The sequence below is a fragment of the Melospiza melodia genome, chromosome 1 (assembly GCF_035770615.1).
Source record: "Melospiza melodia melodia isolate bMelMel2 chromosome 1, bMelMel2.pri, whole genome shotgun sequence".
NCBI classification, from domain to species: Eukaryota; Metazoa; Chordata; class Aves; order Passeriformes; family Passerellidae; genus Melospiza; species Melospiza melodia.
In genome coordinates this window covers 50,274,256-50,407,943 of record NC_086194.1, presented here as the reverse complement: position 1 = coordinate 50,407,943, position 133,688 = coordinate 50,274,256, and the positions used below count along the sequence as shown (strand labels likewise).

At 38.9% G+C, this 133,688-nt stretch overlaps 2 protein-coding genes across 7 annotated transcripts; one reads left to right on the top strand and one right to left on the bottom strand.

Annotated features, from left to right (window-relative positions):
- The first annotated feature begins 32,481 nt into the window (after window positions 1-32,481).
- Window positions 32,482-84,480, top strand: CUL1 (cullin 1). 2 transcript variants are annotated; one of them, XM_063157990.1, is made up of 22 exons: window positions 32,482-32,544; window positions 47,469-47,761; window positions 59,966-60,140; window positions 60,821-60,988; window positions 62,067-62,117; window positions 63,032-63,122; window positions 63,823-63,986; window positions 67,239-67,401; window positions 70,969-71,099; window positions 73,801-73,908; window positions 74,011-74,117; window positions 75,253-75,301; window positions 75,699-75,830; window positions 76,367-76,484; window positions 77,400-77,476; window positions 78,235-78,366; window positions 79,168-79,260; window positions 80,434-80,481; window positions 80,577-80,659; window positions 82,101-82,206; window positions 82,938-83,051; window positions 83,928-84,480. In XM_063157990.1, exons 2-22 carry the CDS (start codon window positions 47,622-47,624, stop codon window positions 84,006-84,008), a joined length of 2,331 nt encoding a protein of 776 aa, XP_063014060.1. In that variant the 5' UTR covers window positions 32,482-32,544; window positions 47,469-47,621; the 3' UTR covers window positions 84,009-84,480. The 2 variants fall into 2 exon arrangements, with proteins under 2 accessions (XP_063014060.1, XP_063014057.1); XM_063157987.1 differs by lacking the exon at window positions 83,928-84,480 and having other exon boundaries at window positions 82,938-83,384.
- A 1,975-nt stretch (window positions 84,481-86,455) lies between these two features.
- Window positions 86,456-123,018, bottom strand: EZH2 (enhancer of zeste 2 polycomb repressive complex 2 subunit). 5 transcript variants are annotated; one of them, XM_063157973.1, is made up of 20 exons: window positions 122,179-123,018; window positions 116,293-116,416; window positions 115,703-115,804; window positions 112,746-112,862; window positions 111,221-111,359; window positions 108,869-109,012; window positions 108,215-108,317; window positions 107,435-107,598; window positions 100,839-100,930; window positions 99,671-99,911; window positions 98,423-98,592; window positions 97,949-98,043; window positions 92,007-92,047; window positions 90,687-90,812; window positions 90,145-90,323; window positions 89,199-89,294; window positions 88,532-88,613; window positions 87,711-87,791; window positions 87,514-87,598; window positions 86,456-86,797 (listed from the first exon to the last, which is right to left on the bottom strand). In XM_063157973.1, exons 2-20 carry the CDS (start codon window positions 116,407-116,409, stop codon window positions 86,737-86,739), a joined length of 2,235 nt encoding a protein of 744 aa, XP_063014043.1. In that variant the 5' UTR covers window positions 116,410-116,416; window positions 122,179-123,018; the 3' UTR covers window positions 86,456-86,736. The 5 variants fall into 5 exon arrangements, with proteins under 5 accessions (XP_063014043.1, XP_063014036.1, XP_063014051.1 ...); XM_063157966.1 differs by having other exon boundaries at window positions 108,881-109,012; window positions 115,676-115,804; window positions 122,179-123,017; XM_063157981.1 differs by having other exon boundaries at window positions 111,239-111,359; window positions 122,179-123,017.
- Between the last annotated feature and the right edge of the window lie 10,670 nt (window positions 123,019-133,688).

The window sequence follows — 133,688 nt, the reverse complement described above, 5'->3', positions numbered from 1 at the left end:
TTCCAGGAGCGTTAGGAAGGGAATCTTCACTAGCTGGAAAAAAAGGGTTCCCACATCCTCTTTACTGATGGTTTGATCACTAAGATGAGGCAAAGAGCTGCATAGATACAGCAGGTTCAAACTGCTAAATGTCTTAGCAGGATACAGTGAAGGGAAGGGTAGAACCAAGGGATTTAGCTGCTTGATTTGATTTATAGGGAATATAGCAAAGAAGCATTTTAAATCCTATCAAACACGAAGCCTCAGAAGTCAATGAGACAGGATATCCCTCTGCAGCATTGTGCTGGGTAAGCCTGTTAATCTCCAGATCCTTCACTTGTTTCATGATGGGACGTTGTAGGCAGCTCACCATTACTGGCCTTTCCCCCATTTGCAGGTGCCCGCGCATTTAGCTGGATAAGAAGTGAAGTGAAAGTGCTACTTTTGTGTGTAAGGGATTTGGGTGAAATACTTTCTACTGTGCTGAAAGAAGACAAAGAAAGTCAGGGATTCAAGCTGTAGAATTTTTTTTTTTTCTTTTGGTAGGGGCACAGTTTGGTTTGGTTTTTCCTTTTTTTTTTTTTTTTTTTTTTTTTAAGGGAAGGAAATGGCAGTCATACCCAGTCCCCACCAGAGCAGTAGCATCATGGCTGTCATAACCCAGGACATCCCTCTGGCTGCCCTGGAGGACTCGAGACCCTGGCAGGGGGCTCAGAGACCTTGGCACAGAGTAAAAGACACCTGTGCCCTCAATTTTAGCCCTCGGAAAAAACAATTACCAACTTTGTGTGAGGGGTTACAAGCAACAACAGTTTGAGTAGAATGACAGTGAATTTATTACAGGCTGGAAAAGTAGAATTTTGGGGTTTTTAGAATGGGGGTTCAGGAGGCAAGATGGAGGAGTCTGGGTGTGTCCTGTCTTTCTCCTTCTTGTCCTCCATTTTCTGCTGTGATGGTGGCACTTTTGGATTGGTCTAGAGTAGAGACAAACTGTCTAACATAGGTGATAGGCATTGGAAAATTATTGTGAATAAGGTACATGTAATTTTTAGTATAAAAAAAAAAAACACTGCCCCAAGGCAGTCAGTGTGGCACAAACCAACCTGCCAGACAGACCTCAGTGGGCCAGAAAGACAATGTATTACATAAGAGAAAATAAACAACCTTGAGAACCAGAGCTGAGGAATCTCAACTTCTTCTTTGGTCTCGGGGATGGGAAAAAGAGACTTTGTGACACCTCGGGGTCATCTCGACACAGCATCTTGAAATCTCATCACACAGCAACTTGAAATGGGGCTGTGCCTGCAGGTAGACAACAGAATGGAAGCAAAAGGCCAAAACCTTGCTGACACTTCCTGCCACCCAGAAGAAGGGTTTGCAGATGGACAGTGATATTGTTGATATGCAAAAATGCATTTTTCTCTGCTCAGTTGGTGCCAATTCTAGCTCAGCCCCAGTGAGGCTGGCTGCTCCCTTTCCCATACAGCAGTTATGCCTTTGGAGTAGGATGGAGGTTTTGGCTGCTGGCTTCCCACGACTCACTTGGCAGTGAATGAACTACAGCAGCTGCAAACACACCTCTGTGAGCTGAGGGTGCAACTGCATCTGCTCCCAGAGCAGCCAAGGCCAGAGCTGCTCAAAGGATGGTTAACAAGGCACCAGCCCAGGCCACTGCACCATGCAGAAGGGCAATGGGTTCTTTGAGCAGTGTTAGGACTTTCAGACCTAGCAAGGTGTTTTCCTTAGTCCAGAACAAATTTCTAGACTGCCCTCCTTTCACCTTCCCACTTTTCTCTCATTTGTGAAGTCCACAAGGACTCTTTCATGCTGACAGAAAGAAGAATTACTCTGATGCATTGCAATAAATTGCAATAAATTGCATTGACTTTTTTTTTCCTTTTTTTCCTCTCCTGCTACTTGTACAGTTGATTTTGGGATGAAGCATGCAATCACAACTCACTCACAGTGTCACAGCAGGGACTGAATTACCCAAGGGAAAAGGGTTGGAGGGGGGAAAAGTCTGTGAAGGACCATTATATCTTCCTTCTTTTCTACATACCTGAACTGCTTTTAGGGAAATTCAGTGCTGGCTACACCAAGAAGACACAGGTAGGGACTTGAGCTAAAAGAATGGGGAAAAGTCTTATTGTGGCCTGTCACAAATGTGATTAATGACATCTGGCAGGCAGAGACAGGGGAAAGAAGGGAAGGCAGCACAGAGGATGGCAGAGTAGCACTTATCACAGACAGTGCAGCCAGCAGCTCATGGTCAGAGAGAGACAAGGATGGAAGGCAAGGTGAGCCCAAGTTGTTAATATAATTTCATTTTTAAGGGCATCAAGGATGGGAAAACACAATGGCAGCCATTTTCCTGGGTGAAGAGGTTGCTGTGGATGGCAGTGTGTCCTGGTTCAGGGTAAATTTTTTTTCCCCCCTCCACTCTATGGAACAAGTCTTAAAGGTGCAAAACTTATTATTCAACATAGACAGAACAAGACTATTGGGGATAAAAGCAACATATAGTCAACCTAGGACATTGTGTAAGGCGTTTTTCAATTTCAGGAGGAGCACTGAGCATGATACAACAAGACATAAGAAAGGTTTGAAAAAGGACAGGGAAGATAAACAAAAATGCCAAAATATCTGGAATCGGTTTTGGAGGCTTTGGGTGCCACTGGACACCTCATATTGTCCAAATGGTAGGATTCTAGTGCTAATGATTGGTATTGTCACTAGGGACTCAGCCTCAGTAAACATTACCAGCTTGTTCTCTACATCACACTTCTTGCCTTAATACTTCCATTTGATGCAGAGGATGCCCTTGAGATTTATGGTGGAGCAGCAATGGCATTTTGGACTTCTGTCGGGAATTGCATTTTATTACTGGAATCTGAAGAATTGGGGGATAAAAATAATTAAAGCTGTTTTAAGAAAATAGTCTGAACTGAAAGTATTTTAAAAGCTTCCAGTAACAAAATAACCATCATAAGTTAATTTGCTAACAGCATCTGAGTATTATCTTTTATGCACTGTCTGGCTATGATCTAGGACATAGTCCTCTTTCTTCCCATCTCCTACAAGGGTTGGTAAGGAGAAAAGAGGTAAAACCCAGTATATAAAACATACTGGTCAGCTTCTCTTTTCAATGGTTTTACCTCTCTATAAATCCACGTGACAGAACTGTGGTTTCAAACTGCCAGCAAAGCCTCGAAGAGATCCTAATTCTAAAGAAACACCATGAATCATTTTCTTCCAAAATACTTCCTGCTGTAGAAGGGAGCACCTGAATCAGTGTTTGTGACCTGGTGTAGGTGTGAGTGAAACAAGATGCCGAGTTGGTTATTCTATGAGCTGCCATGACAATCTTTGCCTCCCCAGCACAGACACAGTGTGGCTGGCACCCTGCTATCCCCAAAGTGCATAAAGGACTTGCTGTCGTGTCAGATTAGGGTTTTCCCTAACCCTGTCACACAAATATTCATTGCTGTATTACTGCACAGCAGTTCCTAGAGAAATCCACAGAAATTTCTACTACAGAAAGAAATTAACTGGGCTGGCCATCTGCTCTTTGGATTTACAGGAATTACAGTGCATCAGTTGCATATCTCATCATGTCAACGACCTCAGCAGAGTCATAAGGCTCCACAGGTGGAATTCTGCTGTGAATTCAGAAAAGCTCCTTAAAAGAGAATTTCAGGAATGAAAATGAAATTTAAAAAAAAAATAAAACCAAAAACAACAAAACAATACAGCACAAAACATATAAAGCCAGGCAAAAGCAACACACAATTTACTTTTCTATGATTTCTAACAAGGACAGTGCTCCTCTATGAGCATAGAGAGCAAGGGTTGAAGTTTGGAGTTCCCCTGGACCTTATCAAAACAGCAGGGCCTCCAAGGAGTTCATTGGGGAGTCCAGAAAAGTAAAATAAAACAGGAGATGGGAAAGCAAAGACCAAGCAGGACAGGCTTTATGTAGGCAGCCCTTTGTGAGTTTGTGCCTTCCTACTTTTAAAAAGAGTAGGAGAAAAATTATCATCCCATCCCATTATTATACTGGGAACGTGTTGGGGAAAAGCTGTAAGAAAGGCTGGTTCTCATGCTGGCACTGGATGTTCATCTGTGCAGGTAATTTAGCAGCCTTGAAAGGTGTTATTGGAAGGCAAGATGGAAAGACAAGGTGTCTGTTTACACTAAGGAGTTAAAAAGAGAGATGGAAACATTGGAAATCATGCAGTGCAATGGCAAAATCCTGGAAACTAGATTAGACTTTGTTCTTTCTCACTTTGTTTGAGCTTTTTTTTTAATGATGCCTAAAGTAAAATTTCAGATAAACAGATTTTTGTGGTATCTATTTTTCTGAAAAAAATCTCTCTCTGTCTGTGTGTGTGTGTGTGCCTGTTTTTATCAATATAAAAATTTCTTAGAGCAATTTAATCCAAAGAGTGCCATCTACTGCTCACAAAACAAGTTGCATGTGTAAGCACGGCAAATTTGAGCGCTGGATATGGCTTCCTGCACAAAGATGCCTTTATGAGACGAAGACTTCAGGCGTCTCAGACAATTTCAGATTCTTCTTAGGTCTAAAAGGTGGGAGATCTGCTACAGGGGCCAGCACTCCCAGCAGTGCCACAGCTCTCCTGTCAACAATGTTGAAAACAATTTTTTTCTTTTGTTCTCAGGTTACCTTCCAGTTTATCATCTCAAGGCAATCTGAAACTGGCACTGATGTGCTTTGTGGGATGGCACACCTACAGCATACAAGGCATTGGCTGTCTGAAAGCACAGATGTGAAAGCGAAGGCTTCAGGGTTGCTGTTTGGCACGCTGCTCAAATAGCAGGTTGCAGCCAAGCATAAAGACCATAAATTGCCTCTATGGCCCCATTACTCTTCCCCAGTCACTCACAGTTCTGTCACAGTATCATTACACCTTCTTCCATCTTCCCTTGTTGGCTGGAAGAAAAACCTACTGGGGTTTCCAGGGTGTTGCACTGCAGTTGGTGCTGCCTGTCTGCAAATGACAAACTGAAACCTGTATAAATGCATCTTGTGTAATATCTGTTCACATGTTAAAGCACCACTAAATGCCTTTCTGTGGACTGAGTTTTTTCAGACTAGCTCAAGCTGGGCACTGAGTGACTTTTCACCTGACCTGGAGTACTTTCAGTAGTTGTTACACATTTCTTCTTGCAGCTGTGATGGTACAAGATCATGAGCCACCTGTGTGAAATACTCCACACTGACCTATAAGGAGGGTGCTACTACCAAACACTTCCAGTAAAGAGAAGGAAATCTTTGTTTGTTGCCCATTGCCTGTATCCTTACAAAAAGTAGGATCTTAAAATGTCCTTTACCACCCTAACTGGAAAGCTTGGATCACTGTGTATTAAATCAGCATACTCTGAGTCCTCTGTTCAAAGTACATACATTTCATATAGTTGCTCTTACATAAGCAATTGTTGAAAAAATAACTAAATGCCAGTCATATCAGAAGCATCACATGCTGTTATTGAATCATGATGGGTCCAGATTTATTATCTTAGAGTCCCTAAAATATGATTTTTGAAACAATGCTACTAAGATGCAGATGTTTTTCCTTTTTCCCATGATACTGTAGAACATAAATAACCACTTTATATCATCCTGCCAGCCCAAAGAACATAGTACTGTAATCTGGATAGCATATTCATTCCTGGAGGAGAGCTGGTCCACTCAGGCCCAGGCATGTTGCATGTGCAATAGGGCTGCCACATTTAGGAACCCTAAGATAATAAATCTGGACCTTATCAAAACAGCAGGGTTTCCAAGGAGTTCATGGGGGAGTCCAGAAAAGTAAAATAAAACAGGAGATGGGAAAGCAAAGACCAAGCAGGACAGGCTTTATGTAGGCAGCCCTTTGTGAGTTTGTGCCTTCCCACTTTTAGAAAGGGTAGGAGAAAATCTGCTACCCTCAGTTGTATCAACCCCTAGAAAACCTAGTGAGTATCCAGATCAAAGTTTATTTGACTTGAGGAATAATGAAGACTTCACATGTGACCAAGAGCCTCTTGTGCAGCAAAGGGCCTTCTGTCTTGTGACAGAAAGGGCCTGTGGGCCTTGTGCTCTTCCCCAGCACCAACAACCAGCCTGACACACCAGGCACGTGTGGTGGCAAAGCTGGTCTCCCAGGCAAGGAGTGTCTGGCAGGGCTACTGGATGGAGGGTAGGAAGTGGCACCTCAGTGGAGCTGCTAACCAGCACCAGCACTCACCAGCATGATTAGCTTGTAGCTAGGGCCAGCCTGATTTTTTCACACATCCTCATTTAGATGAGATGTGTGAAGTGCCCCGTTTACCTCAGTAAATGTTAATCCAGGAGTTAATAGCTGATGTCAGATACTAATGCTAACTACATTCCTCATCAAAGAATGGCAGAAAGGAAACTTTCTCAGTTAGGCAGAATTTGACATTCAAAATATTTTCCAAGCAAGCCAGCTTCATTCAAAACAGCATTTTCTTGACAAGGTTCGGTTTCCATTAAATGGAGTTTTGTCACTGAAAATCTCTGGAAGAAAAATGTAACAAAAGTTACATCTGTCAGTTACACTGACATCTGCCCAGGCGTAAAAAATCCTCACCAGGTTCAGTGTCCCGATAATAAAAATTTCTTTATGTGCTTAGCAGGGCAGGTCTCCCAGATTTTGCAACAGTCATGGCTGCTCCAGTGGGAAGGGTAGACTCTCCCACTTAGGGACTCCAGCAGAGAAGCAGAGTGCTGTGGGGAAGGTGCCCAAGGCATTGCCCACAGTAGGAGCATCCCTGCTGGGTGGCTGGCTTTCCTGGGCTGCTGCAGGAAGGCACAGGATTGGTGGCAACAAGTGGCAAGACCCTCCTTTGCCTTCCTCTGCTGGTTTCTTGCTTCAGTTGCCAGCACATCTAGTCAGCTCCACACCATGACAAGGCCACAGGCCATCACCCTGATGATTATCTGTTGCATGCTGAGAAGACATGGACTATTTTTTTTGAGAGATGTAACAGGCTTCAAGCTGTTTGCTGATTACAACTGCTGTCTGGCCAGCCACCAGAGCATGCCAGCTAATCCCTGGGAATAGGCTGGTAACAGTCCTAGGAGGAGGATTAAAAGGTGGGAATGTGAAGTCAGGTAGGAAGGGGCATCCAAGCAGGTGAAGTGGTTGGTTTTGGTCAAATGTGTGCCACTAGCTGAAGTGACATGCCAGCTACAGAGATAAAGGAACTTTAAGGAGCTTTCTGCAGATAACCTGCAAGAGGTAGAAGTCAAGCCAGCAGATGATGGGATTGGATGGGTTATGGACAGGAGGAAAGTGCAGCAAGGCTTGGATGTTGGTCTGAACAGAAGCTGTTCCTGCAGCTTTTCCTGTAAAATGAACAGCATTTCAGGAACTCTGAAAATCCTTCTCTAACTTATTTAGTCAGGGGCTAGATGGCACTGTGTACCCAAAAAATAAGGCGTTAGTCACAGATTTCACAGTCAGATGTTTCTGTACAGGCTGTGAAAAGTGAAAAGCTTGACAAGACAGGAGCAGCAGCCAGAGAACCAGACTTCTGACGCTGTGATCATATATACAGAAGCCTTATTAATGGGGAGGAAAAAGGAAGGACCCACTTTCTGAGCTGAATATCCCCATGTTTCACACTCTTTCCAGACCTGCACATCTCTTTGCAGTCCCTTGCCACCACACATGCCTGCTGCGTCAGGCTGGTTGTTGGTGCTGGGGAAGAGCACAAGGCCCTTTCTGTCAAACCACAAGCTGCTTTTCTGCCAGGAGCATGTGGAAGCACCAAGCACAGCTTGTCCCCACCAAGGGGAAGCTCACCTCCTCCCACAACACCTGCAGGGCTGCTGGGACAAGTGCCAGGGCATCCAAGCAGCAGATTACATTGCCTCTTGTGGGGAAAGAAAACTTTTCATCAAAATAATTGATAAGGCGTGATAAAACACAGCAAAATGCACTCAGGTCTGAAATCTAGTGGGATTTAAGACTTTTATAGTTGGGAGAAGGTCTTTTTCCCCTTCCTCAGTAAAGCCATGAAGGCAGAAAATTCAGCTTGTCTTAAAGTCCCAAGAACTTTTCAGAAGCTGTCAGTTTACAAAAACCTGGTATTTGCACACACAGAACTATATGGAAACTTGCACTGGCAGGTTGTTTGGGGTTTGTTTTTTTCTGTTTGCCCCCACTACACTAACAGCTTGAAAAGGTGGAAATCGTTCCCCCAGAATTACCCCACGAGGATTCATTCCAGCAATTACCCTCTGCCACTCCAAGCGCTGCTTTCTTGATTATGGTACGTTGGCACTCAAGTGATGGGAAAGAAAGTGGCAGCTTAAGCAGTGAATTCTTTACAGGCTTGACACTGAAACTCTACCACTGGTAGAAGCTGGCTACAACAGGAGGAAAACCAGCCTGGATGAGAGAAATCTTGTGTCCCTCAGGTGGTATCTTCTGAGGGGTTCATTTGGCATTTTGTACACATCATTTGAAGACGCACAGAGTGGGCCAGGGGCCACAAGTACCTATGGATGGAATTGCCACCATGTTATTTTTCCTGTCCCAAGAGTATTTGGTGTCTGAGTTGATGATGGAAGCCTGCAATGGTAGGGAAGAAGAGGGACCTCCCAAGGAAGTAAGCCATTCTCTGAACCATCTAAAAATTACTAATGAACCCTTATCCACTATCCTGTGCACACATTGATTGAGCTGCTGAGTGCTTGTCACAACATGCACCTTTTGATTGCTTTCAGCTATCCTGAGGGAATGAAAGCTTTGCTTGCTTGTTTTGGCTCAGAAGGACATCCTTAGTTATAGGGTCTGTTGTCCCTGAGTTCCTCAGACCAATAATCAATGGTATGGGTGACTCTTCCTTGACGTGCCCTAATGGGCCATGGAGATGAATATGCAGATTAGGTGTGTTTAGAAATGCTCTGCCCCACTGACAATAGTAACATAAACAGGAACATAACACAATCTGAGTTGCTGTTCTATAATGCTTTCCTGCAATTGCCATTTAGATTTTTTCTGAGACACCAAGGAGTTATGTTTTGTTAAACCTTAGGGAGACAAGTTCTGTTGCTCTAGAGCAAGGATGTGACAACCTAGTCAGAGAGCAAGAAAACTAGGTAAGTTTTTCCAGAATTGGCTTGTGAGACTTTAGGAGTTGAAGATAAACAATGATAGCTTATTATTATAAACAACCTGTAGGTGTTGTTTTCCTACTCTCTGATTTCTTGTTTTTCCCAGAGATTTTTTCTAAGAAAGGCATTTTGTTAATTAGCCAATCAGGTGAAATGTATTGATCAATTGACCAATCAGGTCTATCTGTATCAGTACAATGTATAAAAAGGGGAATCCAAAGTAAAGCTGAGATGCTGTGCAAACCAGCCCTTTGGTGAGTCTGTGTCATTTCTTACTCAACAGCGACACTAGAGAACCAAATGAGAAGTAAAGTAAAAGAAAAAAAAAAGTGTCCAAGGCAGTTGATATAAATAAGTGCAAGTGGAATATGAAGACTTAAGTCTTTTGGTGGCATAAAGGAAACAAAAATGCTCCCACCAAGTGGGCAGGATCAAATAGTAACACCTCAGTGGGAAATATTCTGTCATATAATCAACAGAGGTCTCTGAAACCATAAATTCATTTTTTAAAAAATCTCCAGTGGATTTTATGCTGCTTCCCGCTTTCCTCTTCCTACCTTTAGCCCTCTTATTCTCCTATTTACCTTCAGGGCAGTATGTGCAGACATACCTAGAGCAGCCATTGACACAGATAAACTGGTTACCAGCAGCAATCAAGTTATTGGGCACATCCACATGATGTTTTGCGTGGAGTTATGAAGTTACCTACCCTGAACTCCTGGGCTGTCCTGACACAGCTGTCCCCAGCCTGGGGGATATCCACAGCATGACATAAAATATTTGGAACCTTGAGCAGATTTCTACAAATGATTGATGAATGTGCTGATGAGTCGTCATGTCCAAAGCATCAGCCACAGTCAGGCCCAGCATATGCCCAAGCCCATTTCCTTGGCTTTCCTTATTTTTTTTTTCCTTTTATTCATCCCTAGGCCTTCTAAAACACTTCTATATTAGGAAGCTTTAATGAACTATCAAATTCAGCTTATCCTCTCCAACCATCACCTTTTCTTGCAGAAAGGAGTGATATCAAATATTTGCAGAGCTGTTTCATCCCCTACTCCACCATGCTCTCACCTCCAGCACAAGGAAGTTGTAGTTTCAAATGTGTCTCACCAAGCAGGTCACCAAGCACAAAATATACTTATTTATACTTATTATCTTTTCTCTCCAGCAATCAGAGAAACTTGGACAAAATTAACCAGCAAGCAAGCAATTGCTCTGATGGCTATGGAAATGAGCCATTGCATTTTATGTTCTCGGCTTGCACAGTACAACCAAAGTGCAGTCTGAGGTCATCTTCAGATGAATCTTGTTTTCAAGATCCAGCCCTGGGCAAGGTGGCAGAGCAAGGCAGTCATGGTAGGTGAGAGCATGGCAAGTGAGCTGAGAGACTGACCAGAGCATTATTTAATTGATGTGGAAATGCACCAACAGACTCTTGCTTCCATATGTAAAGGGATGTCTCAAGGGACTGGTTGAACTGGTTGTGATGACTGATTTACATAAGCAGAGCAGTGAGAATCGATTAGGGTAATGCCAAAATTTGTCCAGAAGTGAGGATTTATCCTGTGTTCAACCATGTAAAATAACAAGACAAACATTTTCAGCAACTGCTCTGCTTCTAGAGCATGTAAATCACACCTAAATCACACATTTGCTTTTAATGGCAAACTTAAGCTGGGCATTAACTTTCTCCTGCGGCTCCTCAGGAAAATTGCAAGCAATTGCCCAAGTGCAGGTTCAGCCAGGGTGTGTGCAAAGCTAACACAGAGAGCAAAGGTGTTTGGGTGTAGCTGAGGGCTTATTTTGGTCTGGAGCATGGCTATTAGCAACAAAAAGCATGATAAGAATGCAGTCAGAGTTCAGCGTCCTTGCCTAAGTATACAGGACTGAGAGTTAATAAAAACACTCTCTTACACATGCAGAAGGTAAATATACACCAGCCTCCACAAAAGCATTGTAATAATTTCATAACTATGATAATTTAATAATTTTAGAGGGTATCAAAGCTTTACAGTCATCCTGAACTTGCAGGTTGCATTACAGGTAGCATCACCACTGACCTGGGTGATGACCTGGTTAGCTGACCTGGGACTCAGAGGAACATACAGAGAAGTGAGAGGGATTCGAGATTAAACTCAAATCCTGCCTCTGCACAGATACTTCTACTATTTTTTTAAATCTATAACATAGTTATTCTGCAATGCCAGTTTTCCAAAGCCTGTAAATTATTTCCAACTATGTAAATTTAGACTGTATTTCTACAAAGATCACAAGATATTGTTGCCATCTCATGAACTAAATATTTCGTGTGCTATGTGGATGCAGTCAAAGAATGAATTATTGAACAGCTGTCATGGGGTTTTTGTGATTTACCGCACAATAATTTAGAAACTGTAGCTCCTGCTAAATTCAATTATTTCTCCTGCAGCTTGGCTTTTAAAGGTGCCATGCTTGTCTTACATTCAAAGGACTTTTCCTCTGCCCTCAAACAATTAAGAGAATTTACAGGATGGAGGTTAAGTGCTAGTATTAGGATTAAAAATAAAGCATTAAAATCATTAAAAGCAAGTACTATAAACTGTAGATCTAATAAGCTGAAGAAAAAAATACCTGATTTAGCTTTCATACATGTACCTGATAATCCCTAAATATTTTTAAGTGACTCTAGGATGGGGTTTATTTTCCAGTTATACTGCTAATACAGACATGTAAAATTAGCAGAAAAGTTCATTTAGAAGTGTATTTTTTTAATATTACTGAAAGTATTAGAAATTTTCCTGCAATATATCACAAGTGCATAGCTGAATTCACACTTATAGCACCAAAAGCTCTTGCCAGTCATTATGAAAATGTAGCACTGCCAGGAAAAGAGGGATGTGGGCAGGAGTGATAGGTCCACTGGGTTAATCAAAACTGATTCTGCCATTAAATATATATATCTATACATATTACATATACACACTTACATATCTATAGTATGCAATAGAAGATGTGTATGATATACAGCATATTGAATACCACATGTACCACATATTACATTACATATTATATAGTATGAATATAATACTCTGATTCTGCTATGCTATGTAGTGCTACATCACGTTACATTATTTATAGAGATACTTACTCTATTTTAATGCTTCTTTGATGGTTGACTATATCAGAAATGTCCATAAAGTTGTAGAATCAGTTTTTTTCACCGTGTATCTGCCAAACATGCCTTCTTTTACTGGACCAGTCTTTCTGAGAAATAAAATGCTTTTCAGTTCTGGATGGATCAGCTTTAGGGAAGGTACAGGACCCACATGCACTGTCACAACAGAAAGTCAACTTTTGCACAAAGTTCATCCCCTCTGTGCTTTCCTGTGGGAATGGGTTGTGATTGAAAAGGAAATATATAATGTTTTGAAGACAAGATCTAAAGCAGACAGTAACTTGCCTTCTGCATTTCAGGAACTGCAAGGATATTTTGTCCTGATTATATCAGCTACCTGGGAGTGCTTCTTTTCTAGTTTATTCTGTAAAGATAACTCTTATGCAAATTGTGCCTTTGAGGTTAGAAAAATGGGCTGGTGTAGAAGTTATCAGGCTGTTTTTACTTTCCGAACAGTTTGAAGAAGTTTCAGAAAAGGTTGTGAACAATGTGCATCCTCTCTTAGACTTTTATTTAAACTTTGTAATGATGCATGAGCGAACCCCCTGGGCAAATACCACGGTAGTTCAGCCATGGTCTGATGGCTATTTTTCTAATGTGTGGTAATCTTGATAAGTACATTAGACCAGGGCTGTTGATAAGGATCTCCTGGAAGCAAACAAGAGGTAGTGCCATATTTTTATGGAAGGGTTTTAGTTTCCACAGCAGGCACTCCTGGCACTTGGACAATTTTCAGCTAATCTACAGCATGCCTAATCTCCATCAATGCCCAAGCTGTGACCCATGACGTTCTCTCATCAGCTTGGCTGCTCTTGTTAAATTGTACCTTCACTTATACTGTAACACCATGGAGTTCCTCAGTGACATATTTGGGCCAAAACACCACCAGAAGTGCAGATCAGATGGGGCTTTGAGCAACCTGCTCTAGCAGAAGTTGTCCCTGCTCATGGCAGGGGGGTTGGAACTAGATGAGCTTTAAGGCTCCTCCCAACCCAAACCATATGTGATTCTAAGTATGTGTCTATAATGTGAGCTTGTGTGTGTCCTCATGTGTGCATAGAACATATCTCTGTGTGTACATGTGCAGGAAGACTTGGGCACTTGCACATGTACACAAAAATTGGGTACAGAATGGACTATTTCAGTCAAATATTTATAAGGAAAAGATCTCATAAACAAAAGCAATGTATCATACTCAGTGATGAAAAAAACACTTTGTAGGACAGTGCTCTGGAGATTGCAATATTCCTATTACAGACCCTCAAAGCCAGCTTTTGCTCAGCCAGAAGATGCAATGCAGGAAAGTCTGGCCCAGTGTAAAAATATTACTCCCAGACTTTCGGTTTTCTTAGCACAGTCAAGTTTTGTTTTCAGAACTGCTGGTAATATCTTAAGCTAGTACTTTGCATCAGTCCTATTGCTTCATTTAAACCAAATGACACTGCTGCTAATCCAATCTGTTTCTCAATAACACAGCCAGCCATGTGCATACTGTTCTAAGGTAATTTTAGGGGTAGTTTCTCTGTATGCATCTATAAACCACAGTTAAACATAGCATGAATGATGAAGCGACAATGAGTTGCCAACAGAACAATAGACATCAGCAAAATGCCTCTGATTTCTCACCCAGCCCTGGATTCCTCATGGAGAAGCTTCCTGTGGGTTTGGGAAAACTGTTTACTTCTTCCAAGCAGCAGTAACCAAAGAGAGACCATGACGGATTTTGCAAACAGGGTCCATGTTTTATAGGTATATGCTCTAGCTTGTGTCAACAAAGCCAGGAAAAGTGGAAGAGGGTTGCAGAATGGCCCATGGGTTGGATTTTCTTCTTGTCCTCTGCAGCACACGATGACCTGAAAACACCTGGTACTGATGCTACTTCATTCTGAAGGCAAGTATTTGCTGTGCAGAATACTTGAAGGGTGAGCAGAAGTTCTTGATTCCTGTTGCCAGACCAAAGAATTTACCCAAGGATATGAAAGACTTCATTATTCCTTCTATCTCAGAAGAAGAAATATAATAACATACTTCTTGGATATCCCCCTACAACAAACAAACAAACAAACAAATAAATACATACATACATACATACATACATACATACATACATACATACATACATACATACATACATAACTTTAACAAAAAATCTTTATGATTTGAACTTACCTAAATTGCATTTAGGGACTCTGACCAGACCAGAATGGAGTTTATGCTCTGAGAGAATTAAAACAAAAGTATCCTACTTGTCTCTGTGAAACTGCATGTGCAAAATACAGATATATTACTTGCATCTGACCAACAGTTGCTATTAGAAGAAACAGCTGGAAGTCAGACCATGTTTGCCTTTTCCTGCTGATCATCTTTCTGTTCATCTTCTGTTCTTTCATGGCAGACTGAAAAATACTTTGAAAAAATGATTAACTGATAACTACACATATACCCACACCCATGTCTCTGTCTGAAAAATATCACAGTCTTTCCCTGCATCTAGAATTGAAAATAATTGCCCTATATGTAACATTAACATTTATTTTATCAACATTGCTGCTGATTTGTTTTATTTTACAAAGTATCCTAAGAAGCAACTCTTGCATTGGGAGCACCATGAAAATTGCTTTTTTTTTTTCACCTTTCACCTATACTTGTTGTTGAGAATTCATCCTTCTGGATAAATGAGAAAAAAAAGCCCACATCTTATCTTCCAAGATAGGAAGTAAGACGAATTTATGGGGCAAACAAGACCTTTTATAGGTCCTAACAGTTGTAGGGGACAGGTCTCCAGTCAGAAGTCAGGAAAGAGACAGTGAAAGGATATCCATGGAGCTGATCTTAGCCACAGCAGCAGCCAGTATCCCCTTAGTCCAGGGGCTGGCTGGACACATACCTGAGGTCATTACTTCCATTTCCTAGCATTTGTTAAATGATGAAATTAAAGTAAATTACAACCAAATATAAAGTATGGAGACTTGAAAATATTCCTCCCCAAATTGTTCTGCTTTAACAGAGCACTGGCTCATGGATTTTTAGCCAGTTACATTTCTGACAGCATTTTAAGGGCAGTGACTTTGATTCACTCCAGTCCCTATGTCAACAGGAAGACTTTTAATCTATTATTTTCATCAGAATACTTTTTGTAGTTTCCCTTCCTGTGTCAGTATCTGGAAGTGACATGAAGAAAGAAGATTTCCAGTACCCAGTTGTGCATCATGGAGCATGTCCACCTGGTTTAAGGTGTGGAAGTCAATAATCTTCAGATTGAATAAAAATAATGACACTAAGGATGACAGGTTGGTTTTTTTATTTTTTAATCTGAAAATTATATGTTACAAAGTATTTGCTAACAATAAAAACAATATATAAAGTCTTTTGCAGTTTTTTAAATTAATAACTGTACGGATACTTAAACAAACTTAAGGAGCAGTGATTCTTGAACAAATTAACTGGAAAAAAAAATTAAACGGTGTCTGTTCCTAAATGCAACTATAACATGAACATAGAAACTTCTAGAGCACCTTGAAATACACTTAAGGAACTTAAGGCTCTGTGATAAAAAGTGTGACCATCAAGAGCTTTCATTGTACTCTAATTGGGGCATGTTCATTTCTGCTAATACCTTCTGGTGCACTCATCATATAAAGGACTGGACTTACCTGACTTGTGCAACTGACTGGATGAATTGACTACGTTATTTTCTAGGCAAATGTGTTTCAAAGTCTTTGTGCAATAAAGATAAAAAATTCTTTTTAATTTGAGAGCTTGAGAGCTGTGTAGGGTGAGGTTATTTTTTTTTCTTTTTTTTAAGTTTTATTGATCTTGCCTTAGAAATGTGAGGAAACATTTTTATGTTCAAAAGATTTGCTATACTGAGAAGAAATTAACTCAATTATTACTGAGATAACACTGTTACAGTTTCATTGAACTCTTTAAAAACTTTTCCATGAGAATGATACCTGAAATTGCTTATTTTAACATGGCATTTATTTAAACTGCTTAGGCATTAACTTATTCTCTGTTTTATGAGTGTGTTTTCCTTTTGTCTTCTTCCTTGGGATCAGATTCATAGGTGGTTACAGCATATGCCATTAGAATTGGGAACTGGAAGGGTCAGTTTTGGATATAGCAAAACCTCAAGAATGAGAACCATTAAAAAAAAGATCTGGAATATATTCCCTCTCCCTGAGCTCTTTCGCTTGAGGAGCTTTCCAGATCTATTAAAACAGATGTGCATACCAGGTTATTGCCTGTCATAGGTCACCATTCACCATGGGTGACAGTGCAATCTCTTCTGCTGAGCCAGACTTGACCTAGAGACACCAAGCAGCTGGAAAAGCTGGCACTGCCAATGTCTCAGTACTACTGTGGGGCACAGAGGTTTGGAGACAGTCTAGTATGTGGGTGTTTCATCTCTTTAAAATGGTCATTTTACTTCTCATTTCCAACTGGGGACATAGCACCACGTCTGCTGTGAAGTGAAAGCAGCAGCTGGGCAGGGAAGGAAAGAGCAAAGGGGAAGAAAAAATGTTGTCTGCAAATCTGTTAAACATGAGCTTATTGAAATGTTGACATCTATGAGGAAACAGCCAAGAACAAACCAATGTTCTTCTTGAAGAAGCCAGCTGTGACCTTCCTGGTGAGCTGGAGCATGTCTTTGTGGGGACAAAAATGTTCATGAAAATTGTATGAAATATATATACATACATATATATATATAAAATATCTTTAGGACCTCGGTATTTCCATGTTAGCTTTTATTTGAATTTATAAGATTAATTTTATTCCTATTTGCAACATTCCAGATAGGGGGAGCAAAACCAAAGCCACAACATCTAAGTCATGGCCTAAGCCAAGGCTTAGAGTGGCAATCAGATCACAGTCATAGTCTGTCCCACGTTACCTGGGTATGATAGCATCCCCAGCATTGGCCCTGCTTAGGATGCTTGGGTTGTTACAAAATACTCCTGCTAATAAAAACAAGCACCCCAGAACAGCAATCAGTTTTATCCTCATAGCTGGTGGATCATATATAACTTATGCTAATAATTTTCCGTATCTAAATCACATCAAATCCATAATTTTCCATTTCTAAATCACAATGCAGAAATCACTGTAAAAGATAAAAACAGACAGGAATCTTGCAGGTGAACAATTTCTTTAAGCATCTTTTGTAGTATTTTCTAAGCATTATTTTAACTGATTTAAGGTAATCCCAAGCAGTGAATGTGTTCTTTCTGTTCTACAGCAAATCTGATTATAAAGCCAGCTAAAATTAAGAGGATGCTATTTTGACATGTTAGTCTTTTTTTCAGTCTCACCTCCTGCAGTCTCAATCCCCCTGAACAGCTTAATCAGCTCAGGTTGGGTCTGCTCCTCCTTTCCACCCCACAGCTGCTAGTGGACATGCCATTGTTGAACAGCAAGGATACAACCTCTGCTGCCTCTCTCCCTCCTTTTCCATAGGTAGGCTTCACACAGGTCCCAGCTGAACCCCAGAAATGCTGCACCTCTTCTCCTGAGGCTGCAACATCAAAGGCAGGTGAGTCCTGACTGAGCTTTCCTGCTTCCATACTGGCCTCTTTCCTGCTGCTGCCACTCACCTTTATCCAGGCAGTCATCCTGCTGAGATCAGGCACCATGGCCAAAGACCTGCCCAGCAGCAGCAGGGCAAGCAGGTTCAGATCAAAATAACCACCCCACTTCTCTAGACCTCACTTTTGCCTTTCATAAAAGGACATGATCTCTTCACTGTGTTTTTGAGATCTGGGAAGGAATTTGAAGGAGTTAATGATGCCAGCTATAGGCACTGCCAAAAGATGTTATTGTGTATGCATAGACTTAATCCAGATTTCAGATGATATGGTCTGTAAACAGACCCAGCCACATCCTTATAGGCCTCTGCCAGGTATGTTACTCTAGCTTCTGTAATGATATATCTGCAGGAATGCAAGATGAAGCAGAGCTTATGACAGAGACACTCTATGAAAACTTGGGCATGCCACATACAAAATTATTTGCCTGTTTGTATTTTGTAAGACTACCATAGTATCATTGCACTATGTATATTTAAAAAACCCAAGGATGACCCATGATTAATGAACAGTTGACATCTGGAAACCCGAGATCTGAATGATGGCTCTGCCAGGTTTTCTATGCAACTTGTACCAACCTCCTGCAAATAAATGTTTCAAAACCAGTGGCCTGACTTTAGAAGCTCTAATAAAGTTGGTCTGTTTGCCAGAGCCACTGAGTTTAGTTGCTGCATATAAGCTATGCAAAAACTGTGGGTACTCAATAATTCTGATAATCAAGCTGCTGTTTTTCTTTTAGGTTACTAAATTGAGATACATCTCAGCACAATTAGAAATTCATCTTTGTAAACCTTGTTCACTGTTTTGATGAAATTTGCCCTTGAGAAATGTTATATAAGCTCATAAAGCCTAGATGAATATCAAGTTTAGGACCAGGAATAGGATATTTCTTGTCTGTGTTTAATTGTAGAATAGAGCTACAGGTATTAATTAACCTGATTCACGAAAGGCATTAATAAGAACATGCATTAAATTTGTATATTGCTAATCTTCTGCTTGTGGTTCTCCAAGATCAAGGACTTTTTGATCAATTGAAACTGTCCCCTGAGCCTATCCTTCACACCAATGATATCTTCCCTTTTTCATGTTCCAAGGATTGTCTTTCAGTCTTTGAAGTCAACCTGAACATTTTCTGTTGTGTTCTGAGTGTTATCATTCATGATTCTCAAAGGTGAACCAGACAGAAGACAGAGTTAAACAAGTTAGGAAGACTAAAGAGGCAGTAAAAAGAAGACACTGATAACTGGAAAAGATAAATATGAATGAGCGAAATGCAAAAGGTTAATTTCAAATTTCATAAGACCAATGAAATACCAAAGAAGAAAATTTCAGAAATGAAAAATATCCAGAAAATCAAGGACAAATGGCCAGAACTAATTTTGTTGTTTTGCTTTGCTTTGCTTTTTAACAGAAAATGTCACATAGCCTATTAAAACATTTAGGATTTAAATGGAAAAAAAATTGAGGTCATGAAATAGAAAGATTAGTAAAGAAAGACAAAAGAAAATGGAGAGAGAGAAAAAGGAAATATTTGTGGTGATTTATATTGCTTTTTTAATGATAGAAATGCAAAGACTGAGAAAGTTACACAGAAAGACATCAGCCCTTATTTAAAAAGTCATGATTACTACACAGTTTAGCTGTAATGGCTTTGGGACTCCTCAGCTTTCCAGAGATAAAATCCTCACTATTCAGTACCTATGAATCTTGCAATATTATAAAGCAATTGCAGCAGATTCTGTGATTACTGTGCAACAAAAAATTCAATAACTTTTAAACATGTTCTTAAAAATGCAGAAACTTGACCTTATTAATGCAATAATATTACTATATCATTTTAATGCTAATATTCATATAATACTAATGCAGGAACAGTATTTTTCTGATATAATATTATAATTTTTCATCTTCTTCTGTCTCAAACAAATTTCTTCCTTGGGCATATTTATTTCCCTGGGCATATTTATTTCTCTGGGCATTTCATTTCCCTGGGCATGTCCAGATGTCACTGTTTTCTTGTCTGACTTTGCTAGACCCAGCACAAGAGCCAGAGTTCATAACCAAGTGAAGAAGGCTTAAAGTTGCCCATGAAAACAAAAAAAGGGGGCGACTTCAGAGCCAACAATTCTGTCCTGTTCTGGTGAGAAATTGTCCTTCCTATTCCTGGCTTTGATGCCATTTCACAGAGCTAGAACAGGGTAGGAGAACAGCAGGGCTCGAGCACCTCCATTGTTGGACAGGGTCAGTGGGTTTTACATTATTTTAGCAGCATGAAGGTAAGGTGCCTGTCTCTCCTGTACTGCACCTACACTCAGCTTTCACTGGCACTTGTTTACCTAAAATTCTCAGCAATCACTGTTTAGAACAGAGGCTGAAAACTTGCCCAGTTCATTGACAGCTATAGAATGGAGAACAACCTCAATTCACAAAGTACCTGAGTCCTTGCTGAAAGCATGCCTGCATCTAGTAATCTCTGCACGGGTTGTGCTTGTTAAGTTCATAAATATTGGCTTCTGATCAACATCTCAACACACAGGCAGTGAACGGCTCCTGGTGCTGTATGAGGTACTGAAAGGCCTGTGATGTTAAATACCAGCTCCCTGCCCATCTCTGTCCAGCTGGGAGCATGTTACAATTCAGGGAAAGGGACAGTTCTGTGTTACTTCAATATGTCCTATTCTCTGTGCTGCCTCCATCTACCAGTACATCACTTGCCAATGGTTGCAATACATTTTTCCTCTGATTCACCATATTTTTTTCAAATGCTTTCAGTACTGAAGGATTTTCTATTTTTTTTCCCCAGAGCAAATTCTGTAGAGCTAGTAAAGAAAGAAATGAGAGGAAGGGAATCAGTTCCTGCAGGCTTTTGAAAAGGAATTTATCTATTTCAACTTGCAAATCACAATTCAGATAGTATTTTTAACACCATGTCCATGCCTAACTTCTCTTTTAATGCATGAGGGGCTTGGAACCCATGTGTTTTGGGAAATCTCCCTGTGTACTTGCCTTCATCTTTAGTTGTGAAAAACAGGATCTTAAAATTTCAGTGCCTCTTACAGTTTCTTACAAAAATAGTACCTCCCTACAACATGGATGCACTTTGAAGAGAATTGCACAAAATTATGACTGAATGATTCCTAGATTCTCTCTCGTCAGGATCTTATAAATTAAACAGCAATGTTAACATGCTTTTTTAGTTGCCGTGATGTTCCTGCTATTGGTTTATTCTGGTATGTTGATGGCTTCAATCAGACCAGCTGATTGCTTTCTGTTAGACAATATTTCTGCAAATACTTTTGGTATTTTATATGTATACTGCAGAAATTCAGACTGCACCTGCAACTAGCACTATGTATTCAACTCTTTCACTGATCAGTTTTTCTCTGGCTCACTCCCCTAAGAGAAATCAAGTCTTTTTAATTCATCATGAGCTGCTATAAAAACTTGCTTCATAGAATTTTGCACTTTCCACCAGCAATACTCAGAGCTGAAAAGGCACAACAGCTATATGGAGCACACTGCAACCAAGGACTATGCTCATGAAGTCATGCAAGAATAATCTTGAGAAGTTTCTGTGCTTTTTATAAAGGATCACATTTTCAAACTTGGAGCCATAATTGTTTGGCACTTCTATAAAGCTCCTTCAGTGCTGAAAACCAACAGCAGGCATAGAAACTTAGATTTCCTCAGCACCTCTAAAAGTCAATCTATATGCAGTTTGGCTGCACAAATATGAGGCAATATATCTAACTCAGCTCTGAAGAGTCGTTCTGTGCTATACAGTATACTTCCAGCTTAAAAGTGGGGCATTTCAAACCCCTCTAGCGATCCTGAAATAGAAACTATGCTTGTTAAGATATCATTATTGAAAGGTTCCTGTCCTCCTCCTCCCCCTCAACCAATCCACTATCTTTGGAACCACAGGCACCATCTATTCTGGTTCCACTGAGTTCCAATAGAGCAACACTTGCCCATTAATGACCTCTTTGGTGAAAATATCCTAATAACCAGCACATGGGAGTAACAGAGAGGGAGGGAGTCCCATTTCTTCACCACATGCCCCCACACATATGCAGATTACTCACTGCCTAATGGCACACAGGGACTATGCCTTGTGCTGGGGACAGAGCTCAGCACCTACCCATCATCTCCTCCCATTGCTGCATTTACAGCTTTTATTTAGCAAGAGTTTAATGAGAGTGATTGTTGACGCCTGGAACTTTGGAGGGTAGAAATGTCCGGGACAGCAAACAAAAACAACAGCCACCATATGTCCTTGAAGAAGATCACACCACACAAGCCTTCTGAGCACCCTCAGCAATGTGAAGCAGCCAGGACTCGAGCATCACTAAGTAATTTGTAATGCTTTGCAAAAATGCCCACCCAAACTCAATAGGGGAAGATCTGCAGAGGTCTGTAACTCCTACCTTTAAGTAGATTCTCAAAATCTTAACAAGGAGGAATGAGGCTAATATAAGACAGTTACAGTAATAATACTGTCATAGCACTCCTTAAATCCATAAAAATTGAGGGGTCATTACAAAATAGGAGACACTTGACTTTACATGATTTTTATAAGGGAGATCAGTATTGCTTTGAAAAAAAACAACTGATATATGAATCACTTTACTAAGTTAGGATAATTTTACTGTTTGTTTAATCAGAAGTAAAGTGAGAACAGATCACAGTTCCAAAGTAATAGAGGCTTTAATGATAGGGATTGAGTCACTTACTGAGCAAATGAAAATTTTTGGCTCACTAGAGATTAGTTTAAGTATTAACTAATAGTTCTGCTAAGTGCTAGCTTCTGAATATTTTGAAAACCAGATCAATAACTAACAATACTTCAGTAAAATAAGGTGCAAGAACGTAGATTCACTCTTAAAAATCTCTCTGTGTGTACTTCATATGGACAGTAATAGCTGTTCTGGAGATTTCTGTAATAGTAGAGCCTATTGGCAATGGTAGTCTTCTGCTACTGAAATAAATCTTGGTTGCTTTTCCAATAGTAAGCAATTGGTATTCAGGATGTTTCAAATTGAAAGTTGTTCACATTTGTGTCAAAGAGGAGTGATATTTAGCATCTCAAACATATTTTCACCAGCTGCCCTGCTTGAGTACATAGAAGCTTTGTTCAGAAGCTTCTGCCCTGCTTGAGGACATAGAAGCTTTGTGGTGGAGCTTGACTCCAGTGATGCATCAACTACTACCAGACATTGGCCAATGACATTAATGTTAAATAGTTGGCAAAACCAAAATTATTCACACGAAAAATTTTGTCACACTTAACATTTTATTCACTTATGTGTTCTAAAGCATGGTAAATATTTTTAGAAAATCCATAGGCCACATTTCTGGAACATGGAAACACAAAAAAACCCCAAAACCCCAAGCAGCAAGACCAGCACGCACTGTCTAGAGCATCTTGGTAATTATTAGTCGCAGCTTATCAAGTCATCTCACACAGAATGGAAACAAAAGGATCAGTATCAAATTTACTGTAAGAACAGAGGAAAAATGTCTGCAGTCCAGCAACTGGTCTGTGTTTGGCCTATAACTCTACAGCTTGTGAACTGTGTGTACTGTGAGGGTGTACAAAGCACCTGCATGATTTACTGACTTTGATGTCATTAGAATTATTTCCAGTGTTTTCATATGTTGTCCCCCAGGGATTAGTTGCCTTGGGAATCACTGGTATTATTTACCATTATTTTCCTTACTGACATAGCGTGATCTTGACTGATAGCCTTAACTGGTGCAGAGGTGGGGGTAGTGTACTTTCTGACCATCAGTCTCACACTCTGAGGTAACAAAATTGCCATGATTTTAAAGATAAGTAATCCCTCCCAAGCATATTGCCAAGCTTGTGTTAAAAGGTCAACATTTATGCTATTTTGTGTCTTCAGCAGAAAAAAAGAAAGCTAACAGGACTTAAAAACTGACCTGCATAGTGCTGAGGGGTGTGTGTAGTGGCATAACACTTACCCTGGATACGGCATCCGAGCCCAAACACTACAAGTAGCCCTTGACAAAGCATTTTGTTTTGTTGTCTTGCTATTTTGTATAACTGAAGTCCATGAGGCTCATACAGATAGGTGCAGTCATCATCATCATCATTATTATTATGTGGGAATACCTTGTTTCCAGAAACCAAAATACATAACCAGAGGAAAATGAGCACATTTTCAGATTTTGGGGCTTTTTTTGTGTGTTTATTTCTAATGGGGGTAGATGTGTTTTGGTAATGACTAAGTAGACAGCATTCTAAACTGTCCCAGATATTAATCAAGTTTAGTGCTATCACAATTTCTATGATAAGTTTCAAGGAGTGGAGGCATTGTTGACTGTAATTATTGCTCAAGTGTACTTACAATGGCTTTTTGGAGCACTAGATTTTTCCCATACTAATACTACTATTATTCATTTTATGTAGTCTTTTGTTTAGCAAAGAGATAAGAGCATTTATTATCCAGCAAAGTGGGCTAATTTTGCAATGATATGCACAAAATCCTCCGTATATTGTTGAATTAAAAAAGCAAACATAATGACAAATAACTAAGAGCATCAGTCATAAACAACACAATGTACTTGGCTTATTTTGCAACAGCAATTTTAATTCCTTCAAAATTGACTTGTAATTTACCATTTTAAGAAAAAATGTACATCATCTGTTACTATCTGGATTTTGTGTACTTCACTCTGAAAAAAACCAAGAGAATTAGGATAAAACATTACTTGCTGTACTGAGTTTAAGTCTACCACTTTCTTGCAATGATGTGAAGGTAGTTGCTATTAGCCAGCAGAATAGGTCTTCAACCTATAAAGATTAATCAGGTTTTTCTCAGACTTCTAAGGCACATTTAAGGCATTTTGGCAGCTCTCATTAGGCAAATCACTAAAATCTGTCTGATCTAGACAAGAATCACATAAACTATTTTTGGACTTATAGTGATTATATTACCTCAATAAAGCAAATTAATTCAAGGTTTTGACTTTACTGAACCTTTAAAGTCTAGAGACCAAGTCCCTGTGGTCAGGAGGCCATCCCTGCCCTTGGAGGCCATGCATTGTGTACAGCTGCAAGGCATACCTGTAAATTCATCTGGACATCCAGACTATTTAAAGAAAGGAATTTATATCATGGCTATAAATGAGTTCTCACCAGGCTTTACACAATCCACATCTTTCCTATGGAAAGGCTTGGAGCACTTCAGAAATCTCTTCTGCTTTTGTTATAGAAGGGGTGTAGAAATAGTCTGGTGCTCATTAACATGAGTATATGTCTAGTTTGGGAGTTTACCTGTTGTGTTACTACTGCTGATCTCAAATGCAACACACTTCACTGATTGCTGCTTAATTTCATGTTGTTGACAGATCAGTAAAGCACTCAGATCCCATTTGCCTTAAGTCATGTGGACTGAACAGGTTTTCCCTGCAACACTCAAGGAAAACAAATAACCAACTCAGTTCTGTAGATCAGTTTAAAACACCTCAGATAAATCTCACTGAAGGAAAGGGTCCTGTACAGAGGGTAGAGATTGTGACTTTGAGAACATATCACCCCAGCAAGTTTGTTCACACCCTTGGAATGCATAAGGACTGTTGGTCTCTCCTCCATCAGGTTTATTTCTTGAGTGGTCTATGAGGGAAAAGGGATAGCCAGCCAGTGTGTCATTGGAGATGTTGGTGTAAGCTACTGAAGATGGATGGATTCCTATATGAAATGAGGAAACACTTGTGTCTGTCTGAACAAACTGTTCTTTTAGGCAAAACACCATTATTCACATTGAAACCAGCAGCAGAAAATGCTACTGCCTCTGCCCACTCCTGGTACAAAACAAGCATAATGATCTCTTAGAAACAACCAGGAAGAAAAGATGCAGGCACACAAGCACACATCTACACCTGTGCCTGCATCTATCCCTCCAGTGAGTTCCTGAGCTGGTGCAAACAAACCTCACACTCCAGCAGCACTGGTGAGTGCAATGGAGGGCCTGTGCTGAGGATCAGTTGGAGACAGCAGAGCTGCATCCAGGCAAAGCTGGAGGAAGCTGCAGCAGCAGCAGCTCTTGCAAGAGTTGTTCATAAGCAAAGGCAGCAAACAGAAGCCATGAAGGAGCAGCTGGTTTCCAATTCCTGAGAGGTCCTGAATTGGTACTGAAAGGGAAGGATCAACCCTAGAAGTAAAGGCTCAAGAAATAGTAACCCGCCTTGCTGGGAGAAGAGCCAGGCCATGGGGGAAAAGAGGCAAAGGACTGAAATCTCTGTGTTAGAGAAATACATTGCACGTTCAGTAAAGGGAAGCACTGCTGAGTTTTGCAGTGCCAGGTGAAGGACCGGTGTCCTCTGGCACTGGCTGACATGTCTGTTTGTGAGCCTGTCAGTCCCACAGCAAGGGTCTTTTCATGGAAAGAGCAATCTCCAAAGCCTGTAGAACCCCAGGAGGTGCTGGAGCTCCTGCCACTGTCACAGGTACCCACAGACCCACAACACAAATATCAAAAGCAGGGACTTGCAGAGATTTCTGTGGCAAAGGCGACATTTCAGACACCTTTTCAGGTATCATCTGATTTCCTGACCATACAAACCACCTGTCTTCTTACCATTCCTGCCAACATTCATCTTACATTGATGCCATGCACTGACACGTACAGATAACACATTAACTTGCTACAAATCGTTCTCTTAGGAATTGTTTCAGAATCAGAATGTTAAGGGATTGGAAGGAACCTTAAAGACCATCTACTCCCAACCCCATTGCCATAGGTAGGGACAATTGCCACAAGACCAGGTTGCTCCAGGCCTTATCCAACCTGGCCTTGAACACTGCCAGGGTTGACACATGCACAAATCTCCCTCGGCAACCCAGCACCTCATCACCCTGAAAGTAAAGAACTTTTTCCTAATACCTCACTCAAAGTTCCCTCTTGCAATCTGTACCCATATATTTAATATATTACAAGTCACTAGGTTTACCTGTCAAGCTAGTGAGAAGTCAGCATACAAATATTTTCTCCACCTATTTTCTTACTAAAAACCCCTACAAGACCTAAATCATAAGACTTAAGCACATAAACTCTAAAGTATCATGGCACTGAAGGAAAAATCAGAAGCTGGTCAGTATTTAAATACATTACGAAAAATCTCCTGCCACGCTCCTTACTAGACCTTCCTGCTTTTAGGAATACTGTGTACAGAGGTTAGACCCAATGCTGATTAGAGAGAATCTAAATACCCTACAAGAGAATGTGTCCTGTGAAGCATCTCAGTGGGCTCAAACCAAGGAGAGTGAGCCTTGGAAGGTCTGAAGTTTCAGCCTGAGGAAGAATGCAGTAAGGATAAACTCTTGCTTTGAATTTGCTGAGTGTGAAAAGCTGAGTTCTGGCTTGCTCCTGTGACACTGCTCTTCCTTGTTCTCCCTCCCTCAGGTAAAAATATAGTGAGAAACAAGTTAAGCCCAAAGAGCAGTGTTCCTTTATAAAAAATGTTCATACAGAACATCAATGTCCTTCATTACACATGCTGTATCTGTGGACAACCGCCTGTTCATCATCACAAAATATCAAATAACCACAGAAAACCAACAAAAGGAATATTAGCTTTACTAAAGATCAATGAAACAGAGTTCTGCTATGTTAGCAGCAGATTAGCTGCTACTCAAAATTTAAAAAAAGAAAAAAAGAGAAGCATAACCAAGGTTGTCTTTCAGTCTGTAAAAACTCCTACAAAGAAAGAGCTTTAACGAGTTAAACCAATGCCAAGTCCTGGATCTCAGGCCTAAGAGAAATCTTCAGCCCAATGAAGGACAGGATGGAAAAAGAAAAGGCAGTGGATCAGTGCATTATTTGCCACAGCAGATAGCAGAGGCATTAACAGGAGACCATTTTTGATTGAAAGCTCGTAGTCTAGAAATTACTGCAAAGAAAAAAACAAAACAAAACAACAACAACCCAAACAAACAAACAAAAAAAAACTACCACCATCTTCTTTTTATCATGTGTGCCTTCAGATGTATGAACAAACACTCTCCATTTTGGAATTTAATTATCCTAAAGTTGAGAACAAGGTGACTAGTTGCTCACCTTCTGCCTAAAGAGACATTAATATTCTTTGCTCTGGATGAGCAATGATGCTTCACTTCTTGTGATCCTATTCTGCATAATATCTCCACATCCCAATTTGAGGTCAGAACTGTTGGAAGTGATTAGGCCAAAGTGCTCATGGGAGAAAAATATGGTTGTCGCTCCCTTCTAACTCAACTTTTCTTTCCTATGTTCCTCTTCTCTGCTCTAATGCTGGAATTCAGATTGCTGTGAACCCCTAAAAAAATCAATCGTCCAGGTGACAGACAACCTGTCAGAGAACAGAAAAAAACAGAAGGCTTGAGGAGAGCTGGTCATGTGCCCTCTATACACACATTTGTACACACATTGTATTGTTCCTGCTGGTAATACAGCCAGAGTGCTTGACAATAAAAACATTGACCTGTGCTTATAAAAGGAGCAGATTAACCAAAGGTTGCCATGTTTGTGAATGCTCCTTGGCCGCCTTGTTATTCCATACAGGAGCCTGGCACTACCTGTCTGACACATGCAGGGACTGGCCTTTGTGAAGAACAATTTGATCTCTGCGAAATGTTTTCCACCTTCCCACAAAGGTTCACAGCACAAGAAGCAGCAGAGCAGTGGAATATCATCTGTCATTCACAGATTCTTTTGGGCACCCTTGAATTTGGAAGCACAGAAGACATCTCTTCTCAGTTACTTTATACAAATGTGCATGACAGACTGAGTCCAAGACTGATTTACAAGCAATCGTGGAAAATCCTGAAACTCAAATTTTCTACTCAACAAAAAAGCTGAAGAAATTGGTAGTGTGCTCACATACTGTACAGAACTATATATCCCTTTCCCAAACATGTTGCTTTTTATTTCCTGTATCTTAGTTTGCAACCCTTTCAAGAAACAGTAAGAGGAAAAACATGCCTGCAGCCTCTCACTAGCTCAAAAACAGAGGCTCTCAGAGCTAGGGAGCACACTGGGCTCAACTCAAAACCAGGAATGAAGCATTTAAATGGGGAACTACCACTTAGGAGCTTAGCCAAACATTCTTTACCAAAACACCAAGGAAAACAAATCTGCCAGAAAAAGCAAGAGATGTTCAATACAGCCAGGAAACCTTTACCAAATCTGGTTGTCATCTACCCTGCCTATACCAAGCCTGTCCTCCTGGCTGCATGGAGGGGGTGATATAATTAATTACTGTTTTCAGACCATCACTGCACACGATAGCAGGGAAAGTATCCCCCCAAATCAGCTCAGACTCCCGACAGTAATAATAAACTAGCAGCTGCTGCAACTCTGTGTCTTTGAATGACTCAGGCTTTTCTTCTTTGCTGAGGGAGCTACCTACTTAAACTGACAGCAAACATTGTCAGGATAATTTTCTTGCTTAGTGTATGCTGATTCACTGCTGATGCAACAAGTGTGAGACCTGCAAGTTATATTGAAAACAGGCCCCTCTCAGCAGCACTGCAAATTCATTTTAGTAAAAAAAAAAAAGACTGGATTTCTCTCATGAAGTCTTTCTTTGAAATTCTGGCTGCCTCAGTCTCTAGGGGAAACTTCTCTCCTTTCACGCAAAGTACATAAATTCCATTGGACAATTTAAAATGCATGAGCCATTCTGCTATGAGTAATTTGGTAACAGGTATTTTGGCATTCAATTCCTTGCATTCAGCTCCCTTTTCTCTCTGTGATCACTTACCCTGCTGTTGGAATTCTTTCAATGGATGTATGAAGGAGCCATGTTATGCATCATGTCCAAATTGTTTAGTGAAGCTTTTTTGATAGCCTACCTTTTCAGAGGGTCAACTCAGCTACCACTACCATGAATAAAATCAGAGAACTGTGCCTTGCCTCTATAAAGTGAGCACAAATCATAATGCAGCCCTGGGGAAAAAGATAAACAAATTTTGATACTCCAAACTGTCAAATCTCAGGCTTGTACTGCAGTTAATCACAAACCTAAAAAAAAAAAATACATTTTAGATGGTGCCAATTCAGGTCTTCCTTCTCCCCTTAGTTTGTTCCCTTCCTGTCATTTCTCTTTCAGTTTTCCTCCTATCTATAGCTCTAGTGTCCCCTTGTTTTAGGCTTTAAAACAATGATGCCTTTACCTCTTGCAAAGACAATTGCTGTAAAATACAGAACCAAAACCTAACTTTCCAAGACTGAAAAATCAGTTCTTATTTTTCATGATCAGACCACCCTCCTTTGGATTTGGCTCCTGTCCCCCACAGACTATTCTGTTTGCCCTCACTGTCCCAGTGTTGAACACACCATGCAGAACTAGCCACGCTGATGCCAACTCACACAAACTGTCCTCTACTACAACTCATGTATGTCAGCAAACCAGAAATTCAGTCATGCCCAGGAATGGTATTTGCAAAGTACACCTACATAAGCAAAATGTAAGCGTCATGATGCCACCCAGCTGACTGAGACAGTGTCCCTGCTACACATTAAACCAGTTCTTCAGACAGTGCTCCTTAGTCAGCACTGTTTCATTGGAAGAGCTTTGTCACTGCCTTTGCTTGTGTCCACTTCAGTAGGCTGGGCCATGGGAAGGCATTATTATACAGGGAAACAATTTTTCCAGCACCAACATGACTAAGGAGCATTAGCTTTGAGAAGGCCAATTTTCAGAAAAGGTGAACAGCAGGTAGGACCAGAATGCAAGTGAAGCATTTTGCAAAGAAAAGAAATCTTCTGCTTCTTCCTATTGCTTCCCCATTTCTCCTTCCTTTCCCATGAAGCTGCTGAATTTCACAGGTTTAACTGCTGATACTAGTATACAGGATAAGTACTTTTTATAACATCTTTTACAAACTTTGTTTTTTTTCTTCACAACACTGCTCCAGCAATGTAATTCCAGTCTTCAGGAATAAACAAGACAGAACTGATTCCAAAATACTACTTTTCTGAAATCTGTCCTAATTTTGGTATGATTTTGTATCATCAGTTTCATACTCTTAGAAAGAAAAAATAACTGCCCCACTTCCAATCCACATATAAGTGATGCAAATTTGCTACGAAGCTTATGTTTTATTATCATAGATTTAAGTTATCTAGTAGGTAGCTCTGCTTTAACTTGTTTGCAGACTACAAACAGGTCCATGTAACTCCGTATCCCTCAAAAAGTCAGACCAAATACCATCACACATCTTCCAAGCAACTCACAGCTGAACAATGTCATTTCCTTTCTTTCGATTTCTACCCTCTTCTCCTCTCTGCAGCGTTGTTTCCAAGTTGTCTTCTTACTGCTCTGAAACTCACAGAAAGATTTCTATGCTCTCACAAAAGCCACACTTTAATCAAAGTTTTCAAGGCAATGTTCATGCACTTAGAGGCAATGATTCCTGACGTGAGTAACTCAGAGCACGTTCACAGTTTGGTTTAACACTCAAAGACACACTGTTAACTCACAACTGTACCATCCATTTGGGCTCCCAGACTTGGTGTGGTGCCATTCACGGTGCCCAGAACACTTTAGAAACCTGTGTTTCTCATAAATACAGAAGCAGCTGCTTAGCTATGGATGAAGGAAAGTCTTACCATGTCTAATGTCATCCTGAAACATATGGAATCATAGAATGTTAAGGGTTTGGAATGGACCTTAAAGATCATCTAGTCTCAACACCCCCTGACATGTGCAGGGACACTTCCCTGGCCTTAAACACTGGGGCATCCACAACCTCCCTGGACAACTTACTCCCTTGTTCCAGCACCTCACCATGCTCACAGTGAAGAACTTCTTCCAAATATCTAACTTAAAATTGCCTTGTTGAATTTGTATCTAAGTACTCTGTGTCTTATCACTACAGTTCCTGACAAAGAGCCCCTCTCCAGCTTTCCTCTAGGATTCTTCAGATACTGGAAGGTTGCTGAGGTCTCCACACGACCTCCTCTTCTCCAGGCTGAACAGCCGCAGCTTTCTCAGCCTGTGTTCATGGGGCAGGTGTTCCAGTCCTTTTATCAGCTTCGAGGCCTCCTTTCAGCTTGCTCCAACAGCTGCATGTCCTTCTGATGCTGGGGACACCTCAACTGTACACCGCACTCCAGCTGGGGTCTCATCAAAGAGTAAAGGCCCAGAATTACCTCCCTCGCCCTGCCGGCCCATTTCTGCTTTTGATGCAGTCCAGGTTCGACTGGCTTTTTGGCTTGCGAGCGCACACCTGCCGGCTCACGTTGAGTTTTTCATCAACCATCACTCCCAAGTCTTTCAGCTCATCCTTCAGCTCTTCTGGCACTGGACTAACTTGGGGAGGGGTCGGAGCAACAACCCCTCGGGCAGGGCAGGGCAGGGCCCGGCAGCCAAGGAGATGGCGGCCAGCCGGCCGGCCTCTCCCACCGAGCGGCTCATGCGGGCGGGCAGGCTCCGCCGGAGGCCGAGGCCGAGGCCCAGCCCCACCGGGCCCAGCCGGCGCGGGCAGCCGCAGCCCCGGTTCCCCGCCCGCCGTGAGCCGGGGCGGGGCGGCGGCGAGGGGCGGCGCCTCCGCGATCCCCGGGCCGCGCCGGGGGGAGGCGGCGGCGGCGGCGGATCCGGGCCCGGCGGAGGCGGAAGGGGCGGGCGGACGTGGCCCTGACTCTGCGGGACGCGCGATGCTGGTGAGTGCAGGGAGGCCGCGGCGTTGTGTCGCAGCGAGGCCTGGCCCGGCCCGGCCCGGCCCGGCAGGACGCGAAGGCGGCGGCGCGGGACCCGGCACTGAGTCACGCCGCGGGGAACGGGGGAAGGGGCGGTCGGGCCCGGCCCGCCCGCCCGCCTTTCTTCTCCCGGGCGCGCTGCCGGCCCCGGAGCGCGGGGGCGGCGGTGGTGGCTGCCCGGCCCGCTCGTGGATCCGGCCCCGGAGCCGCGGGCCGGGCCGGAGCGGGGAGGCCGCGAGCTGCGCACTCGGAACGCTTCGCCCCCGTCGGGGTGCGGGAGCGCCCCGCTGGCCGCCCGGGCCCGCAGGATCTGCCCGGCCGCCGGGGGCTGCCCGCTCCCTCCCTTCGTCCCCGTCCTTCCCCCGTGACCGCGGCCCCCGCATGGCCAGGGCGCCTCGGTGGCTGCCCCAGCCTTTCCGTCCCGCCCCGGCGGCTCTCAGACCTCGGGCCCGTCCTCCCGCAGCCCTCGCTGTGCCCCCCTCGGCCCCGGGACTGCTCACCCCAGCCATCCCAGGCCCTGCTCCTCCCACGCCTCTGCCCTCTTTTTTCCCTGTGAGCTTTTGTCCGTAACCTCACCGGGCACTGTTCTGGGGAGTTCACCTGCTCTCTGTCCTCCCTGTCCTTTCCTGTGCTGCTTCGTTTCACCCTGTTCATGCCAGCAATCCCCAGAGCCCTAGTGATACTCAGGTCTGTCTAGGAGCTTTTTGGTTGTACCTAGAGACATTCCCTTGTGCTCTCAGTACCATTGTGGCTGGGGGATTTTTGCCATAGTTCATCTCGGTCAACTTCTCTAGGTTTCTCTTGCTCTCAAGGAGTGTGCGCCAGGCTTCCCCTTGTTGCCACCTACTGTTGTGGCCTTAGCAGAGAAGGTGCCCCCGTAACCTTTTGTTTGTCTGTGTACTTATTGTCTCCATCCAGATGACTAGTCTTGCATTTTTTTGTTTCAAATAACCAGCTCATTTGTTTCCCTGTAACTTTGCCAATGCAAGCTAAGTGTGTCCTGATTGGAATCCTTTCCTCATCCTTCTTGTTTCCTTTTGAAGTTATATTGCAGCACTGCCATTACCCCTCCATTACTTTTCCCCTTCCAGTTTTCTTCTGCCCAGTTACCATTTCCTTCTTCATGTTTTTTTTCCCTTCTGATCTTACTTTCCTGTCATTAAAACCTTCTTTGTGATCTCACCTAATACTCTTTTTTTTTTCTTTGCCCATACTCCTTTCCTCTGTAGATTCATATGCTGTCTCCCCCATTTCGTATTTAAATCCTCTAGCTATGCCTTTGAGGAGAAAGGAATTTTACCCTAGGTTATCTGAATACTTGTGTTCTGGTTTCAGCTGGCATAGAGTTAAACACTGAAAGGGCAGAGATTAATTACTTGTTTTACCTTATTTTGTTTTGATTTTTTGACTGACTTCTTCAGCAACTTTTCCCTTGGTATATGTGTTCATATATAATCACGTACCTCATCCCTAATACAGACACATGCCCTGATGCTACTCAGGGAGAAAAAATTCTCTATTGGAAATCCTTTTGGCAGGACTGGGAGGAATAGTCCATGGGGCCAGACCTGGTGGCTACATAGCTTGAATTAGGCTAAATAATGTTTGTAATACCATATTGTGAATTAGTGCTTAGTTGAAATGGAGTGTATTTGGGATGCCTCCTCTTTGGGGAAGTAGCAAGATACTATGCAGGTACCACAGTACATAGTTTTTACTCACAGTGAACTGCTGTAATGTTGTATGTCTATGATTACGTGTCTGTGTGGCATCAGCACTTTGTGTTTCTGATGGTGACTTGACTAGAAAGAAGTCTTTTACATCTGCTCTGTAGCTTCTTGTTTTCAGCATTTGTTGTTCAACTTCTTATTTTGTGTCTGTCTTAGTTGCTTTGGTTCTTAAGATTGGTTGCATTTCAAAGCCACCTCATGACCACATTTGAGGTGCAGTTTAAGCCCTGGACACACTTGCCCCATGAAGGCATGGTGAGCATATTTGATCTCAGGATTAATTTGTGCACCTGACTCAGAATCCCAGTTCAGTGCCTTGCATTAACAACATCTCTGGAGGAAACTTTCCATTGCTTATCCAGGGATCACATAGAAAATAGTCTTAGGTTGGGCACCTAAATTAAGCATATGTGTTTGGCTGACAAAGTAGTGGTGGTGGTTTAGCAAAATGATTCTTCTTCCACCTTGCTCCTTTGTACACTGGTTTGAACTGGCATTGAAACTTGGGCCAGTTGCTCGAACCATTGGCATGAGAAAATCACATTGCTTTATTGCTTTATTAAATAACCTAAATTCATTTAAGATAAATGGATGCACACCCTCATTTGGATACTGCTTTGAGGGTGCCTCTTTTTTGATTTAGCTTATTTGTAGTCTTGGTGCAAGCTCTTGGATTTTAGATGTATTATTATGAAATAATAGTGAATCCTTAGAGAAAGTGCTCAGGTACTCAAGTATTATCCTACAACTTATGTGTTAACATCTCAGAGTACTGCTTTTCATCTGTTGTGGTTCTTAGATAGTGCCTAGTTTTGTGTAGTTACAGTTATTTCAGTTGGGCCTAACTTAATGATGAGTCATATCCCCGATGCCAGTGGATTGGAAATACCTGGAATCTTTTCTCTTGCCACTGAAGTTTGATTTTTTTTTTTTTTTAGTTAATCAAAATTCTAGTGAATTAAACAGCTTTAAAGATGCTCCTCTTGCACTTACACCACTCTCAACATCAAAAATTTGTATTATGAGCTTGAAGTGAGGAATTTCCTAGTGAGAGGTCAGTGTGTTACCAACTCTGCTGTTGTACTTCCTGTGCTATCCAACAGGGTCTGTCTCTGTGCATCACAAGGAAAACAGGACAGATGTCCCACTTGGATGGGATATCAGGAGGATGTGCACAGGCAGTCATAGCACCCTGCAGCTTGGTGCAGTCTTCCTGCTGCACAGACCTGGAAGAAAGAAGAGTATGGAAAACTTGGCCTTGGAAGTTCTGCATGTGCTTTGGGAATGCATGATCTCATTTTAAATAGAATACTTAGGTGCTAGCATGTTTTTTAGGTAAGAGTACACTAATAGGAAAGTTTTAGTTAACTGTATTTTTTATTTTTCAAGCTTATCTCCATGTAAGAAGTGGTTGCTGGAACCAACATTTAGAGGTCTGGTTACAATCTATAATCTATTCAGCATGCAGATTTAAACAGCTATTTTTTTGGTTTGTTATGGAGACCATCGAGTTTCCCTTGCTTGATAAAGGAGAATTTTCAGTAAGAAAATATAATTATTGGAAAAATTACAGAGACATGATGAGTTTGTCCACATGCGTAACTTACTGTTTTATTGTAGGAGTTGTAGGTTTTTCAGTAGAAGAACTACTAGAACAGGAACAGATTGGCTGTTCATGTTTCTACAGCGCTGCAGTCCAGACTTGTTACAGACATGACTAAATGACTTGGTAATAAAATTGCTCTGAGCTGATGTGCCCTGCTGTAGTGCTGTAACTTGTAGTCTTTAATGTAACCACAGATTTAAACACTCCTTGTGTTATCCCAGCTTCTGGAAAGAGCTCTGCTTTAGGAAATGATCTGTGTCCCAGTGGGTAGTTCTCTGTCAGTTTTCTCTTTACCCACAGGACCTCTGATGTCACAAGAGAGAACTTCTTCTGTTGCTGCCTTACCTCTTCTTATAAATGATACAAGTCAAATACATATTTTTTTAACTGAACCAAACATTGATTACATTCCACTTTATTTAATGTAGTGTTTTTCAACTCCTTCTTTAACTATGAACCTTAGAAAAATTAATGAAGGCTACTGTGAAAATAGAAAAACAGTAATTTCATTTTTCACTTCAAGGAATGGGTGTAGAGTCATATGTAAATTTTTGCCAGACTTGGTGTCTCTTTCTCTCCAAAATTTCGCTACTTTCTTTGCCAGAAGTATCCTGAACTTGTAAAAAGAAGCAGGTGATTCTCGCTGTCTGTTCTGTTCTCTGGTGGCTCTTACCTGGAGAACTGCATCCAGCTCTGTGGCATCCAGCACAAGAAAAACCTGCAGTTATTGGAGCAGACCCAGGGAGGGCCTCAGAAGTGATCAGTGATGGAACATCTCTCCTGTAGCTGAGAGAGTTGGGGTTGTTCAGCATGGAGAAGGTTCCAGGGTGACCTTATTGCGGCTTTCATTCAGTGTATAAAGAAGGGGGATTATGAGGAAGATGGAGAGAGACTTTATACAAAGGCCTGTAGTGGCAGGACAAAGGACATAAATTTTAAATGGAAAGAGGATGGATTTAAAATGGATATAAAGAAGGAATTCATTACTTTGGTGTATGGTGAGGCATTGGAACAGGTTAACCAGAGAAGTTGTGTGTGTAACCCCATTTCTAGCAGTGTTCAAGGCCAGGTTGGATGGCTCTTTGAGCATCCTGATCTAGTGCAAGATGTTTGTCTGTGGCAGAGGGGTGGTTACTAGGTGATGTTTAAAGGTGCCTTTCAACCCAAATTGTTTCATGGTTCTTGAATAAGCAGTGGAACTTCAACGTGATGTTCTTCCAAAATCTAAGGGAAAAAATTTATATTATTTCCCTTTCTTCCCCTTCGGATTGTTCTGGTTTTGGAATCAAAAGGTCCCCTGCTTTAGTTTGGTCTAGTGAATACAAGGCATTGCTTGGCAGCAGGACTAAGAATAAAGGATTAAGAAAACACCTTTTCTCTGACATCTTTGTAGTTATGCACTAGATGTGAATATAGTTCAATACCATTGACTTCTGTTTTTCTTTAAATTAGGAATAACTAAAGTTGATATAAAATTCTGCTCTGTCTTTGGATTTCATTAGATTTGCTCTAGTTTGTGTTGCTGTATGTTTCAAGCTTGGTGTTATTGAGCAGAAGAAATGGATTTACATGTAGGATGGTGAGGATCATGGTGATGGAAAGTTCCTGCAGTGCAGAGAGCTCCTCACTCTGCTCTGATAATGTACTTATCTTTTGAAGACATGCACATGCTTCTCCTATTTTATTGGAGACTGGTGACTTTGCTACTGGGACCCGGATGTATTTGATTCATTAATATACACAGTAGAAAAAAAGTGAAGTTTTAAAATTTGAAGCAGGGAGGTACAAAATGTTGGGTTATTAGTAAGGCACTTTCAGCCATAACTGAAATCAGAGACTTCTTATATTTTTAATATGCAATTGATGTAACTTGGCTTTTTGTTCCTCTGTGTTTCAGGCTGGACAATATCTTAATGTGGATGAGAATTCAGAACTAAGGCTGGTGGTGTGACCTTAGTTCACCCTGTTTTGCTCTGTAATTTAAACTTAATTTCATATGTAAATTTGCAAGCTCCTGTAGTCTCACTGGGGGTGGAGACTGTCACTTGGAAGTTTTATCTAAAGTTTGGTGGACTGAATTAGGGGAAAAAAAGAGAATTTTAGAAAATAGTTCATAGTTTGTTAGCTCTTAGTCTTTTCATCTTGCTTTTCATGGTAATCATTTCATGGGCAAATGCTCTGCTTGCTTCTGGGTAGCCAAAGGATAAACTTTTCACTGTACAACTGAAAATGCTTTTTTAGAATATTTGCTTTTTTTAAAGAAAAAAGACTGTTCTCTTTTTTTCAGAGATTACTTTGAAGAAGTTTTGGTGTTTCTGAAAGTGTGCCTATACTAGGATGCTGTCACTAATAGGAGTTGTATAAAAGTTTATATCCCTAAGTAGTTAAATTGATTTTGTTAGATTCTAATGCAGGCTTAGCTTTAAAACTTAATGGTGCAAGCTTAATCAAAAAGAAGGAGGATTTAAATATGGGTGTTAGGGATGTGTGGCAATTTTAACTTTTACAAAATTAAGTTAAATTGCTTCACTTCTATACCAAGGGTGCCTGTTGCAGTCATTAGAGATCAAAACTGATTAATAATTTGCTGAAATGATACTAAATTTAAACAGAACTAACTTTTTGTGAGGTATAAATTCTTTACTGTAAGTTAAGGCTGCTAGCATTCAGACTTTGTAGTTGAACCAGAAGAATTACATACAAATCCCTTTCTAGATTTTAATGAGAAAGCTCTCTTTCTTTTCTGGGCTGACTGTGTTTAGGCATCTAGAATGAAATATATGAGAGGTGTGCTGTTCATTGCCAGCAGTGTTTGCAGCATTACACCACAGTAGGAATCAAGATCACTGGCACATATATCCATGCACTTAATGTGAACACAATGTAAAAAAAAAAAAAGAAAATAAAGAGGGAGCGGCTTTCACAGGTCGTGATTTTGTCACATGCAGGAAATGAATGTAAGTAACTGCAACAGTCCTTGATTATTTGTCACTTCAGAATGAAACATTAGTATGAAGGTGATTATGGGAGGAAACTCCTCAGTATTTAAGCTGTACTCTTGTAGTACATTCAAATGTCTGAAAATATCAGATTGTTTGCAAGATTAATTAGTGTGACCGTCATCTTTATTTATAAATTGAAGTGGCAAACTGGATTGCCTTGATCAATTGAGCTCTTGCACAAATAATAAGAGGAAAGAAGTTGTAAAATTAGCAAGCTGTTGGTAAGAGATTCCAGCCAGAATTGGTTTTTGCTTGTTAGCAACATGTTAATGGTTTTTTTTAGTTATTGGTAAGAACTGCTGCCTTCCAAGAGCATGGAAAAACTGTGGAAATATTATTGCAGGTGAAAATTCCTATTTGTGTCTTTAACAGGGCAGTGTGAAAGTCTATGTTGTGGTGCATTGAGTTCTGCTGTAATTTTGGGGTATTTGTGTTAGAATTCAGAGGCTTGCCCTGGGTGTTCTGGTGGAGGGCATGCTGTGTCTGAAGCAAGCTGTAAGACAACACTGTTTTCTTGGTGGAGATCAGTAGGATTATGATGTTTTAACTTATTAAGTTGGATTTAGTTGAAGTTTTGATGTCTGGTAAAGTCTTTTGGGAAAACAGTTATGAGTAAGAATTGTCCTTGCAGGATCATTAAGGTCTCTGAACTGGCCCAAGGTATTTCAGTGTTTCCAGCCCTTCTGTGTTTTTTCTTTCTGAATTGCATTGGATTTAACTCCTTGCTGCTGTTATTTTTTTTTTGTGGCTTTTTGCGGTGGTGTTTGGTTGGGGGTTTTTTTGTGGGTTTTTTTGGAGTTTTTTTCCCTTTCTAAGGAGACAAGGTATATTACTCTGTCTTTTGCTTGGAACATGGGGTATCTAGCAATTTTCATGGCTTGTCCTCCCTCATTTTCCTTTTCTGCATCTTCCTGACTGATTCAAGAAGTGCATCTTCATGTGCATTGTCCTTCATTATTTATGTTTATTTGGGTTTCATTGGGCTTTGTTTAGTCTTTTGCTTTCTTGTTTATTTTGGTTTTTGTTTGGGTTTAGGCAGGTTGTATCGTATATATGATTGAAGCCAGAGAGAAAGTAGGAATACTCAAGGCTCTTTATCTTATTGTGCTGGTTTGACCCTAGTTGCATGCCAGGTATCCACCAAAGCCCCTCCATCACTCCCCTCAAGTAGACAGAGGAGGAAAAATACAATGAAAGGCTCATGGGTTGAGATAAGGACAGGGACAGATCTCTCATTGATTACTATCATGGGCAAAACAGACTGGTCTTGGGCATATCAATTGAATCTATTACTAATCAAAACCAGAGCAAGTTAATGAAAAGTAAAACAGATTTTTAAAAGACCTTCCCCCCACTTCTCTGTCCTCCTCCCCACCAGCAGCACAGGGAGGCAGAGGCTGAGGTATGGTGAGTTCACCACAGGCTGTTTCTGCCACTGCACAGGGAGAAGAGTCCTTCCCCTGCTCTGACATGGGATCTTCCCATGGGGGTCAGTTCTCCATAAACTTACCTTGCATCAGTCCTTCCCGTGGGCTGCAGCTCTTCTTTGATGTGGGTCTCTTTCCACAGGGTGCAGTCCTTCAGGCGCAGCCTGCTCCAGCATGGGTTCCTCACAGGGTCATAAGTCCTGCTAGGAAACCTGCTCCAGCTTGGGATTCCCATGAGCTCACAGCCTCCTTTCAGGCATCCACCTGCTCTAACATGTGTCTCCTCCGTGGGCTGCAGGTGGAAGTTTGCACCCCTGTGGTCTGTGAGTGGGTCTCTGCATCCCTGTGGTCCCCTATGGGCTGCAGGGCACGGCTGTTTGTCCATGGTCTTCACAGGCTGCAGGGCAATCTCCGCTCTGGTGCCTCATCCTCCACTGACCTTGGTGTCTGCAGGGTTTCTCTCACATATTCTCATTCCTCTCTTCTCTGAGTGCAATTACATCTGTGCAATAATTTATTTTCCTTCTTAATATGTTACTGCCATCTCTGGTTGGCACAGCCTTGGCCAGTGGTAGATCCATCCTGGAGCTGGCTGGCATTGGCTGTCTTGGACTTTGGACTACATTGGCTGACTTGGACTACAGCCAGCTTCTTACAGAAGTCACTCCTGTAGCCCCCCTGCCACACAAACCCACTACACTTCTGTACAATTTTCTTCCTTCTCTTCACTGCACCTGTATCTTGACTTGATTTTTTTGTTCTTTTCCTAATCTTCAGCATTCCTTTTTCCAAGATGTAAAACTGAGTGTTTGAAGAAGCTATGAAGCACATTAACTGTTCAGTTAAAAAATGCTGTAGGGTCTGTGTCCTGGTTTTGACACAGGAATATGCAAGACCTTAGGTTAGAAAGGACATTCAGTTTAGGAGCAATCTGCAAACTTTCTGCATAAGGATTATTTCATCAACAGCAAAGTGAACTCTCTCTGAAGATGGCCAACCAAAACTTGAAATGTTTTACCTATGTAGTACTTAAGGATGTAGTCCCTTGCACCGTTTTCCAAATTGATGTTGATGCAGTAAAACAACCATAAAACCTATTGTTTGTGGGATTGTAAATATTGACCAGTGTTTACTTTGGCTGGAGTTGCAGAAGGGAGGGTTGGCTCGGGTAGAATATGGCAGCAAACCTTATTGAGTCTAGATCTACTCTTTGTTCATGAGGCAGCATGTATATGTTGGAGTATGGTGTGGGTTGTTTGGGTTTTTTTGTATTAACTGTGGCATTATGGTAGGGAGATACCTGTCAAACGCTGCTGGGATTGTTTGTTCAAGAAGACAAAGGTAAAGCTGTAAGGAAGAAATAATATTAAAGAGCTGGTAAAAGAATAGGCAAAGAGAAAAAGTGGCACACTCCAAGTTTCTTGGTTTTATTCTGATGAATAGTTATTGATATTTTAGAAAAATCCTTGTGTTCAAGCATACAGATAAACCACATGAGTTAAAAAGGCTTTTAGTGAAGACAGTAATGGATAATTTAAGTAAATTAGGAAAGTGTGAAAACTGCAATTCCAAGTTACTTACATATATTGTGTTTAAATTTGAACATAAAATTGAATTTTAGAGTTTCTCTAGCTGTGAAGAACATGTCCAGGCTTTGTTTTATTTGTTCAGCTGGCAACTGTATCATTGGCACATGAAGTAATGTAGGAGTGTATTAATTACAGTGCTTTAGATATCATTGATCAGAGCTGTAAAACACAGAGGAGGGGGCGTGGGGAGAACATTGGAGCCCAGAATGAAGTCATCATTAGGGAGGTACAGGATTAACCACCCAAAATTTACACCAAATTTACACAACTTGGTCTTAAATTACTGCCAAATTACACACTCTTGCTGCTGCATTTTTTTTAAGTGCTGTACAGAATTTTTTACCACCCAAAGACAAGTTTTGGAAGGGATGAGTGCATGCATACATCTCTGGTTTTTCTCATAATGAACTGAATTTAACTTCCTTGAAAATAAGATGAGCTAAAGCTTTTCACACTACATGTAGCTCAGTGTTTCGTAATAATACGGAGGAACTGAACATTGTAATTTTTGTCATTTGTCTATTAAATATCTTTGTTGAAAAGGGAGAAAAAATTTCTAGTATTTCTCTTCTGGTATTCTAGTATTTCTCTTCTGGTATTGATTTCTAGAATAACCATTCTTTACAGTAGTGTCATTTTGTGGGGGCACAGTGAAAATGTCTGCTATAGGCAAATTCTCAAGATGTTGATTAATTACACATTTGTAGCATGTGAAGTGCTGAGGACATTATCCTTGTTCCTAGTCTTGCTTTAAGAATTGTGTCATGTGAAGTGCATAAATTGTCTACCTAGCTCATAGCCTTTATATTTAGTGGCCTAAAATAATTCTGGACAGAAATGGGAGTGCTATATAATGTTGCATGCAGGACTATGGCTCAACTAAGCAATGTTACAGTGTAGAGCTCATAATGCTAACACATCAGCTGAAGTCAAGATACTTCAAAACCTTCAGCATTATGAAGTTTCTAAACTTATTTTTAGTGACATCTGTTCCACCATAGCTTATTAGTGAAACTTGCTTCTCTTCCCAAATGTGTTTGGGTGTAGTGGGATTAACTCTGGTCACTTAAACTCCTGCTGCTCGACGTCCTCATATATGAAGTTAGACAAGAGATAAAATAAGTCTAGAGGTTGTGCCTCTTTATTGCATCTTTAAAACAGTGTTATCTGGGCTCTTGCATCAGCTGGGAAACCTTGCTCTGAACCTCTGAGTTCTTACTGTGCAAGAAGCTGACAAGTTCAAATTCTATCTGTAATTACTGAAGTAAACTATCTTGAAGTATGTAATTTAGAAATAAGGGGTTGTGGGAGAACAACAGGTGATGCACAGGCCTTGGGGCTGTAAAGCTGAAAGTTGTGTTGTGTTAGGATGTAAAAATCAGGTGTTTACTCCAGCAGATGGCTTGGGATGCTGAAAAGTGGTGGGATCCATTATGTTTTTTAGATAAAAGATGGGTTAATTTTCACATTTTCCTGAAGGCCTCTTCCAGCATGCACATTATTTTCCAAAGAGGTGGGATATCTAAAAAAGACTATTATTAGATTATCAATAAAAACAAGCCCAGTATTTTCTAATGCAATGCATTTCTTTGCATATCATGTTTATCTATCATGATGTGTGTCCCTAAGTAATGAAAACGTGGGAGTAACATTTAAGTCCTTCAAGGCTGTTTTAAAGTTTTGGCAAAAGTGTTACCTCTTTTGTTTGGACTGTTTTAATTGCAGTACTTGAGTGCAGGGTTGAAAGATTGGCTGGCATTGAACACTATCATCCTGCTGCATCAAATGGTGCATATATTGTCTGGAAACATGTATTGTAGGGGTGATATTTCTCATGCAAATATAGCTGCTCCTGAAGCCATAATGAAGGTTGGGTTCTCTGGTCCAAAGCTGCAGAGTGGATGTTGCAACTCAGGTAGCTGATTTTATCCTTGAAGCAGGGCAGCAGCAAGTCTGATCTGTTAGGGCAGAAAGCTCAGTGATGGTCAGTTCAAGAGCAGCTTGTGCACAGTCCTGCCAAGAGCACTTTGCAAGGGAGAGACCTCACTGATTTAAAGGTCATGACTTAATGGTGAAGTTTTAATTCAGGCAGTGCAGTCTGGGCACTGAGAAATCTGCCTTAGGAACTCTTTCTCCCTCTTTGTAGCAATTGGGATGTTGGGTGAAGAGATGCAGTATAAGTGCTGTGGACTTGATTTGACCTTAGAGAATTGTTGGCCTAGGAAAGGGTTTTTGTGTGTGAATCAAATAATAGCACTTTTCACGTGAAATAGAATATCAGATGTTTGTGTATAATAACAACTGTGCCAAGTAACAAAGCCTTGTGTTACCCCTGCTCTTCCTATAAATTTAATACCATAGTTTAGTTTAACCACTAAGTATGGATAGTTCTTTTCATAAATATGCAATTGAAATTCTATTCTTGTTAAAGTAATATATTAATAATTGCCTTTCTATTTTTTTGAACATAAAATAAATCTGGAAGAAATTGATAGTGGCTTATAGAATTATTCATCTATTGCTCTACTTTCTGATTAATATTAAGTAGTAATTAACTGGAAGAAGTAAATTGTTTGAGTCTAGGAAGTTAGCAAGATGGTACTGTCATTCTGTATTCATGTGTTTACTTGCAAAATTCAAATTGAATGCCAACCAGAGGATAGTGAGGTAGTGTCAATTGCAGTGGAATTATGACTTATAAATAATATTTTTATATAGTGGACTGCATGTGAAAAAAATCCCAAAAATAAGTTCTTTTTCATAGCATTTTTAATAGCTACATCCTGACTTAAATACAGAGGTTTCCTTTAGGGGAAAGGGAGGGTGAATGAGGAACACCTTGAGTTGAAAAGATTCTGGGAATAGGTAGTATTCATAGATGCACCAGGGTACATAAAACTAGGAGATGTTTAGTTAGAGAGGAGAGTTAAATATTTCCATCATCATAGAAGGGGAAACTCAACATCTGCTGGTTATGATTTCTGCTAGCTAGCAAGGTGTTGGCCTTTTGTTAGAAGCTCTTATACAGCAGTTAAGTATTTTGTGTTAGGTACACCAAAATGTGTATTGGCAGATTAATAAGCAAGTGACAGGCAGTTAATTCTAAATGTACGACAGGTTTTGTGGCATTAGAGATTCAGAACCATGTCTCCTTTAGTACCAGATCTAAGAAATCAAAGTGTTTCTGCTCTCCTGGATTGTAGACATGGAATTCATTTTCTTGCTTTTATTGCAAGGCTGACTTAGGATCACAGTCCAAGACTGTGGGTGTGTAACATACACAGAATATTTCCCTCAGTGGAGGTGAATGGCCACTCATGGACCTTTGTTCTTCCTGGCTTTTGTTGCTCAGTCCTGAAAGTCCATTGTCAGTAGTACTGCAGCAGGTTCGGTTTCCAGAAATTAAAGAAGTTAAATACAAGCAAGGTATGATCTAGATTGCTCTTCAGCATTATGATGCATGATTGTTGTATGCCTTTAATAACTAGCTTGCTGTGATTAGAGAAACAAAAATGGCAGGGTTGAATTTTAGGTGTGTGTTTTCTAAGATGTATATTGATTGAATTCTTGCTTTTCCACCTAATCCTCTGAGTAACTGTTTCCCCTGTAAAAAATAAATCTAGCTACATAATCAGTTGTATGTCAGATTAAAATGAGACAGTACTTGTTGCTGAGACTCACATAATAAAAATACTTCTCAGTGGTTTTACTTAGATTGGAGATTGAAATGTGTATGGGTAATGGGAAAGCAAAGGGCTGTGAGGATAGGTAATCTCTGTGTTACTGTAGTAAGACAGTCACTGACCGAAAAAAATAAAAAAATTTCTCTATCTCAGTTGGTCTTTCTAGGGTTCAGGAGAAAATGCAGAAGAGAACTTCAGATAACTGGGTGGAAGTCAGGGAGGGCATAACAGAATACTTAATTCTCAAAACTCTGCAAAGCCTGGAGTGTAACATGGAATAGCCTAGAAGTGGCTGTGACAAACACCTATGACATAACTGTAGAATATATTTTATTTTCTGCTGCTCAGAGACTAAGAACAAATAATAGGGTTTATTTGATCTCAGCCTATATTTTCTTGAAATTATGGAAGGGCTCATATGAACCTTGGATGACAGATTTATCATAAAGTTGTATTGTCTGTAGAAAAATGGAAAGCCATAATGTTTCACTATGGTTTGAGTATTCCCGTCAGTGAGCTCTAGGGTGCAGAATGACAGAGTGGTTTGGGCTGGAAGGAATCATCTAGTCTAGTCTCCTTGTCTTGGGCAGGGACACCATCCATTAGATCAGGTTGCTCAAAGCTCCTTTCAACATGGCCTTAAACACCAGGCATCCAACAGCTTTACTGGGCAGCTTGTTCCAATGTCTCACCACCACCCTCACAGTTAAGAATTTCCTCCTCATATCCACTCTGAATCTACCCTATTTTAATTTAAAACCATTGACCCTTCTCCTGTAACTAGAGTTACCAGTAAAAAGTCTTTCTCCGTCTTTATTACAGGCTCCCTATATGAATGGGAAGACTCCAGTAAGATTAAGTTGGTCCTTAGTACATCTCTCTTATTTGTGGGCTGATTTTTAACATTGTCATTTTCTGATATGTTCTTAATTTTGTTGCTTTGGAGGATAAGACGTGTTAAAATTACAATTGTATATTTTTAGGGACTTATGTAAAAATGGATCATCTCTGCTTGAAGTTTTCAGTGGACCTTTCCAGGTGAATGTGTTCCTTCACCATAATATCATGAGGCTGATGAATTGGTAGCCATCATTTCACTATGTCCTGAAATTTGTGCACTTAAAACTCATGGGAGTAGTGCATTTTCTTACTTTCTGATTGTTTCATTCACAATTCATTCAATATTTATTCTGTGTACTCCTATTAGTAGTTCTTTCTTCCCACCATTATTGACTGTATGTTCTCTTGCTGGTAAAATGCCATTGAAGGAAGTGGTGTTCTTCTACATAGCAAAGAAATAAATGTAAGCCTATGCTTGCCAGATAGAAAAATTCTCTGCTACCAAAATGCCTTGGCTTTCAGGTTGCCTGTAATAGTACAAGATTGGAAGAGTTATTGATAACTGAAGTAAAAGTTGTTTGTAGCATCTTCTGGTGAATCTTTGATACCCATAAGGGTGTTTGCTAAACAATGAGCTACCACAGAACCCAGAGTTGCTCAGAAGTACTGGAGTTTTACTGTTGAATGGGGAGGAGCTATTTACACTTGCTGGTAGATAGTGTCTGCTGCTTGGAAAGCTTTTTGCTGTTATGTTTTGTTGTTAGTATTAGAGTTTTGTTGTCAGCTGCACTGATCTAAGTACCTACAGCCCTTGGATAACTCTGGGTACTAACTGTCTCATTTTGTGGTGAATTGCTAAATTATGTTCCTTGGTTTTAGTATTTCACATCTCAAGATGGATTTCTCATCTGTGTAAACGACAGTATTTCAATGAAATAATAAATTTTGCGTCTTTAATGTGGATAAATTTAGACTGTCATATAACGTGTATGTTTTCTTTTCCTATTGCAGGTTATCCTCCTGGGAAACATCACTTTTTGTGCATAAAGAATATCTTGCTGAGTTGCTGCAACTGAGTTTATAATGTTACTTGACTTGTGATTCTGATGGAGGAATAACAAGAGCTCAGGCTGCTGCACTGGAAGACTTTACAGGAAATACAAAATGTCATCGAATAGGAGTCAGAACCCGCATGGACTTAAACAGATTGGTCTTGACCAGATATGGGATGACCTAAGAGCTGGAATTCAACAGGTTTACACCAGACAAAGTATGGCAAAATCCAGATACATGGAACTCTACACGTATCCTAGTGCCTGTGATAGCTGGTCCTTTCACTGCTGGTAGATTACAGATAGCTTTTTACTTTTTTAGACAGAAAATTGCTCCATAACTATTTCACTTAATGGCTTTTAAGAATGCATGGTTTTGTTTTGAAGATTGGCCCTTTCTATTTAATATTACTGGCAAATAGCAGGAACATTCTGTTATCTGGAAAACTGGCTTCCATAATTATTAAGGCTACCTCTGTATTTCAGGTTTGATTACTGTTATCTTTAATACAGCACATGTTTAAAGAGATTTTATTATTAGGTTGAATTTTGAGTCCACAATGCACACAAAGAAAACAGAAATTCCTTTTCGTTTTTCTGTTAGTCTCTGGCATTAGGCTTCAGGTCTTACTGATAATCATGTCCAGTTACCTGGAAGTTTTTCAATTGTCATTCTCTGTGTAATACTTTACTCTTGACTTGATTATGTAATTTTCCAGCTGGAGTGAGAATGTCACCAGTGGATTTTGCTTTAATTCCTAGCTTGCATTGGGGAGTTATTTTCCAGCATCTCTGGAAAATGCATTCTGGTTGTTGTTATAAGCTGCTGGAAGGGGGTTAACCTCCTTGTTCAAATGCACTGAGGTACTGTGTGGAAGATTGTAGGAAACTTGTTTCTGTCAGGTAGTGTATAAGGATTTTTTCAAACCAATATGTAGGAGAAATATGTCTCTTGTTGTATTACAGCTTAGGTGTTTGACTTTAGGACTTCATTTAGAAAGGAAATTATTCTTTATTTCACCTATAAGGTGCCATGTAAATGGGTTCCATGACCTTTGTTTTGCATCTTTTGTTCTGCCTTGACTCTTGTAAGTTTGTATTTCTCAGTAAAGTCAGCACTGCTTAAAAAGGTGGTGGTCTACACACTTTGCTGTACATTTGATAGAAATGATAACTGAATACATTTCATATCATTTAGCTCTGCTGCTTTTCTCTATCAGTATTTAGAGTTGGGTTTTTTTAATGAAGTTATTATTCTGAACTAATGTCTGTAGCTGTTGCTGGCCCTGCTTTGGAATTGCAGCATGTAAAATTTTAGTCTGTAATAATTTTTTTGAAAGGACAGAGCTTTTATAAAAGAGGAGCTTGAAGGCTATAAACCAGTCAATTCTGTAGTTCCCTGGACTTTCTAAGGAGGTAGAAAATGTAGTCTTAGCATCAACGTGCAAGCTTTTCTATCTGTGCCTGCAGAATCCATGCTCCAGGCTGTGGTGGGAGAAGCCCTGAGCAGACTGCTGAGTGTTTCTAGGATACTTCTTTAAAAGCAGTGGGAAGATGAAATAACATTTGTATAGGGTCAGTACTTTTCCTAAGATTTAAAATTAGTGATTTCTTGCAGCACTAGGTTCAATGTTGGTTTTGACTCAGTGAAACAACTCTGTGAAAGTTGAATGTCTGATGGAAATTTGACATGCAGTAGAAGCTCTGAGAGTTTTTTCTTCTGAGTGCCTTTAATATATTCTTGTTCAGGAGCTCTGTTAAGCAGGACAGCTGAAGACTAAGTACTGACTCTAATGGTTAAACATGGGCTTTTTTCTTCTCCTGATGTTCTCAAAGATGCTCAGAATGAAGCTGTAAAAAGGATATGCTCTCTATTAGATACTCATTTCTTCCTTGCTTCTGCTTTGAGGAGTTGTTGGTACGAAAATAAGGACTGTTTATGTTAATTTCTTCAGTGAATTAATTTAGGGGGTAATTTTGGTGGTCAGCTTGGATTTTTGTCCAAGTTTTTTGACATAATAGTTAGATAACTCACAATATTTGATACTGGTTAGGCTGTGTATTTAATCTCCTGTGAAGATAGCAATGCATTTCGCATTCTACACCAAGTACATGTGTTCAAAAGTTGTGCTTAAAAGATTACACCCCGTTCAAAGCAGTAACTGTGACATATTTGCCCAGTCTTTGTGTACAGCAAGTCTTGTAGTCGGGTAGATGTTTATTTCAGGAAGCTTTGCTTATCAACCAGCTTAGTTTGGAAAGCAGAACAGCTGCAGTTGAGTTTCAGTTGCAGCTGTAATTGGTCTGAAGATCAGCTGTACTTACAAGAATGTCTTGATAATTGACAGTTTAGTCTTTCCTCATCCTCTTTTGTCCTCTTTCTCTTTCCCCATCCACCCCCCCCTTTTTTTTCTTGTCAGGATATTCCTCCTGAAGTGGATTTCATTTCATCCCTTTAATTTATAAGAGGGGAACCGTGCATATAAGCAAGTCCTATATCTGTCCTATATCCTATTCAGTCCTATATCTGCTATCAATTTTCAATCAAAATTGATTGGAGATGTAGAAGATTTTGTTGTGCCTCGGTCAAGTCCCTCTGGAAAATAATTAGAATAGTTATGCAATTCTAGCATTTCAGACCTCTGTCACACCTGCACTTGTTTTCTTTGTTCAGAGGGTCTCTTTGTGAAACAGTAAATTCATCTCTTAAGTACAGGCTGGAGCCTGTGCTTAAGGTGGGTTTTTTCCCCCTTCATTTCAGTGGGAGCAGAAACATGATGATTATTCCAAGATTATTTTTTAGATCTGAATATTGAAGAGGTGATGAAAAATTTTTTTTCTGAATGGTAGTTACCAAGTTCCTCATCCATACTTCTTGTCATTTAGATTTATTTGTGCTTTTAACTGCAAGGTACCTTTTTTTGTGAGATCAGATGATCGTGTATTTCCTTCTTGTGCAGTTTGTTGTTTTGGTGTTTCATTTTTTTCCCCCCATGTGTGAGATTCTTGAAAATGAAATATAAATGTTTTTCTGTTCCTTACCTAGATATTATGTAATTTCTAGTACTGAAGAGCCTAGTTATTCCTATAACAGTAATTAACATCATCTGACAACAGTATTACAAGCTAGCTCAGAATTACATGTCAAACATTGACTTTATGCCAAAAAGAGAAGTAGCCAATAAAATTAACTCAATTTCTAGAAACAATAGACCTAAATATTGTGAGGGAAGGGCCTATTCACCCTGTTTTCCATTTAGTGATTATTAGTTTGGAGGCTGTGATCCACAGGACTTGCTTGTAAAAGTCAGTTTTTAGGGGTATGTGTTTACAGAACATCTCCTGGTGGCATTTAGTCTGTTTGGAGGAAACTTCAATTAGTCTGTAAGAGACTGTAGAGAGAGAACTGTATTTCTGTATAGCAAGTTTTGAGTTTCTGTTTTGAATTGTTGGTTGAAAACCTATTACTTGGTTTACTAGAATTATTCTTACTCAACTTATTTATAGTGCTGTAGGTCACTTGTCTTTATAGCCACCTCTTCTTAACTCCATTTGGCAGTGATAAAATATTCATACATCTTGTGCTATTTTCTTCTCTTTTGGCAGCAAGTGAAGTCCATTTTTCAAACTAATTGTATAGTGAGCCTGCAATTTATTTTCCTCAAACCTCATGGTATGAGAGAATGAATGAGGGTTTGCTGGACATTTGCATTGAAACTCAATGGAGAGAATGAAAGGGTTTGTTCCTTTTCTTGTTTTATGTTATCTTAAGAAGATTCTCAGGCCAGGTACTAAAATGACAGAAAACCTTGCTGCACTGTATCAAAGTAGTATAATTTTTCACAGTGACTTAGACAAAGAGCTGAGTAACTTTGCTATAATACTTACTTTTGTTCAGAAGCACACATCAACAATTTTCAGATAGCATTGGTGAATGGAAAGGTTAGTGGTGTGCTTCTCTCTAGTACGTGTGGACTCTTTGAGATGCCAAATATTTAACATAAACTCACGCTTTCACTGCCCTGATTTACAAAACATAACCTGAGAAGCATTTTTAGGGATTCTTTTAAACAATCTACTTAATTTATGCCCATACAGAACAGATTAATCTTTTTGTCCAAATTTAATATTTAAAGAAAATTTGAGAAAAATAAGATGAGTTTAAAGAGTCCAGTTGTTATTAATTTACAACAGATGAGATTTATATCTGCATGAGGATATCTTAAAATGTTGTCATTGATAAGAAGAGTTCATAATACTGTGGAAGGTATGATGTGGTTGTTCAACTAAGATATAAGTTGCAATGTTTAGATTGGCTTTCAAGGTCTTTCAATGTTACAGACATAAAATTACACTACTGATTTCAACAGGTTCCTAGATTACCTTTGAGTAGTTGATTGGCATCATTATCTTATAGGTCTTACGTGGAAATTTGAAGAAAATGACTGAATTTATTATGACTTAAAATTTGCTCAAGTCTTACAAATAAATTGGATCTTAAATATAAATTGGATCTTAAAAATGTGTTTCTTATATTATTAGCCCTCATTTGTAAATATTTTCAAAATAATGAGTTGAAGTTTGTCAAGGATAAGTAAAGGCTATGCTGTTCTGTCACATTTCATTATTTTATGAAAAATTGTTGCTTATTTTGATTCAATTTTGTTCACTTATTTTAACAAAGCAGTGGCTACTGAATAACTATTGGATCAAATGTAAGTAATTGTATATCAGAAAAGGTTACTGTAATAATTTTATAAAATGGGATTTTTTTTCCTCACATATTAGCAACTGATATAGGAAAATACTGTGTTGAACATTAAATAAAGTGTAGTGTGCTTGCACTTCAAAAATACCAGATGACTCAGGATAATCTGTCTGTTCATAAAATAGAAAGTGTAAATATATTCAACTTTTTTTTCTCCCTGTGAGTAGATTCAACACTAGTAGTATATGTTGACCAAGAAAAAAGCAAAACCATTAAGCCCTTTTCCTGGCATCCTTTGCCAAGAGCTTTTGTAGTTGCTTCTATTGCAATCTTTTTTCCTTGTTGAATTCCTGTATTTTAGTAGGATTTTAGATCAGCAGATGCATATTAAAACTGTGAAAATATTTCATTTTGTAATCACATGAATCTGTTGTTACCAGGCAGCGCGGTATGTTCTTGTTTTTTCTTTCTACGCAGATTATTATGCTCTTTCTATGCAGAACAGATACTGAGGTGTTAGGGCATGCACTTCTCATTTACATCTCAGATACTGTTCTGGTTTCTCTTAAGATTCAATCACTCTAAGCCATCCTTTCACTTCAAGGTCAAATTGTCTAAGGTCACTTTGGATACATGGAGGCAGCCTCTTCTGTCTGCTAGTATTAGTCCTGCATATATTCAATATCCCATTTCACAGGACTTCTCATGTTCCAGTTAGTGCTTGTGTGAAACACGAAGGCAGAAGTAAATGTATTTGTTGGCATGTTCAAAGGGTACATAATAGACCTTTTCTTGTGTGGAAAGGTACATGTAATTGTATGCATTTGTGTGTATTTCAAAAGATTGCATCTTCAGTTTGAAAGAAGGGCAGAATATGTTTATATTTGTGCAATCGTTCCCTTTCTTTATGCACTCTTCCACAATGACTGCTTGCTGTTCTACTTGCTTTTTATAGTAACCAATAATATTCTGTTCAGAACCAACCTCTGTCAATGCAAAGAAAGAAATTTAAAAGCAGCCTCAGTTATGGAGGTTCATACACTCCCTGGCATAAAAACTGTACACTTTGTTTTTGCATTTGGCTTTGAAATTTTGTGTTTTCCTTGTAACTCAGCACTTCTCTGTGATGCACTTGAGTTTATGCTGTGGAGAGAGAAACAAGAAGTTATCTATTAGTCTTCAGATGGCTTTTGCTGAAAGTGTCTCTGATCTCAGACTTGTAGAAACCTGTTTGAGCTGAGTTATGCCTGGATTTTCATAGCAGCTGCATGGCTGATGCTGTAATAGCTTCTCAATGTCTTGCCTCAGTCCTTCCCTGAGTAAAATGGGTTGTCTAAAATGGAGTGATTTAGCTGAGAGTTGTATCAAATCTAAAGACTTAAATGTATCAATGTATCAAAATATATCAATTGAAACTTAATCACAAGTGGTAAATGTGTGGGGTTGGATACAAGCTCTTAATTTTGTTAGCTTTGTCTGAATTGTGCTGTGAGGGTAACCCTTATTTACTGGATGATGAGCTGAACATAGATAAAATCTCTTTCTGATACCTCCCTGGAAAGAATGAAGGTTTCTGGGGTGCTTGTTTTACTGCTGCTCCTCACAAAGCTAAAGTGAGTGTTCAAAGCACTTGTTCTGAAAAGTGATTGGTTTTTTACAACCTTATAATTTCAAAAACTCATGTAAATTTCCTTCATCAGTTTGACTCACAAAACATTATATTCATGTAGGCATGTTCTACTTCTCTTAGCTTCTCTCCTCTTATGTCCAGCCTAAACTTCTGGATTTCAACAGGACTTGAATGGCTTTAATTTTGAAGAAAATATGTAAAGCTGTTCTTTAGTAAATATATTAAGCTGTGTTGTTTGTATTAGAAGTGGTTCTACAATAATACAAAGCTTCTGTAGCCATCCCTAGCAATTTTCCTGTCAGTGTTTGCAGTAGTTCTCTATCTGATGTTCTTACATGCCTTTGGTGTAATCTAGGAAAATACAGATTTTTTACAAAAGTGGAATTAATCTCTATTTAGTCCTTCAGGCCAGCTACTGAGCCTGAAATTAATTTCTGCTTAAGGTCTGGGAAATAGCAAATTTATGCCTAAAACTGATCTTTGTAATAAAGAGACTAGAAGTAATGAGAGAAATTGTGATTGGACAGTTGTTTGGCTTGTGTTATTGTGGGCATCTCTGCGCTGTAGTTTTCTGCTGTGTTCTGTTAATTCTGCTTCCCTTTCAGTTCCTTTAATTTTACATACCTGTCCCTCACACTTCTTCCAGTTATGTTAATTTTTCGTAGCAAAATTAAAGAACTCTGAGGGTCTGGCTGTGCTGGTGAAAGATGAACCAGTTAGTACCTCAGCAGAACTATTTTCTTTTAAAAACTACAAGATTTATGCAAAACTGAATGATGTATACTCATCATTGTAGTGTCTGAGTGCTTTCTTGTTGTCTGTTGAATCACACAACTGATAATTTTTCTTATATAATTTTGGTTTGCAATTGCTTTCAGAGTATAAAACCTGTATGGATTATTTTGGTACTTTTTGAGAGGAGAGGGTAGATTAGAATTGACCATGGCATGCTCTAGCTTGTGTTTTGTTGGTATACTTGCTCAAAAAATGTATGCAGTGCTGCTGAAAGAGCCTGTTTCACTTCCCCAGTGTGGGCACAGCAGTTCAGATCTGCTCACCAAAGGGTCTGGGGCGAGGGACCAGCACTGGCTGTAGTGTTGGTTCCTTCCCCAGTCCTCATGACTGCCTGCCTGCATGAGCCCCCATGCTGCTGGAAACCAGGTGGCAAGGAAGCCCTCCAGCTGGCTTGTGTGTCAGGACCCTTTCCTCCAGTGGAAGTGATCTGGTACAAGGCCTTAAATCCATTAGGGTGTGGCAGCACGGGATTTTTTTTTCCTGTTGCCTATCTTTAGAAACTGAGCCAAGGCTGTCAAAAGTAGTGTAAATTATATTGGTGACAGAGGTAGTAAAATTAATTTGTCTTTGGCTATATTTTGTTTTGAAGCCTTTTGGAGGAGAATAAAGTTCTGAAAAAGATTTTTCATCTTGCAACAGCACAATGCTGAATTATTTTATAAACTTTCTTGCAGTTTTCTACCTCAAATTTATTTTAGACAACTAAATTAAATTTCTCCTTCACTATATGGAAGATGTAGAGGTTAGAGGAAATTGATGTTGATCTCTTCCTCCTGTAGGTGGTTTGTCTGCTGGGCCAAATCTGAAGTTTAGCAGCCTGAAGCTTGAGGATCAGCACAGCTTCACTCTGGTTCAAAATTTTCTATTGATGAATTAAGTTCTCTGCTTGTTATGGTATGCAAATTGCCATACAGAATAGTGCAAACACCCTCAAAAATGTTTCCTGGTAGCTGTTTGCGTATGTATGTAGCTTCCAGCCCACCATGCATTGAGGGATTTATTTTGCTTTCTGCAGCTAGGAATTCTTTTCATAGCATTCCCCTTGTGATTCTCAGATGGACTGTCATACACTTTGCTGTAAGCAGCACAAATCTGATTTTGTTTTGAATATGTCAGTCTTTCTGTCAGTTGCTGGCTCTAGCAGATGGGGGGACAGATTGTAAACAAAGTGTGAGAGAGCATGCTTTATGTAGAATATGTCAAAGAGTTACACTTGCAAACTAACTTCAGTTTGACTTGTATGGAACAATGAAACTAGAGCACTTCAACAGTGCTGTCTTGGGCCCTTTGGCTAGCAAATCTCAAGCCAGAATAAAAGGTAAAGATGAGCATTACTGGAATTACTTTTGTTGCAGCTCTGAGGTGATTACTGTCAGACATGGACAAAAGGTCTCAGTCTTTGTGTTTACTTTACAATGAATCCTGGGTTTAACAGTAAAATATATAGGGTAAGAAAAAGGCTTATGTATTCTAATCTTGGCCTTTTATTTTTTTGAAGGCTGTTTTGATTGTTTGTAGAGATGAATAAAATGTTTTTGTCAGGCAGTACTCTCAAAACTGCAAGAATTACCCTTCATCTGGACAGTCTTCCTATTTTCAGGCTTGCTCAAAGCCATTTGGGATAAGAGAGGGGAAGGAGATGACAGGACTGTCAAGGGGGTATTTATGAATCAGCCCTAATTTCCTAGTATCAGGAGAGGTTTTCCATAAACAATTTAGAGAAATTTATGTATTAGCTATTTTAAAATTAACCTGTCGGGGAAACCTGCTTTTCTTGTTTGTGGCAAGAAAGTAAGTTGCATATCTAGACGAAAATGGTTGTGCTGTGTCTTGTTCTTCACTTGAACAGAGAATTCTGAAATCAAAGTGTAGATAGTAAAAGTAGCAGCAGTGCCAGGGAATTTGACCAAACAAATCATTAGAAGGTGGAAGAAATCATTAATGTCCAGGAAATTAGTGGCTGATAGAGATAAGAGGCTGATTAAAAGTTCAATTGCTTCAATTCAATACAAATGAAGTCTTTATGTTGTTGGTTGACATAGTGAGAAATTTACTTAGTTGGCATCTGGATGAGGTAACAGATAAGAAATAAACATACACTGTATATTTTCAAAAAGGGTTAATCTTAGGCAAAGAGCATTACTTCTTTGCACAGAATGCAATGACTTTCTAAACAAGCATGTAAATACAGACTGTGAGCATGCTTTCCATGTAGTTTGATGTGAAGACCCTGAGCTTTGTTCCTGGAGGCATGCAGGATACTCTGATCATTAAACCCAGTTTAAGGGTGTGTTTTGTCTATGAAGTGTTTTATAAAATTATTGCAAGGAAGTTAACTGGATATTTGGAGACAATTCTTGAGCTTTACCACTTAGAAGCAAATCTGTTTATAATAACTATAATGCATCATATATTTGTGGTTTATCATTTTCTTGATATTTATTTATGCTGATGTCTTGCCATTTTATTGTGCTGGGCTTTGTGAAGGGAAAGATAAAAGTCAAGTCTCTGCAACATATGAATTTCCTAGTTCATGGTGTGCTATGGAGAAAACCTGTCTAGTGGTTAAAGCTGCGTGGTGGTGGGGTCACCATTCCTGGATGTGGTATTGGGTGCCATGGTTTAGTTGAGGTGTTAGGACATGGGTAGGACTGGATCTTGAAGGTCTTTTCCAACCTAGTGAAAGCACAAAACCAAATTAAACATTCTGGATTGGTTAATACAGTGTTTTCTAACAAGGATGTGACTCAAAAGCCTGTCCTTGGACTGGCAGTAGAAGAGTGAGTGCTCAGTAGCTTTATTCCTTTTGGCTGATTGTTGTTTGTGTGAGTCACTAGGGTGATTTTTTTTGTCAGATCTGAGTTCTCATTGAGTTCAGGTGGTACTTAGCTGGTTTATTTTGCTTGCTTGTAGAATGCAGCTTCTTTAAGGGTGCCTTCTTATTTGAAGTGTTTGGGACAATATGACTTCCACTTACTACTTTGGAAGAATCCTGAATATTTGAGTCTTTTAGATCAGAGAACAGAATGTGTTCTTGAAATGTTACATTAACAGTTACAAGAAGTCTGCCAGACTGTAGTAGTATAAGAGGAGAAAATATTGCTGCCACTTGCTAGGGTCATCTTCTGCATCTCTGATACCTGGCTTAAAGATGTAAAGAGCAGACTTCCTACCCTGGGACAATTCTCAGACTTTTCAGATAGACAGCAGTGAAGTTGCAACAAGAACTCTAAAGGTAATGAAGAGACTTCAGGTTAAGAGATCAGAAGCTGAAGTAGTTTTCACATCTTTCTCTTTCTAGTTCCAAGAAATGATGAAGGAATAAACAGGAAGAGCTGGCAGATCAATACTTGGCTCTGAGCCTGGTGTCAGTGGCAATTTTATTTTTTTTTTAAACAACCTAGTGCTGGGTTTATATGACATCAGACCTGCTCGTGACAGACATTGTACACCTGTCTCAAAAAGGGAAATGTATCTTTGCAGGTACCAGAGTTACCAGGTCTTCTGTAGAGAGGTTTGAAAAGGAAAAGGGATAAAACAGGGAGGCAGCATGCCAGTGTTTGAGGGATGGTATGCTAGTGAGGTCCTTCAGTCTGATATCTCAGTGGAGGTAAGCAATGGAGATCCGCGTGGCAGCAAGGAAAACAGGTACCCTGTGTTAGAAACCACAGAATCACCTGGTCACATAGGAATTAGGGCTTCTAGCCAAAAAAAAAGATGGTGGAATCAACAGGCCAACCAAGTGCATTTGTACGAATGCATGCAGCAAGGCAGCCAGTCACAAGCCTTCTTTCCAAGGGCTGGAGCCAGTTCTGTTCAGCAGTGCCTGAGACAAGGGGATCAAGTGCACCCTCAGTGGTTTGGCAAGGCACACAGGCTTGGCTGAGGGTGCTGATCTGCTGGAGTGTGTGGGGGATCTGCTCTGCAAGGGTGCCCAAAGAGGCAGGACCAGTGAGCTGAGGCCCGAGGTACGAGGTTCAGCAAAGCCAAGTGCTGGGTCCTGCACTTCAACCACAACCCAGGCAGTGCTGCAGCTTGGGGGAAGAGTGGCTGCAAAGCTGCCCCATGGAAAAGGACCTGGGGGTGCTGCTCTACCAGCTGTGAACATGAGCCAGCATGCACCCAGGTGGCCAAAAAGGCCAATGGCATCCTGGCCTGTATCAGCAATAGTGTGGCCAGCAGCACCAGGGCAGTGATGGTCCTGCTATACTTAGCACCTCGAATCCAGTGTCCAGTTCTGGGCTTCTCCCAACAAGAAGGACATTGAGGGGCTGGAGTGCGTTTGGAGAAGGGCAACAGAGGTGGGGGAGGGTCTGGAACTCAAGGCTGATGAGGAGTGGCTGAGGGAGCTGGGGGTGTTTAGCCTGGAGAAAAGGAGGCTCGGAGGGACCTCGTTGCTCTCTACAACTACCTGCAAGGAGGCTGTAGCAAGGTGAGGGTCATGCCCTTCACCCATGTAATAAGCAACAGAACAAGAGGAAATGGCCCTAAGTTGCATCAGAGGAGATGTAGATTGGATATTAGGAAAACTTTCTTTACTGTAAGTGTTGTCCTGCATTGGAATGATGTGCCCAGATAGGTGGTGGAATCAGTGTCTCTGGAGGTATATAAAGTGATTAGGGAAAAGGCTTAGTGGTGGACTTGGTGGTGCTATATTAATGGTTGGACTCAGAAGTCTTTTCTGATCTAAACAATTCTATAACTATGATTTTACACTAAAATTTTGGGATTAGCTTGTAGCCTATAATTGGGTTTTAGTTACTGTCATTTTATGGTGTGCATTTAAATGTGTGTGTCTCACCATTACTGTTTTCCAGGTTCGTCCTGTGTGCCAATCTTAAGTGGCCAAATCTTTTACAGAGACTAGTATTTGAAAGAATGCAAAAGTATTCTCTTGTGTTTTCAACTACTGAGAGTTGCTTGAGGCTAGTATTGAAATTGCTTTCAGTTCAAATGAAAGCTTATGTATTTATAGAAGACCAATATAGTAGATCAAATAAACTCCATTTAAATAATCTTATCAGCAAATTCCACTGCTTTGTTTTCTTGATGGTCTTGTTAAGTAAGCGTTAAATTAATTTAATGTTGGGATCAGTACTTGCAGTGCTCTCAGTCTGACAGAATTTTTCTGCAGATAATTCTGCTGAAAATTACTTAATTTTCTTAGCTGTGATTTGATTTGATGTAGGCTAGTGCATCTTGTAATGCATTATGTTTAAGTAATCCACAGTTGTATAAATAATAGCTTATTAAAATTAGCATTGGTTTTTAATTTTATTTTTAACCTTATGATGGCAAATGTATTCCTTAACTTTCCTGTCAGTCATGTTTATAACTACTGTACCAGTGTACACCAATCTAATCAAGCACGGGGAGCTGGAGTACCTCCTTCTAAATCAAAAAAGGGCCAGACACCTGGAGGTGCTCAGTTTGTTGGCTTGGAATTGTACAAACGGCTAAAAGAATTTCTGAAGAACTACTTGACTAATCTCCTTAAGGTAAGATGGGGTATGAGATCGATCTGCACTTGTAGTAACATGAACTGGGGTGAGAAGAAAAGCTATATCAATAAGACTAGAGGTGTATGCAGCCACTGGAAGTAAACTGAATTATCTTAAAAGGTGCTTTTGTCTCCGTAGCCATTAGGATGTTTTGTTGGCCTTACCTCAGACATAGATCAGTCCCTAAGCTTGCACCTGTGAGCTGCTTTTCCTCTTCAAGCCAAAACAATATTCCTGTGTTTTATGGAAGTAATGTTACATGACATCTGAAGCTGTCCTGCACTTGAACAAGAATAGCTAGGCTTTCCAAGCAATTAACCAGCATATTAGGAATGCTGAAAAAATGGGTGCGTGTCATGTTGAAAATGTGTGATGGTAGCCTTTATTTTAGTTTAATAAATAAACTACTAATAGAGCTGTATGTTGTCTTGCATCCAGAGGGACATGGGTGTCTTCTGGAGCTTCATCTGTGCTATGCATTTTTTTCCCAGCCTTTTAATTTCAAAATCTCATACTGGCTTTGTGCTTTACTAATGTAGAACTAAATGTATTAGCAGTGTGTTTCCTGTAAATACATTGCATGGTGTGGGTTTATTACAGAGTCGGTTTGTATACCCTGATATGTCTTGGTTGTAGCTTAAAATGACACAACAGCACTGACAAACTTGTCATTTCAGGATGGTGAAGATTTGATGGATGAGAGTGTGCTGAAATTCTACACTCAACAGTGGGAAGATTATAGGTTTTCAAGCAAAGTATTGAATGGGATATGTGCCTACCTCAATCGACATTGGGTTCGTCGTGAGTGTGATGAAGGTCGTAAAGGAATATATGAAATTTATTCAGTAAGTAGCTTTTTGAACTGAGTGATTTGTCCATTCCATCTGCCATGTTTGCATTATCATTCTATAGATCACTCCTTGAATCTTGTAGGAGGTTCATAGACATTCTGTAGAAGTGGACCAGGTGGCATTCTCCCTTCTTTCCCTACTCCTACCTCAGTATATTTGTAAAAATTCCAATGTCTGCATCTGTGAGATGTTTGATCTGCCTTGTATTATTTTTATGTTTAATCTGCCTGTATGTATTGGAACTTCAGCAGTAGACTGTTGAGGGTTGTCTGAATGCTTGAAATGTCTGAATTTGCTGCTTGGTGTTATCTGTGTGCCTCAGCATGGCCTTGTCATCCCACTTAAAATTCAGCTAAGCTTTTCAAACTCCAAATGAAGCAGTAAATAATTTTTTTTTTGAATTCAAGACATTTCTACAAATTTTTTTGCATCCAAGCTGCTAAGATTCAGACAACATTTGGTTTGTAGTGTAAGTTATTTTGGTGCAGTTCTGAAAGATTGATATGTGATCTTGATAATTTTTTTGCAGTGTGAAGTAATATAAATAAGAACTTAACAGTACTTCTGTATCCCAGATAACTAAAAGATTTTTTTTAAAATATAGGATAATTATTGTCCTTACTGGTAAAGCATTAGGAAAGTGCTGTTCTATTTTCCTGCTTCACTTCGTAATTCTGCATATGGTAGAAAAACAGTTTATATCCTTACTTCCTTTCCTCTTGACTTTAGTAGCCTAATGCTAAGGGACTATGTCAGCTTGGAAACTGCCAACAAAAAAAGCTGTGTGTTTTCAAAATCACTCAAAGTGGATTTTGTTAGTTTCCAGAGCTGGCAGTGGATCCTCTGCTAGAAAAAGGAACAACATAGTAAAGGTAGTGGTAAACCCAGTTGTAATTTTAACATGAAACAGTCTCATTGCTTGAGAAATGTGTGTGCCAAAATAGAGTGTTAGAAGTTCTCATTAGTTTGCATACTACACCAGCTTTCCTTAAAGGGAATTACCCTACATGTATATGTGTATATGTAAATATTTTCTTCATTCCATCTTCCTTCTCCCTTCTTTTACTTCTAGCTTGCCTTGGTGACCTGGAGAGACTGTTTATTCAGGCCATTAAATAAGCAGGTATGTGTATATTAATATATTACAACTATAGTGTTATTTTATAGGGTTAATTTCATATATTGTAAGTAACTGCTTCAGGGAGCCTGGGGGGATGGGGGCGTGCACAGACCTGGAAAATAAAATGGCGCCTTCTGCTTCTCCTTTGTAATATTAAAAAAAGATAGATATTTGAAGGAATAAGCCTTTGTGTATGTGATTGAACCTTGATACCAAGACTATTCTGTTATCTCTCTGCTGAGAGGACCCTTGGCTTTTTTTTTTTAAAGCTAAGGGGACTTGAAGTAGCCATTTCAGTGGTACTAAGCTAGGCAGGAGTACAGGCTGATGACAGTCATGTCTTAAGGTTTGGGAGTCAAGATTGGATGGGAGCAAATAGGGACAGGCTGGGATTTTACTGTGAATTGTTAAATTTACACTGATGCCTGGGAGCCTCAGGTCAGCTAAGTGTTTAAAATTAGTGAATCAGCACAATACAAAACAAGGCATTCCATCACAATTCTTAGGTACATGTGTAGGTTGATTTCACTTCTTATCAGTAGTTCATGATGAAGTGGTTGCAGCAGATTATTTGTCCAAAGAACAGGTGGTTAGCTCAGGTCTTGCTACAGTGTTTTGTATTTCACATATAAACAAAAAGAGAAGTTTGGCTTTGAAGGTGTTCTTTTGAAATTAAAGAAAAAGAATACTAAGCAACTTTAATATACATCTACACCTTACCACTAATCAGACTGTAATTATGTTGTATAACTTAAAGGAGTATCATTCTCTCTAGGAACTTTATGTTCACTTAAATGTTGTTCTCAAGGTACTTGACTTTTCTTGAATATGGAAATAGACTCCTAATTAAGTATGGTGCTTGATCTACCAGCTGCTTTCTCTGTGCTTGACTTAACTTTTAATCCCTGTTTTCTAAGGTAACAAATGCAGTGTTGAAATTGATTGAAAAGGAAAGAAATGGTGAAACTATCAATACAAGGCTGATCAGTGGAGTTGTACAATCTTATGGTAAATGTGATTTCTTTAAGATTCTGTTACTTTCTTAAAAATAAATAAATTTGTGTACCTTATCAGAGCCCAGAATATCCCACCTCTTCATATGTCCAGTAAAGATTTTTTTACAGTAATGTAAATGCAGTTCTGTATTGTTTAACTTCACATTTGACTGATACTTTATACCATAACAGATGATTATACTGTATTTGTGAAACTTGAGAGTGCAACTGATAGACAAGAGTGTTCATCATTTACAGATCAGTTATTAAGGAGCTAAATCTGGAAGTGGGGAAGGATGGTAGTTTGCATAGCAGAGTGGGGTTGCTTTTTCCCTTTTGTATAATACTGAGAGCATTGCCATCCAAATTACTGACTAGTTTCATCAATAAAAGCAAAAGCATGTAATCTGGAACTCATAAGAGGGAAAAATGAAAGGAGAATTTGAACTAGTATTTGAAATGATGAAGTTTTCCAAACCCTACAATCCTACATTTAAGAAATGTATCTAAAAGTGTAGTTAACATTAGTAATGTCTTGTGCTGATAGTTTTAAAATGCAAAATCAATGTACTTTTTTGGTGGCTGATGCAGTCCCAATTGATTGCTTTTATCTAAGTTAGGAGTGTCCTTGTTTATTTGCAGGAGACCACTTCATAACAACCAATTTTTTTATTTCTTGGTCTTTTTTGTTTGATTGTGTTTTTTTCCTTTAGTGGAACTGGGGCTGAATGAAGATGATGCATTTGCAAAAGGACCTACATTAACTGTCTATAAAGAATCCTTTGAATCTCAGTTTCTTGCTGACACAGAGAGATTTTATACACGAGAAAGTACTGAATTCTTGCAACAGAACCCAGTCACAGAGTACATGAAGAAGGTAAATTACTTAATCTGCTTTGTGATTTTTTTATTTTTCTGGATACAGATTTTTTTTAGAGGCAAAGGAATATAAATTCTAGGCTTTTATTGTCAGTTTGTTAAAATGATGGTTATTTTACAGAAACAGCTAATTTTCCCTGTAGTGGGTTGCTTCTCTGTTTATCTGGTCTGAAGTTTGTCTCCTTACCACCTTTCAGTGGAACTTTCTGAACAGTCAAAACAGAAGATTAAGTTAAAATAATTTCAGATTTTTTTAGACTTCAAGACACCAAAACAATAATTCTGCTTTAATACCACAAGTTTACCATTCCTGTACAAGGAACAGGGTGTTGACACTTTTATTGAAGTACCTTCCTGAGCAAGCTGGCTAAGGAAATACATCATTAATTAACTTTAATTCTCTCAGAATATTTTAGTGTCATGAACCCCTACAAAGTACTTCTCATCAACAGAGGCCAGATTTAAATTCTTAACTTGTCTCTAGTTTTGGGGATCCCAGACAGGGTAACTAAGGGCAAGCAGGATAAACATTGGCTATTTCTGGCCAGGTTATTAGGTCAGTCCTACTGACCCGGTAGTAGATAGGTCATCTTCCACCTTGGACAAGTGCTGCTTCATGTATTTTATTCCCAGTACTTTTCTTCACTTTCTGAATTGCTGCTATTTTATTCCCTTTCAGTTTAGTTAAAAAATAAGAGAACTTTTCAAGTATGTAATGTGCAGGTACACATCCCTCCCTGCAATATTCTTTGCGTAATGCTTTTTACCACAGAACACATCCTTTCTTAACTCTTGGCATTAAAGTCAATTACCCAAAAAGAAAGAAAAAAAAAAAAGATTGGAGGGGAGGTCCTAGAAATAACACAGTAAAAGGAATTATGCCTTTAGTAGTTTCCCAATAATTACCAGATCAACCTATGTTTACTTTTCTGTTGTTGAATTAATTATTTTTTGCTACTTCCCTTTCAAGTTCTTGTTTTAACTTTCATCCTAATATATGTATAAAGAGGAATTTCAGTCATTCAGAACCTGAATGACTGGCTCATCCAGACTTCCTTGGTACAGGGCAGTAGGAAGCTGTCTGAAGGTCATTGCTATTTCAAGAACTAGAGATTACAGGCAAGTAGAAATAACTGATAAGTACCCCAAACAATCCTCAAGGCTTCAGAAATCCACAAAACAGCAATTTACTTTGCTTGAAGCTGGAAGCACATACAAAGTTAGCAGACGGCAGGGGAAAGCTGTTCAGCAGGAAAGCATGTAGCCTTATGTATCTGCTCAAATTAATATATTGGAGATGTATAGAAGCCATTTGGGCACTCTTGGCATCTCCTTACACACTAGTGGCTGTAAGATCTTACAAGTAATCTGCTGGAAGCATGAACTGTGAACAGAGTAATCTGCTGTTAGTACACTTACTTGACATTCTCACTGGAGCACTGTACTTTGTGTTCTGTCTGGTGATAAATAGCATTGCAAAATAAAAAAAAGAAACCTTGGGAGTACCCTAGGGCATACCAGCATAGCATGACTGTTACCCTGTTACAGGAGAATTGTGGTAGTGTCTTGTAGAATAATGAATGAAATCTTAAGTAGAGCTGGGATTTGCATATGTGGTTGTATAGGCAGACTTACTGAGTTTAGAAGGATTGTGAATTTTTCTTCTCAGGCCAGAACTCATGAGTAAAGTTGGCATAGCCTGATGTGATGTAGGGAAAAAGGTCAGTATTTTTTAAGACTGTTCCTTGAAATATAGTGTTCCGCTGAACTTTTAATCTTTATAGTTGAAACAAGTAAAGATATTGTTGTGTGAACTAATTATTTTTCCCTTGTTTCTGAAATGTGATTTTAAAAGGAAAATGGAGGTATACAAACACCAAATAAAACAGAGTGTATAAGGAAACATGAAGTTAGAGTAAATATTTCTTTTCATAGAAGAGCTCACAATGAGAGTTGACTGTTAACATTAAAAGCGAAAGTGTAAGGATATTTTAAGAAGCAGCATCAGAAGTGGTGGAATTTCCTGAACTACAGAAATACAGAATTGGTTAAATACAGGCTAAGTAGTTCCAGTGTTCATAAGAAAGATTTGCTGCTATTTCCTCTAAGTAAGGAAGTTGTTATTCCTTACTGGTAAGAAACTGGCAAGTACTCTGGAGCTGGAGCTTGTATCCCTTCTCAAGTTACTGATTTCATTTCCTATTTTTTGATCAGTACTGGTTTAGTTCTAGGAAACAGTAATCCAGGACCATTTCACAAGACCTAAGTGTAAAATCATTGCAGAACAAGTGAAGCTAACAGTGACTTAGATGATTTAAAGCTGTCTATGCATGGTGCAGTGCACTTGCAGTGTAGCTGTTCCTTTTTTATTGTCCAGAATATGGTCTTTCATGCTTACTTGTTACTCTGGCATATTAAGACAATGAATTAACTTAATTCCATTTTCTTGATGATGTTGTTAATTTAAATAATTCAGGCTGATAAGAAGGCATACACCCTTTATCCCTAATAATGTGCTGCAGTTACAAATAGTTTGTAATGTGAATCCTTAACACTTTTGCAAATTAAATAGAGGTAACTGTTATGTAAACAATTTCAATTTTACATTTCAGTATAAGTTCTGTTCCTTGAGTGACATTTAGAATTTTAGTTTGCCAGGAAGATACGCATATGTAGCATTTCATATGCCAAATTAAATGCAAGTATAATTTAAATGACTGTAGTTTATTGGGAAGCTTTTCTGTGTAAGAATGTAGATGAGGCTATTCAAATAAATTTGTCATGGGCATAATGTTAAATTGTAGTTTCCTGCCTTTTAGTTTTGTGGAGCCGTGAAATACATTCATGTTTGTCTTAAACAAAACTACCTCTGTAGCTGGAGAGCTTGCTGATCCTGAAACTGCCAGCATCTCATGTCAGAGGCTTTCTCTTTTTCTGACAGCAGATTTCCATCTGTAAACTCCTTATTCACGAGCAAGAGGAAAACAGTTTTGCTGTGATTCTCCCCCACTATTTAAACAGCACATTGTATTTTCATCAACATAAACATCGATTCCAAATGTATATTATGATTCCTGGAAAAATAACTGCTAAAGTAGATGGTTCAAAACACCAGTCTAGAGAGAAGTTTGCTTCTTGTTGTTGTTTTCTAGAAGAATTGACTGAACAGTCACCTGTTTTCTGTTTTCTGCTGTTGGATTCATGTTCTGCCTTCCCTGTAGGTTTCATGTTTATCTCTGTGTTTCCGTAGGCTGAAGCTCGCCTTCTTGAGGAGCAGCGTAGAGTTCAGGTATATCTCCATGAGAGCACACAAGATGAGTTAGCACGAAAGTGTGAGCAAGTACTCATCGAAAAACATCTGGAGATATTTCATACAGAGTTTCAGAATTTGTTGGACGCTGACAAAAATGAAGGTAAGGAGTTTCAAACGCTGGCTTTAGGCTTAGAGCTCTCCTCCCTGATGAATTGTGAATAATGTAAAATCTGGTGCTAGCTAAATGTCTTGTGTTCAGGAATTAGATTAGGAGGGAAGATAGTCACTAAACTGATGGACAAGCAGGTTTTAATGAAATCAGGATGGCTGATGATACTGCTTCAAGGACCCTACCCCAATCCCAGATATTAAAGCAGAACAGCACAATCAAACAGTTTGATTTCTCTTAACGTAGCTGGAATAGTTTCAAGAGCACTTGAGCCATTTTTCCAGCAGGAGCTGAATCTTGTGTGGGAGAGGTGGGAGGTGAAAAACAGACTAGTGCTCTTTCCAGCTCTTTCAGTTTAATCTGTGGATCTTCCTGAGTCAGCACTGAGAATTTTAAAATCCAAAATGTTCAGAAGTATGTATCAGAAATGTTAAAAGAGGAAGAGATGCAAATAAGTAGCTTTTAAAATAGAATATATATAAAATACATAATATTGCATATAGAGCACAAGGAAAGAGTGTAAATTATTAATTGATGAGTTAATTTTGGCTGTGAAAATGATTCTTATATATTGTCATAGAGAACACATAGAATAAGGACTTCTTCAACATTTCCTCTGAAATAAGTGAAGATTATCAGAGTTTAGGTATCTCTAAGGAATTGTCAGTTGTGTTGGTTTGTATTAGTTTCTTCAGGAGTTTATAGAGAGCACAAAATAACAGCCAGAACTAATTCCTGTGGATCATGCAGACGATAAGGATGAATCATGATTCTGATTTCCCAGTTGGGGAACTAATTAAATCTGTATTTCAAGTCTGAGTATGGCAGTATAGCTCTTCTGAAAGGGACAGAATGAAAGAGATGCTGTGGTTAAGTTACTAACGATAAAATTGTTCATTTGAGAGTTTTAAATTGTAACTATGACTCTGTCTCATTGTATATTGTTCTTAAAATATCAACTACAAATTATTACTATCTATAATAGTCATGTTGATAATGAAAAGATGCTTTGAAATCAAAAAGGGCAATTGAGCATGATTAGTAGGTCAGAAGTTAGCTGATTCAAATGTAAATAATCTGTACTAGTATTTGAGTCAGATGTTGTTTGTATTTATAAATATTTACTCCATAGTTAGAAGAGATTTTAATGGATGTTGGTTTGTGAAATGACTTAATAAATTACTTTTGACAAATGAAATAGCAATAGAACAAAAAATTTTTTTCTGAACATAGGACACCTTCACAGACTTTTATTCTTTCCTCCTACTTTATCAAGCTCATGGGTTATGTGAACCCTTAGTACAATCACTTACCATAGTGATGCAATTCCATACGTTTGTCAGAGTAAAAAGGAAAAGAAGTATCTTGTGTCTTGGGCACTGTCTAGTTCTGTATCTTTGGGTTGAGTTTCATGTGGATTATTTCTAAGATTAACTAGACTTTCTCTAAAATGCTTAATTTTTCTCTTCTTTTTCAAAATATTTTTTCTTCTGTTATCAAGCTTCACTTATGGAAATTGTAGCAGTTCCCTTGCCCTTTTTAAGATTCATGAGGTTTCAAGATTAGAAAATGTATTTTCAGTGACAGTCTGATAATTCACTCTTTAATCACAGCAATCAGTTCATTCTCCAATTTGTGATATACCAGCATAGCCATATTATATTTGACTATCCTAAACTTACAATAAAAGGTTGCTCTTTATTAAAATATTTATTGTTTTGCTCTTGAAAGGAAAAGGCACTGGTTTTGAGGTCCTTCCATGCAAACTGTGTTTGAGATTATCAAATTACAGGCCACTCCTGTTGGTGTTCTGTAACTTTTTAATCTATTGTGCAACTAATGCATAAACTGGTTATAAAGGTTGTGGGACACATTCCTCATGTGTTACATACTCACATCAGTATAATACCTGTAGGAAATAATTGGGTTTATTGGGAGAAGGATGTAATGATGTAGGTGGAGTTACCATGCAAATCTTCCATGAGACTATGTAGCATCTCTGCCTTATTTCCCCTAACACAGACATTCTTGTAAACCAACCTGTGAACACTTGTTTGTGGGTAAATACAGCAGCAGCTTGTTGTATCTATGCATGGCATTAGTTTCCTGCCTTTTTTCTAAAATTCTGTGAGTTATTCATATGTTCTTATAAAAGTTAACATCAGGTTGCAATCATGGTTTTTCACAGAGAAAAAAAAAAAGGTTTCATTTTCAAATCTGCAAGTTTAAGTTTGACAAAGTTTTAAGGAAAGGAAAGTGTTATACAGAAACCTAACTGAACTGTCATCCCTTCAGTATTAGAAGGTATCAAACTCTGTGTTGTGTTTCAGAGTTAGGTAGAGCACCAGCTCATTGATTGCTCTGTTTTGTTTAATCTGATAATCCTCTGGTGTAATAAATTGCTCACAAGCCCTTCAGAGAAGTCCTTGCACCTGGGAAGAGCTATCAACCTTTCCGTGTGTTCCACAAGGCGAAATATCCTCCTTAGTTTACAGTAAATAATCTTGATTGTTTACTGTTTGACTGGAGTGCCTGTTCAGTGAGGCCAAGATTGCAAGAGGTGACTGGCAGGTTTGTGGACCTGGTTTATGGCCAATTCAATGTTTGCTTTTTTTTGGAAGAATTCTACTCTCAGAAAATACAAAGTATCTATCCTTTGAAACTAAATAATAAAAACCAAAATTCTCTTCAGTATTAGACTTTCCAAAATTGCTAATTGATTTGGAAAGTCTTGGCTGAAAACTGGTGAAATTTTAATATGAAGCCCTAACATATGGGAAATAACATGCAGTTTTACCTTCATTGGTTCTATTGTAATGCTTTTCAAAACCTCTTTTTCTTTTAGATACAATTATTACTACTGGTAATCAGTCATTTAAAGTTGTTCCTTTTTTGAAGAGATGTCTTTTACTGACAGTGCTTTATTGAAGGAAATTTGATTTATAATGTTTCAGTTTACCTGCTAAGGTCGTATCAACATTTTGCATTAAATTCCCAACTGTTACCACTGATGCTGCCCAAAGTAAGAGTGTTGATATGCAAAGGGTTACAAGTAATGTTAGATATCTGAGAACTGACCTGTTCAGAATAAGATTTAAAGAACAGTGGTCAGCTGGAAAGTGTTATACTCGTAGCACAGCCAGCAGTAACATTAATAAGAGCCTCAAATTCATGGCAGCACCTCAAAATGTTACTTCAATGAGAGAGATTTAACACCATTTTTAAATCATCGCTTTAAACATGCAAAAACTAAAAATAAGAAGTAATTTTTCTGCCATTCAAATGGTGGGTTTTTATTCTTGAGTTTGGTTGCATTGTGAAGGTAAAAAGTAGATCCTAGTATAACAGGTTGTTTTCTCTTTAACTAGTGTTAGCTTTCCAGGTAAGTGCAAAGGTTTGCTGTTGTTTTTTCTGGCTTTTAACAGGAGCAGTTGCATATGTATTTTTGTTGTCAATGGATGTTTAGCTCCTAAGTTGACAACTTGTAAATGAGAAATTGAAGTAATGGCCAGTAGAGATGGGAGATGTTAGTTTTCCTTTTTTTTCTCTTTTTTACAGACTTGGGTCGCATGTATAACCTTGTATCTCGAATCCAGGATGGCCTTGGAGAGCTGAAAAAACTTTTGGAAACTCACATTCATAATCAGGGTCTAGCTGCAATTGAGAAATGTGGAGAAGCTGCACTAAATGCAAGTATCCCATCAAAACAAGTCTCTGTGTGCTGCCACTTTTACATTAGGGGATAGTGAATGCTTCCTGATACAACTTCCAGTTTGTTTGTTTTCCCTCTCACTAATTTAATTTGTAGGGACTTGGCAATTCTCATATGTTGGTAGAAGGTTTAAAACAAAATTTGCATCACTCTGTTTCTACTCTTTAAATTTTGGGGGTCTTTGGGGTGTGTTTTTTGTTTTCATTTGGTTTGGGTGGGTTGTGGGGATTTTTGGTTTGGTTTTGAGAGGGAAGGTGAGTTTCCTTCTGAGATTTTGCTCTCTGTCAGGATGTCATGCTGCTTGGAAAGCTGGCTGTGCAAATACAACACCCAACACTTAAAATACAAGTACACCTGAAAGTCCACTGTTTCAAGAAGCATTATCTCCAGTCAACTGTCATTTATTTCATCATCTTAAGGAATTCTGACTTGGATGGGACTATCTAGAGAAAGTTTCTGTTGGTTTGAGTTTTTTGATAATGTCTTTATTCTGTTTGGAAAAGCATGAGAAATAGAAGAAGAAGAAGGAACTGAAATGGTTGGAAAAGTCACAATATAAGGAGGAGATCAGATCTTTGGAAAGGCTGCTTTTTCAATTTTTATCCCATAACTGTAATTTCAGACTTGATTCTGTATTGATTAGGGTTGCATCTTGGCAACATGAAGTTGTTTAAACCATTTGCCAGCCGCCTTCTTTATGCACAATATGATGTTTTCCAGGGGAAAAGAAAGAGTGAAACACTGCACAAAGCAAGATCAGGATAGAATATAGATTCTACCAAATTTTATTTAAAGTGGAATTCAAGAAGCACTTTGCAAATGCTCTCAGGCATTGTCACTGATAATACCATCATTACTGTGATTCTCAGGGTGATCCTGTGCAGAGCCAGGGGTTGGACTTTGGTGATCCTTGTGGGTCCCTAAACACTATGATTCTATGATTAACTTTGATTTTTGACAAAGTTTATTTTAACTTACTGCTTTCCTGAGAAGTTCTTAAAATAGCTTCATACTAAAGCAGTAATCTGTATTGAAGAGTGTAGTGTCTGTTGTTCATTTCTGTCGTTTGAAGTGCACAGCTTTTTAGCAGTGTTGATCTTTTATGAATCATAAAGTAATCTTGAAGCAAGTTCAGGAATCTTCAGTTTCATTTGTAGGTGTCTCTGTGAGTTTTGAGATCAGATCTACTCCATGCTTTGCACATCCCCTAGTGGTACTCACTCTTGAGGTTTTTTCCTGCTTAGGCCTTGAAGAATTAGGCCACCAGAAAAAATGAAAGCTCTTTCTCCAGGAATTATTTCATCTTTCAGAGAGAGGAGGTCCAAGATTTGCATGTATTAGTTGACTCCAACCATTTACAAAACTCTTCCAGCCTCTGACACTTTTTCTTATTTCCACTTCTTTCTCTTTCATTCCTTATTCCACACATTTGTTCTTCATTTTCACAGCAGTATCTCTGGCTGTTACCCTTGGGAACCATCTTGCCTTTTCTTGCAATATCCCACACACCACTGTATTGCTGTTCATCATTGCTTTGTTAGTCCTCTGTCACACTTAGGATTGATTATTCCCAACCTCATTTACCTGTACTGCGTCTAAACAGATAATCAAGTGAACAAATGCTTCTCACTTTCTCTGTAGTCAGTGCAGAGAAATAGTCATACCAGCCTGTCTCATTTCACCTGTTTTAGACTTCAGTGCAGAAGGAGTTGTGCTCTAGTCTCTGTTTACTGTATTAACAAGACTGCTTTTTAGTCAGAAAATTGGCTGCTTTTTGTGCCTTTTGTTTGTTGGTTTTTTTAGCCCTTGTAATCAGTACTTTTCTGAATGTCCTTCAAATCCACTTGCATTCCTTATCTCAGAAGCTCTCAATAATCTCAGTTCTTCATCTCAAGCATGGCATGAGAGTGGTGGTCCATGGTAGCCTGTGTCTGTCTTCAGTGACAACAGGAAATGTTTTTCAGGATCCTGATAAAACCCTGCCATATTCCTCCACTTCTAGCCAACAAGACCTTCTGATCTCCAAATTGAAGACTTCCAGCCTTTTTTAGTCTTCCAGCCTGTTGTGTAGTAGTTGTCCTGTGTGCCTGATGATTTACTTGCCCATCATTGTCCCTACTCCTTGACTCCAGTCTGTCTTTATTGAGAAGCAAAGATCAGTAACTGCACAAAGAGCTCAGTCTGAGTACAGTAAGCTTGATGTTTATTGGCATCTGGCTGCCACTGGGTGCTGAGCACATAGTTTTTAAGAGCTGCCAATGACTGAGGTGTCTGTACTAAGTTGTACCTACTGGATAAACACCAGTCACATTCTTACTACAGAGATTTTCCTCTATAGCAGCTGCCACTTTATAATTGTCCATCTCTCTCAAGAGTGACTTGAAATAAGTTTAAGTCTTTGAAAATGTTTTCAGGGTTGAGTAAATACTTTGTTGCCTTTTGTGTGATGTGGTACACTCTGCACTTTGGTTGCTGTAAATGAAAGCTTGCAGTAACATGAGTCAGTCCTGGACATAAGAACTGAACTGGTCTGGGTACTGGTTTACCTTCAAAATGTTTCTAATACATCATAGACTTTCTTTACACAAATTCTCTTGGATCAGTGAATAGCTCCATTTTGGAGGAAGTAGAAAGCAGAAAGTCAGCAGGTTGCAAAATCCAGTCTCTCCTTATTGCAGGATCCAAAAATGTATGTACAGACAGTGTTGGATGTCCATAAGAAGTACAACGCTTTAGTCATGTCTGCATTCAACAACGATGCTGGCTTCGTGGCTGCACTAGACAAAGTAAGTGCATGTAGTGGCAGATGCTGGACTTGCTTGGTTTTTTTCCCATGCAAAATAAAAAAAATTGTCTCCCAAAATTTCACTGTCTTTTGTGATTTATAGGCTTGTGGTCGATTTATAAATAATAATGCAGTAACAAAAATGGCTCAATCATCCAGTAAATCCCCAGAGCTACTGGCACGATACTGTGACTCTTTACTAAAGAAAAGGTATGTCCTCAAAGACAAATGATTATTTCATGCTGGCTTTTATTTTAAAAGGTTGTAGCCTATGAAGTTTTATACTGTCTTCAGAAGCACAATTTGATTTTGCAAGAAATTAATTTTATCAAATTCTGGATACAAAAATTTCGGTGGGACCATTCCTAAAGGTTGTGTTGTTTGGTATTCTTTTAAAGGAAAAGTGGAGGAAATAAGCAAAGCTTTCTTGCCTTATAGGAATCTTAAGTTTTTGTTTTTCAGTAAAACTGAAGGAGGTAGGGTTTTTTACACTGAAAAACTTAAATTGCGTTGTATCTTGTAAAGAGATGCACATTCCCTTTTTCCATTAAAACTGTTGCTTCCCTCCTTTTGTTTTTTCTATACCTTCTTCTATTTGGGCAGAAATTGAGGAGAAAAACTGCTTTCTAACCTTTCATAGTTCATATTTTAATTCAAGGTATTTGGCTTTAAATGATTCAGCAGCTCATACCCTGAGTTGGTATCAGTTCAGTTCATACTGGATTGGTGTCAGTTTTGTCCCATTTCTAGTCGTTTTGGCAGAGGGTAAAAAGCCACCACCAAACAACCCAAAAATGGGAGAACTTGCTCACTTTTGTCTTTCCCATCTCCTCCTTCATTCAGCAAAGGGTTTATTTTCTCCTTTACAAATACTGACTGTGTGCAGGGTAGATTTGGGGTCTGCCTGGTGGGCAAACATGAGATGGAGGAAGACAATGTGGCAATGTGGTGCCACCTGAACTTTTACCCAGTCAAGTCCTAGCTCTGTGAGCTGTTTTCTTCTCACTGTACTACCTAAGATAAGAAATAAAGATAGCATCTAGCAGCAGGAAGAGAGAGGTCCATGTTTAAGCTCTTAAATCCTGAAAAATACCAGGCTACCAGCAAGTCCCAAGCAAGTCATGGTCCAAGACTTCAGCCTGTGACATTTGGGAACCTCAGAATTGCTGACAGGTGGAGCAGTGAACTGTTCACTTCATTACATTGTTTTCTCTTTAAAGAGCCTTTGATCCCAGAACTACTCAAATTTGCATTCTTTGATTTCTGAAGCTTCCATATGCATCCATATGTTGGTTTAATTCTACTGGTTTGGGACTCATTAAAAATGGCACTTCTTTAATTACAGCTCAAAGAATCCAGAAGAAGCAGAATTGGAAGATACACTCAATCAAGTGGTAAGATGTCTATAAATACATACAAAATATAAAAAGTTATTTTATTTTGTTTATTAAAAAACTCTTTATGGCAGATTTAAAGTGGCTATATTGAAGTTAGGCTTTTGCTTAATCCATATATGCATATAAAATGTATCTTTTCCATGACATCTTTTTATATCCTTATATATCCACATATATGTAATATGCTCTACATGTGGAATATACAGTTCTTGTTTTAAAATAGTATTCATATTTAAAACAAACACCACCAGTCCCTCCACCCTCTCTCAAAAAAGCCAAAAAAAAAACCTCCCAATCTTTAAAATTTAGGTGCAAATCAAGTAGTTCCTGCTACATCTTTTTCAAGACAAATGTTTAAATATTTTTCCCTTACAAATTATCTTGGCTTTTCCAGATGGTTGTCTTCAAGTACATTGAGGATAAAGATGTGTTTCAAAAATTCTATGCTAAAATGCTGGCAAAGAGACTTGTGCATCAAAACAGTGCTAGTGATGATGCTGAGGCAAGCATGATCTCCAAACTAAAAGTGAGTATTCCATGGCTGTCCCATGATTTATTGCCTTGCAGATCTTCACACTGTTTTGGAAAGCATTGACATGCATCCTTTCATTTGTTTATTTTTATACACAGAAAAATACACAACCTATGGCTTTTTTGTTTGTTTTTTTAAATCATAGGAACTTCTAGTGCATGCCTGATGGAGCTAAGCTTAATTATTCTTAGCCAAATGAATGACACGGATTTAATTATTCAAGGGAATGAGTACTGAAAAGTACTCATTAACCATAACTCATTAACCATATTTAGGCAGAGTTAAGCAAAATACAGTTGACTACCCTTTGAGTAGTCTTTCATTGTGTTTTGCTTAATCTTTAAACAAAATTTTTGTCAGTTTTCAATGGCAGATAAAGCTCATATTCCAGGGGGGATGGGCACTTTAAGGAAGGGAAATATGGAACTTTGTTCATCTTCTGTTAAGGAAATAAGTTCCAACCCTTTGTTCTTTTCATTAGCCAATGTCCAATATGTGTCTTGCTGATGTATCTGTGCTTTTAAATGCAGCAAGCTTGTGGTTTTGAGTATACCTCCAAGCTGCAGCGGATGTTCCAAGACATTGGTGTAAGCAAGGATTTGAATGAGCAGTTTAAAAAGCACCTGACCAATTCAGAACCATTAGATTGTAAGTAGCACCTTTACCTAAGTTACTATTGCATAGTATAGCTTCCTCTTATTGCTGCAGAACTAAGCGTGTGAGGGAAATATATGACTTACTCATATTGCCACAAATTAGAGTGCTGACCATGAGAGCTGGGGTGTTTAAATTCTAGGTCTGTTCTTTGTCTTCCAGTAGCTCTTTGTGTGTTTTCTGAGTAGCCTCCTCCTGATTTTAGAGCTCACATTTAGGTACATAACTAAATTAAGTTGAATACTGTCGCATCTTTTTTTTCCCTTTTCTTATGCTTGATTGGAGAGATGTTTTTCTTTAAACAGTTTTGATTTTTAACTGTTTAATACTTAGACTTATGTGGAAGTATTAAGGATGTTGTTTTCCAGGTTGTTAGATGTCCCTGTCACCTTTTTATGCTTTCCTTTTCAACTGAAGCACGTTGAACCAAATTCTGTCAAGAGTTGATAAATATTTCTTGGATTACAATTAGAGTTGGGTATCATCAGGTTTAAATTTTACTTAGTTTTTGTATTGTTTGTACTTGACTTGACCAAAATACCTTACAAGTATAGGTGTGAAGGTCTGTTCTTGCAGTTGTGTATTGTGGAGTGATGATGAACACTTTCTCTTTTAACATCGAAGTGGGAAAATTGTAACACATTGTAGGGATAGAAACAGAATAATAACTTCTCCAAATAAGAGAAGATTGAGTGCCTGTAACAGTAAATCTAAAGCTCTCCAACTGCAAGGACATCTCTCATGAACAGCTTTGGTTATGCTCTGACAAAATAGTGCTTAATGATTTTTTTACCATGTTAGTTTGACCATGAATCAGAAACATGTCTGTGTAAGAACTGGGACTGTGTGTGAAGAGGGAGTTAGGAGAAAGTGGGATAATGCAGCTGATCCTCTTCTCCTGTCTTTCAGTGGATTTCAGCATCCAGGTGCTGAGCTCTGGATCGTGGCCGTTCCAGCAGTCCTGCACATTTGCTCTGCCATCTGAGGTGAGGCACTTGCTCTTGGTTCATCTGAGCATGGAATGATCCTGAGAGAAATTTTTTTACAAGGCTGTCTCCTTCCATTCTGCTGTGTATCAGAGAGGACTATAAATGTCTCTGATATTTGCCTATTTGGCCTGAGGATATTAGGCACAAGATAATTGGATAAGGTAGTAGGAGGGAGCTGTGTGAAATGTGTGTTTTCGTATCTTTCCCATGAAAACTCCCTGGTTAATGAATCTTTCTTCAAAATATTCAACAGCAACTAAAGCAAATCTTTGTTAGTACATTTTTCTGGGTTTGCGTAATTTAAGAAACCTTTTCATACCATTGCTTCAGCTTTGCCCAGTAAAATCTTTAGATATTATAATCAGTTTTCTGCTGAGTGCTTATCCAGAAAAAAGACATGAATATTTAACATGAGAAATAAATTTAATGCTGTTTCCTGGAGGATGAAGGTGGTTAAAACAAATTGCTTTTCTAGCCATGCTTAATGTTTCACAAAAGGAAGAATGAACCTTAAATGCTGTTTACATTTGTACTGTTAATGATATTTTAAAGGAGAAATTTATAACAGAGAGAAATTTTTCATCCAGTCTGCCAAATTTGAATACTTTGAGTTTCCATTCGGGCTATTTAGACAACATGGTGGTTGAGGGTGATCAGATCTGATTCCATAACATGTTCTAGTAATGGTAAAGGAAGGTAGATAATACTTTATTTATTTATTTATTTGTTTGTTTGTTACTCATGTTTTTATACAGTTAGAACGGAGCTATCAGAGATTTACTGCATTTTATGCCAGTCGTCACAGTGGAAGAAAATTAACATGGTTGTATCAGCTGTCCAAAGGGGAATTGGTTACCAACTGTTTCAAAAACAGATACACATTACAGGTAAGGACAAGTCATACCAATAGAAACACTTGGTGATGGCTGTTTTCAGAGGACTGCATGCAGCCAGTAGAACCTTTATATATATTTATTTTATTTACTATACTGATACTAAAGATCTGTGTTTAAAATTGACTTAGGAAATGGAACACATCACCTGTGGTTTAAACAGGTACTGAAATGCATTTTCTGAGATAAATGCAACCTCTTTGCCTAGGATCTCATGCTGCTTATACTTTCCTGTCTGCTTTTTCTCAAAAAGTAGATGGGAGAAGAAACAAGATAGTGTCAGACTTTGACCTTGTCATCATAGATTAACCCTGTGATGATAGAGATGGATCAGCTACTGAGAGCTGCGTGGTGTATAAATTTGGTTTCATTATTCTGCTGGAGTTGGGAGGGTTGTGAGGATGAATTCAGCAGTCTGTATTGGGTATAGTGCAGATTAAATGGGCAAGAGTTGGAGTGACAGAGGAAAACAACTTAAAACTATATTGGCAAATACAAGGATAATGCTTTGATGCCATAATAGACAATTTGATGGAGTGTCTGAAGCAAGCTAAATGATTCTAATCCTGGGGTTTTTGTTTAGATAATGCTGGAAGGGGGAGTTCTGGTTGTAAAAGCAACATTTGATTCTTTTTTTGTGATTAGCACCACTTGGGTATTCTCTGTTGTCCAAATATTCCAGTGTGTGTGTTTAACTGGTGTGTTTCAGGCTGTTCAAATTCAGAAAGTGTTTGTAAGTTCTCATTTTTTGATTTCCCCCCTCTCCCCTGTGTTCTTTGTTTTTGGATTTGTCAGGCATCCACATTCCAGATGGCAATTTTACTGCAGTACAACACAGAAGATGCCTACACTGTGCAGCAGCTGACAGACAGTACTCAAATAAAAATGGTAGTGACTTTCCATGTTTTACCACACTCTTGTGAGCAAGTGTTTTGGTCTTCAGGGCTCTTCCTGCTATCATAAGAAATTTGGATTACACATGCTTGGAGCCAGAACCAGCTTCTGTCCCAAAGGAGACAGATGTGCTCTATTCTTGGTCAATTCACTTTCCTGGTTTACTTTCCTGTAGTCATAACTGCCTGGTGTTCTGATGAGTCTTAGTGCATGTACATTCCTGCTCATGACTGGAGTGAATTGTCTAGCTTCCTGCTGAGCTCTGGGTAGAAGTTTTCAGTGTTTCAATGCATACATTTTAATGTTAAAAGACAACATTTTAGCAAAACCAGCATTTTCCTTAAATGATTGATCTATGCATCTGTCATTCTTTTATATCTCAAGGCTTTTTTACATGAACATAGTAAATCTGCAGTTCATTGGCCAGCTCTCTCCTGTGGAAAAGGTTCCCTCCTTTTCTCCCAAGCAGGCTTTATGGCCCACAATTTGACATTTATTTGACCTTTAGCAGTAGGTTTGAATCAAGTCTGCTCTGACTTCTGGAAAGTTAGGTATTCCTCTTCAGTAGGATCTTTACTTCTAGAAATGCATACCTAGAAATTATTGTTGCTGATGGATTACAGCAACCCAGAAGTCTTAGGGGGTTGCCATTTATTGCAGACTGTAGTAAAAGAGCAGCTTTGCAGGCCTGCACAAAATATTGCCAGTAGCCTTCTGAGTGAGCAACCAGCAACAGCAACCAGAACTGATCCCTGTTAAAACAAAAATATGTTAATCAGAAAGCAGAGAGTGCTTGCTTTCTGAAGTTTAAGCTTGCCATGGTATATATATTTGCATGGTTTGGGAAAAATTATTTCTTAGGCATATAAGTCTGCTTTCAAAATAGTTCCTAAAGCAGCAACTGGAAAGATCTCTTGTTTGGAATTAGTATTTCTCAAGAATTTTATTATATTTGACCAACCACAAGGGGGGATACGTCATAAAACAATGTCCTTTTTGGGTGTTATTTCTGTGAACTTAGTTTTTACTGCTTTTTCTTGCCCCCTCATTTTGCAGTGTTCTGCACTCATTAGTTCTTAGTCTAAATATGTTCATTCTTGTTCAAGTTTTTAAGTTAGACAAAGGTGCTGTCTATCTGTACTGATAATGTTTTCTATAATTTTGTAGGATATCTTGGCACAAGTTCTACAGATACTGTTGAAATCAAAATTGCTTGTAAGTACTCTTGCTTTCTCATGACCTGCTTAACATACAGTGAAATATGTTAGACTATTTATTTATTTACTTGTTTGTTTGTTTATTTATTGCAGGTTTTGGAAGATGAAAATGCAAATGTTGATGAAGTGGAGTTAAAACCAGATACTTTAATAAAACTGTATCTTGGTTACAAAAAGTAAGCAGCATGAATCACTTAGATGTAATGAGTAGCATCCTCCTCTGCTTTCAAAATCTGGGTGAAACCTAATATACTTGGGATGAAAGCTTTGGGGTTCAAGTGCCAATTCAAATGTAGATCCAATATGTACCAGCATTAAGGGAGAGGGCTCATGAGTGGTGGGAGATGGGTGTGATTTCAGCTCTTAGGCTTTGACTTTGTCATAAAGTCATAAAAAAAGTCGAGGCCTGATGTATTTTCATATGTCCTTTTTGTTCCTCAGTTTTTGTCCAGTTCTTGAGTAGTTCATTCAAGTGCTGCCATTTTGCCAAGGTGTTACTCACAAGCACTCAGCAAATCCATGATATTTTATAAGGTTACAGTAGTGTCCAGTGACCCACAAAGGTCAAAAGCATAAATGTTCATCCACTACTGCTAACATGAGAAGATCAGGCTTGTTTTATAACCACGGTGTATACAGTGATTTGAAGACTTAATAAACACAATTTTCAGTAGGTTTTATTACTTACTTTAAGCAGTTGTGTATTTTAAGCTGTTTACAGCACTGTGGTACTTGTTATCATGCTTACCAGAGCATAGATATAAACACACATAAATTCAGTGAGGAGTTCAGTGCTTCGTGAAGATAAGATCTCAGGTGAAAGAAACATTTTAAAACCTTTCCTTGTACTTCACCCTTTATCTGCTTTCTATCCCCCTTTACCAAATTAAAGGTTTGAGAATTCATGGTCTGTTGCATTAATGCAGTGATGGAAACAGCTCAGGGTTGCTGCATTGTGCAGCAGCTGCTTCCCAATTTATGATGGAGAGCACTGTGCTAAATAAATAACAGTGCAGCTAACAAACAGGCTGAGCAGAGCCCTGTGCTCCCTGGTGCTCTGGTGCTGAGGTTTGCTCCCCACTTGTGACACAGGACCTTGTCTTGAGTGGCCACGTGTGGCAGTGGGCTCACCTCAGCACAGCTGTCAGTGCCAGGGAGCCTGTGAAAGAAAGGCAGAGCTCAGTTCCACAGAACAAACAGATTTCTCCACATTATAGTCAGAATCCTGTCTGTAAATCAGAAATTCTGTAAATCAGATTCTGTTTCCATTGCCTTCCTTTGTCCCCTTCACTGACTCCAAACTTCTTAGCACACACAGAAATATTTTGAATACAGTGTAACTGTACAGTGCTAGTTACACAGATCACTGGGATGGATTCAGTAAGCTGTGAGATACCAGAAAGTTAGTTTGTTTCATTGATTGGTTGTGGGCATTCTTTATAATCTTTTTTAACTTGAATAAGAGCATCTCAGGTTTTCAGAAGAGCCAAAGTCCTGTATTGTTGTAATCATGGTGCTGTGGCTTTTATTTTGGAGTTGGGTTTTGTTTGATGTTTTTTCTGTTTCTTAGGTTTTTAAACAGTCTAATTGTTCATTAACTTCTGCTTTTCTTTACAGCAAAAAATTAAGGGTAAACATCAATGTGCCAATGAAGACTGAACAGAAACAGGAGCAAGAAACTACACACAAAAATATAGAGGAAGACAGGAAACTACTGATTCAGGTGAGTTTTATTGCAGAATGCTGTCATGAACTCAATCACATGTGTGTAATAATTTATGAAGCTTACTGTAGGGTTTTCCTAATTTTTACTAGAAGACAACATGCTCTAACTACATTAGAGTTCAAAAAATGTATTTAAAATATTCTTAAAGGTGATTTGAGCCTGTAGTAGAAACTGGAGGAAGGCACTGTTCCTACCTGATGTTGATGAGTGTTTGGCTTCCTTGAATACACATTCACCAGACCTTGTCCTTGATGAAAACTGAATAGTAAAAAAATAGTAATACCCAGGTAGTATGAAATCAGCATTGGTTTTATATCAGTTCATTTGGAATCCACTTGAGAGGCAGGGGAAGGAAATACAGAAGTACCACTAAGACAGTGTCACAGTAAGGTTAAATATATAAAGAAGGCTTTTTGCTACACAAGCAGTTTTGTGTGGCTCTTGTTACCAGTTGGTGCTATTATTATTATGACTGACTGACTGTAAGCACAGTTCTAAAAATTCATGTGTCAAAACCACTTTTGATGCCTGTGTGCTGTGGAGACTCTGAGTCCTTGAAGTCTGTGTGAGTGGCTGACACTGGGCAAAGCTTCTCCTGTCTGGTGCTCGAGGTGGTGGTGGTGGTGGTGCTTCTGCAGGGGCAGACATCACCTAGGGGAGTGAAATGGCTTTGCACAGAGGGACAGGTACTGTGCTCCTAAACACACCTTCCCAACTTTGCTGTGCAGGCTGCTATTGTGAGAATCATGAAAATGAGGAAGGTTCTAAAACACCAGCAACTGCTTGGAGAAGTGCTAACACAGCTGTCCTCAAGGTTCAAGCCACGAGTTCCTGTAATTAAGGTATGTGAGACCCACATCTCTGAACCTGGATTCCAGGAGGTGAGGAGGATATCTACACAGACAAAACACTTGCTTCTGAATTAAAAAGGAAAGCTATGGAGATGGGATGGGCAAGGACAGATTTTTTTGAGTTGCAAGTAGGAAATATTTTAAGAAGACATATTGCATTTCTCTTAGGGTACTATCCGTGTTTCACGTTGTTGGCAGTGGTGGTGAAATAGTCGCTGGATTGTGTCTTTTTACATCAGTGTCAGCTTACCATTGCCCTTGATCCAGGCTTACCTTTTGTTCCTGTTTCCTGCTTTCCTTTACAGTAAAAACGTTGGGGAAGGGGGCATTGTATTTAATTATTTACTCATAATTATATTGATTATATTAATTATTCATTTATGTATATTAATTTCTTCATCAGTTTAAGTGAGCTCACCAGCAGTTTTTATATCCACAACCAAGGGGTAGGTGAGGCAAAGGACAGGCAGTGAGAGCAGTTGCATAAACTGGCACCAGGGCAGTTACACAGAGAGTCCCTCGCTGCTGCTGCTGCTCTTTCATGACCTTACATAAGCTCTCTGCACCTTGGTGTAATTCTTTATTTGCTGTCTTACTATGAAGTTGTTCAGCATGCTGATGATTTCCCAATCACACCCCTGGAATGACATCCAGTAAGTGCAGTTCAGTTTAGTGGATTAGCAAAGCCTTCAGCTTGGATGTGGTCATAAAGAGGAGAGTGAACTGCTGTGGTTTGTGTCCTTTGCCTATTCCCATCCTGTTTGCCAGGGAACTCCCTTGGGGGGTCAAAATCAAAGTTTGGAACAACCCCAGAGGGGCTTTTATGCCCATGTCCCACAGCTTACCTCTGTTCTGTTCCTCCCACAGAAATGCATCGACATCCTCATTGAGAAGGAATACTTGGAACGTGTAGATGGTGAGAAGGACACCTACAGTTACTTGGCTTAGCATTTTTATTAGCAATGACCTGACTGTGTGACACTCGGCAAGTAGGTATGTGATGGAAAGAATGAAAGCGACAGAACTTCATAGCAGCCACCCTGCTGCCATTTGGACCTCCCTTTTTAATGACTGAGACCAGGACTCCATCAGCCAGTCTCAGATTTACATCAGAACTGCTCAGGATTGATACATTTCAAGTATGTAAATATGGACACCAATGCCATTTAACCTAATTTAAGAACAGAAAGGAATCAGACCCTTCTCGTTTAAGGGTTGCATGCTACTGCATTTAAATCAATACATTGGCTATATGATAAACAGCTGCCATCACAGGCAGCACTTATACATGTTGGCAGCACTTGGAGAGCGAGTCTGAATGGACCCATGTGTAATCTGCTATGAAAAACCATTTGTATAGTGTGTTTCATTTTTTAATGTGTGATAAATAATAAAAAAAATTTAAAAGATTTCTGTACAAGTTGCATTTGGTTTTATTGTTTTAAGTTTCATGACTTATCTTTCTAAATGTAAATAAAAGGTATAATGGTTATGAAAGCTATTAGAAATTCGTTTTGCTTTTCCTCCCCATTTTCTGGTGCTTTAAGAACATTTTGTTCTATGAAGGTACTGTCATCTATCATTATCTGTGCATGTTACTTCTTTTTGAAGAGGAAATGTCTGTGCTTTGAAAATAAAAGAAATTTGTGATGATTTCACAAGATATGCAGAACAGAAAATGCTCAAAATATTTGTGGCAATGCTTGGTCATCTGAACTTGGAGCTGGTTTTAATATTGCTCTTTGTGCTATAAAGTGCATCACCCTTGCATAAATGCTGCCGAGAACAAAGGAAGTTTAGGCTGCCCATTTCTTTGACTGAAGTGGAGCAGAAAATTGAGTGTGTTCTTGAAGAACAATTCCCATTAAATCTAACCTCTGGTGGGAATTAAAATACTTTAAAGTGTTACTAGACATACCTTGATTGACCAGGCCTCATTCCATTCTTCTCACAACATTTTATGAAATGAGTATTGGCATTCCATATGCTACAAGCACAATGCTGCCATCCTCCCAGCTCTCACTATTGGTAATCTATATTTTCTAATCTTCATCGTGAAAAGAACTTCTGTAGCCATTTTACCCTTGATGCAAACTGTGATTTTGTTCACTGTTTCTTCTCGCAGGAAAGGAGCCAGGTTTTGTGTTGCTAATGTTTCTCTCTTGAGGGAAATGGTTACAGTTGAACTCTGGGTTAAAAAAAAACCTGAGCAGTACTAGGAGAGGGGTGTCATCTGCACTTGAGATTTTATATGCTTGCTATTTCTGTTCTGAAAGAGCTAAAGACTGCCATTGGGGCAATAGAAGCATCTTGCTGCTCAAAGTTGCTTTTGGAAATTTAGAAGAATGGAACTAGTGATGCCTCTCTTTTTTTTTTCCCTAAGATGCTGTTTTGTTTTTGTAAACCCTTCTTGCAGAAAGTTCAGGGCTAATAGATTTCTTTAGCAGGATGTGTGTGCTATGATGACAAAGAAGCAGCCTGAACTCCTTTCTTAGTTGGAAGGCCTGAAATCACCTGCTCTGAGCTGCCTTTCAAAGCCCTTGGGTGGTTAAAGCAGTGCTTTGTGTACTGTGCATCCTTCAGAGCAGGAGCTGTGCTCTACCTGAGGGAGAAAATCAGGTTTTTACTTTTGGACTGTTCTTTTCCTCATCAGCTCTTAGTTCTTACTTGGGCCACCACCAAGGTGGAGGGCATGTGGCAGCTGCCTGCTGTACATGGAGTGTGGAAACAGGAGGAGCTGAACTCAGCCCCAGGCTTGGAGCCCCCTCAGTGCAGCAGGTAACTGGTCACCATGGACAGGAATTCATGGACTCAGTGTGGCAGTAATGCCCTCCCACTCCAGCTGGTTTGACCTGAGCATTGTATTCTACATCACAAGCTAAAGTTCCATCCACTAGCAAGTAAGAAATAAATGTGGTAGCCCTGTACAATCTAACTGCAGTGCAAATGTTTCTGGATGAAAACTGTGCATTTCTCTTCTGCATCTCTTAACTCTTTAACACAGGTGTAGTTACTGTTGTATTTATCATTCACTTTGGTGCTTCAGAGAAGCCGCAGTGAGGGCACCTTGTACCACAGCTTTGTCTTGAAAGCAGTGTTTGTCACAGAAATCACAGCTACTCTGGCAATTGCAGGCGTTTCTGGGCTGCAGCCATTCCTCCAGGGAACTTGGATGTGGCTGCATCCAAGGGAGCTGAGAAACTGCAAGACCACCCCTGTCTCACTCAGGCACTGCAGCACCAATCACCTGACTGCCATCCACACTGTTTCCATCTTCACACTGATCTTAAACCCAGAGTAACAGAAGGAGACAAGTATGGAGCTGCCTTTGCACAGAAGTTACACGTTAAATTCACATTGCTTTCTCAAGGGGCTGACACAAAATTCCAACTCAATTCCAGTAAAAATGAAGAAGTTCAAGTATCCTTTATTCAAGGTTGAAAAATGTACCACACCACATTATTGCAAAAGTTCCTAGGTACAAAACACTTTGCAGCTGGTGAGAAGGCAATAAAAAGTTGGTTTTTTTAAAATTCATTACTATAAATTACTGTTACAGTACTTTGCAAATACAGAATTTCAAATTGCATCATTTGTATTTTTCTAAAATTGCCCACAGTACTAGAAATTCCTGAAGATAAGGCAGCTGTTTGTTTAAAAGAAGAGGTAGCTGGTGTCAAGGGATTTCCATTTCTCTTTCAATGCCCACATACTTAAGGGCATCAGCTTGGCTATATCTGAAATTTAAAAAAACCAAAATCACAAAAAGCCAGTATCATGGAACATTTCAGCTTCATTGTTCTGACAGAATGGCACCACAGCCTGGAATACTCATATTTCCCATCATTTCCTCACCAGCTGGGGTGTTTCCTCCTTGTGTGAATTTGCAGGTGCATAACACTGCTGACCCACAAGAAACTACTTTCAGATGTGTTTGATCAAAGGAGACAAATCACTAAAATTCCATTCTTTTTCACCTTGACTCTCACAGTCCTGATGTTCATTTTCAGTACTGGAAAGCATTTCTCCAGACTGACCTACACAGTATTGCCAGTGGACAGCTTAGTTTTTGCCAAGTAAGATGATTGTAGGGGACAGTAAGGACACATTCTTAGCAAGCATTTGTCTGCAGGAATTCTGAAATTTCATTCTCTGAAATTCTTGCCTATTTCTGAATGATGGGGGAGTTAACTTGTGCTGCTACCAAGGTAACCCAACCAGAGAAAGTCTGTCCCCATTTGTCACTACACTTTTCTCTACACAAGCTGCTTTTCCAAGTTTGCAGGCTCTTAACCAGCTGCATTGCTCAAATCAGTCTTGCTATGGCATCTGGCTTGACAAAAGCAGTGTGGGGAGTGCTGCTTCTCAGCTGCAGGGCCCAGGCAGGCACAGGAATTAACTCTGAGCTGTGCAGATACTGAAAGCTAATCCCACCTGAAATCCATCTACCCACCTGTAGTCAAAGAACAGTTCTTCACCAGTCTGAATGGCTCTTTTAGCAAATATTCCTATTCTGTGATCACCATTAACCATCATAACTGTTTTAAAAGAAATTAGCTATGTTAGTACAAATACTGATAAAATGCACGTTAAAGAAATATCTCACAGTATTTCATACATTGATGAAAAGCAAGTAAATGTGAAACTTACCTTTTGCATAGCAGTTGGGATTTACTGAATGGTTTGCAAATCTAATTTTGTTGCCCTTGCGTGTTGCATCAACCACAAAATCTAGGGGGGGCAGAAAAAAACAACAAACCCCACAAATGTTGGATGGGTCACCTACAAACACATTTTTTATTTTAACACCTAGTGTGCTTGGATCTTAGCAGCTGGAGAAGACTGCACATCTTCCCCATGGAAGAGCTGGCCCACCACCCTACAACAGCTGAACTCTGCTGTTCCACATGGTGCTTTTCCTTTACCTCCTGCCACAGTGGCACCACCTTGGCTTCTCACTAAAGCTTCTCTACCTTTATTCCACAAGGACAAGCTCCATAAATATGCTAAGTCAACACTAACATAAAGCAGCAGGGTTTTTTTCCTCATTTCAACTATTTTCCAGTATTTTATGCTTGACACAGTGCAGTCTGTAAGTTACATACCACATGTGGCTTTTTTCCCCCAACACAATTACCATCATAAATTACTGATTATTTAATTCAGTAAAATTACTTCAGACAACACTTTTGACATTCTTTAGTCTACTTAATGTCTGCACATAATTTTACTCCATGAAGTTCTACTCCTCTTGTACAACAGGCCCATCACTACATCTAGCTGACCAGCATTTAGAGAAAAAATCCCAAAGACGAGCTATCAGCAGGATGAATCCACACACTGATAGAGAAAGATGTGTGGAAATAAGTTCTCATTGTTACCTGCTGGCTGCAGAAGAAAAGGGCTGAACAAAATGCTAAGCATACACACTTTACTTATGCTGCCAAGGGTTGCAACTAATGCATACATACCATTATTCAAGTTAAACAGAAAGCTGCACATGTATTTGTCGTACACTTTTCCTCTTCTGTCTGCCTCATCCTGAGAGATAATCTGAAAGAAACACCACTTGTAAAAGAGAGAAGCACTCCTCCACTGTGTAACCACAGCAGCTTAATGTCAGCCCCTCCCCAGCCTTTTGAAAGACAGGCAGGAGTTTTCTATTCTCTGGGATTTAAAGTATTCCCAAAGTGTTGTTTTCAGCAAGCATTCTGCACTTAGCAAACGTCCATGCTTTGCTTTTAGCACACATAAACTCTTTCAGAGCAGAAGAAAAGCAAGAATTGCTTCTCCTCTCAAAATCAGGGCTGCATACCGGACTCAGGGTTTTATTGCTGCAGAATACAGCTTAGCAAAAGCTCCTACTGACTTTCAGTACAATACTAAATAATTTGCCACCAAATTCCAAGCGTGTCTGAACTGAAATTCCATCTAAGATAAAAAGGACATTCCAGCCTCTCCTTCTCACAAGAACCTGTTTCAAAAGTTTTGTGACATTTCAATTGTGTAGCTCCTGGGATCTGAGGAGTGACAGCAGTCACAGCGTGTACCAGGTCACAGACAATGGCACCCATGGTTGGTCCCTGTCAGTGCAGAACTTCACCAACTAAGCCCATATCCAGTGTTCTCCATCCTTACCTCACCACAGTATTCAGAGATGAATTCATTCTTCTGTACAGGATCTTTGATAAAAATTCCCCAGCCTGCCACATCTGAAGGTGCCAATAGTAAGTGCTGTGGAATAGAAATACCAAGAAGTTTTGATATGCCTGACTTAGATTTGACTTCAGTTTTTCTTTCCATTTTGTTTTGTATCACTTAGTTGTATCACTTAGTGAAATGCATATGTTGGAACTCCAGGAATGCAGACAAATCCAGAGTCTTCTAATGATCAAACACACACTAAAATTACAGCTTGTGAATCAGAAGATGTATGTAAAAGAAAAATGACCAAGTATTTGAAAACTACAAAAAATTTTAGTTTAACCACCCCAAGGCACCTTGAAATGAGGGGGTTACATAAAAATTCATTTACTAAAGACTTCAGCCTCAAAAGGTCTGCAGCCAGGAGCCCACCATTCATTAGCTCAGTAATCAACTATTTTGTGAGAAGACATTCGAGAGTAGAAATAAACTTTAGCTTATTGATTTATTTGCAAGAACTGAATGGGCTTTCAAGACTTTAGTAGACTGTATACAAGGTTATACCTTAGAATCAACAACTGAAGAAAGAAACTCTGGGATAAACTTCTTTATGCTGATCTGGGGAAAGACTGTTGAGCTCCTTAAAACAGCAGCCTATTTGCAATTAAGAAGCAAAGCCTGAACAGGGAAAAGGAGATATCCTGCTGCTCTGCTGCACAGAACACACTAATTGGTACATGACAAAATGTAAATAGACTTAACAGCAGCACAAGAGCAAGCTAACAAGTGACCACTCCTTTCCTTGCTGTTTGGTTTGGGGTTTTTTTTCTTTTCCAGTTTGAAAGTGTGAAGGCAAAGAAATTCCATTCTCTGGCTTGGAAATATAAGAACACCTCTAGCCCCAGCCAACAGGCCTGCAGCTGTGTAACTCTGGACGTACTTTTTTGGATCCTCTCTGAATGCTGCAGTTCTTGCAAGAAACATTTTTGCTGTCCCAGTGGTCAGCTGCTCCACAGGTGAGGCAGAGGTCAGGGTCACACTCACGGACAGCCAGGTAACAGGGGCACTGCTTGGTGTTGCACTGTGCTTTACAACGACACCCAGGAAAACGATTTTGGCCTACAAAGGAATGGGTGGAAAAGAAAAACAGCAAATATGAAAATATACAGTGTAAAACTAAGACTGTGCAGATTAGAGTGTATCAGAATATTGGTAACACAGCCACTGATATCTGCTTTCAGGAGTACTGCAAATTCTTTCCTTCCCTGATTTTAATAACTCCTCCTCAATTTCAGCTCTGAAGGCTGTTTCTGACTTCATGCAAGGGCCAATTACAAGGGCCAAATTAAAGTGAACATGCTCACACTGTTGGATACAATTTGCTGCTCCTGTAACTGCCTGCAGCACGGACAGACTGGTAGTACAGAATTCGTGATGGACAGTGAGAAAAGTTTATGGATAACTTTTAAATGTTTTACTTACATTCTGAGCTGCACTGACAAAACTTCTCACAGAAGTTTTGAGCAATTACACATGGGCATGAGCTATCACAAGGCTGACGTGGGTGATCACATGGCTGATAGTTGTAAACGTGATTCGATGACCCATCTGAATAAAAATAGCAACATTTTGTAAAGTTGAAAGTTGCAGACAAACAATACACAGTTCCCCTCACTCTAAGGCAGAAATTCCCTTTTAGTCATTTAACTAAGAAAGCCCAAACATGAACAAAAAACCCAAACCACAACAAGTGGAGTTGAAAACCCAAAAGACACAAAACCAGAACTGTAACATTAGTGAGGTGTTTTACACCATTAGCTGCCTTCCTAGTGCACCTCATTCTGCCACTGCTCAGCTGCTTTGAGTACTCAGAGCTGAAAGCTGTTTATGTGGAACACTGAGAAACAAAACCACAATGGTATCATTTCCTGTCTGAACATGTTTTGGAATAGCACTGATATTATTCAGCAAAGTAAATTTGCTTAAATACTGAAAGCAATTTTTAATGTGGAACAACAGTCAACTTTCAAACAGGTACCATTGGCAATGTAATTCCATTATTATCATTATTATTATTATTATTATTATTATTATTATTACTATACCACTGTGTTTTCCCAAGTCAATTTTCCAGTACAGATAATGCTGAAGTCTTCTAAGCAAGAAAGGAACTACCAGGGACAAGTCTAGAGCTTTACCTATACAGTAGCTAGGAGAATTTGGTTCTATATAAATTATTTTTGCTATTAATACTCTTGAGCTTGTTTTGAGTTTGCATGAATTTGTAAATTTATAAAAATGCTCAAGCTAGCAATCAGCAACAAAAAATGAGAGAGACAAACAGATCAATTATTTATGTTGCCAGAAGTCCCAACTATTCTCAACAACTTTTCAGAGAACTATTTCTAAATTAAACTGGCTTACAAAAAAAAGGCACTTTTTACTGCAGCTCTTACCCTTAATACCATTTTTACCTGTGCTTCAATGAAGCCATACTGAAAAGACAGTAAACTCAGCTTCCTTTCCTTTTTATGGAATTATACAGAGCTCTTCCAGCTATTTAACCCAAAGAGTACCTTTTGTCCCTACAATACATGTAAGTGAGAGTTTACATTTTTAATTTTCATTCTCCTAAAATTTCTGGCTCCCCATGGAATATACATAATTGCCTAACATTAAAAAAAAAAAAAAAAAACAAAACAAAACAAATAACCACCCCCCCCCCAGAAACAACCAAAACAGAAAAAAGCAATAGTAGAATCTTAAAAGTTCAGGACATAAATTGAATGGAAAGATGCTAACCCTTTTTCAGCTGTATCTTTCTGCAATGAGCAGCCCACAACCTGCAAAAACACAAAACAAACAAGAAGGTTGACAGGAACTCCTCCTGCAGTGGGCTGGGAAAGGCAGCTGCATCTTGCTTAAGATGGGAAAGTTTCTGGAGACATGAACAGCTGCTAAGTGCACACGAGTCAGAGGGGCTGCAGCAGAACCTGTCCCAGTCTGGGGCTGGCCAAGATCAGAGCTCTGCAGGCTGCTCCCCCTCTCCCCACCATTGCTGCAGCCCCAGCATTGCTCAGAGGAGCTGTCCCCACCCAGCCCAGCCAGAGATGCTGGAACTCAGCTGCCCCTGAAGGAAGCCCTGCCAAGAGCAGGTGCTGGAGCTGCTTCTGGCAGGCAGGAGCAGCAGCAAGGGAAGGGTATGAAGCTGCAGATGTGGAGGGTCATGCCTGAACAGCGGCACAGAAATGGGGCAGCTGCACAGGGCTTGGCCCCAGCACCACTCTGGGCGTCCCCTACAGATCACAGCCAGGTCCCACCCTTCACCTGAGGAGCTCCAAGTACCTGACAGGACAGAGTGCCTGCCTGGCACAGCCACACTGATGGGACACCTCAGTATTCCTTCTGGCTGGACATTTTTCCCCAGCTGTCCTGGCTGGTGGTGCTGCACTGAGCCTTTCCCCTTCTGCCTCACAGCCCACACTCCTTTCTCTCATGTCCTTAGTTTTCCTTCAGTGTCCCCCTTCTCAGGCAGCTCAGCCAAGCACACCTTTGCCAGAAGTGGTGTTCTTGTTGTGTGGTGGATTTTATTGTTTGTGTTTGTTGCTTTGCTGTGTTTTTCTAAGAGTAACTTGCTGTTTGGTTAGCATTCACTGTACTTGAAAGTTCTTCCAAGTTACATTTGCCCCTTTATTTTGTATCCATTTCAGATTGCAAGCTCTTTGGCCAGGGAATGTCAGCTATTCCATAAATGGTCTGTCAGAAACAATCAAGCAAAAGCACCTGTCTGGACCTTTAGTACCAAAAGGAAAACCAGACTTTTCATTTCAGTAGCCTAAAAATTAAAGGAGAAATCCATTGTTTTATTTTTAACTCAATTCTATGCATTTTAGTTACGACTTTTATTTTAGTGAACATACATATCAAAAAAATTAGATTAAGCATTTTTAAAGTTTATACTTCTTGGACTTCCTTAGTATATCATGTAACAACATGAAGACAATATGGGAGAAGCCTCATTCCCTGGCCAAATAATACATTGCCAGCTGCATCAAGCAACCTCACTTTCTCTGCAGATTTACTGAGCTGCCCAAAACACTCATGAGCACAGGTACTAAAAGATCCCCAACACAGAACCCTACAAAAGCTATTCTGCCTTTCAGTGAATGCAACACTCCTCAGAAGTTTGCACTCTGAAAAAATATCTCCCACTGTAACTACTTAAATAGGACTTTTTAGCTGCTACTTCTTTCATAAAAGCATAGCAGCTTTTACTTCAACTAAATGGTGTGCAGTGCCCTCCAACAGCTTCAGATAAATAGGATTCTCTATAAAATTGCCCTTCTAAAGCATTACTATGAGATTTAACTCAATAACCAATTTTCTTACAAGCACTGAAGGAGCCCATACAAGTTAGAAACCCATAAAGGCAGACATGTCCAAGTGACTAAGGCTGAGAGGAAAGAAGAAACCCAGAATTACAGAGTACTGTAATAAATAGATGACATTCCTATTAAGAGTGATTCACTCTAGAAGAAAAGGCTACCAACATATATTTATGAATTATGAGACATTGACCCTGCAAGAGGACACTTCCCATATGCCTGAAAGGAGTGCAATTTTGACTTAAATTACTCTTATGCACACCAAACTACTTTCTTTCTTGTCTACCTGGTATTTGGAAAATGTAACATACCATATTTTTGAACAAGTCTTTCACAGAAACTTGTCTGTCACTCCAAGATAATAAGAACCTACCAGCACAGCAAACTCTTAAAAGCATTCTATGGCCAGACTTGTTAAAATACTCTTTCATTAGCAATTAGCAGCTTCACTTTTTCTCCTAAGGTAAGCACTCTCCTAATACTTTAAAAGCACACAAATGTGCATACACATCAAGAAAGCATTAATAGTAACAAGTCAAAGCAGAAGGAAAACTCCAGGGGCAGTCACAAGGGGAAAGGCATCCGTGTGCTCTGTCCCTCTTCTGGAGAGACTTCTGTCACAGGAGGAAGAGGGGGGCTGGAGACACAGTGGCAGCAGAACCTGTGGGCAGTGATACAAGACAACAGGCTGCCAGCACTGACCAACAGGAGTTTGGACTGGCACTATCCAAGAGTATTCACTGCCTTGTAACTTCCAAAAAACTGCCACAAAGCGCTCGAGTTCCCCCGGTTAGCACACAAAGCTGGAGCCTGAGCAAGCACTACACTAAAGGCATAGTCATTTTTGTATCTGCTCCATATAAATCTGCATCTCAAACAGGAGCAAAAGGCAAGGCCTGGTCCCATGCAGCAGGAAGCAAAGGCAAGGAAAGGACAAAGTTGAGACAGCACTCACAACTTGAAGCTTCATTACAAAAAACCAACTGGAAACTCCATAGCAAGTTCCCAAGCAAGCCAGTGGATTTGTGCATTTGGTTGCTGGCATCTGCAGGAGAGCCAGCTTAGAAAACAAGTGTTCCCAGAAGCATCACGACAGCAGCTGTCAAAGATACTGTTCCTCTCTCCTAACAACCTACTAGACCTCTAAACTTTGCCAGTGGCTCTGGGCAGCAGCAGTGTCAGCCAAGCCAGCACTAAAAACACCCTTTGGAAGAAGCTGCTCCAGCATCTCTTGCTTTGCACAGGGATATTCTGCTATCAGAAAGAGCATTAAAAATTCAAAATACATGCCAATTATGTCAAATATGTAGTTGAGTCTTTGCAGTGTTTGATTTTCTGGCATCACTCAAAGACTTCAGTCTCCCAGATCACCTTATCCACAGCCTCCCCAGCACTCCAAGACTCAGCCTTCCAACCAGGCAGCACATCAGAATATCTGTGCCAATGCCTCAGTGCACCTTTTGCCTGATAACATTGACTTTAAATCCCTACAAAAAGGCATCCTGAACTCTTGGTAGAACTACATAAGCTATTCAAACACATGCAGTGAACAGCAGTCCAGCAGAAGGAGAAGGAAAATGAGAAAGTGAGGGGGAAAAAATAAAATATTTTCACATAAAATTACTAAGTGGCCTCTGAATAGGGGATGAGGGCAAAGAGGAAAACCAAAATAATAAAGAAGCAGCTTTAAAATCAGTACCAAAATAGAGGAAGGAGTGCTGATTAGTTAAAGCAAACTCAATTCAGCTCCCAGCAATGGAAGAAAAATATACACATGAAAGAATGAACAGCACTGAAGCACACTCTCTCCTCCAGCATACACCCATGCTTTTCAGAATTCTTTCTTCATTCAGGTCTTTTACTGGCTTCTATGCAAAGCACTCACTTCTCATCAAAGAGTTTTCTCAAAATAACAGCTTAATCTTATACACAGGCCAGGCTCTGACACTTACTGGTTCTCCAAAAAATAGCTATATTAGAAGTTGTCTTCTCCCCCTGATCAGCCTTATTACAGCTATCTCAACAAAAATGTCACAGCAAGGAGGGAGACAAGACATTTCATTATCCAAGAGGGGTGCAGTCTTGCCAGCTAGTTGCTCAGTATGCTCATAGAGCACCAAGATGATATGAGAAATAGGCAAAATTGTGCAAGCAAAGACTTTATCTGCTCTCAGATTGGTTACAAGAGGCCAGCAAAAGCAGCTTTTTGCTGCTGCTTTTCTCTCTGGTGATGCTGCTTTAGCTCAAAGCCACATGCACACATGGACAACCTGCAGACAGGTAAGAGCCCTGCAGGGGAAAAGGGGAAAAGGGGAAAAGGGGAAAAGGGGAAAAGGGGAAAAGGGGAAAAGGGGAAAAGGGGAAAAGGGGAAAAGGGGAAAAGGGGAAAAGGGGAAAAGGGGAAAAGGGGAAAAGGGGAAAAGGGGAAAAGGGGAAAAGGGGAAAAGGGGAAAAGGGGAAAAGGGGAAAAGGGGAAAAGGGGAAAAGGGGAAAAGGGGAAAAGGGGAAAAGGGGAAAAGGGGAAAAGGGGAAAAGGGGAAAAGGGGAAAAGGGGAAAAGGGGAAAAGGGGAAAAGGGGAAAAGGGGAAAAGGGGAAAAGGGGAAAAGGGGAAAAGGGGAAAAGGGGAAAAGGGGAAAAGGGGAAAAGGGGAAAAGGGGAAAAGGGGAAAAGGGGAAAAGGGGAAGGTAAGAAACAGAGGAAGATTTCCAGATGGTTGTCCCAATTGCTGATTGCAGGAGAACTTCAACAGCAGGATGTAGGCAGGCTAAACTGCTTTCCTTTTTAAAAAGGCTGCTGCCATAGAAGGATGGAGACAGCTGGATTGCCACATATTCTCGGACATTATATTTGTAAAATTATCTCCTTCCTTCAATGAGAGTTTAAAGACTTAGAGGACATTTCAAAACTAAATTGCTACCAATAAAGTTTTTATATTGGCAGCTAATAAAAAAGCAAATAAAGTCAAGAAACCCCATGCAATGTGGGAGTGTGCTTTCATTTACTTGGGAAATAAAACTCCTAAACTAAAAAAACTCTGAGAATTCTTCCAAAACAATGTCAGCCTGGTAATCATACAGTCTATTTCAGCTGCAAAAATACATTTGAATCTTTTAGCTGTTCTTTTAAGTAGATGTGGTGGCACCATTCTTATAGCAATTTGTGTCAATCTGACAGCAAGCCAATTTTCAGCTACATATTCCAAACTTGCACCATGGCTAATAACCTAAATTTAAACAGCCAAGCCCACCAAATGCCCAAACACTTGAAAACTGTGCCAAGAGCATAAAAATCAATAGCTTTTGCTGAGAACAAAATCTTTTCCAGATGCTCACTCAGTCTTTTCCCAGCTCACGTTGCCTGCCTCTATCCTACAAAGCAGAAATATTCTACTCCACGTCAACAGGAGCTTTGAACCAGTTCAGGAATTTCACTAGGCCTGGAAATAATAAGTAGACAAGCTAAGACAGAAACAACAAGAATTGATGGGACAAGAACTGGAAGGACAAACTTGAGGGAGAATAAGGGAAGTTAAAGGGAGAAATAGGAAATTATATGGGAAAATGTGTGCTTATTGCTTGCTAAAGAAATGTTTTTGCTAATTTTCAGTCAGTTTTTGATCTCTTATATTCTTATCTCTCAAAATAAAAATAATCAATGCAGAGCTGCATTCTCCAATTCAGAATTCTAAAAGAAAAATGCATTTCATTGACAGAGAATAGCCACAAAGTTTTGCAATTTCAACAGAAATTGTGTCAGATAATAATTTTTTCTTCATTGCAGCTTCACCTCAAATAATAACTTGTTAACCTAGCTCTTTAGTTGGTGTTCTAGGTGCTAATGAAACTGGGGTGCAACAAAGGAATAGTCCCTCCTAAAGAAAAATAAGGCAATCCTACTAGCTTGCTATCTGAAGCTTGCTAGAATACATTTCATCATTAAAAAACCATCAGTTTTATTTTTAAAATATCATATAATCATTACTCAATCCTATTGAAACACTCCTGAATTTAATGTTTATTGTTGTAAAAAATAATTATTCTACATTATGTTGAATGTTGCAACAAGCTGCATAGGTGATTTCTAATCCAAACAGAGTTTTGAAAACTTGCATCAATACACCTACAAGAACCTGGCTGTTAAAGAACTTACAAAGGAAAGGGAAAGAGAAGAGGAAGGTTATAGTTGGCAGTGCAGTAAGGTTTTGTCTAAAACTAAAACACCACTTTGATTTATTGCTGCAACTTTGGGTTTTTGAAGCAAAAGAAGAGTTGCACAATTTTCTTTCAAAATACTTTCCGATCTGAACCCCTGTATCTCCAGTTTATTGTTATGCTAAGGGTATTTAGTAACAGATTTACCTGTGTTTCCTTTTCTTCTTTCTGGGAGGAGTATCAACATCTTCAGCAGGGACTGGTGCAATAATACTAGATTCCTTTACTCTAAACTCATACACCTAACAAGAGATACCATAACACATCCACGATAAATCTCTCACTAGTACAAAGTTGCTCATATTCTAAGTCAGTATGATTTCCTCCAACCAACAACTTACAGATTATATCCAGTCATAGTCTCTTTTCAATACATTTAAAGTTGATTATTTTTGTCATTTAAGAACTGATACTCTAATTTAAACCTCCTGTAAATTTAATTTTAAAACAGTTTTTAAAACTAACTTCTATGTATTTGTGGTATGAATTCTGGATCATAGCATTCTTGGGAAAAGCAAGAAAATTAATTATTTTCCCTTTTAGTAATCAATACTAGTATTTGTATACTTTAACTTTAAAAGTAAATCACTTTGACCCTTAGCAAGTATCTTCCCTGCTTACCTGTCTGCACGTTTTGGTCCCAATCAGTCTGGCAATTGCACAGAAGTTGTCATAGTAGGTGCCAATAAGAACTCTAAACATTGAAGCTTCTGCACCACTCCATTCCACATTCTCTGGAGGCTCAATATTTGGCTTCATCTTTATTGGTGTTTGACACCTAGAATTTGCTTCTGTAACAAATAATTGAGAGTAAGGCTATCTATCAAAATTTACTTTGCCCTTCACATTATGATTAACTGCAGTTAATAAATATCCCAGGTTTTTTGTTGCTTCCCAAGTGCCAGAAAAAACAAACATTTTCACATGCCTCATACAGAAGCTAACAGCAGCTACTCAAATTAATGGCCTACATGTAAATTGAGACAATGCAGACTTTCTCTTACAGTTTGATTAAACTCATTGTTCCAGACTGCAAGGCAAGATGTATTCTATTACCATCTGTATGGCAATTGTCTTTTGTCAGGTGGGCAGCTTTCCTTATCTCTCTCTGAGTGACCACAATCACTCCTCCCTGGGGAGGGGACATCTGCTGATAACAGGCTATTGAATGTCACTGCATGACTGATAAGAACTACCGCATCCCACTGTGAGATGCTCTGCCCAGAGGGAGGAGCCAAGCATTCCTACCTGGATGTAATCTTGAGCTTCTGGAACACCAGCACAGATTCTCCACTGGATTTCCCAGAGGAACAGCTGCCTCTTCCACTGGATCTTCAAGGAAAACTACACCCTTCTACAGGATCCCTGCTCCAACAGAACCACACCTGACTCTCCAGGAGGACTGCAGCCACAATTCCAACTGGACTGCTACCAGCACCCTGACCCACAGGGTATCAGGTTGTGTTTCTGACTGTATCAGTGTTGTTTTGGTTTTACTGCATTGTTTATTTTATCCTTTTCTTCCCTATTAAAGAACTGTTATTTCCTGCTCCCATAATTTTTGTTGCCTGAGAGCCTCTTAATTTAAAATTTATAGCAATTTAGAGGAGGGAGGGTTCATTTTCTCCATTTCAGGGGAGGCTCCTGCCTTCCTTAGCAGGCACCTGTCTTTCCAAGCCAAGACACTCATATTATTCTGTCTTCTTACTCAGTTCCATACATTCCAAACACACATTTTCTAGGATTGCACGGCTTGACTTGTTTTGGCTTTTTTATTTTCGTAGCATTGGGTTTTTTTTGTAGTTTTGGTTCTGTTCGCCCTCTCAAGCACGGCGGCTCATGGAAGGAAGCAGCACTGACCAGCCTTACCAGAGGAACTGGAAGTTTCATCTTTCTTTTCTTCCTCCTCCTTGTCGTTGTTCTCCCCGCCGGTTTCGGTGCCGGCCTCGCGGTCGCTGTCGGTGTCCTTGGACTCCAGCACGTTGATGGTGGGCGTGCTGGGCCTGCTGGTGTTGTTGGGCAGCCGGCCCCGCCGCCGCCCGCCGGGGCGCTTGGGCGGCGTCTTGATGCGCTCCGCCGTCAGCGCGGCCGCAAACTCCTTCGCGCCCTCCTGGACACAAAACAGCACAGTTTACAGCACAGAAACCCAGAAGTGGTTCCACTTGTGACAGAACACCTCCTGCTTGCATCCTGAGGAACTTCCCACTGTTCTACGTGCACCAAAGTTCCAGTTAAAGGCACGCCAGCCGTGAACACGAGTACTTTTGATGCTACCATGAAAAACATCTACACTTACAAACTACTCATGTCAGTATTTTGGTTCACCTTTTACTTTGGCTGCCAAGAGAAAAATAATTCAGTAGTAAATTTCTATTTTCCCAGATGACAGAAATAAATTTGAATTTCCCACAGAAAACACCCATAAAAACACAAGAACTCTTCTTGCACATGGCACTTCGACAATTTGTGCTCTGCATCTTTTAAAATGCAAGCATTTGTAACTTGCTTTCTGGTGAAAAGGGGAACGATAAAGTGTAGCAAGTTTTCAGATGGGACAACTGCATAGTTTCTCGTACTAAAACATTTAGGGGAATTATGAGAGAGATTTGAAATTATATTACTAAAGATTTCACTTTATTAATTTCCATCCTAGTGCTTCTTAAGAACAAGTCCCAAAAGGAAATTAGCCTTTGGCAAACTAAAAAAACCTTTATAATTTTTAGTTGTGATACAATTTACAAGAGTGAAGTCTGCAGTTCCTTGACTAGACTGGACAGAATAGCAGCAAGACCATTATTAGGGGATAGTAATATTTCTTCCCTACAAATATCTCAGGCTACACCTACAAGTATTCCTACTTAAGATGATCGAAAGTTTAACTCTTTCTCTTGCAGCAGCTGAAGGTAACATACTTGACTGCAAATGGCCCACAAGCAGATGCACTATCCTAGATCCAGCATGCCCTTAGTTTAAGCATCCCCCTATACTGCAGCCAGCACTAGCACTCAGTGAATTGTGACATATAAAATTATCTTACCAGATGCTGGTAACAGTGAGGTCCACAAGGCTTATTATCTAATGCTGTTTCTGTATTCTTTCGCTTATAAGTATTGGGAGTTGCATGGAATGCTGTTGAATCAAAACATCACATTTTTTAGTTTTCATATAAAATATATTAAATATGTAACCTCAAACTCTACCCAAAACACAAAGTTACCAAGACTTTACTAAAACCAGAATAAAATACTAATAAAGAGAATAAACAAATAAATAAATAATAAAAGAAATCCCATGTAGTGACATATGACTTACCACTTAAATACACAGAGACAGCACACAGGTAAGTTTCACATATCATGGAATAGTTTGGGTTGGAAGGGACCTCAAAAATCAACTCCTCTCTGCTATGGGCAGGGACACTTTCCACTAGACCAGGCTGATTAAACCCCATCTAGCCTGGCCTTGAACATTGTCAGGGATGAGGCAGCCACAGCTTCTCTGGGCAACCAGTTCCACTGTCTCACTTCTCTCATGGTGAAGAATATCTTCCTTACATCAAATGTAAATCTATCCTCTTCCACTTGAAAGCCATTCTGGCCTTTTCATCAACAAAGACAGTCATCACATTTGTTTCGTGTATCAAGGAAGATTTGGTGTATCACCCTTTCCAACAAAAGAACAGACTTTACTTTGTTGTTATGTTAAACAGAATTATTCAGGGCTTCTCCTATTAATGATCACCACTTCAATGTGCAAAATTCAGTTGTTATATTTCTATCTTGTCAAAAAATGCACCCTTTGGAAAGGTAATAGGACCCACTTTACATTTTCATCAGTGAGAAGGACACATAAGCATTTTTGCTCTATTAGTTTATCAGCACTCCAGCTAAGCTGGCAGGATATAAGAATTCAGTTCCTGTATCCCAGCTGCAGGGTAAAAACAAGTTAGCATTGCACAGTCACTGGATAAGTGAGCCAAGTCTGCACCTTGCAGAGAAGTGTCTGCTCCTGTATCTGAGGGACTCTGTACAGCTCTGAAAAAGCTGCAGAACAGTGACTCAGAGGGGAGCAGAGCTGGGTATGGTACACATGCAACACGAGCACCTTGGTAACAGGAGGGCAGTTTCCTACCCACTCTCTTTGCCAGAGCCAGCTCTCCTCACTGGCAACCCCTGTCTCCCAGCAGGGTGTTTTCAGGGAGACTGACTTCTCACAGCTTTCTGGAAGTCTTGGGAGCTTCTCTGTACCCCTTACAGAGCTCTTCTGAAGCCTGGAAAACCTGCCACTAGACTCTCATCAAAACTCATACATTCATGCTCCCACATTGTATTAGGAGCTTTTTGAGATACTATCATTAGTTTTCTGCAATTGCCTTTTTAAAAACAACTTGTCTGTGCTCAAGGAAAAAATACTTTGATTTTCAGAGAGAGAGGGAGAGAGAGAGAGATAGATATCAATACTTTTTCCTTCTAAATGTGTTAACAGTGGCATACAGAACTGCAAGGAACAGAAATGAAGAATGGACTGAAATTTTAAAAAGAAGAGAATACTCAGTGCTAGCTGTTTGCTAATGCTCCACAAAGGCCCAGAAAAGATGCTCAACTTAAAATGTGCAATTTCCAAACTATGCAGAAGCACTTATGCTGCAGTTTTACAGCACCTGCAGTTGGGTAACTGTAACTTACAGTGAAGGTTATAAAAATTCAGTGAATAAAAAGTGCAAATATGTTCAAAATTAAAGAAGAAATCCCTCCCCTCCTCCCCATATTAATCTAAAAGGGCTGTTCTACACCACCACTGCACACATCTCCTTCATTAAGCCATTTGCTATTCATTTTATTTCCAGATCACGCTGGAGGCTTCTCTCTCTATGTCCACTAAGCTTTAAAGACTCCACTTTTTAAATGCACTTCCATCCCTGTTAAAGCATGTGGGCAGAGCTCATGTCTTCCCAGACAAGGCTATCAAAAGCAAACTTCATTTCAGTGGCCTGGTGTGCAGCATAGCTCTGCAAACACCTGCTTTGGCAGCAGTGGGAAGGGTGACCAGTTCCATCTTGGAACTTTGGAAACACTTCATGTTTCCCTCCCATAAAGGGGGGTGAGTTGAAAAATCAAATAATAATTTCTATAATATTGTGCCTGTATTAATGATAGCAGCAGGTGGGAACCCCCCAGGAAAGCAGTGTACTCTTGCAAGGCTTTCTTAAAATGGTACAAATAAAATAAAAGTAACAATAAGTAAATATTGCATCCCATTCTCCAGACAAATATGTTATATTTTATAAATCTGGGAACACAAAAAAGCTTTAATTTGCTATATATGAGCATATTGATATGGGAAAATTATTTACAACAAGTATAGGAATGTAATTTATGTATATTGTTGCCATTAGTGCTCTTTCTTCCCCCAGATTAGTTAAAAGCTTTCATTGCCATGTCATTTCTCATGTTTCACATATCCTTCAAGTGTTCATGTATTCTGTAGGTAAAATATGTTACACTTTGTTACAGTAACAAGAAACCATGCAATTTAATGCCAAGTTATTTCACTCTTTTCCATCTTTTAAGAAACAATGAGATGATGGGAGCCATTTACCCGAAAGTGAAGGGGAAAACTCTCATGTTTTTCAACACTGCATCTTTAAATTTGCACAGTATACCATTTCATTCAAGATTTTTTTCCACTTAACTGTTTTACCTTCTCTTCATACCACAAGGAAAATAATTTTTCAGCAATGCAAAAGAACACTTAGACATTTGCTAGCCATGATCTATACCAGACTGCTGCAATGTACAGAAATCAAATCTATTCTTTTTACATGTCACTTGCAGATGCAATAATTTCTCTCACAAATTAATTTGTGCAAGGTCCTAAAATGAGTGGTTTTTAAAAACTGTTTTCCTTCAGAAAAAGAAGAAATGCTTAACTTGTAATAGAATGAAACAAACCAACCTTTATTTTTATTTTTTAACTCATGAGACCTCAAAAATAGACTACATATGATACTTAAAATTAGAATCATATCTTTGTTCAACTATTTAAAAAACAACATGGTACAGTAAGGACAACTACAGTCAAAATCTACCACCTCTATTGTGAGGTATTTTTTTGGGAGGGTTGTTATAAAGAAAGGACCCAGAACAAGAATAAAACTATTTGTATCACTGCATTATGATATTTAAAAATATCAGTAGTAATCTTTTTCAAAAGAAAAATCACAGAAAATTTTGTAGAATTTCCTAACACCTAAAGTCTGCATTTCTTTAATGATTTCCTTAAGAGAAATCATTCTAAAATGGTGTCTCTGAACATGTTTTCTGTCTTTGAGATTTATTATCTGTCTCATCCCCAATAGGCTCAACTCTCATTTTCAATAACGTGAAAGTACACAGGCAACAGTTTAGCCTGAAATGTACATTTGCTTCATAGTCAAGCTATTTGGGAAATTCTCCCTACCTGATATTTTTCCTTCTTCTAAATTCTTTGTTAGTCCAGACATTTAGGCATAATTCCTTGCTGTCAGCAAATGAAGTCCACAAGTACACAAGTTTTTTCAGTTATGTCATCACCTGCACATAAAGGGATTGCCAGGTCGTCAAGGGGACTTGACACGTTAAAAATCTAATGATAACTTTTCCTATATTTAACTCAAATGCTCTAGAACAAAGATTGGAAACTCCACAAAATAACTAATTGTTAACTAATCTTAACAAAAATGGAACCTAAGAGGGGGAAATACAAAAAGCAAAAGCAGACCTAATAGAATTCCTGTATTATCTTTTAGTTCTCTATTCCTTCTCCAGAGATTTACACCTTTCAAAGTACCAATGTGATCACTGTAGCCCATCACATTACCAAAGTAATTCATCAAAAATGTCATCTGCAGAAGCCAGGACATCATCCCACAGCACTTGGCAAGTGCATGAAACAGAACATAGAGGCAACTGTAGAAATGTGATAAAAGTTGAATTGTTGCTGAGACACTGAAAATCGGTAGTGCAGCCTTCCAATAACCAAAGCATTCTTTTTAATTTTTTTTTGATGAGTTACTTATTCCAAGCTATGAGCTGGGTGAATTTTGACCAACAGTCTTAAAATTTCACAGAAAACAAAGAGGCCAAACAACCAACTCTCTCGGTTTTTAACAAAAAAATTCTGTGCTCTAGACAGACACGCAGACAGACAGACACGCAGACAGCAAACAATCCTCTTTCCTTGGTGTAACTACAAACAAAAGGAAAAGGAAGCAATGCATCCAAAGCAGTGAGCAGTCATTGTTGCAGTGGAATTTGGGTATGTTTTCAGGAAGTGGCAACTGAAGCATCAGTTTATGACATTCAGGGTCCAGCGTTGAGCCCACACAATGAAGGTCAGAGATCTCTTTGCAGTGGTTATGTATCAAACACATCATCATCAGGGACAACTGCTACATCATCATCAGGGACAACTAATGAGCTGCACAGGCTGTCACAAAGAGCACTGTCATAGCCACTCATTGTACCCTACACCTGACACAAAGGTAAGTCCTAAATGCTTCCACAGTGAAAGTGCTATGCATCCCTCTTTCTGTCATGGCCCTGAAATCCTGAAGGGATGATTTAAAGTTTGGGCTCTTTAAAGTAGGAGGAACAGTTTAAATAAAGCCTTGGACATACACCACTTTGGAAAGAACTGCAACTTGCTTAAGGGACATATCAAAAGTCACCAGCAACAAGAACTTAGGCAATATTTTAGTATAAACACTTTGTCTTCTATCTCAAGATTATGAACACAGAGAAAGAAGGCACAGGGCTTCTGGCTTAAAGGATGCTGCTGGTATGAGAGCTGAGGTCCTTCAAGCAGTGACACAGCTGTGGACATTCTCACCCAAGAACTTGACAAAAAGTCCAAGACTGTGAACCCATTCTTCACAGCACTTTTATTAAAAAAAGTCTCTCAGAATTGGTGCCTCAAAACTGTGGTCTGGTAAAATAGCAGGTACCCAACAGGTAGTCAGCAAAACCTTTCAGTTGTATTTCTATCAGTCTGCAAAAATGACCATGAGAGGCAAATCTACATAGATTAACGAAATAGAGTAGTGAAACGTGTGTGTGCTTTAGAGGAGCAACCACCCCACTGAAAAACTAAAAATTTATAAAATCATTGAGAATAATGCCTAAAATCACCGCAGCAGAAACATCTGAAGTCTTCAGAGGTGCTGCTAGAGTAAGCCGGTCCTCACTATGTCCAGACAATGCTTTTTGTTGACTTAATCAAAAATCTCTCTGCTAGACTATTGAGAATGTCAAGAACTCCTAAAACCCCTGCCAGACAAACTGATGGCCAACAATCAGCACACAGCTTCACTTCCCTGTCCTACAGACTACACACAGCACTTCTTGGAATCAGTGTCCAGGCAACTAAGACATCACAAGACCTACAGCTTTGCAGAACACACTGTGTTGAAGCTGGCTGGGTCAAGGCAGCAGCTTACTCCAAAAACTTACTGTTCTTGAACATTATGCAGAAGTAACAGCTTCCTTTTATTTTTTATTTTGTATTTTCTAGCAAGGCCTGTCAACAGAATATAAGGAGAAAGTGAAACTAACAGACCTAACTCCAAAATGCTCAAGTACTAAAGGAACCAGGAAAGTGAAAAGCTTCTCCCCTCCTCACCATCTGAGAACAACTCCAATTCCTCCTCAAAGTGAAAGGCAACCAAGGGATATGAAAAAGCAGCAGCACTGTGCAAAGCCTTCAGTGTGGAGTACAAACACAGGCAGATTGCATGTGTGCTGGATGAGGAGCTGCTGACAAAGCACAAGGATTCCCAAATGAACATGCATGAGCACTCACAGTGGAACATGCAAATGAACAGCTAAGTCAAAAGCAAAAATTAATTTGGTATAGAGGGCATCACAGTTTACTGTTACAAGTTGAAACCAGTTCATATTGGCTGTTAGTTTCCCCTTTACATTTAGCTCTGTCCAGAAAAATTGTCTCAAGTAGCACTTCAGAATCTCTTCACACTTTGCAAGTGAAAGCCAACATCACTGTTAAGCTCTTGTCAGCTTGTTGGCCCAAAACAATGGGGCAACATGAAAGCAGTTCTGGGAAAAACACATCACAATTTCTAAAACTCAACTCTGAAACAATTCTTCAAATAACCAAGTACAACTAATGTGGCTAAAAAGTAACATGGCAGAATAAAAGAGAAAACCGTTCATGAATGAAGCAAGTCTGATAAATAACCAGGATTTTTTTAATAGAAAAATACATCCCTTTCTCCATGCACAAACTGAGAAAGCGTAACACAAACAATAGTAGAAAACAAAGACATTTTCCTGCAGACTATATAAAAAGAGAAGTGATGTTACAGATTTAGTCCAAGTCAGGAATTCTATACAAAGTCCTAAATGCAGAAGGGATAACAAACTACCCACACAGATCCATTCAGTTTTCTGAGGTATAATTTCCACTGCAAAATAATGTCAACCTGGACAAGCTGTTTTCATCAACTTTAGGGATATTCCTGCTTTTATTTTTTCTTCTCTTTCCTTCCTTCTGCATGGGATCTTATGGTACTTTTAAGTTTTCTGACTTACAAAAAAGAAAGACAGACATTTAGGAGCACACTTGAAAGGTACTTACGATGCAAGAAGCAATCGTATTTAAAACAGCGCCTACAGAAGAGTGTGTGAAAGGAGTGCAGGCTTTGCTCCCTCTGAACAGATTTAGCATTTGGTCCATCTATGTTCGGTGTGCACTCAGGAGGAAGAGCTCCAGGAAGCTGCTGCTCAGTGAGTTCTTTGTATCTTTAAAGCAAAATAATAGAAGTTATTTATTGAATATAATTTTTTTTAAACAAAAGTGGTTTTTATTCCGGTACCACTCTGCATTTTCAATGACAACTTCAAAAACCCCTAAGAAATATGTGTCAGCTAAAAAGGCCAATCTGTTAGTGACATAACAAATTATTAATTCCATACTCATTAATACAAATTGACTAGGAAATAATGTATTTGTTTTCAAGACCAACACGACCCTGTACATAGTATCATTAAAAAGGAGTAGTATCATCATCACAGTATCATCATCATAGTATCATCCACAATGGAGATAAGATTGTTTTTTTTAGCAGTAGCTTTTATTTTACCACCTCAAAAAATAACAGATTATTAGAGACATATAAGCACCCACTGTTCAATATTTTAAAGGGAAGGCTAATAAACAAAACTTCTGTATTGTTTGACCTGGGGGAAAGAGCCAAATCCCTTTCAGTGTCACCTGCAGAAGTTACACAAATGCCACAGAACTAGCTGCAAGAGGAACCATTCATAATCAACCAATATTTACTGAAGGATTTATTTGATAAGGAATCTTTGATTCATAAAGCAACACAGCAATATACTGTAAGAAATGCATTCTTACTTCTCTTTCAATTCTTCTGCTGTACCCTTGTCTGGAAACATTGAGGAAATGGCTTCAAATATCTTGTCAGAAGGAAATCTCCGAGGTGGGTGGGTTTCTTTCTCTGTCAAGGAAGCAAAAAATTTGGAAAACAAAAAAAATATATTTCTGCTTCTTTGCTACCTCAAGAAGGTGTTCAGAGAAAGGAGGTGTTCACCAAAATTCTAATGTAAAAAGGAAATAAAGATTTTTATTTACAAATCACTTACAATTTTAACTGTGTTAAGTGATCTTTCCTGATGAGAAAAATCTACTAGTAAAATTCGGAGAAACCATTATTTCACCAGCAGATGGAGATGGAAATTCAGAACTCTGCCTGCTTTAGAATAATGATACATCATTTTCTGAGGAGTACCAAAGCATTTATTAGACAGATACCTGACTGATTTTGGGTGCATTTGACTGTCTCAGTATGCCAATGAACAAAAATTGGCAAAAGTGCCTCTCACGGTGTTCTCAATAGAAATTTTGAACTAAATGACAAAGGAAATTATGAAAATTATGCTACTTTACACCTTAAACCTTATCACATAGGAAGATGGGTTTGAACAAATTCATTGAGTGGTTAAACAAAATGTTTTGGGTTTCATTTCTAAAGTCTGCAGATAGACATACCCATCCTGTTACCTTCCCGATCTTTTTGCTTGTCATCTCTTTCATCAGGATTGTCATCTCCATCATCATCATCTTCATCATCACTATATTGACCAAGGGCATTGACCAACTCAACAAATATTTCATCATTGATAAATCCACATTCTGAAATCCAGCAAAAGTGGGAATAAACAAAAAACACAAGGTGTATATCAGGTATTTTTAATACTCCCTACATTTTAATTAAACTAAGGCAAAGGCTGTCATTTATGAAAAGCAATTTCGTAGTTTTCCCCTCTTAAATAGCAGTGTATAAACCAAGACCAGGTAAAAAAAGCTCATTATTCATTCCTTAGACTAACAAGAGGGAATGAAAGAAGAAAAATTATCACTTTTTTTTTCCCCAACTCCATGTGCTACGTACATATATAAAGCTCTCTTCCTTGTAAGATAAAAAAATACTACCAGCTACATTATTTAAGAGATGTTATGCCAGAATCCCAGTTCCAACATGGTTAGGGTTAAGCCAGTCTGGAAATGCATGCTAACAGTCTATAAACTAATCCTTAGTCAGCTAAGGAATCTCCAGAGAGATTTTTGGTTGATTGTTCCTTAGCATCTACTTCCCACAATAGACCCCCCCTGACTGGGTGATAAAAAAAATACATTTATATACAAAAACTTCAAGAGAAAACTGAATTTTATACATCTATTTATTAGATTATATTCTGCATATATCTATTTATTAGATTATATTCTGTTTTGACATTCAGATTGCAAAACAGATTAAACAATAAAGCATTTCTGTACAAAGGAAAAATCATAGTTAGTGCTGACAAGAGACTATTTTTACAAAAAAAAAAAAAAAGGCAACAAACATGAACTGTGTGGGAACTGTAGTGCTTATTACCGTCCTTTTGAACCTGGACTGGGTTTGCATGTCAAAATAACTTCACAGAAAATAAGACTTTTACTACTATGAAGACAATGAAAATACCACTCGGATGTTTTAAACAGACTCTTAATATACAGACACAGCTTAGTATAAATTGTCTCCCAAAAGTGCAATTACAGAGCTAGTTTAGAATTCTGACTCTTACATGGGAATGCCTCTGGATTACAGATTCCCACAGTATTTACATTTAATTACAGTCACACAATAGTAATTATTGGGAGACTTCTTTTAGTCTCTTTACCTCTAACATATTTTACATATTATGGAGAACCCATAATAACAGTAATTGCCATCATAAACTTGCATCTCAGGATGCTCAAACAGGATTAATTTTAAAGCTAAACTCCTTTAATAATAAATTAAATCAATAATAGAAGACATTTAGTAGTAATGTCATCATTTTGACATAACCAGTGCTCTGACAGGGAAATCAGCAATCAGGAAATGTTTAAAAATATCCAAAGGCCAAAACCCATGAAACATTCCATGTTTTTTATGAAATACAAAGGCACTAGCTATACTGAGGACATTAACAAGTCTAGTAGGGCTGAGTAGCATTTATTATTGAATCACAGGTTTAACTTCATGAACGGTACACAATCAACTCAAAAAGTGTGGTTCTCTTTCTCAAATGCATCAGCATTAACAGGAATATGATTCATTTTAAGAAGTTATTCTCTGTTTGAGAGAAGGGTGGAGTGTGTGGGTAATATCTCTGAGAAGGGGGAATCACAGTAGTCAAGAGAAGGCTCTACAAGGGAAGTTGAGGCTTGTATAAGCCAGTTCTGAGGGAGCCCAGAGCAAGTGAAAAGTCACCACTTCAGTGAGACTTTAGCAAAGTGAGGGACAGATATTACACTGCAGGTAGCCCAGCTCCCACACAGGAGAACAGATAAACTACACCTCAGAATAAATACATGTAATACTTCTGTACCAACAGAAGGATACAACTTTGCTCTATAAGCTGATTTACAGAGAGGGGGTTTTTAAATAGCTAGCAAGTTCCTTAAAGAAAAGAAGGAAATAAAACCCCGCAAACCTACAAGAGGTTACTCTGTTGAATCACATTTGCAAATGTTGTCATTATCAGAGTTTTGCATAATCATCCTGCCACTTTCTGCTAAGCAGGATACATACATACATCACAATATCATATTCCAATGCTCTGAGCACAAAACTGAATACCAACAATCACTGTATGGCATAAGGAAAAAGTTAATGTGCTTAATTTCTCCACACTACTGCTTAAAACTTTTCAGCCTAATGAAAATGCAGAACAAAACATTTAAATAAGGAAGCCTGTTATACCCAAGGTTTACACAATACAGTAGTATCTCTACAACTTCTGCAACAATCACACATCAGGCCTTAAGCAACACTATAGCAATAATTTATATAGGAAGAAATGATTAGTATACCTGAGTGTTTGGGCTCACCTCTGTCTCCATGCACTTTCCCATCATAATTCTTGATCAGTTCTTCAATAAAAGTACCATCCTGGTCAAGCACTTCATCTCCCATATACGGAATGTTATGTAAAACAGTTTCATCCTCTACCTAGGAACAATAGTGATAATCAAACCACTTTAAATTGTGTTGTCAAGTGACCATTTCTGCGTTGTTTTTCACTATCTAGAGGAATCTGCCTACAACAGTAAAATAGCTTCACTGCTTTAGCACATTTACCATTAAGTAGAAAAACAAAACAAAACTCTCAATGACTTTCAACAATTTTTTGCATTCTTGGTGGCTGGCTCAAAATATTAACACTAGCTCCTAATCTTAAGGTTAGCAGAGCGTTTCCAAGAAGTTTCTAATATGGAAACTCATTAAGTTATCTGGCTTTGGGAAGCTTGCATTTGGTAAATTCATTTGTCCTTTCTCAGTTCTCTCTTACAGTAATGTAGGAAAGCACAATGGGAACCACCCTTTCATTGTTTGGCCAGAGAAAAGAAAATATGGTACAAAAAGACTCTAAATTAAAGTTGCCTAAAGAGCAAACAGAGAAACATGCCTGAAAATTTAATCTGAACTCCACTGTCCCTTTTCTTGATGGCATATAGACTAAATGCATTAATACTCCCATGTTTTATCAATAGAATTTACGAACTTTGATGCTCAGCTGCATCTTCCAATACTACAAAAGAACCTTCTATTGTTAAAAAAATAAATTTTCCCGCTGATCATGACTCTGTACCCATCCAAAAAACACTATTGAATTGAAAGCAAGGAGAAAAAGGTGTGAAAAAACTGTGTATGCACACTGACAAAAAAACTGTTGTTTAAACCACTTCATAATAATTATTACCAAAATAACTAGTCAGCAAAGGTGGTCACATACAAAATAGTGTGACAAAGACTTGCAATAAGCTAAGCTTTTCAAAAAGTCAAATACCTATATCAGAAATCTAATGCTATGGCTTCTGCACACAGTGAAATTAATCTGAAAAAAAAAAAGGCATACTCAGATATGAGAATGACCAAGATTGGGGGGACTATTTCAGGACTTAGTTCCCTTTATTCCACAATAATTACCATTCTGTTACAAATATGTTGGTTGATTGCCTTACAGTAAAGCATTCATATCCCTCAGAAAACATTTCTCACTACACTAATTTGATACGTTCAAATAAAACTACATTTGTTAATGGTCACAAAAGACAATAGGTCACCTGAGTTAAATAAACTTTTTTACAGCAAAGATAAATAAACTTTAAAGCAAGATTTTGGAGATACTTAGGTACATTGAGGACAGAGATTCAATTGGCAAAGTTACCTTTCTATTTATTTTATTTAGAGGAGCTTATTTCTGATGATTACTGCCCTATTAGCAATACCTCAACTAGGGAGGGTAATTGGCAATAGATTTAGCTGGCATACTTCTAAAATTAACACCTCCCTTTTCTCCCTACCTTTCTTATGCCTACACTTGTTTAAACTTACCATAAAGTTCTGTTGAAGGGGAGACCAAGAGTACATTATAGGCACAGAAGCAACAGCATTGAGAGTCTTCAGTGGGATGACTTGTTTTGGAAAATCAATGTCACTGGTAACAGAGCACTGAAATAAGAAGTTGAAGTTACACTTACATAGCAATGTCAGGAAAAAACCAAACAAAAATAAATCACAGAACACTCTACAATGTACAAAATTCAAAGAGTTTCTCAAAATGAGCCATATCAACCTTTGAAAAATACATCCATTTTTCAAGGCATAATAGGAAAAATGGTTTTAGCAAGAGAAAATAACCTCAATAATTATTTCTATGTCAATACATTCATTAATAGATCATGATGGCATTCTTCCACTTATTATTAAGCTGCTGTGATAGTATTTTACTCAGACTATTCGACCTACAATACAAATTAGGTTTGGTATCTCAAAACAGATTTAGTACCTGTTGCTGCTGCTACACTGATGTTAGTGTATTCACTCAGACCATCTGAGGGGCAAGTGAATTCCCCTGGCTTCAGGTCAATACACTGCAGAAATCATGTATTACTTATGTTATAAAAATAAATAAGATTTTACTTTAATGCTAGCAAGACACCTTATATAAATAAAAACTCCATATGTCTTTTTAATTCCTGCCTTTTTTCCCAATTATTGTCTGTTTATCCTATCCTCAAGTCTTTCATTATGCTCACTGCTTGCAAAGGAAAAATGAAAATTAATTCTTTGTATGTAACTCTGGATACATCAATGAATTTTTCAGCTACAGGACTTCTGTTTTGGATATTCAGAGATTTATGTAGCCTTCAAAGGATAAACAATCCATAGAAATACAGACAACAATTAGGTTATTCTTGCATCTAATAATCAACGGCTAACAAACATAGATCAACTCTTCTCAAATACTTGGACTGCAGTATGAAGAGCTCTGGGAAAAAAGTTACAAGTAAAAGCAGACAGGAACAGAAAAAGCTTGGGGAAGTACAACAGAGAAGATTTGGAGGTAGGTAAAACAAAGTTTAGAACAGCTATCATAGCTACCTGAAAGGAAAAAAGGAAGTGGAGACAAAAGATCTTTCTCCTTTCCAGAAAGGAAAGATGAACAGAGCTTCACATTTCTAAAGAAATACACAAAGTAATGTAACAAACAATATACAGAGACAGTACCCCGGCAGAATGACACAAGCCAGATTTATTTCTTTTCTTTTTAATCTGCAGCAAATGAAATTAGATTTCTGCTGTGTATATTAATATTCTAGACACCATCCTATGCTACTGCTTCATTCCCATTTCAGGTTAATGTTTAATTTTCTAGCTAGCAGCCACCTAGCATATTTTTCATGTATTTTTAAAGCAAAATACAAAAGTAGAAGAATTAATTACTTTTATCTTTGGAACTAGAAGTCTCAGGCTGACAAATGGGCTATGTCAAAGTGCCTCAGTTTGGTACTAAGCCTCAGTTACACTGCTCTGTTGTCCTGGTATGGAACTCAGGTTGATGTCTGGTGGGCCTGCACAGGGCATGTGGTTGTCTCCACTTGATGCTGACTGTCACTGTCACCAGCAATGCCCTGCACTCTTCACCAAACACAGGAAGGCTCTCACACAACCTTTCTATTTCTAGCCAGCGTCTTACACAACCCTGAAGAAATTCAGTATATTAAGAAAAGAAGATTTTAAAGTAATATTTTAAAGTCCCCAGCATTTTTTTCATCTCACTTCTCTCACTATAAATTATGGCAACCTTAAATGAAGCATTAGAGTTCTGATTCATGAGACAGAGACTGGATTGAATGTAGTAATTAGTGTGCTCTATCAATACAGGCAGGAAATTAACATAAAGAATAGTGAACACCACGCTTGAAAGAAAAGAAAAAAGAAAAAGGAACAACCTTCTACGAACAAAAAAAAAGTGAAAATTGGATGTGTACCTGTGTCAATTATTATCAGTTCTGATTCCACACAATAGCTATAGAGCTGTACATGAGCAATTGCATATTCAAGCACATTTAAAAGATAACACACCAAGGTCCTCTCCTCCTTGCATTTGAACATGCATGCACACAAATGCACCTCTGTGACACACTCTCAGTCCCCAGCTCTCCACTGAAATTTTAAGGAAAAGAAACTGCAAATTTATTTGCAGATGAAGTTCTTGGTTTGCTTTTTTTTAACCTATTCACGGAAAAGTCTTTTCATTCTCATGCTACTGAATAGAATTCATTTTTCAGATTATTACAAACATCTTTAAACTTTTTAAGTGTGAAGAAGTGCCTAAAGAGCAACTTAAAAATAAGGTAAATTAAGCTGGGATGAATATAGAGAGCTGGAATGGGCTTTAATCACTGTTGAAGCTACCACAATACAGAACACAATCCTGAGCAACAAGCTCTAGGACGACTCTGCTTGACCAGGAAAGCTGCACTGGATGACATCCACTGGTCCCTTTCAACCTTACCAATTCTGTGGAAACCATTTTAGGTTTAGGCATTTAGCTCAAATTATGCCACAACTATGGAAATGCTTTTCCCAAATTTAGCACCTAGTCTGCTTGTGCAACACAAAAATTCATTAATCTAACTCAAACAGGAGCAAGAGTAAACTCCCAGTACCACGGAGACAGAACATTTTTATTAAAGGATGCTGAGGTATGGTCCAATCATTATCAGAAGTAAAGAAGTTTCACTTTTTTGTGTCATTCAAAGCCAGGTAGCCTGCTACATATTTATTCCTTTGTAGAAGTCATATGATCAAAGTACACAACAAATAAATCCTTTAAGACACTCATACAAAACACATTGAGCTGCCAAGTCATATCATGCTGAAAAAAAAAATATAAAGAACAGCCAACTTTGCAGTAATAAAATGAAAACGTGCTAACAACCTTGTAAGTGGAATTACCACAACACATGTTAACCAACCTCCCTGGTCCCGCGCAATGAGCTCACAGAAGTCATGATGTGGACAGGCTGTATCCTACGTTGTTTCCATTCTTGATTTAAGATTTCAGTTCTTTCCAGTATCTTCTGACGATTAGAATTAAACATACTCTAAAAATTAACCACAACATTATAAATAAATCAAAGACTCTAAATTCATCTGCTAGCATCTTAAGGCATTCTGACATTTAACCAGACACGTTAAGACAAACAAAAGTGCTCAAAACATACAAATTTAGTTTAAAATCAGTGAAGTTCAATATAGTTATTATCTCTTTCTTCAATTCGTACCATGTTCTCACAACTAGAGAGTCACACATTTAGCATAGAACTAAATTCTAAATTTGAAAGAGTATGCAGCTAAAGAAGTTGCCATATTAGCTCTCCACAACCTCTTCTGATACTTAACATTCCTGACCCAATCACATATAAATGTATCATACATGTTTATAAGACCACAGAGTGAAGACAAGCTCTCAGTAGGTTGACAAAGTAGTCAATGAAATTGTTATAGCAAGTGTTAACTGTAGGACACATACTACAGAAAATAATCAATACTTGTAAAACTTAATAAGCAATAGAAGCAGAAGATAAAGTACCTTTACTTCATCGGCACGTCGGAACCTCTTGAGCTGCCTCAGTCTCATATATTCTGATTTTACACGTTTTCTCCAACAAATTGGTCCCTTCTCAGATTTTTTTCCTGTTTGACCCATGATTATCCTACAAGAGACACCAGCATGTTTGTATTACCAAATCTGACACCACTGCTTACAGAAATTAGATGGGAAAGCAACATTCCTTTCATATCTTTCCTATCTAATTCCTTTCAATCACACACTTGCAATACCAGCCCAATCCAAGAGAAAAAAAGGAAAACATATCTAAGTGATAGGCACCAGAAAACAGTAATTTTAATTGCAAATCAGTAGACCCTTCACATTTGCACTTCTAATGCCTCTATACAAAAAGGTATCTGATGGATTTAAAAGGGTGAAGGGGAACAAATCCAGATTCCAAGCAGCCTTGTAAATTAACTTCTGGAGAACCATGTTCACAGCAGACAAACCTTTTCCTCCTCGCAGGAAGGGTCGTCTTTACTAAGACACCAACTCCTACAACAGACTTCTGGAGTTGACCTCAAGTACAGAGGTACCCAAGGAGTACTCAGTCCCCCCCAGTCAGCCACTCAAGCATGAGAAAATTGTAGAAATTCAGGCAACGAGTTCTGAAACAGCCAGAATAAGAGACTTTGCTCTTTTCTCAAGTATTCTATAAGACCACAAGCTGCCCACTGATTCCACTTTACTGATCACCCTCCTAGTGCCAAGTGGTTCATTTTTACATTACAGGACTGTTGGCAATGAAGTTGTATTTTTATGTTATAATCCAAATGCCTTGTTAGAATATGCCAATCTGCTCCGTATTTTTCAAAATCAAGGACCGTATGCTACAGCTATGCTGGCAATGACTATTTTGACAGCATCCTGAAACCAAACCACTACATCAAAGACTGGCTTCTTCTCAAGAGCTGCATTGTAAAACCTACAATATTTCACTGAATAGCTCAAAATATCATTCACATGGACTGAAAGGCTGAACCATCCGGTTGCCCAGGGCTAAAACATTCTCAAACAAGCATGATCAGTTTGGTCAGAAACAATTCCAGCCCTTCTAGTTATCAAGGCATGTCAACATGAACAGAGGTGTCATCTTTGGCCTCAAATGCAATGCCCAGTGCTACCTTCATGGCACACACTAGAGCTCCCCTAACAGTCATAAGCACTGCTTTGTCCAAGTTACTGGAAGCTCACTGCTCTATCTTCAGCAGTTCTGTGGAGGTCCGAGTTGAGTTCTACCAGACTTCATGATGATGATGAGAGGGAGAAATCAATACAGAACCTGTTTATTCTCAAGACTATGCATTCATTTACAGTGAACAAAAAGGTAGTAAGTCTATAAAAGCCTGAACCCATTTTCATGCAAGACTTAATAAGATTTAAACTAATATTTTGCAAGAAAAAATGCTGGGGTTTTAGATTTAGGATGAAAAAATAATTGACAAACAGATAGCAGAATTTCCAACCCAAATAATGGAAAACATCCTTTGAGGAAAGAAGACACAGGATACAAATAATTACATGATGCACCTGACTAGACAGAGGGTGAGGACATTTATCTCACCACGGGGAGATAAATCTAGAACAAAGCGTCAAACACAGTTATCCTGCTTCCATGCACAAGACAGCAAGTAAAACCCACCTGTACCTCATTCACCACAAACCTAGCGGTTACAAAAGATAAAAAAATAAAATTATACTTAAAAAAATAATCCTAGGCCATTCATGTTTGAACACAGACAAGATAATCAGTGATTCAAAGTGCACTATGATACTGATTAAAGAGCAGCATAAAAGCATTATGAAGTATAGAAAAAACACTGAATCATATACTAAACTAGGCAAAATAAAGATACTGAAAAACAACCCGTTAACTGGAAATAAATTAGACATCGAATAAGTACCATTAAATAACAGACAACCTCAATTTGTAACAGTACAGAACATCAAAATTGCTTCAGTTACGATTTAGCCAAAAGACATGGAAAAAACATCAATGAACTCAAAAGATAAATGAAAGCTCAGCTGATGATACCGAAATAATATAGGCCATAAAACTGAAACACAAATTACATTTACTTACTCTAATACTGCCCCAACCACAGCTTTTCTTATTCTAGTTTCCTGGATAATAACAAATGGCTCCAGCTTTTAAAAAAAAGCTTTCTTAACTGAAATTAGATTGCCAGATAAGTCCTGCTCATCAGAAGCAGATCTATACAGAAGTCACATATAATTGGATTAAAAAACAACAAACAGACAAACTCAACAGAATTTCCATCTTTCTTTCACACAACTTAGGTACAGTCCCAAGAAGACCTGAGAGAAATACAACCCCATTTAAAAAAACAAAATCAATCTATTCAATTTCCCAGTAATGAACATCATTGCTACCTGTTGTATTAAAATGGTGACAAAGTAATACTTATTAAGATTAGTACTTCCTTTCAAAACAGCCTAACTTACACTCAGGTTATTCATCTGAAAACAAACATAACTTTTAAGAATACTCTCCTCTTGCACTAGTTTCAAGTTGGTATCTGGGGTACAGCACAGACAACCTAATGGTCAAGGCACCAAATAACATGTGATAGAAAATGAAAAAAATCTGCACTGTTGCTTACATCAAGTTACAGGAAGAAAAAGTTCTCCTACATAAAGCCAAAATGGTAATGTGCAACAGTCAGTGGGATATACATTATACATTAAAGTCCAATGTGTATAAACAAATTAGAAACTACATCTTAAATGGTAAGTACATATTAAGAGAAAAAGCACTTGGTGGAAAGAAGCATATGCACAGAGAGTATAGAAAAATGATATCTAGGAGGGAAAAAAGTGTCTTGGATGCATGTTTGTAAAAAATGTTCAGGGATTGTCAAAATTAATATATTACCGGTCTCTGAGCAGCAGAGAACCAAGTGAACCGTGTTTGTATGTTTTTGGCAATCTAACATAACCAAAGTAGAATTACTGTGTTGCTAACACATGTACTGTGGTAGGAGACAATTGGTTTTGTGTCCCAAATCTCAGAAGAAAATACAGAATAAAAATAAACCAAGGCAGGGGGCAGGGCAGGAAGAGCATATTCACAGAGTTAATTCTCATGCTGCTATTGATAATCTTCACATTAGGACTACAGACAAATGCCATCGATGATTTCTCACATCAGTTCAAAGGTTGTCCCCAAAACTTTAAATTTAAGAAGCTAGACCTGAGAAACAGGGATGAGAAGTTTCACAGGCAAGGACAGCCAGTGTTGGGGAACAAAAACCAAGAAATATGAAAGCAGGGTTCTATACCTACTTCCCATCCCCAAAAGCAAAAGTAATTTGGAGAATTAAAAGACTTCAGGGAAACACCAACATAATCTCTGGGGCAAGTTCAGGGTTGTAGCTGCTGTCTCAAGCCCACTAGTGGTCTGCTTGCCTAGAGCCTGTGTGCAAGACGAACCTCTCCCAAATCACTTTCTTGTGCACATAAACACCAGTGGAACTGGTGAAACTACTCTGAACTGGAACAGACTACACCATTCCCACTTTGCTAGGTAAGACAAAAACCTTTCACATTTTCCTTAAACTACACTGTGTGGGAGTCCCGGCTAGGACTGCAGAGCAGAGAAGCTAGTGAATGTTAAGATCAATTTGTCAGAACTAGCCAACTTTCCACATAAAGTTTCAGAATACTCCCTACGGGAGCCGAAGTGGCACAAGCTAAATCCCATCTGTCTGAGAATAGTTAAGTCTGTCTAAAGACAGCACAGTTTGAAACAGTTTCCATTTAATAAATAAAACATGATACTGATTATCTTAGCGCAATGGTCCGACTCTGAGAGCCCTTAGGCCTTGTCCCTCTTCTCCGTTCCCATTTCCCCTTCTGAATCCCATCAGTTGTTTGTATTGTTTTAAAATCTTATTCTTTCCCAATTTTTTTTAATCCTTTTGATTAAAATGGTCCAGAGAAACCATCTAACCGCCAAAGAGCCAAGTCCTGAGAAGTTCTATCCAAAAAAAAGAAAAGAAAAAAACTATGTAGCAGCCAAGTAAGTTATTTATGGGCAGAGTATTGCCTCTGCAGAAGAGATACAAAGAAAGCAAGCACAACTCCACAGCAGTGATACTGTTTCTAGAGAAAGCTCTTCTCCCAAAGTGCTCCATGACTTCCATGCACAATCTCAGCTAACCCGGACAGATCTCACCTGGCATCGCTCACAGTAAGGAGGGAAACACTGCCATAACTCCCTGGACCCTCTCTGCAGAAGAGAGAATGCTGTGGGCTGTCTCATTCCAACTGGAAAATCACCCCAATGCCATGACAAAAAAGGAGGGAATTATACTAACAAGAGGACCAATGCTATTCCAGACCCCCACAATGTACAAAATATAACAATTGTTCTCTTAAGGAGAACAATAAGGGGGTACTAGGAATGAGACTTACTAAAGCCAGCTAAACACAAATTTAAAAGAAAAACCTACAAGAAAATAGAAACAAAGACATAGGTGTACTTTTCAGTTTCTACTCATACTTGCATAGCTGGAAATGAAAACCAAAAAAATGGGAGCATCCTAAAGCATATACATTTGTTTTTTAAAGAAACCCTGCTGAGCATTTCATAATTCTGTACAAGACCCACATCTTTACAGTAAGTTTTTAAGAAAATTCATGCCTATAAGCTTAAATCAGGCAACCTTTACTTTCAGCAGACAAATTGTATACAATACATCTAGGATTCACAATGAGACAAAGAAGTGTAGAACAATTTCAGCTCAAATTGCTCCTGTTTTGCCTACAGAACATAGAAATAGCCTTATTTAAAAACAACGTCCTATTTTTCTTTGATCATTTTGGCAATATCCATCAGTGACAGACAAGCACACAGATAATTCTCTAAATTAGGCAGTCTATTCAAACAGTCATACAGCTGTCAAAAACTATATTTAAGCTCCTCTGGCTACCACGCCAAATTTCAGGGAAAAAGATAAATTAATGAAAAATTTCAACTAAGAAGCATGGGAGAACAAATGAGGGGGCCTGCCCTTTTAAAAGAACACTATTAGTTTGTAATTGTGCTTAATATTACACAGTATTTTAAACTGTAGGAATATTACGTTATCTTCCCGCTACTCAGGATCCCTATTTGGAGATATTTATGAATCAAAACATATTTTGCACAGTACAGTATAATTTACAAGTTCTTTTTTGTGAATTAATCTACACTCATAAGGTTATTTACATACTTTAAATATATGGTAATATAATACAGTACTTCAGAGCACTCTTAACCATCAGTTTCAGTGCAGGAGGTGAGGGGACACTGAGGTTGGAGGAGAACATAAAACCCAGTGGAGAAACTGTATTTGAAATCTGATGCAAATAGAATAATGAATTAAGTAATTATGGGGTTGTTTGATGCCTGGAGTAATGAAGGTATAAAATAATTCAGATGGGGCATGGGCAGGCAGGGGAGAACTGCTGTTTCTATCTCCCACAAAGCCAAAAGCATCCACACTCAGAAGCTGAGGTCCAAAGGAATGTATTTAAGTGCAGGAGCCAGCCCAATGGATGACACCACAGTGCTGCTTCATCTCCCTTCCAGCCCTCCTTTGGCACTGCCCACTGGAGCCCTGTGCACAGTGACCTACTGCCACTGGCTGGAAAAGCCTGCACTGGCTCCAGGAGCTGGCATCTCAAATGCTACACCCTTACTCACTTACAGTCAACACTATATCATGAAGGTCCTCACAAAGTAACTTCCTCAGCAGCAATGGCACCTCACCATCATCCCACCCTTCCTAACTCTTTATTTTTCACCCCAGTACAGCTCATTAACTCGATACAACTGACTAAGGATAAACAAAAACTCACGATTGCACTTGTTTTCAGAAACACAGATGAGTTTCACGATCCCATCCACAGCTGTGGCATCCTCTGCACAACTATAAAGCAGGAAGAATTTTAGAGAAAATCAGGCCAACAGTAGAGAAAAACTAGAGCAGGCAGTGAAACCACAAACGGGCACTGGTTTCATACATCAGCGTGCTCTGGAGTGGCAGGCATGCTCTTTAGCTGTAAGCTGTTATCAGATCCAGACAGCACACAAGTCTTTCAGCCTGAGCTTATGCAATCTTACTAATGGACAAATTACTATATAATAAACCCTACCTGAAAGCCAATACATAACTCTTTCAAGCAACTAAAGAACGTAAAGGGAAAAAAAACAAACCAAAGAAAACCAACCACACCCCATCACACCCTTCTATGCTTATTCACAAACCAGAAAAAATTTTTACTTGGGCAGCAGAATTTAGGACATTTGGGTTGAATTTTCACATTCAACCCAAAAATGCAGAATTTTAGCAACAGAAGGGATTAACAACATTTTTCCACAAGCCTGCAGAAAAATTCAGTACTTGCTAGAAAAAAGGAAAAAATCCAAATACCCCCATTAAGAATGCATTTCAAGTATCAAAATTCAATGAGTTAAGCTTAAGACCTGAAGTTTTTAACTTTACCAAACCACCTCATAAAGTACTAATATAATCTTTTTGTTACAGGATTTTACACAGCACAACACAATAAAATGATTGTTCAAATGCAGCTAGCTATTTTTCAGATATGTTAAACTAAACTTTACTGCTTAGAAACTTAAAAATTTCCTTTTAGTATTCTGTTTCAAGTACCCTAAATGCCAAAACAAGATAATACAGTCCATGAACCTATCCTAAATCTTTCCAGAGTAAACAGTTTCCAACACTCTAACTACATCTACCAAGCACCTGAAAAAAAAAAACCAAAAAACAACAAATCAATAAAACACATACATATAGCCAGACTTAAAAAAAAAAAAACTAACTTGAAAATAAATTATAAATTAATGCTTTCATCTACCAGATCTGTCTTCTACATTTATATCAAACTTTTTTAATAGCACAGCGAGATTCATAGAAAAAAAAATGTTCAAATCCCAATATTCTTTTTTTGGATTAAATAAGAGAAACTGTTCAGTTGTGATTTCAGAGCTGCTAAGTCTTTCCACATTAAGTTATGCAAGCTGTAGGTGGGTGAGGGGGAAATGACACTCACAGAAACTCAAAGGGCTTTTTACCTGTGCTATTACAGCAAACACAAAAAAAGATATGACCAGAAGTTTTATAGTTGCCACTCTGCTTTCTGGATTTTCTAAAGCAAAACAAAACATGGTTTTCTTTCAAACTTATCTATGTAAAATACCACATTCTCATTTCCATGGGAAGAAAAATATTCCCAAGGCCACTGTCAACTTGGGTATTTCAGAGCCCAAACTAGACCAAGTAAGAAAAATCTCTGAAATACAACATAGGAAGGATTAATACAGTTTATTAATAAATATTTTACAAAAATAACTACAGCACATTTAATCTTTTACAGAAATAATCAGAGAAATAGATGGGAGTAAACTGTAGTGTGTTTTCACTATTTTATATCACAGAAATGTGGTATTTTAAGTCTGTAGTACAGTTCAACCTATTTTTAAATAGGAAATACTTAAATATGCTTATGTATTAAATTTATATCATGTTGCTATTCCATATGCTGAAGTACTATGTCATTAAAGGCAGTTTAAATTTCAAGAAATAACTTACATCAAATGCTACCATCAGTTCAACTTCCTCAAATGCTATTTGGTGTCAGTTTGACCTGGAAAAGACATCATCTGTCCACTGTATCAATGGTCACTCATTGCAACTTCTACACAGCCTTCTCTGCTGTGAGTGCTTAAGTGCTTATGATTCTGTAATCAAACTAGGTCAGGCAGGGAAAAAAAAAAATCTGTCTGAACAGTCCAGAAAATGAGCATACTTGGTTTTTAAATACATTTTTCCAACAAAACCAGCTCCACATGCTGGTTTGTTCAGCAGCCATGGATTTGTTCAATGTGTTCAAGCCATGAATTCTTGAATCCACACGAGGGACAGAGGGGCAACACAGGGGCAGAAACAAGATGCAAGGAACTAAACTAACCTCTGATACTCAGTTTTACTGGGACAGAAAAATTACTCTTAAAAAACAGAAACAGGAAGCATTTATTAAGCCATCCATGCCAGCCGTGCCACTCTTTGGGCAGATAAAAGGCCAGCAGCTTGTACCTGCCTACAAAGGCTTAACCAGTACAGGTTCTCTTTGGGAGTATCTAAAAGAAAAGGATCACTTAACTGACCTAAGCAGGTAACTCCAAACATTTCATCTCGTTTTCCTCACTCTGACAGACATCAGTGGTTGTGGATGGTGTAGGTTAACAAAGCACTCATGATCGGTTCTGACAAGATCACATGTTCTGCAAGAATGTTCTTGATCACTCAGGAGATGGAAACTTCTACAGGCTATTATCAAAGACAAAACTATTAACTAACTAATCTGACGGAAGGAGAACATCAACAGCCTCAGATGTACCAATGCCAACCCCAAACTGAGGAACAATGACTGTGTGAAAATTCAGAATATTTCCTTTTTCCTCCTCAAATTAGCAGAAAACCCCCGGCTTGCAAGCAGAATTAAAAACCTGTTCTGCAGCATGGGTAACAACCACGTCCAAGACATTTTAGTGTCAGCCCTCACACCAACACAGACTGATGCTGGCTATAGGCTTTCCAGGTAATATGGCAGCTCCAAAAGCAGGTGGTCTGCTGCTATAAATAGTCCTGCTTTTATTATAAGCAGTCTCATTACAAGTAAGCTCCTATTATTGTGACAGCTATTTATTTGTAATTACTATTTGCAACACTAAAATACACTTCAGTTAGTATAATCCCTTTTACAATACCCTGTCACTACAATATTGTGGGGTTATGTACCACCAACCTGAAGATTTTGCCTCCACTGAAATTGCTGTTAAATCCAAGGCCAGTGTACTTTTTCCTTCCTGTATAAACAATGGTTACTAGCTTATTAGTAATTACCTAACAGAATTTCACTTTGAAGAACAACATTTCAAGCAAAACTAAACAGCACATACACTTACACATACACTTACCTGTTTGCTTTTGGAAGCTGGTAACAAATACATCCTAGTGTACTGCTCAACTAGAAGCAGAAAAGGAAGTGGGATCTTAAAATGGCATTTATTTCCTCTCTCCATTGTCTGTCTACACTACCTCAGCATCTCAGACAGATTTTACATAGCAAATATGGTAAGTTTGATTGTGCTGATCAGTTACTTCAAATTACCTATTTTCTGCACTGAAAAGCACAGTTTTCTAACTGGACCAAAGCTGTTCATGCTGGCATCATAAATATCCAAACTGGCAAGGAAGAAGTGGAACCATGAAACCAGAGTCAAGGGAAAGCAGAAAAAAACCTCTCCTCTTCAAAGCAAGCAAACCATTCCAACATATCATCCACTTGTCTTAGACTAGAAGATTTGTCTTCCACACCATGTAAAACATATCATTCACACTGGGTAGTTTTTTGTTCTTTACAGCACTTTGCACAATCAATGCAGTTAATGTGTTAACTACTTCTGCAAGAGTAGCTTTCAAGAAGCTGCTTCCTGCTATCTCTTGATCAACGAAAGATTGCCCTGAAAAGATGCAGTCAGTGGCAAACAATAGCAGCCAGCTTGTCTACATCACTTGCCAGTGCAAGACAGATGAAAAGCTGGTGTAGGTTCCTTCAACTGTGTTCTGCCACATACATTCCACATCCCACTACAGCCACTCAACGAGTATTAGCACAAGGCAAAGGCTTCAAGGCACATTCTATTTATTCCTACAAATATTCTTTCAGAATATCACATGTAAGCTCCCCAAACTCCTGAGCACACTCTTAAGAATGTGTCATGCTTCTGTCTGTTTCTGGGCCTTATCAAAATTGAACAAGTCACTCCGAGAATTTCAACCACTACATAATGGAATTAACTCCCTGGATAACTTGCTTTCTTACACAAATCAGAGCTAAACCCAGACAATCGCAGAATTTGAGCACTGTTCTAGCTCTTCTACTGAAACATGCTAATCTATGCTAAAATGAAAATACAAGAGACAACAGACAGGACTCAGTAAGGGATTTCATTTTAATATAGCAAGAAAATTCTTCCCAGTGAGTGTGGTCCAGCATAGAAATGTATTAAACAGAGGTGTCAGAATCTCCACTCTTGAAAACATTTTAAAAGTGGTCTGGAAAATATTATTTCAGAGGACTTCTAGATCTAAGACCATTCTACAAGTCAATATATCTCTCAGCTGGGCCCACCATCTCAAAACCAGGACCACACTATTTCTAAAGCTCACGCCAGGGAGTTTGTTTGCCTCTTAAATTTCAGTTAATATTCAAAAGATGAAAACAATGAGCACTAACACTCTCAGTATTTCAATCTGTTACAGACACAATGTGAAAAACACTACCATTAAAGGAACAATAATTTGTGAATTAAAATGCTTAAGAGCTTAATTAGACTAAACTCTTGGGTTTGGTGTACAATCACTGATTCTTATAATCAGTAGAAACATTAAAAAAAACTCCATCAATTAGCTAGCTCACACACTCCTTCCCACTACTATTCCATGTGTTGGTTCATTTCAAAGATGCCTTATCTGGTTAACAGTACAGTTAGAACTTTCAGCTCTCTCTCTGAAACTGTAATTTAAAAAGATTGGAAAACTCTTCACTAATTAAGAAAGCAGTCTAACTAGAATGCTTAAACTGAACATTATGTTTAAAATAAATAAAAGACCACATATAAGGGCTGTTATTTTCAAATTAGTTGTGTTCATATCCTAATGGGGTTCTGCTTCTCTTACAGACCAATCTTTGTGCCTTTGAAGTGTCACTTTTTTTTAGACCTTTTACTTTCTGCCATTTAAGTGACTACAGCCTTAGTTTTCACTTGACATACTTAAGATCAGAAGGCTGATCTCTACCCTGGTATATTAAATGGTTGGTTGTCTTCTGGTTCAGGGTTTGTTTTGGTTTTTTCCACATTTTTTTTTCCTTACACATATTCTAGAAGAAATCACTAAGTAAGTCAAGTGGTAGACCCATAATAAGCAACTATTCTATGATTTGCTTCCCCAAAATATGATGAAATGTGTGTCACCTCAATTATTTCTTCCCAAACACAGTGTTTTTTGGGGCCTTGTTACTACCCCACTAGCTCTTTAAGTTAATAGCCACCAATTCATATTTCAGGATACTAATGAGATGATTTCCTGTATCTTTTGAGTAAAAATTTCAGCTAATTTTAAAACAGGCTTATAGAAAAAAAAATCCCCATTTTGTGGCAATTTCACACCTGGTCATGACGTGCTACCTTCATCTATGATACACAAAATGACTATGCACAGCCTTTTCTCTTAGCCACTTGTACACAGCTGTATCTCAGTGAACTAAGAGTACAGTTTCATGGCATATTTAATCCAATTAAACTACTTATTTGCAGTAGTACTGCCATGAAACTAACTTATTAACTATGTTAATGACTGTATTTTTACTTGCAGGATTATTTCCCAAACCAAAACTAGTTACCACTGGAGGGGTTATTAAAATATTATAACATAGGTAATACCTTGAATCTGAGCTAAGCAGCATGTCAGAATTTCCTATAAATGGTTGATTTTTAGCCTTCTTGTGATAACAAGGCTGATGAACCCTTCTGCATACATACTCTACAAAAACTTCTGATGCAAATGGTAAACATGAATCAAATGTGACATGGTTTACTGTCCACTAAGTTACATATATGTTTTGCAACAGTTTCATGAAGGACTACAAGTGCTCTGGCACAATGAAAAACTTCAGCATGGACATATATTCTATGAAAAATAAAAACCTTAAAGAGATTGGGAAAGTCATTAAAGAGCAAATTACTAGGGAGAAACACCACTTAGGGCTGCAGACACTGATGTGCCAACACAGAGCAGCCCCTACCAAGCAATGCCACTGCAGCCAACCACCATTCCAAAGACTCGCTGTCACTGCTCTCTGCTCCAGCATGTAACACAATTACATACAGCATTTTACAGCAGCTACAATCCTGCACTGTACACCTAGATGTGTACAGCTAGAGAATGCTCCTCTCTTAGATATTAGCTCAGATTTGGTAGGAGCACCTGTTTGCCCTCCACGTATTTAACTCCTGACTTAGGCTTGCCTAGATCATAACACATACTTTCCTTCATCAATTACTGTTTCCAGTCTGTTTTTAACAGTTGAAGTAATCTCTCCAAACACAGCTCCTCATTACTGCCCAAACATATCAGACAAAACCTGCCAGCTTTGACTTTCAAGCATCACCCCTACTTTATGCTGGCATTGCTACAAAAAGAAGCCCTTTTACTTGCACCTGTGCTATCATTTCCCTCCTGACAGCAGGAGCGTTTTTGCAGCCATTGACAGAGGCAAGAAAGTTCTCTGGCTGAAAATATCTTGCTGCTTTTGACTGCAGAAAGTGAGCATCCAGCCATTCTGGCCCCACCTAAGGACACTGAGCCATGGCCTTAGGCCTTCCAATTTTCAGCTCCTTGTGACAGTACTAAATGCCTACGTCTGCAGATCAGTTTCTGGATGTGCTCAGTTCATACCACTTATTTTTGTAAGTGCTCTCCTCACCTATTAAGTCAGAGTAGTTCAGTTTTACTGACACACAAGACAGGAGGGAAACATGTCAGCTCAAGGGCTCACAGAATTCACTTTTTCCTCAGTGATGCTCCCCATCTCATTTTTTTTAATTATAAATGTTAGTTTGCCTGCTACAGCATTTTGTTTCCTGCTTTCTCCCCTAACACAGTTTAACACTATGTTGCATTAAAATCTTCTCAGGAGTTTCTGTCATTACTATATACTGACCAGGCAGATACTAAAAACTCCTTCAGACAAGGAAGAAAGAAAGGAAAGACTGAAGCGTCAATAAGCTCTTGGATATTAAATAGAAAGAAATGGTCCTTCACTCCCTTTTGCTTCCTGGAAAAACATGAAAAATCTTAATTTATCTTCTTGCTCTTTTTAACTGAGAATCTTCTATTTTTCTGCATTAGAAAACTAATAAAGCAAAGCAACTGCCAGTATTCAACACCCCTTACTCTATCTGCCAGCATGTTAAAAACTTCGCAGCTCAGAGTTTACAAGTAACTCTTGATCTTCCAGAAGCATTTCAGAAAATAATCAAATTCATGTTCCTTAACATACAAAATAATCTTAAACAATCTGCTTCAGAAATTCAAATAACAATCATTAAGAAAACCCACAAGAACTCATCTGATCATGACAAAACCCTCAACAATTTTGAAAGTTTTTGTAACTAATTATAGGTTGATTAAACATGAAGTGCCTGAGCAAGATCCCACAACAGCACTGGTCTAGAAATTAAGCTTATTTCAGATTTTCTCTGAGACAAGGAAGAAGAGCATCAATTTGATGACTTCTTTTTTCCAAATAGCACACTGCCTTCAGATTTACTTTGACATTATCTCATTTTGTGGGAGTTCTTCATTTAGAACATTTACTCTTTAAGAAACGCTGGTATGGATTCTTCCCAGTTTCATTCTCTTCAGTAGAGAAAAACAAAAATGTTATGTCTGTTTATAAGAAAACAAGATTTCAATACAAATAATTAGTTTTTCAATACATTTCCCTAATAAATCCAACAGCAGAATACAAAAAGTAACAGAACATAATTTGTTTTAGATAGTCCTTAAAAGAAAAGCACAAATCCATACTGGAGTGTTCTATCTGTATAAGCAAGCCTGCAACTTTCAAAGCTATTCTTCCCTTCAAAAAAATCTTTCTGTGTCCCCACTTCAGGATTTAGAGAAGTAAAAACAGACATTAAATCATTACTGAATACCACTTAAAGAGTAAGAGTAACCCATTTAAAAGAAAAAAACTTCTGAATTCCCTCCATTACCACTTTCTTCCAGCGTATTTCAACATTTGATACTTTTAGAAAAATACCGGTTTGGAAATAAAAACAAGAAGTTCAAGTACTTGTCCACTCGGGTGGGGGGAGGGGAAAGAGAAAACAGGGAGACCATAACCAAATATTTTATATTAAAGACTGAACCAAATTGGCAGTAAGATATCTCACTTCACTTTGGGCAACGTGAGCCTTACACCATGCACCAGGTAATGCAACTACTTGCTTTTCACTTGGATATCTGCATCTATAAATATTTCTAACATTTGCATGGATGAGTAAGATTATTTGGCTCAAAAAACAAATAAAACATTTTAAAACTCCAAGCAGCACCGCAGCAACAAAAAGTTTCAAGCCCAAATTTGATCATATTTTTTACAAGTCACAATTAAAACCACCCCACGTTCCTCACAGCAAACCAAGCCTGGCTATTTGTCAGGAGAAAGAGTTTTTATGTATAAAACTTGAGCTTCACCTTTGAGTTGCTCAAATGCATACCTCCAGAATTTCTCTTTTCACACTCATTCACAGACACCCAGAGGAGTTAGATGACTCCCACACACATTCCAATTAACCTCTGTTGCCTAACACCTCCAACTCTTAAAAATTTAGCTTTTTGATATCCTGGATAAATCTGGCAGAAAAAGTAACACTTGCTAGGAACACTTAAGACATGTCTCCACAGGCAAAATAATTTATGATGAGAATTTGAAGAGCATAGTCTATTCCACCTGAACTTGTTTTGTGGACACACCTTTTGTACTCTATAAACTAAAATAGCCACAGGTTCTTCTGTTCAACCCATACTTGCAAAAGCAACACGCACACACCACAGGAAAAACCCTGATGCACAACAATTCGGGTTCAATAGTTATTCCATACTCCTTCCCTGCTTAGGCAAATAGCCTAAAAGCTTAACTTTGAAAGACATTACACTTCCACGGACACAGAATTTACTGTAGAGCAGTCTGGCAAATTGAAGCTGAACTAGTATTTGCTATTTGCCTGTATAATTCCAAAACGAGCTTCAAATGATGAAAGTAACCGTAAGAGTTATTTTAAAAACAATAATTTAAAATTTCCCAAAATAACTGGGTTTAATGTATGGCATTCTTATTCTGTAAGGTATACAGCAATAAATCCACCTGCACATTATATTAGATGTTGCTTAAAAAGGAAAAAAACCCACAGATACTACTTTTCCAGAAGCTTGACTTAAAACAGAAAATGAATTAGAAACACTTTATCTTGGAAAAAAACACAGAAAAAAGGTAAAAGGAAAAAAACCCAACATGCAACCCCCAAAACCTCCACCACCCTTCAGTGAAAAAGAAAACATCTCCCTTAGGCTGTGGAAGAGAACTGCAAATACTAAATAAGGTCTTGGGACCTTGTATCTCCCCACTTCAAAGCAACCATGTACATACATTGTTTTATTCTTAACATAGTTTAACCACTATGAATAGTTAAACTAGGTTAAGAATAAAACAATGTCTGTCGACCTCTTCCTCCAGTACTTACTGGATTTAGCTTTGCACTAAACACACTGGTAATAAATACTCACTAGAAACGTGGCACAAACTAGTGGCCATACAACAGGAAGAAGTTATCACAAAGGACACAATTTACACTGTCCTGGTTATATACTGTAACACTAAAAAAGAGACAACAATACCGACTTCAATCCTTTAATTTGCCATGGTACAGTTCCACGGGTAAATCAAGTCTCTGTAACACACAACCATACGACTTCTTACAGAAGCAGCAAAATTAATTCCAGCTCTAGAATTTTTTCTTATTAGTAAAAACGAAATCAGACTACACACCAAAAATATAAAGTTTGCCAGATCCACTCATGCTAAGAAACACAGAAAGGAAACCAGCACACATTTAAAAAAATTAAAATTATATATGAGTTATAAGATTTGAGTTTCCTTCCTTTCAAATACTTTGTTTCTTTAAATTACATCTGATGGCTTTGGGATTTAAACCGAACATGCAGGCTGTGAATAGAGAATGCATGGCAGGAAAAACTGAACTAACCATGTAAAAGGCAGAATGGAAAGGAGCCAGATACAACAAATAACTGACAAGGGAAATAGGCCTGGTTCTAGATCAAAAAAACAATTTAAAAATATAAAGAAATCATACCCTCCTGTAAAGATTTATTTTCAGTTCATATCCAAAAAGGCCTAGGATGTGAACTGCAATTTGTACTACTTTGCTGGCATAATTACACACACAATGTTATTCAAGCAGGCACCATATGTATATACAAAAAAAGAAAACTAATAGCAAATTCTGGAGTATTCTGTAATTGTGTATCAAGGAAGTCTTTATTTGCACACAGTAAGACACCAGTTTTACCTCATTTGCTACTGAAATCACATATATATACCCCAATTAGAAGCTTTGGAAGTACTACATCACATTTTCAAGCAAATGACAACACTGTGCTGATCCCCTCACATCGTTACACTGTTATTTTTATCCACAGCATTCAGATCACGCACAGTATGTATCTAAATGTCCAAATGGCCTTCTTACTTTAAGAGTACTACTGATTTTACCACTAGATAGGAAGCAGAGAATGCATTATAAATCATTCCAAGTCAACAGCAGTTTTTACAAACAGAGCAGAGGCACAATAAATGAAAAATCCTATGTCCAAGCTTCAGCCAGGTAGTCAAAAGCTTTCTTAAATAAGAGCATGACCCACACTAATTTGAGGGTGAGTGTTGTTTGATTATTGGGTTTTTTTTGTGGACACAGCAAGGACATTAATAGACATCCTCTTCTCTCCCAATATTTTAAAATTGCAATCAATTTACAAACATGTGGCTAAATAATTATATATTTTAAAATTCCTTTATTTTTTAGTATTTTTAAGAAAGCTTAATTTGTCAATTTTATATGCAAATTACACCTTTCACTCTTCTTCTTAATAGTTGCCTCTACTCAAGTTTAGTAGTGTTACTTTACCTTTGAATTCAGAACCAAGTCCACAGCCTGACTCAATCTTAGTGGAAATCTAGGTGTATAACCAAACTGCCTATTACTATCAGTTACAGAAAGCAGCATGTTTTCTAAAACTTCCCTGTTTCTTGCTTGGAGCACAATAGAACCGGCTCTCAATAAATTTTATTTTTAGTTTCACCTCATCCATAAATAGACCTACACACTATCATCCCAAAGTCTTTAACTGATCTCTGTGAGAACAGATAGAATACCTGCTTAGTAATTCTGTACATTGTTTTCCTTTTAATCTTTAGCTCAACAAAACCCTTGGGCATATACTCAGCTAAAAAATAAACCTGAGCTTTTGACTAACTTGTAACAAGTGTTGTCACCATTCCCCTGTGAAGCACCCCTCTCTTTTCTGCACACAATTCATACAAGGTTTTGCTGGTTTGGGTACATTTTTACAAGATTTTAGTTTGCCTCACTGTTCTCCTCGCAGACACAGAGCTACTTTAACTAAAACGATTCC

Bases quoted from the DNA above. Each gene is read 5' to 3' on its own strand.
- CUL1 (XM_063157987.1), top strand. From the start codon at position 47,622: ATGTCATCGAATAGGAGTCAGAACCCGCATGGACTTAAACAGATTGGT. The intron at 71,100-73,800 runs GCAAGTATCCCA...TCCTTATTGCAG, and splicing joins GTGGAGAAGCTGCACTAAAT to GATCCAAAAATGTATGTACA. The intron at 75,302-75,698 runs GTAAGATGTCTA...TGGCTTTTCCAG, and splicing joins AAGATACACTCAATCAAGTG to ATGGTTGTCTTCAAGTACAT.
- EZH2 (XM_063157959.1), bottom strand. From the start codon at position 116,409: ATGGGTCAAACAGGAAAAAAATCTGAGAAGGGACCAATTTGTTGGAGA. The intron at 108,318-108,868 runs GTATGTCTATCT...CTTCCTTGACAG, and splicing joins TCGGGAAGGTAACAGGATGG to AGAAAGAAACCCACCCACCT. The intron at 88,614-89,198 runs GTAAGGATGGAG...TGTTTCTTTCAG, and splicing joins TCTCTGAATACTGTGGTGAG to ATTATCTCTCAGGATGAGGC.